We start from the raw sequence: 144,179 nt of genomic DNA on the forward strand, positions 1-144,179 counted from the left end.
GTGCAAGTTATACCAATACTTAAAACACAGCTCAAGTTGTCTCTCTCAGTCCATTTTGCTGGAAGAATGAAAGAAGGTCAAACTCTTGATTTAGAGATGGAGGAAGCAGAAGCATAGATAGTGTCACTTGAACAAATTCAAGTGATATGCTAGCTTAGAATACTAATATGTCTATTTTGAAATTAAAGAACTTAACAAATTTCTTCCGCAATGTTAGGACTAGGTCAAAGCCACTGAGTTTAATTCTAACTTTAGATGAATATATATTTAAAAAAACCACAAAGCACACACACATATCCCATGTAAAACATTGCTTTAAGTTTTAATGTTTATTTCCCCAAGACAGCCTAGCCTGCACTCTACTTGGATAAATTTTACAAGCTAGTTTTCTGCTGCTTCTAGTTTTAAACTTTAACCATGTTTCTGATGACAAGGAATGCTGCAAAAATACTCTAGTTCAACAAAGAGTTATGATCACAAAATAATTTTTATCCATTCTACAGTGTTTCAGAATTACCAGTTGATTTTTAAACACAAAGTAGATATAGATGCTAATGGTGGCTAATCTGGTATGTTTCTTATAGCAAACTGTTGTTCATGCAACACTTGTGCTCAAAGGGGAAGGCACAGGATTTCCTACAATGAGCCACCTTATAAAGAGTTCTTTTTGTACAAATTAATTTATGTCACATTTAATTTAGTGTGCATAACCTCAAAACTGAGGTATTATTCCAATTTATAAAAACCACTTGCATAACTTTTATGCAAGTTTTAAAAATACAAAGTTTTCTCCCTAAAGTGGCTCAAAATAGATTGTTCATGGCTGCCTACATCTAAGATAAAAAGATTCTAAAACAATTGAACAGATTAGGCATATTATTAAAGGTGTTCAAACCATTACTTGATTTGTACATCTACTCAAACCTCTTCATCGGTCTTTATTCAGCAGTACATATGCACCAAATTCCATTTTAGAAGTTTCCATATCATTTTCATAGAAAACAAAGTTTGAAAACAAGTAACATTTAAACACAGCACGGTATTCTACCACAACTGAAACTTTTTTCTTCTTCTTCTTTACAGGACTCAACAAAATCTAAAAATGAACTATGCTGTAGATTTACCTCATGCAAAGATTTTTATGTTATCTCTGAAAATGAAAAGGATGGCTTTTTAAAGCACATTTTACTGGTTTATACTATTATGGCAACTTGTGTACTGCAACACAGTCTATTTTGAGGGAAATTTATGATTTTTTTTTCATGCAAAAATCTACACAAATTAGTTTTGATGATATGGAAAGCTTTTCATAGCATCAAACATTCATCTGGTGCAAATGCACAGGGAAACCTTCCTGAAAGTTTTCTGACTTGAGAAGCAACTAAAAAGCCTTACTAGTAAAGTAAATAAAAACTAAAAACAAAAAACAAAAACCCAAAAAACAAAACAAAAACTAAAACAAAACAAAACAAAAAAACAAAACAAAACAAAAAAAAGGAGGGGGGTGGGAAAAGGGAAGGGAAATAGAAAACACAGGCTGCAGAGTACACCAATGTCTGCTGCTGAACTGGTCTTTGTTTTCATGTCCAGTGTACAGTAACACTTATTATGATCTCACTTTTATGATTTACTAGGTTTGTTATCAGCCCCCTGAAGGCGAATCAAGCTTGCATGCGTTCACATACAGCACCACAACCACACTCTCGTACACAGTCACTCCAGGACTAGGAGTCTGCTTCATGAATGAAGAGCCCTAGATTTGAAAGATGAACCTGGCTCTGTATCACTGAGCCAGACATTCATTCAACATTGTCCATTCACACACTGCTTCATAGCAAGGCCCGGGCTCATTTTCCTTTGACTTATATGGGCATCCTATTCTCTTTTATGCTTACAAGGCTTGAAGATGACAGTACTGCACTTTCCCCTCAATTGATATAGAGTAAGTCAATTTCCTTCTCAGGCACTGAAGATCTGTGACCTGTAGCCCTTTTGACTTTGAACAACCTAAATAAGCATTCGTGTAAAGTTTTCGTTACATTTTGCCACTCATTCTCACTCGCACCCACTCGCCATCTTGACTTCATTTGGGCATTTTCTGTGATTCCCAATGAAATCTTCACATTTTCTTTCCCGATTTAATGCAGCAGCAGATCCCATGAGCCAAGCTTGATGGATCAAACCTTTTTATATATATGTATATATATATATATATATATATATATCTCAGTGCTGCATTGTACCTAACTTCCACAACATCTTTCTAAAACTGGAACCCTTCTGTTGGTACATTGGCAGATGAATTGAAACCAAATGTTCCACCTTGTATTGCCTCTGGAACAAGGCTAGGATCTTCATCAATCTAAGGAATACAAGAAAAAGAAAGTGATGATTAGTTTTAAAGTATATAAAAATAGCATTATAGTAATATTCCCATTTCCTTTAAAAAAAGTATGAGAGAGATGATGGGTGCCAATACTACCCTACTACCCCTTCAGAAATTTCAAACATTTTATAAAGCTTTCTCTTTTTACTTTTTTTGACCATGCCTGCAGCATGCACAAGTTCCCAAGCCAAGGATCAAACCAGTGCCACAGCAGTAATCAGAGGCACAGGTGCGACACCAGATCCTTAATCTACTGAGCTACCAGGGAATTCCCTGTAAAGGATTTTTCTTAAGGGATGCCAAAATGAGAAAAAACTTAAAAATGGGTAATTCCCAAAAGAATGAAAGACAAGTAATACATTAATGATGGTCCTATGTCTCATGCACATCATCTTTATTATTCTTTTCACAATGAAACAGAGTAACCCAGAACTGTATGCTTAAGTATTAGAAATCATAAGGCCTTGTACTATAAATTCAGACTTCTAAAAATCCAACTTTTAAGACATGCGATAAAAGCTACCTTTAAAAAAGTATGCTTTTTTTGGATGTTTTTTCTTATTTAATTAGTATTATATTCTAAGTAGGACTTAAGTAAATATACTTCTTTTACATTCCATTTTCTTTTTTGAAAAGTTGATAGAATCATTCAAGAAATCCACTGGTGGCTTTATCTAATCACTATAATTTTCTAAGAAACAACTATTTTAATTCTAGGTTTAACTTTCCCAAAGAGGTAAGACTAAAAATGATACTTTAGGAGTTCCCTGGTGGTGCAGCAGGTCAAGGATCTGGTGTTGTCACTGCTATGGTGTGGGTTCGATCCCTGGGGTCTTGGAACTTTTGCATGCCTGTAGTGTGGGCAAAATACCTCCACAAACAACAATGCAAACAAACTAATTTCAGCTACCATGTACCGATAATCTAAGGATACTCTTGTATACCATACCTTACATTATATAGTAACTATTCTCCATCTTACTTCGTATTTGTTTTTAGTCACCAACTAAAAATAACAGTGACAATATATTTGAACATAGATTAATGTCATAATGGATTTACTGTGGGGTATATCAGCATCACTATTTTATTTACAATAGAGCCATTATAGTTTTTTCCCTTTTTTTCTTTTTTTTTGCTTTTTAGGGCTGCACCGATGGCATATGGAGGTTCCCAGGCTATGAGTCCAATCAGAGCCACAGCAACATCTGATCTGAGCTGCGTCTGCAACCTACACCACAGCTTATGACCACGCTGGATCCTTAACCCACTGAGCGAGGCCAGGGATGGAACCTACAACCTCATGGTTCCTAGTTGGGTTTGTTTCTGCTGTACCATGACAGGAACTCCCATTACAGTTTTATGTTACTAACTATAAAATATGAGAACTATAAAGACATCAAGTGAAAATAAAGCCTGATTTGTCCTCTCTCAAAAAATTCTTATGCTTTTTTGTCATTACAGCTAGTACTACTTTTTAATGCCCTGAGGGACTGAAATATTTATGTTTCTGAAATAAGTGAAATTATACACCTATTTTAATTCCATTCCCCAAAATACATACAATATACTTCTTAGTTTAATATATATATATATATATATATATTTTTTTTTTTTTGCTTTTCAGGGTGCACCTGTGGCATATGGAAGTTCCCAAGCTAGGGGTCAAATCAGAGCTACAGCTGCTGGCCTACACCACAGCAGCTAGGGATCTGAGCCACATCTGTGACCTACACCACAGCTCACAGCAATGCCAGATCCTTAACCCATGTCCTCATGGATACTAGTCAGGTTCGTTACTGCTGAACCACAGTGGGAACTCCTCTTTGCATACTATATTATTTCACTCAAGTTTTTACATAAAACTAAGAAAACTATAAAATTATAAATACATCGTCTGAAGAGAAGAACTGATCAATGATCTCATAGGCCAATTTGTAGATGTCTTCATTTTCATGATTTTGAAGTTGTTCAATTTTCTCCAGTCCTGTAAGAAATTTTATTAAGTGAAATAATGGTAAAATTTAAAAAGCAGTGACAAAGAAGTTATAATAACCTTGGGAACACACAATCCAATTTTGGGGTATCCTAACGGTGAATCTTAAAAAGGTTTTATGCACAAAAATATAGCATAGTTACCTTAAAAAAACAAAAAACAACCAACCACCTGCATGTCTAACTGCATATAACCATAAGCAACAGGACATCTATCTATTCAGCAGAATACTATATATATATCAATGTTTATAAGGAATAATAACATGTAAAATTGCTCTGTTAAAAGCAAATTCTTTTTCTTTTTTTTTTTTTTTTTTGCTTTCTTAGGGCTGCACCCGTGGCATATGAAAGTTCCCAAGTTAGGGGTTGAGTCAGGGCTGCAGCTGTCAATGACCACAGCCACAGCCACAGCCACAGCCATGCGGGATCCAGGCTGTGTCTGCAACCTACACCACAGCACACAACAATGCTGGATCCTTAACCCACTTGAGTGAGACCAGGGATTGAACCCACATCCTCATAGATACTAGTCAGATTTGTTTCCACTGAGCCACAACAGGAAATTCTATTTTTTAGAATCTGTCAGGTTTTTCTAGTGAATATGAATAAAAAAAAATTGTAAATATTTATTGGTGATTAATAAATATGAATGTTAAGGGAGCTGTTAAGTATAATGAAGAATGTCAAGATCAACCATAGTATTTCAGGAGAAAAAGGAATTTTCCTTGTAAAGATTAAGAAATTTATTAAATCATGGCCAGAGTATTTATACATTAACCTGCTGACAAGCAAACTGGATCTTGTTTTGCTTTACAGGAGTAATAATTAATTGTAAGGTCTCTCGATTAAAGTGAAACTGCCCTTTCATAAGCGTTCTTCCTCTATTCCTTAAGTGGAGGATGTTATTTTGGGCACATTTCTCACTTTACACACTTTCCTCAGGGGGCCCTTCCACGAAAAAACTTAACTACTACACACAGGCTTAGGACTTGTATTCTATGGCTTCATTTCTTTTCTGAACTTCAGATGCTTAAAATGTAAATCCTGTCTAATTCCACAAGGACATTTCACAGGTACCTAGAACTCAAATTGTGCAAAATATTTGCCTTTCCTAACTTACACTGTTTATTCCACTGTATCCTTATTAGTCATAATCAACAAGTTTGAAATTTGAAAGACTAATTTCCCTCTTTTCTTCAATACTCTATAATCAAATCTCAAAAACCTCAAAGTCTATTTCTTGAATCTTATCATCTCCCCTTTGTCTCTATTACCAGTGCCTTCATTTATTATGGCCTGAACACTAAACACTTTCCTAGGTGGTTTCCTGCCCCCTTCTCTAATGGTTCCATTCCCCTCGTATCCATGCTCCATTTATACGTATCAATCCTCAAGGTAAATTTTCAATGCCTTGTCATACCCTATGGCAGAATTCTTTGGGAAGCTTATAAAATACAGATTCCCATGCCTTACTTCCAGTGAAGCAGGCAATGCTCAAGACCTATGTTTCTAATATATAAAAATAAATTTTAATAATTAAAATGTTTACATGGTAAAAGAAAAAAAAAGTAGGAATAAATTTTAACTATGCTTATTTAAAATTTTTCTGTTATTTACTTCCTAATTATTTTCCTAAGAGTATTTATTCTCTGTTTTCTGTTCCAAACTTGTTATGCATGATTTTTTTTTTATCCTGTCACTTCAATAACTTTAAAAATGCTTACTTCTTATTAAATTAATTTTCAAGCCTCTGAACTCCTCCACTAAGTAAGCTGAAGATATGGGTGTTCCCACTCTTAGGCCCTCTCCTTTCATTTACTACTCAACTTGTATCAGAAATTACCTATAGTTTTATTCTTATCCAGGTTGATAATATTTACATTTTGTCTCACAGCCATATTTGAGACCTCCAAGTTCTGTCTACATGTTAAATCCCAAGAGTTGAAAACTAAGACATGTTGTTTGCCTTCCTGGTGGCTCTGGTACACAGCCAGGTTTGGGAACCATTGCCCTAAAGAATCTGCTGTGCTAGGAAGCTTCTAAGACTGCAGGGGCCTGGTCAATGGCTAGGTCTGCAACCTCATCTTTTGGTAGTTTCTATCCCATACTTTGTGATTCAGCAACACTGAACTACTTATAACTTGCTGAATGCTATTTCTCACCTCAGACTTTGCTCATGGTGTTATCTCTGCCTGGAACACCTTTCATCCCTTTTTACTTTATTAATCCTTATTCATCTCTCATCTTATTCATCGCTCAGGTGTCACTTCCTGCTTCTTCCAGGATGGATTAGGTATTTCATTGTGTTGTACATTTCTATCAGGGTAATTAGCACATTAAATCAGTTCATATTTATCTCCATGACTAGACTACATGCCTTGAGGGCAAGGACTGAGTCTCATTTACAACTATCTTTCCAGTATCTTAGCACAGTGCTTGTTCAATATACGGTGACAATTTAGTTGCCTAAGTATACGCAAGAAGCTGCGTAGGACTGTACATAATAGAATATAGAATTTACTTTATTCTGTTACTTGATAATCTAAGACAGAAAAATACAGAAGTGTAATATCAAGTCAGAAGATAAAAGTAGTTACCAAAAGAACATTAAAAATGTGGAATAACAGCCCATAATAAACTTACCTCCACATTCTTCTATAAGATTGGCTATGGTTTCTGCCTCATCTTCAGCCATTTTTAATATATTACTTAGTCCATCGAGTACTACTTGCACAACTTGTGCATCTTTTACAGTCAGCAAGTTGCAAAAAGGTGGGATAACATTTTGTTGGATTAGGTAGGCCACCTGAAGAATAAAAACACCAGGATATAATAAATGTAAGTGAACTTCATTTGTGTACCTATTACTATACTCAAAAAAATTTGACTTTAAAATCTTGATAATGGAAATATACTCTCATCTCTTATGTGTTAAGTTAGACTATGCTAATCCAACCTCCCTTTTATTTTTAATGTAGTGTGTTTATTTTTTATGAACTTATAAAGAACTAAAGTGAAAATGAAGGAATCACTCTACTTCATATAGCACATTTTTTTGCCATTAGAAGTACTTCCTTCAGAGATCCTTTCCCTTTTAACATTGAGAAATCATGGGAAGTTCCCTCCTGGTGCAGTGGATTAGGGGCCTGGTGCAGTGGATTAGGGGCCTGGTGTTGTTGTAGCTGTGCAGTGGATTTGATTCCTGGCCTGGGAAATTCCATGTGCCAAGGGTGTGGCAAAAAAAAAAAAAAAGAGAGAGAGACAAAAGAAAAAAAAGAAATTATGTAATCAGTTAAGAGGCTGGATGATTTTTTTTTTTAAACTACAACTGTTTAATGTGAGAGCATCTCCTACCTCTTGGCTATAACCTTTAGCACTCTTATATACCTGGCTATCTCTCAAGTCTACTGGTTGCATAAATTTTTCAAAATATTTTTCTATCTTTTCTTATATTTTATTAGTTATTCCCATGTATTATATTTGTATTATGCTCTGTACTAATTTTTGAGTGGATTCATTGGTCTCCACCAGTTTATAGCCTATTTGTAACCTGTCTGTGAAACATCTGGGTCCTTTAAAAACTCATTTTCTTTTGCCAGTTGGCACAATGTAATGTTTTGTCACCTGTCTAATTCTGAGAGTGAGTGTCTCTAAATTTTATGCCCTATGCACCTTACATTGCTCACCCTAGTTCCTAGTCCCAGACTTCTGACTGAGTTTAATTCCTTGTTTGGTTTGGTGTTGAAAATTTTTGATATTCATTTGTTAAGAGAATCTGTGAGGCAGTTTCATTAACCTAAAAAGACTTGTTTTTTTTCCTTAACACTGTTAAAAAACAAAAAACAACTTAAAAAAAAAGCAACCCTGACTCTAAGTGCTTCCTTTTACCATGGATAAGGAAATTCTTAGAGGCCACGAGGTTGGAAAGGTAACACTTCACATGTATGAAATATAACTCAAGGAAGTCAATGTGACACTTTCATATATCACATAATGCCTGTTATCTTGTTATACTTTTAAATTATGACTTACCAAAATCTAAATCTCAGAATTGTTGGTACTACTATCATTATCAGTTTTGAGAAATAAGAGCTGAACTTACTTGATCTTTTCTTCCACTAATTGTTAAGTTACTTATGGCCCATGCAGCTTCCTTCTGAGTGCCAAAATCTCCCTGTAAAAGCAAAGCAAAGGATACAAATTGCAACATAGAGTAAAATGGAAAAAATGTTTTCTGAAATGATTTTTCAACTTTATTTTCCTAGGTTTTCTTCTAGCCTTTCTATATACATCCATAAAGTTTTACTTTTTAAGATAACCCTTTGAACCGAATTACCCTAAACAAATGGAGATTCTTTTTTGTGAACTTTTCTGGCAACACACTGACTTGATATAACTATTCAATAATATCAGATTAAATGAAGTCATTGATGAAATAATACTAACAGCTATTAAATATTAAGATGATTAGCAACCTGGAAAAATGCTTAGGCTATACTAAGAAAAAAAACCTATACAGAGTTTCTGTTGTGGCTCGTTGGTAATGAACCCCACAACTCGGTTTCAATCCCTGGTCCTGCTCAGTGGGTTAAGAATCTGGTGTTGCTATGATCTGTGGTATAGGTCACAGATGCAGCTCTGATCCAGCACTGTGATGGCTGTGGTGTAGGCCTGCAGCTGCAGCTCCAATTGGACCCCTAGTCTGGGAACTTACATATGCTGTGGGTGCAGCCCCGGAAAAAAAAAAGAAAAGAAAAGAAAAAATATATGTAAATAAGAAGGATGAAAATTAAAACTGCAGTAGGATATCTACTCTTATTTATCAGACTGACAAAATCCAAATATCTGTCAGTGAACCTGAGAGGAGTGAAAAATAGTACAAGCTTTCCAGAGGTCTTTGGCTGTTTTGTTTTGCTTCTTTTTTGGCTGCCCTGCAGCATATGGAATTCCCAGGTCAGGGATTGAACCTACATCTTAGTGCTCCAGAGACACTGTTGATCCTGCTGTTGCCACAGCGGGAACTCCTCTAGAAGTTTTTTAAAATAGCAAAATTCACATTTATGCCCATTTGTAGATCCAGTAATCCTAAATATAAGCTGGCAAAAACATGGAAAAAAATGTACACAGGCACTTGCTTATATTTAAAGAAGAAACAATAGAAGAATAAACCAAAAACTAATAAAAATGATCATCTGTAAGGAAGGGAAAAGAATAGGGACGAATGGACAGAAACAGAAGTCAGACCTTTGGGTATTTATCTTGAAAACAAGGTATATGTTTTTTACTTGGAAACTACAAATGCTTCATATTAACTAAAAACAAAATTAAAGAAAAAACAAGAAAAACTAAGGAAATCCCAATTAAAAAAAAATTGTACATCAAGTCGGTGGCTTAACCACATACACCGGAGTTACTTCAGTGACATTATATTTAAGTACATCAATGATAAAATATATCCTAGAGACCAAAACTCCTCAAGTAAACCTCAAAAGTGGAGTAGTCATGTTGTTAGTGCTAATGTGGTCTTGTAATTTTGGTAGATTTTATATTATATAGCTCAATATACAAGGCAAATAATTATGTTCTTGTTTTTAGTGAGATTTCCAGCATAAAAGAGATAAAAATATGAAATCAAAGGAGTAAAAATAAAAACATTTATCCCAATTACCCAGTAAGATATAATAGCTTCTTTTCATTCATGATTTTTTAAAATGAATTCTCAAGTTCACAAAATTACACTATGTCTATTTTTCACTTTCTTAAAAAAAGAGAGACAGTATCACTACCATTTTGTCCACTCAGGCCTAGACACAATTCAACCTTGTAGCAATGATCATTCTCAATACCTGAACTATAACCCTTAAGTACCAATTACTACAAAAGAGAACCAGGACATCTTGGAAAAATAGTTAATTCTAGGTCTAGTCAGAAAATACACAAAATAAACCTGGGAATTATGTCATATCCAAAAGGTAGGAAGCTCTCAAAAATTACTGGAGTGATGTAAAAAAGACAGAGGTATCATATTTAAGATGTTCCCATCGGTCAGGGACAACCTGAATGTTAAAAAATAACTATAATGGACTAAAACTTTATACACACACACACAAATCCATTAATTTCCTAATAATACTAAAATCTTTATCCTAGTTTCCTTTGGAGGTTGTTAGGGAACAAATCATTCTAAAAACTGAGTGATAATGAGCAAGAATCAAACATATATCTTGCCTTTCCTGTATGAAATATATTTTAGAAACCAATAGCTGATAAGGAAAAGCTCTTTATTCTTCTTTACTGAAGAATCATGACTAATACACAGAGAATAATACAAAGTCATCATTTTGCAGTTCTTAGTAAAATAAGGTAATTATCATCAATGACTGCCTAAAAACCATTATGTGAAAGACTGATGAGTAACTTAATCACCTGGAACAGGCTAACAACAGCTAAGTTCACTTAACAATCTTAGTAACACTAGATGTAGGACAGATAGTATGTGTCTCCTCATGTGAATCATTACTGCACTAAATATTCTCGCCTAAAAACTGAACTTGATCTATCAGTTTATAGGAAGTTAGCTTCTACTATCAGTTTGAAGGAAATAAGGAAGAAAAGAAAGTAAGAGACATCTTCTCTTTAATTAACAGATCAGTGTTCAGAAAAACTCTAATACTTGATTGTGACATTTTAAACTGTCTCTTTCCTGAACCTTAATATAAGCATGAGATGATATGGCATATGATTAAATACTACACTTGTTTGATCTTGGGCAATTTATTTGTCTGCACTACAGTTAGTTCCTCTGTTCCTCTGTCAAATGGGATTAATTCTTAACCTCACAGAGTTACAGTATTAAATGAGGTAATATATCAAAATGATGAAAACAATAAGCATTTATAATCAGTAGTAATCAAATGAATTTTTAATAAATTCCAGGATAATGGTAATTTTGGTAAAAGAATGATACAGAAAAAAGACCAGGGGTTTCCAAAAAGAAATGTTTCCTGTATATACAAACTTCTAGGTTCAAAGGTTTTAATATGAGTTTTAATTTTTTTTTTTGTCTTTTTGCCATTTCTTGGGCCACTCCAGCGGCACATGGAGTTTCCCAGGGGTCTAATCGGAGCTGTAGCTGTCAGCCTACGCCAGAGCCACAGCAACGCGGGATCTGAGCCGCATCTGCGACCTACACCACAGCTCATGGCAACGCCGGATAGTTAACCCACTGAGCAAGGGCAGGGATCGAACTGGCAACCTCATGGTTCCTAGTGGGATTCGTTAACCACTGTGCCACGACAGGAACTCCTGAGTTTTAATATTAAAGCCACTTTATTGTAGTATTCATGCCACTGTATAGGTCTAGTTAAATGGACAGAAAAGTATATATTCACATAATTAGTTAAGTCCTTTTTCCTCTTTCTGATATATACAACATGATTTTCTTACCTTATCCAAAAGGTGTATTATCATCGGTACAAGATTGGCATCAATTACTGCCTGAACTTGCTGCTGATTTCCTGCGGTGATGTTAGAGAGGAACCACACTGCTTCCTGTAGAACAAGACCCCTTCAATATTTCTCATTAAAAAATAAAATCTGCATCTGAACTAAGAAAAAACACATTCACTACAACGTCCAAATGATTTTATTATGGAATGAGTCCCATAATAAAAAATTCAGGAATCTGAACTCTGCTATCCCCTTTCTTCTAAGTCATAATGAAAATAAAAATAAAAATAAAAATTCCTGAAAGCAATGTTCTCAAACACCAAGACTCAAAAGAAGCTTGGCTGAACAAATATTAAGGAACTACCAAGCTGTAATACAAACACAAATCTTAAAACAACTGAGATTCAGCACCCTTCTCACACAATGTGATTTATTAATTTATTTATTTTGTCTTTTTAGATCTGCACCTGCAGCATATGGAGGTTCCCAGGCTAGGGGTCCAATTGGAGCTACAGCTGCCAGCCTATGCTGGAGCCACAGAAATGCCACATCAGAGCCGCGTCTGTGACCTACACCGTAGCTCAAGGCAACACAGGATCCTTAATCCACTGAAAGGGGCAAGGGATCTAACCCGCAACCTCATGGTTCCTAGTCGGATTCGTTCCACTGCTCCACGACAGGAACTCCCAATGTGCTTTATTTATTCTCTATTCTATTCTGATCAAAAGTCCTAGCCAAAGTAGATAAATCTATCAATTATCCATAATAACGGAGACATGAAAAATGAAATAGTGGATTGTTTAGTATACATATTTATAATAGTTATTCATTACACCATTTCTCTCAAGAGCTAAAGCAGAACCAGATGTTTGACTACTTTACTGGTCTACTTTCTTTTAATGCTACCCTTTATAGCACAATGTTGCTACTTTTACCAAGATGATTAAAAGTCGCTTAAAAAAATTCATAGACAATAAATGCAAACTGAAAATACAGTTGGAGTGAAATAAGACAAAAATACCTACCTACTGTTCTTTTTTTTTTTTTTATGCCACTCACAGGAATTTATTCTTCCTTTAAATAAGACTATAGCACTCTGAATTGTCTGTTTACAGCTGCCATTCTAATCAAGATTTACACTAATTAAGATTTTTCTTCTCACATCAAAAACAAGACTCCCACAAAAAGGAAAAAAAAAAAAAAGCCTAGGGAAAAAAAATCTTAAGTGCTCCAAATGAACTACATTTCATTTACATTTGCAAACAAGAAAGGCAGCTGTTATCCCTTCACACTGCGAGATGCCACAGAGGATGAAGGATTATTGTTATAATTTATGAAACTTAATAAGTTTATTAAACATGAATTTACTGAGAAACATTTTCTCTATTTTAAAAAAAGTAATAAACAACTTTTATACTTAGTGTGCAGTAGGCTCTTTTGGATCAGATCACAGGACCATGTTTAATGAACCTGTTAGAGATTTTAGGGTGCTAGGCTACTTAGGTGAGCTGTTCTTGGATTATAATCATTGGCAATGTTGTAATCAACAACCCATGTATTTCTACAACAGCCTCAGATGCACTCCAATATCAGCATCACCAGTCAGTGCCCCCTTTCCATAGCCTCCACCAGCACACACGCGCGCGCGCGCACACACACACACACACACACACACACACACACACACTCTCTCTCTCTCTCTCTCTCTCTCTCAATCAAGTAGCTATTAACTTAGGTTAATTACTTACATACTATTCAATCACACAACATTCAACACCCAATTATCTCTGTCTCATCATTTCCAAGAGAGCCAAATATGCACTGTTTACAATTGGTTTGTTTTTTTTATATATGGAAAATCACATACTAATTCATGTTATAAAGACCAAAATATTTTATTTTCTCTTAATGTCTAAATGACAATTTATATTAATAATCAATATTAAAGACACTTGAGTCCCTAATTTTATAAATGAAAACTGATACTTAACATGCTATTAAATAGTATTAAAAATACTTACTTTATTAATTTTCTCTTTGGGATGTGTCAGAAGTGCAGGAAAGTGTGAAAGAGCATCACAGTTCAAAACTACTTGTGTTTGCTCATCAGTTCCAGTAACAATGTTGCCCACAGCTCGAAGTGCTGCTGTCTGAAACATGAAAAAATTTAATGAGAAGTTGTTTTATAGGAAATATTCCTTATTACCACAAAGGTGTGTTAGGCAGGTATGAAAGATACATTCTTTCATTCACTCATGGCAACCTATCCTTTTTGAGCAAGTTGTGTCAGACACTGATTTAGGAACAGAGAAGTAAATAGGACAGATACAAACCCAGTTTTTACAGAGCTTCCATTATTGAAGGAGGAGACAGCCAATAAACAAGTAAGAAGGAGAATTTTAGACAGTAATTATGGTCATAAAGAAAATACTACACAAGTTTTAGTGTGAACAAGTGTTTTCAGTTCTCTTGGGAGTAGAAGTACTAGATCACATAACTACTACGTCTAATTTTTCCAGTTCCTATCAAACTATACTCCAAAGAGGCTGTTCCATTCCTACCAGCAATGTATGAGGATTATTACACTTTCTCTACATTCTTGCCAAAAGTTGTTACTGTCTTTTTGTTTTTTTTTTTTTTGTCTTTTTGCTATTTCTTGGGCTGCTCCCATGGCATATGGAGGTTCCCAGGCTAGGGGTCCAATCGGAGCTGTAGCCACCGGCCTACGCCAGAGCCACAGCAACGCGGGATCCGAGCCGCGTCTGTGACCTACACCACAGCTCACGGCAACGCCGGATCGTTAATCCACTGAGCAAGGGCAGGGACCGAACCCGCAACCTCATGGTTCCTAGTCAGATTCGTTAACCACTGCGCCACGACGGGAACTCCTGTTACTGTCTTTTTGATTACAGCCACCCTGGTGGGTATCAAATCACGGCTCTGATTTGTATTGCCTTAGTGACTAAAGATGTTGAACAACTCATGTGCTTACTGATGATCTGTATATCTTCTTTGGAAAACACTTTTTTTTTTTTTTCTACACCTGTGGTATGTGGAAGTTCCCGGGCCAGGGATCAAACCCATGCTGCTGCAGTGACAGTGCCAAATCTTTAACACATTACGCCACAAGGGAACTCCCTAAACCATTTTAAACTTGGGTTATTTGTCATTTTTTTTGCTGAGTTGTAAGAGTTCTTTACGTATTCTGCATACAAATCCCTTCTCAGATATATGATCTACAAATATTCTCTTACATCCTATGGGTTGTCTTTTCACTTTTTTGACAGTTTCTTTGGAAGTTTTTGATTTTCCAGTCCAATTTATCTGTTTTTCCTTGGTTGCTTGTGGTGCCATACCTAAAGAAACTACTGCCTAATCCAAAGTCATGAAGAGTTACACCTATGTGTCCTTCTAAGAGGCTTATGCTTTTAGCTCTTATATTTACTGTTTCATTTTGTGTTAATTTTAAAAATATGTAGAGTAGGGATCCACCTTCATTCTTTTACATGTGGATATCCAGTAGTCTCAGCACCATTTGTTAAAAGACTATTCTTTGCTCACTGAGTTTTCTTGGTACTCTTGTTGAAGATCAATTGATCACAAATGTATGAGTTTATTTCTGGACTCCTGATTCTATTTCACTGATCTATATGTCTATTTTCATGCCACTATCATAAAGTCTATTTTCTCTAGCTTTGTAAAAGTGAGAAGTCCCCAAACCTGGTTCTTTTTCAACACTGTTTTGGCTATTTCTGTATTCTGTATTCTATTGCTTGTATTTCCATATGGATTTTAACAGGAACTGCATTTAGTTTATAGATAAACTTGGCACTGCCATCCTAATAATACTTAGTCTTCTAATCAACAACATGGATGTCTTTCCATTTTTTTAGGTCTTCTTTAATTTCTTTAAAAAATGTTTTGTAGTGAACCAGCCTCTTTAAAAATTTAATATGGGAAAGGAAAAAAGGAGGTGTAGAGTAGAAACATAAAGATGTAGCTACAAAATGCATGCAGTGACAGTGCCTAATCTTTAACGCACATGCGTTACTGATTTGGCCAAACGGGAGGGGGGGGGGGGGCGGAATGAGGCAATCAATAAAATGTGGACACTGACTGGATTTTAACACTAAGGTGTGATTTTTTTTTTTTTTTTGGTCTTTTTAGGGCTGCACCTGAGGCACATGGAAGTTCCCAAGCTAGGGGTTGAATTGGAACTGTAGCTGCTGGCCTATCAACAATGTGGGAACCGATCTGCATCTGTGACCTACATGGCAGCTCATGGCAATGCCGGATTCTTCACCAGCTCATAGCAAGACCAGGGACTGAACCTGAGTCCTCATGGTTACTTAGCTGAGCCACAACAGGAACTCCTCTAACAGTTAAGTATTTTTAAGTGCTCTAATGGTATTACGGTTATGTTAAAAAATAGCCTTACTTTTTAGAGATGCAAGCTGGATGAAATTACATATCTGGGATTTGTGTCAAAATACTTTGGAGGGGAAATAGAGATACAGAGAAAACCTACATAGTTCATTACACTATTCTGTGTTCCTAAATTATGGCATGAAATTGAAAAAGTTTAAAAAGAACCTATATAGGTTATCAGGTAAGGTACATAAATAACATTAACTTTCCAAGCCCAGTATTAAAACTGAAGATGCATTCTGAAAAAACAAAAACAAAATGCAAACCAAAAACCTATACCAAGACATAAGAACCACACATATGAAATATGAACTTAGTGATTTAAGTACCATGTAGGAATATTTAAAATAAACTATAAATACCCCTAAATGACAAAATAGTCTATTAATTCTTTCTGAATTTAGCTAAGTGTTCCCTTTCTTTAAAGTACTTCAAAATTTAAGGCAGTGGGTCTTCATTCTGACAGTATATGGATATACTGTCAGAGATTTTTAAATAAGGTTTCTAGGAAATATTCTAGATTTACTGAAACAGAATTTCTAGGAGTTGAACAAGGGAAATAAACCAATTTTTTTTAAAGTTTCACACAACTGATTTTAATGTCCAGTCAGAGTTGAGAAACAGTGAATCAGGTTAACAGTTTTCTTATGCTATGCCCTCAGTCATGATAAGATTAAAGTATGCTATTTATCTCAGAAGGAAAGAGGCAACTTGCTGCATCTCCCTTTACCACTGTAGTTGGACAGTTATTGCTTGTAACACATGTGTGAACATCTTACATTTATTGAGCTCTTTCTAGATGCAGGTTCTTTGGGATAAATATGTATATGGAAAGATTTTTAAAATAATAAAAGAAAAAACAAAATTAAAAGATTTTAAATACTGAAAGACAACTTTATGAAGCCCCTAAGCAACACATTTCAGTCCAAAGCCTTTTATCACAGTGCCAGTGAAGCTAAGCATTAACTTAACTTGCTGAGTGCAGTGGAGGAGAGTCAAAAAGAACAGCTCTTGAGGAAAAAAAAAAAAAGAGTAGGAGAGTGGCAGAGGAAAAATAAAATTACTAATACTTGTTTCAGATGCTCCCATGTTCCTACACAAACTGTCTCGGTCCACATTAGAAACCAAGTAATTTAAAAAGAAGTCAACTTGATTGTTTTTTTTTTTTTGGAGGAGGGTTCTTGTTGAACTGTAGTAATCTTACCTCATTTCCTCCATCTTTAAAATGGAGATATAACTACTCACTCTTTTTATCAGTGGTATTTGGTTGTTACACTAAAAACAAACATTTGAAATTATACTACTGAAATTATCTATTTTTGAATTTCATGCTTAAAGCAAACAGTGGTACATTTTTATCAATAAAAAACTCACCTGAACTTTAACTTCCTGGTGGCTGAGCAGAGGAACCAAATGAGGGACTATTCCAGAGTCTATTACCATCTGTATCTGTTCATTGCCAGCATCAGTAAGGTAAGAGAGTGCCCAGACTGTATCTACCAATATCTAATTAAAAAAAAAAAATTCAAATAACCTTTGAATATTTTCTCACTTCAAAAATTCTTAATCACATGGACTAATCTATGATTGTTCTACTATCTTCTTTCTTCCCTTTTCTCTCACCTAAATTCACTGGAATCTTTATCTTCTCTATCATCATCTGTTAATGTCTGTATCTAGTATGTGCATATTTAGGATGTTTGGGGTTAATCATGATGCTGATTCCAGATTGGTATCCAGCTTTCACTCATAAAGATACGAACACAGTACACAGCACACAAAATATGAGAAAAAGACATTCTCTTTCTCAAATGCTCAGACTAGGGGATAAAAAGTCAAAGGACATTATAGTAAAGGCATATAGTTGGAAAGAGTTTATGTATCCAACACACATGGTGGTTCTAAACATCTGGGCTGGTGAATATATTCAAGGTGTCCTCACATCAATACCATGTTGGTAGGTCTAAAGCCAATACTTCAGTATTAGGATTATAGAACCTTCATCTTTTCCAACCAGTTTGCTTTGCCTTATAAAACTAGAGGTAACTTCCCAAAGAGCAGAGGTATACCATGGCTGCAGATCAAGACATTAACCATAGGTCAACCTGTGAGATCCATAATTAAAAAATAAGTTCCAATGAAAAAACAAAAAAACATAATTTACTCAGCTGCCAAAGCTACTTAAATAAAAAGGCCTCTGTAATTAACTCATAATGATTATAGTTTGAAGTACAATAGGCCACTGTGTTTCATCTTTGTTTCTCAAGTCCTAATTAGAAGTTATGGCCAAAAGGAAGTATGACAAACAAACTGTTAAACTGGTGAATGATACAATTATTGACAGTGACATAGAAATAAAAATTGTGTCTGAATTTTTACTTCCAAAACGTTTCTGGAATATGGACTCTGTGTCAAAAGACAAGCCAATAAAGTATGAAACCTTTTAAATTCTAAACCAATGTTTAAAATATCCAAGAAGCTTCTAGAAAAGAACAGTATTTTGCCATTTTTCCTTTCGAAAATTCAAGAAAGCATTATGGATATTTTTAATGTAAAAAGAAGACACCAAATGAAAGAACTCACACACATATAGCAGTACCAAAATATGTAAGACAAGTAAATTTCAACTTACAAAATAACTTTTTTTTTTCCAGGAGTACCAACATATTTCTTTCTTAGAGCCACACCCATAGCATATGGAGGTTCCCAGGCTAGGGGTTGAACCGGAGCTATGGCTGCTGGCCTACAACACAACAATGCCAGATCCAAGCTGCGTCTGTGACCTACACCACAGCTCACAGCAATGCTGGATCCTTAACCCACTGAGCGAGGCCAGGGATTGAACCTGCAACCTCATGGTTCCTAGTCGGATTCGTTTCCGCTGCCGCCACAATGGGAACTCCCCAACATATTTCAAAATTTGTTTATATAGGGAAAAAATTTCAAGTTACTTGTGTACAACTATGTAAAACCCAGATACATTTTTTTCAAAAAAGGCCCAATCCTAAATGAGTCATTAATATGACCACATCAAAATCACAATCTAAATCAAATTTAATCTCATGTACTTTTTGTGTCAGCAAATTCAAAAGTCTAGGATAGGTTTACACTACACTTAACAGTTAATTTCGATGTTTCACTTATGGTTCAAAATAGTTTTGTTCTTATTTTTTTAACTGCTCAAAGTAGTTTTGTTCTTATTTTATTTTTTTACTTCTTTGATGGTCTAATTTAAGAACTTGCCCCTAAGTGTTTACCCAAGAAAATTTTATTTTTAGTAAACATTATTATCTAGTAAACAATGTTACTTACAGTAAACATGCTGGGGGGGGGGGAGAACAATGCAAACTGGCTTTAGAAATTCAAGATATATCAAGAGCAAGGAAAAATGGACTTAAAACCTCAAATGGATTGGGAAATAAGTAGAAAGAATACATCTCTGAATAAGGTCAACCAAGATGTTTGGCTTTCCAGTAGTTACAAACTCTGAGTTTAACCTTTCTTGGAAACGTTTTAAAAATGAGATACTAATATTTGTAACTTAAAGAATCTGGCTATAGGAAGCCAAAACCAAAAACTACATACATGTGTGTTTTGCTTGTTTTTTTAAAGATCCTAGACTACCTGGAGCTAGAAAAACATTTCTTCAGAGCAAAAAGATCATGTTCTTCTAATGAAATGTCAAGTATATTACGTCACTGCTTGATGTACTATAATTCTAACTTTGTTTCATTTGCTTTAGAGAGATATTGGCAAAAAGTTATCTCTCTAGAAACTGTAAAGGAATGAAGCAGCTTGTCAAACAATGAACATCATACCAAACTGTTTTTAAAGAACTACACAAGTTTCTGATGTTATGCATTTTATCCACGTGATTTCCTTTACCTATTATATTCCTAACTCTTCTGACACACTGAAGCCTAGACTGACTTTACAACCAATCAGGGCAGTTTTCCATCTCATTCATACTTTCTGAGCTGCTTTTTCCTTTGCTCTCTATGTAGTATGAATGAGTGGGATATATTAATGTTTAAAATCTAGTCTGCACTAATATTTTTCCTTGTTGCTTGGATACTCAAGAATTATCTCTACACCAAGCAAAGCTACTACCCAAGTCACTATAAATGATGAGAAAGAGTAAAAATGAAATTAAAGAACAAATGATGTTCATGGTTTGGTGTACGTATATGAATATAGACCCATGCATAAAGGCACAAATATATCTCTTTTTCACTTTTCAAAAAATAGTATCACTAGGTATATATGTTCTTTCATTGGACAGCTGTCAAAATAAGCTTTCATTGAAAAGCTCATGAAAAATCAAAGGTATAGTCTTAATGAGAGAAATTACTAACTGGCAACTTTAAGAATGTCCAATGAGAGTTTTTACAACACTAATATATACATACATGCACGCTTATTACTGCCCAGACCAAAATAATAATGGCTTCATTTCTTCACTGAAATTACATTTTGTGATATGGGTAAACACAGAGTAAATATAAAAACACCAAAGTATAAATTACAGCTTTTGAAATGGAAAAATCTAGTAAGGGTACACTGACATAATGTACAGTATAACATTTTCTCCCCTATGTCCCAGGGAGAAGCCCTAGACATCCACACATATAAAAATATATGATGGGAAGTATTTACTCACATTTACGTCTGTGTGATGAATTAGAACACAAAGAGCTGGAAGAATCTAAAGGGAAAAATATATAGATTTTAAAATATACACAGATTTAAAAACATACACATATATACTCCAGTTTAAAAAACAAAAGCAAAAACTATTTGTTACCTCTTGAATGGTTTCCATTGGGGGTGGTGGGTCTTTGTGGCGACATAAGTTGACCATAACCCAAGTAACATTTCTTAAGAATGTTATAGGAATAGATGGACTTATGAAAGAAAGTAAAGGTTTCACAACTCCAAGACTTATGACATAATCTCTACACTGTGGCCCATCACCTGTAGGAAGAAGGATTTATTAATTCAACACAACAAGCAACTCAAAAACATGAAGCACTGGCTTCAATATGCTGCTTCCGGTGTTTGAACCAGCTACACTATTTAGTTTTATGTAAAAGTTTAAGAGAATAATAACTTAGTTCATATTTTAGGTCTCTGAGCCAAGAGAAGCATCTAAGGTACTAAGATTTTTTTTTTTTTTGCATATTTATGTATTCAGGTTTATAAGTTGCTCACTTAACAACATGTTTTTAATGCCATCTAAATGCTAGAAGGCTAAGGATTCTTTAAAGCACTTTGCGAACATGGAATAGTTGCTTTTTCTCATCTCTCTCAATAGTACCCTCAGTTTAAGAAACTTTCATATATAAAAAGAAATAGTTTGAAAAAACATTACAGAGAATTTACTTGTAAAATTTATACTGATGATCCACTATCAAAGCAGAGAGTTTTAACTATAAATTACTCTATATACTTAGAAACTATGTCAACCAAAAGGGAGGGGAAGAGGGAACCAATATAAAAATTCCTAGACCAGTAGATCCCCTAGTGATTTGGGGGTCCTATCTCAAATCTACTGCAACAGAAACACTGTGGGTCTAGGATTCTGTGTTATAAGCCCTTAATATAACTTTGATAGCAGGCTAAAGTTTGAGAATCACTGTCCTAGAAAGAAGTGCCAAATTTATGTACTTAGGCTATCACTGTAATTTGTAGTATGAAAGTCACATTGAGATATTATGTTCTGTAAGGGAAAACACTTTTCTTTGCACTACAATACTTGAAATTAAATGCTTGTTCTTTTCGTATCCATGTATTGCAATTAATTATACAAAGTCACTCGAATTAAAAACCAAAGATGAGAAGTTCCCATTTTGGCTTAGCAGGTTAAGAACCCAACTAGTATCCATGAGGATGCTGGTTTGATCCTTGGCCTTGCTCAATGGGCTAAGGATCTGGCACTGATGCAAGCTGCAGCATAGGTCGCAGATGTGGTTTGGATCTAGTGTTACTGTGGCTGTAGCACAGGCTGGCAGCTGCATCTCCAATTCGACCCCTTGCCTAGGAACTTCCATAGGTTGCAGGTGTGGCCTTTAAAAAAAAGCAACAAAACACAACACCAAAGATCAAGATGTCATGTTAATAGTTATAAATCTAATATGTGTTGTAAAAATGAGGGACTCTGGATATACAAATGACAGCACTCCTAACAGTAATATACCATATGCCAAGGACAGTTTATAATGAAATTCTCCCATTTGAAAACTTGTGATTGTGGGGTACTAACCATACCTGGCCTTTAAAAGGGTAATAAAGAGGAGGTATATCTCAGGAGTTCCCGTCATGGCACAGTGGTTAACAAATCCAACTAGGAACCATGAGGTTGCGGGTTCAATCCCTGGCCTTGCTCAGTGGGTTAGGGATCCAGTGTTGCCGTGAGCTGTGGTGTAGGTTGCAGATGGGGCTCGGATCTCGAGTTGCTGTAGCTCTGGCAAAGGCGGGTGGCTACAGCTCCGATTAGACCCCTAGCCTGGGAACCTCCATACCTCCATATGCTGCAGGAGTGGCCCCAGAAAAGGCAAAAAGACCAAAAAAAAGAGGTATATCAAAGCGAACTTGATCACTTCCGTGAAAGAACAATTAAAAAAATCTGTGGCAAAAATAACTCTGACATCATAGACCACAATACAGGTCAGACCCCAGGTTTTTCCCATTCTCCCTCCACTAGAGGACAGGTTTTTGAAGTTCTGAGTTTGGGTAAAATTAAGCTGTCGTTAAAAAAAACAGGTTCTTGAAATAAGAACTGTCTTTTTTTTTTTTTTTTTAAATGGCTGCACCTGCCACATACGGAAGTTCTTGGGCCAGGGGTTGAATCCAAAGCTGCAGCTGTGGCACCACCAGATCCTTTAATCCAATCACTGGGCCAGGGAACAAATCTGAATCTCTGGAGCAACCTGAGCTGCAGCAGTCAGATTCCTAACCCACTGCACCAAAGTGGGAACTTCTGGAATTGTCTTTATTTATGTATTTACTTATTTATTTTTGTCTTTTTAGGGCTGCACCCATGGCATATGGAAGTTACCAGGCTAGGAGTTGAATCTGAGCTGTAGCTGCTGGCCTACACCACAGCTACAGTAATGCCAGATTCAAGCCGCATCTTGGACCTATACCACAGCTCACGGCAAAGCCAGATCCTTAACCCACTGAGTGAGGCCAGGGATCGAACTCAAATCCTCATGGATACTAGTTGGGTTTGTTATTGCTGAGGAACTATGGGAACTCCTTGAATTGTCTTTAATTATTCTTCCTGCAATTATTTATTAGAAAAAAACCTGAGAAGTTCCCATCGTGTCGCAGCAGAAACGAATCCGACTAGGAACCATGAGGTTGCAGGTTTGATCCCTGGCCTCGCTAAGTGGGTTAAGGATCTGGTGTTGCCGTAAGCTGTGGTGTAGGTCGAAGATGCGGCTTGGATCTGGCATTGCTGCAGCTGTGGTGTAGGCCAGTAGCTACAGCTCTGACTGGACCCCGAGCCTGGGAACCTCCACAGGCCAAGGGCACAGCCCTAAGAAGCAAAAAAAAAAAAAAAAAAAAAAAAAGAAAAATCCTGAAAGGTATGGTAATCACAATGGTCAACATTTAATAAGACTATCTGTAAGCTAGATACCTCCTGTGTAATAATGACCTGATGCTGATAGTAGATAACATTATTTTGCTGTACTAAAAATTTCCAAGAGATTCATAAAAGCTAGTGCTGAAGAAGGCAACCTTTTTCCTTTTCAACTACTAGTAGTCACTTTTATTACGTAGTACATGATAACAATTGTTGGGCTAGTATTACAAGTTTTAGACAAACCTATGATATTTCCCAGTGCCCACACTGCTTGCTCACAGACATTTTGATGGGGTGAATGGAGAAGCCTCAGGAAAAGTGGCACAGCATCTGAAGGAGGGAAATATAAGTTATCACTTAAGTCTGAAGATACTGTTATATATCAATTATATCTTAATAAAGTGGGAAAAGAAGGTTGAAAATACTACAGTGTAAACCAAAAATCAATCTTCTTTGCTGAAACCTCAAAAGAAAGCTACTAAAAATACATTTAAAATATATCCTTATTAAATGATTTTCCTAGAATAAGAGTAGGAAAATTTTTGACTAGCAGACTACTTATCCATTATCAAATTGATAGTTTTAACATATAGACAAATACAAAATTAAGCTGATAAAATTTCATTCACAATTAAACCTAAATTCCAATTTAAGACTAACTTTTTATAGATTAAGCATTATCTTCAATTCTGAAAAAAATTCCAATTATTGAAATAACTTTTGAATATAGAAATTTAAAATAACATCACATGGGTCTTTAGCCAGGCCAGTGATTCCATGTCGCCTGTGACCTTATGAATCAGGAAGTGATTTTGTTGCTTAACAACAAGGATGGAAAAAACAAAGAAAGGTTTAACACAATAATTCTGCACTGAATAAATGATTCTGTTTCTTTTCTTCCTTCTGACATTGCTTTGAAAAATGCTATTTAGTACATATAGATCAATCATGCTTATTTATACTAAAAAGTTCGATTTATACGTTATTTTTGGTATTATAGTAAAAGACTATCAGCCTGTCTCTAATCTTTAAAGAGCACAAAAGAGAAATAAAAAAGAGGGATTAAGCACTTTCTTGAGATCATAACATTTACTAGTTAACTGCATAAAATAAAACAATAAAAATTCAAAACTATTTGAACCTAGAATTAAACCAGTTTTATTAAGACTTAAGGTAATTATCTTTTCTATGTATTATTACGGCCAAAACTGTGGCACGTGGAATTCTCGGGCCAGGGATGCAACCTAAGCCACAGTTACAGCTTGCACCACAGCTGTGGCAACATTGGATCCTTAGCCTGCTGTGCCACACGGGAAGTTCTACGTAATATTATAAGTGTCTATATAATAAAACCCTTCCTTACTGGTTAACACTTTTGTTCCCCTTCAAAATCATGATAGTGCTTAAGATTTTAACAGGGTTAGACAAGTACGCTTACAAACCTGAAGGGGATTGTGAAAGTACCTTCTTTAAAATTATTAATTTGTTTAGCTGAAGAATCAAATAGTACTAATGAAAATACCTCAGGTTATTACTTGCAAAAGTTATTTTCCACTTACATTTCTTGGAACATAAAAGACAATCCTATAACAATGAAAAAAAAAAATTCAAGCCATTCTCTCAAGTAGAATTACTTTATAAAAGATTTCTCCAAAGGAGTTCTCGTTGTGGCACAGTGGAAACGAATCTGACTAGGAACCATGAGGTTACGGGCTTGATCCCTGGACTCTCTCAGTGGGTTCGGGATCTGGTGTTGCCATGAGCTGTGGTGTAGGTTGCAGATAAGGCTCAGATCCCGCATTGCTGTGGCTCTGGTGTAGGCTGGTGGCTACAGCTCCAATTAGACCCCTAGCCTGGGAACCTCCATATGCTTCGGGTGTGGCCCTTAAAGGACAAAAAGACAAAAAAAAAAAAAAAAGATTTCTCTAAAAGGTATGATGGAAATCTCATTAAGAGTAGCCAAAATGTAGTATGGCAATGGGAAAAAATCTTTTTGTGATGTACTATAAAGTATAATTACAATAATGTAATATGCTACTATAATTAGGAATTGCTCTTAGAATCAAATCAATTTTTGGAAATAGAATATGGATAAGATGAACAAAGTAACATACTAAAGTTGGCCCATTTCAACTACCCTGTGTGTTACTGAATTCAAAATACTGAATTATTTTATAATATAAACAGCTCTTTTTTTTAGGAAAAGCTACTTTTAAAAATTAACCTATTTTTTGAAAATTATAATTCTGTCTGTTAATAACCAACTTACTGGACTGAACTACTGCTTGAGTCTGTTCAGAGGTTCCAGATGCAATGTTTGTCAAAGCCCATGCAGCTTCAAACTGTAAAGAAGGACTACAAAAAACAAATAATTTTAAACAGCAGGAATTTCTACACTAGCCCAAATATCTACCAACCATTTTTCCTCTCTAGCATTTTTATAAAGTATTAAATATTTTGCTTCAAAAGATCTATGCATCCAGTACTTAAAAAGAAAAAAAAAAAAGGAGTTCCCATCGTGGCTCAGCAGTAATGAACCTGATTAGCATCCATGAGGATGAGTATTTGATTCCTGGTCTCACTCAGTGGTTTAAAGATCTGGCATTGCCATGAGCTGTGGTGTAGGTTGCAGATGCAGCTCGGATCCAGCGTTGCTTTGGTCCTGGTGTAGGTCAGCAGCTACAGCTCCAACTGGACCCCTAGCCTGGGAACCTCCTTATGTCACAGGTGTGTCCCTAAAAAGACAATCCCCCCAAACTTCCAGTGACTATCTAAAATATCTTCAATATTAAAAACACACAACTTACTCAGGTGTCCGTCTCACTTTTACTGAGAACTCTTATTAAGATACTTTATTAAGATAAACTCCTTATTAAGATTAACTTAATAAAGATTAACACTTTATTAAAATACATTACTACCCAAGCAGTTTTCTCAGGTTACCTATCTGGCTAAATTTGTTCTTAACTTTCAAAGCTTCGAAGTTAAATACATCATTCTCAAGTTCCTTTCTGGCCTTTACCTTCCTCTCCTGGTATAAGCATACCTGGGTGCGCAACTCCATCTAATAGCCCTTTTCTTTTTTCTTTAAAAATCAAACTACTAGAAAATCTTGTCTTCTGCAAACGATACACCTTAATTATTTCTTAAAATGTACTTACTTGTCATCTCTTTCAAGACAATGGACTAAAATAGGCAATATTCCAGATTTTATTAAGTCATCAATTGGTGGATTTCGATCACTGGACAAAAGTTTCCTATAAGAGAGAGATATATGTAGCCCTAGTGAAACTTAATGATATATAAATTCAAATTCATATTTTCTATAGATATTAAATAAAGTGAATATCTGGCAAATATTCTCTCTGAAAGTTACTTTTTAAATTTATATAATGCAACCTTTTCTCTATTATAAAAAGATTAATTTATAAATTTACAGAGTTGTTAATAATTAGGAAAAAATGGTAGACATGAGCCACTTTATCACTTAAAAAAAATTAGTACAGTAATATTATTCCTTCAATAAGTCCCAAACATGACTTACAAAAAGACAACTAAATGTTTCATATGTGTTACCTTTGGACTTAATTTTGAGGTCAGAGAAAAAAAGAGGGCAGACTCCTTCAACATGGCATTTACCTTGCTAAGAAAGGAATTAAGAGGTCACCAAAATATCCTAAATTATTCATACCAGGTCACAACAAAGTCAAAGAACAAAAGCAGGTAGGGTGCTGGTCCAAGTTTATAGCTGACACTAGTATCTAATTCTTCACCTTCACCAGTTCAAAGGTCACAGAAGGTCAATAAGATTCCTGTCTCAGGAATTAAAGGAAATAAGCTGAGCAATACACAGGAAAATATCCAGAGAGATGCTGGAGATATTAAGGTGAACAAGACAGATACATCCTTGTTCTCATGTAGCTTAGAGAATAAAACAATAACTAGTGCTCATTTATACGTGGGGTAGACTGTAGTTTTAGCTGACAAACTCTCAAAGTGGCTTAACACAGATGTTCACTCATTTGAATCCCCTGCACTATTATTTTTTTTGCTTTTTAAAAAAAGCTTAATCAGGAGTTCCCTGGTGGTCCAGCAGGTTAAGGCGGTGGCATTGTCATTGCTGTGGTGCAAGTTCAATCCCTAGCCCGGGAACTTCTGCATGCCATGGATGCAACCCCTATCTCCCCCCAAGAAAGAGCTTAATCAGATCATTCCCCTATGTAAACCAAGTGATGGCTGCTAATTTATTATCCTATTAATGTAAACTGCTTGACCTAGCTTTACACCATTTCACAGACTGGCTACATCTCACTTATCTAATTTTATTTTCTGTAATTTAACAACATGTCAGTTATCTGTCCCAACATTTCAGTCTCATTTTCAGGCTCTCCAAATCCTATTCTCCACACTTGCAATGCTCTCTTGTTTTTGTCTATTCAAACTCTATGTATTCAAGTTTTACATTTTCACAATACTTTCTCTGAATTTCAAGAATAGTTACATGGCATATACCTACATTTGCTGTTGAGCATCACACCTCTTATATAATAGTTTTGCCTTCTTGATTAGGTTTTAAACTTCTTATAGAGCAAGAATTATTCCACATGCTTTTTCACAGTATTTTCCAATAATAAATGGCACAATTCTTTGCACAAAATAGGAAATGACCCAGTCTTGCTTAATCAAGGTTTTCAGATTGAATAAAAAAACCTTTTTTACTACCTTATTAAGGACATTCTTAAAGGGAAATGACCTTTTTTTTGAGTGTACAATGGCATATACAGTATCTACAATGTATAATCAGTTTGGTGTCACTGTCTTGATTTGTGCTAAGGTGCCAGTAGTTTACCCACAGTTGCTTTTCCAACATCAGTGTGAATGCTGACACAGTGAAAAAAAGACAAGTCAAGTCTTAGAACTACCGTGAAAATAATACCTCCTGAAATTATCTCAAGATCTAGGGACCCACAGACTGTATTTTAAGAACTCTTGCCTTAGGGGCCTGAGGGCTTTAATTAAGTTGCATAACATGTTGAGAAGAGATGCTCCAACACTATAGTATTGTATAGTATCAACTCTGACAATTGTAAGCATAATATATCAACTTCTCAATCATTCTTCCTATTAACATTGCCACTGTGAGATGTGAAAACTTCTGTGACTTTCTGCCTACATAACAAAATCCTAAGTAGTTCTTCTACCCATAGTGGACAACAATGTAATTCTATAACTTCCCTAACTGTTCTAGGGAATCTGTTATCTGCTAAGTGAATACACTACAGTAGGAAAAGCCTAATAAACATAAAGGGAACTCATACACTGGGTATATTAGATGAACCTGTGAAATCTTTTTCCACTTTGAAATTCTTTAACTAGAATCAATTTCTTGCTTAAGTGTCTCTTTGCTACTGATAATCACAACATAAGGTGCTATTCTTTCATTTATAAAAAAAACAAACCACTACATTTACTATGATGTAACAATGGCTTCCTCAACCTATTTATTTATTTATTTATTTATTTATTTTTTGTCTTTTTTGTTGTTGTTATTGTTGTTGTTGTTGTTACTATTTCTTGGGCCGCTCCCGTGGCATATGGAGGTTCCCAGGCTAGGGGTTGAATCGGAGCTGTAGCCACCGGCCTACGCCAGAGCCACAGCAACGCAGGATCGTTAACCCACTGAGCAAGGGCAAGGACCGAACCCGCAACCTCATGGTTCCTAGTCGGATTCATTAACCACTGCGCCACGACGGGAACTCCTCAACCTATTTATTAATACAAATTCTCAGTAAGTTTTTCTGGGGAGTTCCAGTAATGGCTCAGTGGGTTAAGGATCTGGCATTGTCACAAGCTGTGGCATAGGTCGCAGATGTGGCTTGGATCTGGGGTTGCTGTGGCTGTGGCTGGCAGCTGCAGCTACAATTTGAGCCCTAGCCTGAGAACTTCCATATGCCACAAGTATGGCTGTAAAAAGAATAAAAAAGTTTTTCTGGCTTTTCCCTTAAAATACAAGTACATAGCTTTCACAATAGAAATGTGCAAACATAAGATTCCTACATGAAAGAGACTGGGAATCTTTGTAGCCCTAAATCTTAATGTCTACTTGCCTATGCATTGCTACAGTAAGCTTATAATTCAATTTACTGTTTGATCGATATGAGGACTGTGCAAAGAATTAGCTACCTGGGCAGCACCTGGAGACTCTGACTTTTAAATAAAACTAAACCTATTCATCAGTAAAAGGTAAAAGATTTATAAATAATGTTTTCCTATTAGTCTACAGCAAAAACCTGTCAAATCAACTTTTCCCTAGCATTTGTAAATATTATGCACACTAAAGCTTCCACGAATTCATGAGTTTAGAAAATTGCTAACATTAATACTCTAGAAGTTCCCGCTGAGGGTGCAACAAGATTGGTAGGGATCTTGGGAATGCTGGGACACAGGTTCGACCTCTGGCCTGGCACAGTGGCTTAAGGGTTTGACATTTGCTGCAGCTAAGGCTTAGGTTGCAACTGTGGCTCGGATCTGATCCCTGGCCTGGGAACTCCATATGCTGCGAAATGGCCAAAAATGGGGGAAAAAAAAAATACTCTAAGAGAATAATTTTTAAAATAAACTCAGTTGGTTTATGACTGACCTCTATTGTTTGTCATCAAAGTTAATGCAAGTAATAGAACCACTCTATAGTGAAAAAGCCAAAACAGAACTCCTGTGGAAGTTGTAAAATTTAAATATATTTTTAAAATTTAACTTACCTAGCAGCCTGAACTGCACTTAACTGAATTCCTTGGTTATCACTTGAAGCATTCTATAAAAAACAAAACAATTTTTGATGCAGATACACAATAATTAGTTAAGTCCAAAAAATACAATGAAGAGAGGGGAAAAAACTCAACTTACTTGAACAATAGCTTCTAGAGAGGTATTTTGCTGGGAAAAAAGTGAGTGAAAACTAAGTTAAAAAGTTGCCTTATAATTCTGTATTTATGTAAAAATCTTTCACTGGTATTTTTAAATTATCAGAATAACAATAACTTACCACTCTATAATCACCATCTATGTCAGAGTCTTCACAGATATCTTCGTGTGGTACATTTCTTCTCTTTAAAAGATGTTCATCTCTTTTATTCTTTAAAAGAAAGCAAGCTTCAGTTAAATTTTAAAAAGGTAAATACTTTCATACAAAGTTTAGGAAATCCTGTGTCTACAAAAAAATATGAAATGCCTTTTTAAATGTAAAATACAAATGCAGAAAATTAAACCAAATTGTGAATTAAACACTTAAGCAACACTAATTTGAGCCCCAAACCCCAAATATATATGTGTGTGTATATATATACACACACATATATATTTTTTGTCTTTTTTAGGGCCTCATCCGCAGCATATAGAGGTTTTCCGGCTAGGTGTCCAATTGGAGCTGTAGCCGCCGGCCTACAACAGAGCCACAGCAACACCAGATCTGAGCCACGTCTGCGACCTACACCACAGCTCACAGCAACGCCGGGTTCTTAACCCACTGAGTGAGGCCAGGGATTGAACCCACAACTTCATGGTTCCTAGATGGATTCGTTTCTGTTGCACCACGACAGGAACTCCCAAATATTATATATATATATTTTTTTTTTGGTCTTTTTTTGCTATTTCTTGGGCCGCTCCCGCGGCATATGGAGGTTCCCAGGCTAGGGGTCTAATTGGAGCCGTAGCCACTGGCCTACGCCAGAGCCACAGCAACGCGGGATCCGAGCCGCGTCTGCAACCTACACCACAGCTCACGGCAACGCCGGATCGTTAACCCACTGAGCAAGGGCAGGGACCGAACATGCAACCTCATGGTTCCTAGTCGGATTCGTTAACCACTGCGCCATGACGGGAACTCCCAAAATATTATATTTTTAATGAACCGTGAACTATGTAAAAACAAACTAAAAAACAAAATAATTTAATTAAAAAGATAGTGTACAGTTTAAGCCAGAACCAAACATACATATTTATTTAAAAGTACTAAACCATTTTATACATCATCTGGGAGCTTCTCTTTATCACCTAAAAATAAAGTCAAAGCAAAAGGTGGGCAATTTAAAATCAGAGAAAAATCTACGTTATAAAAATCAAGGGCCACGTGAATTTCACTTAAAATGTTTGGGAGAAGGAGTTCCCACTGTGGCGCAATGGAAACGAATCTGACTAGTAACCATGAGGTTTCAGGTTTGATCCCTGGCCTCGCCCAGCAGGTTAAGGATCCAATCAATGTAGCTGTGAGCTGTGGTGTAGGCCACAGATGCAGCTTGGATTCTGCGTTGCTGTGGCTGTAGTATAGGCCGGCAGCTGTAGCTCCAATTAGACCCCTAGCCTGGGAACCTCCATGTGTAGCGGGTGTGGCCCTAAAAAGCAAAATAAATAAATAAATAAAAATAAATAAATAAATAAATAAAATAAAATGTTTGGGACAAATTAAAAAATATATTCTCAACCAACCTTACTTTAATACTTGAAAAGCTGATGAAATCTCTAAGTATCAAGTTCCTTTTATGGAGCAACTACTACTGTACATAGAACTATTTAATATAACTATACCTATGACTTACACTTTATACAAATCATTTAAAATTACAAAAGAAAAAAGCCATCTGATAATGTGTTTATCTCTATTTTTGGATAGTGGACAAATAATATTTGCCAACTTCAACAGCCTGTCAAATTTAGTCAATCTTTCCATTTTCAAAAGAAAGAGAAATGCTAACTAAGCACTTGAGATTAATGTGTATTTGCTATCTATTTTCTGTATATGCAGTAATGTTGTTACAACTACACATGGGAAGTACCCAATATTACTTACCTTCCTTAATTCAACTACAACTTCATTTCGTTGTCTTCTCATGGTCTACAAAAAATTAAAGAAAATTATTTTTAAAAATCTCTCAAATTTCATCACCCAGAGGAAACTGCTATTAACATTTTGATGTATATCTCCTAATCTTTTCTTCTAGTCATATATCTACATGTCATAGTCTACTCATAATAAAGATTATATTACAGATGATTTCCTATCTTCATTTTAAATTCACATTCCCTAATACTGAAAATCTTGACATTAATAGATTTACAATACTGGATATATCATAAAATTAAAAAAGAATTATTAATACAAAGGTACAATGAATAAAAGAACCCAGAATCTCACCCCCTATATGAACCACGACAATGAAAAAGGAGTACATGTACAACATTAGTAAATTCAACTGCTTAAAAAGGGCGGGCAGAAAGGAAGGAATGTACCTTCCTGCCCATCCTTAGACTCTTTCTCTAAAGATAAACATTGTTAGATTTACTATGATTCTGACATATTTATGTATTTATTCTGTTTGTTACCTTATTTTTGTTTATTTCAAGATCTTAAAGATCTTCCATGGTGGTATGTGATGATCTATTTCATTTTTTCTAATGTCCATATAATTATTCTATCACATATTGTAACTATCCTGTTTTTTAACTTATGTTTTATTCATTTTAAAGTTATCTAACACATGGATACGTGTTCACTACCAGTTCAAACTACAAGCTCTTTATTTTTTTTTGTTTTTTTATTTTTTTAAGGGGTGCACCTGCTGCATATGGAAGTTCCCAGGCTAGGGATCGAATCAGAGCTATAGCTGCCAGCCTACACCACAGCCACAGCAATGCGGGATCCAAGCTGTGTCTGCAACCTACACCACAGCTCACTGCAGTGCCAGACGCCTAACCCATTGAGTGAGCCCAGGGATCAAACCTGTATCCTCATGGATACTAGTTAGATTCGTTTCCTCTGCGCCACAATAGGTACTCCAGTTCAAGCTCTTTTTATGTATAGGTCCACCTCACTCTTTCTCATGACTGACTACATACGCCAAGACATATTAAGTGGAAATAGCAAGTCACAAAGTAATACTTGGAATGTCTAGTAAACATCTCAAACTTATACCTGAAACTGAATTTTTGATCTTTAACAAACATATGTTCTATCCCATCTCATAAGGTTCATATGAGAGATGAGATTATGAGTTCTTTTATCATTTGTGCCTTTTTACTTTCATAAGCCTTTTGTTACTGTTTCAAACATTTATGATATATCTAATATTCCAGATCTATTAATAACTTCAAAGAGATTTACAACAAATGGCAATCCATCCTTCCAGTTGCACAGACCAAAAATCTTAGAGCCATCCCTGATTCTTGTTTTCTGTCACATTACACACTCAATTTGTTAGCAAATCCTAATTTGAAGGTTAGTTCAACCTTAAAAAGCTTATCAGAAATCTAACTACATTTCACAACCTCTTCTGCCTCTTCTCTGGTCAAACTCACCATTATCTCTCCTCCAGATACTGCAAATGTCTCCTAATTTATATCCCTCCTTCTACTCCTGCCCTTCATCTCCCTCTCAGTCCATTACTATCACAGCACCCAAAGTAATCCCCACAAGAAATCTTAATTTTTGTGTGCTTCGGACTTCTTGGGCAGCCTGATGAAATCAATGGCCATCTTCTCAGATAGTTTTTATTTTTAAAAATTATTTTTATTTTATTTATTTTTGTCTTTTTGACTTTTCTAGGGCCGCTCCTGCAGCACATGGAGGTTCCCAGGCTAGGGGTCTAATCGGAGCTGTAGCTGCCAGCCTATGCCAGAGCCACAGCAACGTGGGATCCAAGCCGCTTCTGCGACCCACACCACAGCTCACGGCAACGCAGGATCCTTAACCCACTGAGCAAGGCCAGGGATCGAACCCGCAACCTCATGGTTCCTAGTCAGATTTGTTAACCACTGAGCCACGACGGGAACTCCTCAGACAGTTTTTAAATATAGAAACAAAATATGTAAGATTACAAAGAAAACCAATTAAGTTGATATATAGTTGTCAAAAATACAGAAATATGAAAAAGCAAATTATATGTCCTTCACTATCACACTAAATAGAACCTAGCAATGGGTCTATGGGTCTAATAACTACTATACTTTCAAAGCAATGATGACCATAAATGGAATTTCATGATGTCTTGTAACAATAATGTCATTTTTATTGGTGGTGACAAAGTCACAACTTTAATAACTACTGAGGTTTATTGTCTACATTATTAACTGAAGGAAATACTGTTTTAGTTAGAAGTTGTGAAAACAAAGATGCAATTTTTTCCTACATTCCCAGGCCCCCCTGAATTCTACCCATAGACTCCATGAGAAGAAGGACTCAGTAAAGAACCCCTTTCTAAAAAGTCAATTAGATCAGGTTACTCTCCTCTTCAAAACCATCCAATGGCTCTTCACTTTAGAGTAAATGCTAGTTATCACAATGACTTAAGTCTTCTCACCTCATCTCCTCCCTAGTTACCACCTCTCAGACCTCAGCTCCTATCATTCTCTCCACTCAGTCTGCAGTATCCTCACCTAAAAATATCCTCACTAACTTTGCTATTCCTCCAACACACTGGAAACTCTCTCTTCAAGGCCTTCTCTAATACACTATATAGCAACTGCTAAGAAGATGATATTTCTATTTAAAATGACAAATAATTACTATGTGTCCATTGTGCTAGGTTTAGGGATTAAACACTTTCTCTGCTCTAACGGAGTATAGGGTATTGTACACTTTTTAATTTATGGCTACATAATTTACAAGTCACTTTTTATCAATGCATAGTTTTCTTTAAAATTTTAAATAAACTACTAATTTAAGATATGACAATGTAATTATATACTGTATGAAGCTGGTTTAAATTTTCTTTAGTAAAAAGTTGGGGTTTAGATCAGTAAGGCCTCAGTAAGTCTCACTAGAGAAAAATGTTTAAAGAAAATTCTAAAGTTAGTCATTCTTATCAAAAGATAAGGAATATAATATTTTGGGAGTTCCCATTGTGGCTCACTGGTAATGAAACCAACAAGTATCCATGAGGATGTGAGTTTGATGCCTGGCCTTGCTCAGTGGATTGGGGATCTGGCATTGCCGTAAGCTGTGGTACATGTACGTTGTGGACGTGGCTCAGATCCCGTATTGCTGTTGCTATGGTGTAGGCCTCAGCTACAGCTCTGATCTGACCCCTACCCTGGGAACTTCCATATGCCGTGGGTGTGGCCCTTAAAAAAAAAGATCAAAAAAAAACAAAACAAAAAAAAAACCCTGTGATTTTATTTCATCCGTTTTTACCTAGCAATATTGATATGTAAGTAACATGGCACAAAAAAGCAAAAGAATAAAAAAATCATCAGACACAAGATCTTTTCGTGAAGGAATAAGATATATATATATATTTTTTTTCCAGCAGGATCTCCTTGTAAATCTATTCTAAGTTGTGTCTGATTTTTTTTTTTTTCAGCAGGATAAGATATATTTTAAAACTGGATTGTAGTAACTCTGAAAATTTACTAAAAATCATTTAATTGTATACTTAAAATGGGTTTTACGCAAAGTAAATTTTATCACAATAAAACAGTTTACACATATAGATCCTCCCAACATGGATTACTAACTACTATTACTATTTAGAGTGTTCTACAAAGCATAACTCAATCATTCAAATATTTATTAATCACTTACTTGCCAAGCACTAGAAATACTAAGATGGACCAGACATAGCATAGCCATGGCCTCAAGGAGGTAGAACCGTTATGACAGAGAAATGTAAGTTAATAAAGTGGTAATAAGACCTAATATCTAGCAAACACTGAGTGCCAAACATCATTCTAAACAGGTTGATTGATTTTATTCAGTTAAATATATGTAATATGTTATAACATGCCTACTGATTTTAATAGCTGAGAAACTATGTAATAAAGATGAAACATAAGCTGAATCTTTTAAGACTGAATGGAAATACAGTTAGAGACAGGCATTCTAGTTAGAAAATACAGCATATGGGGAGTTCCCATTGTGGCTTAGTGGAAACACATATGACTAGTATCCACGAGGATGCAGGTTCAATCCCTGGCCTCCCTCAGTGGGTTAAGGATCTGGGGTTGCTTTGAGCTAAGGTGTAGGTCACAAACGTGGTTTGGATCCTGAGTTGCTCTGGCTGTGGCTTAGGCCAGGGGCTACAGCTCTGATTCAACCCCTAGCCTGGGAATTTCCATATAAAGTGAGTTACTAGTGTTTTCAACCCAAGTGACCATCACATCTTAAACATACTTGGTAAGTACAACAGTTAACTCAATAAATATAACAAACCAAATGCTAAAAATAAGTAATTATAAAATAGTCTGGGAGTTCCTACTGTGGCACAATGGGATCAGGACCATCTCTGAAGTGCTGGGACACAAGTTCGATCCCCAGTCCTGCACAGTGAGTTAAAGATCTGGCATTGTGGCAGTTGTGGTGCAGGTCACAACTATTGCTCAGATCTGATCCCTGGCCCAAGAACTTCAAATGCTGTGGGGTGACCAAAAAAAGGCTGTTTTCTCACCATTTACCTATTTCTTCCTCCTTTCATCTCCACTTGTTGATCTCCAGTAGTTGTCATTACAGTGCTTATTCATGCCTTTGCCACCAAATAATGTCATTAAATTGCATGCGATTAGCATGTAAATTCCAACTTCACATTTATGACAATAAAAAGCTAAAAGCTTGCTCAAGCTGTGGATTTAGTTCTTATGGATGGTATTTATTAATAGTAGCAATAGGAGAGAAAAGTTAACTGGTAACAGTTAAGTGTAAGGAATGGCATTATAATAGAGTTTCATATCTACTCAATATTCAAACAACAGGGAAGTGTGTGTTAAATTCAATGGAAAAGTTAGAAAATAAAGGGAAGAAGAACAGGAAAGAGTTGATTTTCCAAAGTTTTCTATATTCGCCTATCTTGTACAAGATATAATACCACATATATAACAGGAGAAAATACATGCATACATATATGTCTCCCCCCAAGATGAGTTACTACTGTTATGATTAAGCTACTCTACTAGTACACCACTGTTAGCCTCAGTCCTACCTTTAACTGATGCAATCTTAGGCAAGTAACCATGTTTATGGGCATGAATTTCTTCGTTTGTAAAGTGAGGGGATTCTAACATCTTTTATACCTCAAAAATTTTATCAATTTTATCATCTTCAAAAAACAATGTCACATAAAAAAGGGTATGTGTATACGTATAATTGAATCACTTTATTGTACAGCAGAAATTCTCACATTGTAAATCCACTACACTTAAATAAAACTTAAAAAAAAATCTATCTATATATAGATAGATTTTTGCTTCTTAGGGCTGCACCCATGGCATATGGAGGTCCCCAGGCTAGGGGTCTGATTAAAGCTGTAGCTGCCGACCTACACCACAGTCACAGCAATGTGGGATCCAAGCTGTGTCTGTGACCTACACCACAGCTCATGGCAACGCCAGATCCTTAACCCAATGAGCAAGGCCAGGGACTGAACCTGCAACCTCATGGTTCCTAGTCGGATTTATATCTGCTGCGCCATGACAGAAACTCCTTAAAAAATATTTAATTGCCACCTGTACAAGTTAGTACATATGGCAATAACTTCTAGGCTAAGAATCCTAAAAAAGCCACCCCTCAAAATTATAAACAATGAAGAGATATTTTGTGGCTTTGGTTTAATTCCTCTGTGTTTTCACATTTTGCACTTTGCCTTAAATTACACGCAAATGCTAAAATGACATGGAACTCATGCAGCTTTCAATAGCTAGACTTGGTAACAGAGACTATCACCAAACAAATGAACTCTGTGTGTATATGTGTCTATGCATGAATGTTTGCTGGAGGAGGTGTTTGGTAAGACACATAAAACCAACCATCTCAGAGAAGACAAATGCTGCAAAGTAAACTTCCATAATCGGTTATAGACAGTGATTAAGGACCAACACAGAGAAACCTGTTATACTAAACAAACACATATGTGAGTTTTATATGAGGAAAAGGGAAGATACCCCTTCTCTTTTAGAATGAGACTGATCAAATCCTGGTAATAATGATCATTCTCTTCAAAGGTTTTGAGTACTTTATAGAAGAAATACAATTTCAGGAACTGAAGAAAACTCAACCCATGGGAAAGACACTGGGAAAAATGAAGAACATGAAACAAAATGAGATTCCACCAAGTTAAGGAAGTCAACAGAATCCAAGCTTTACACCACTGAAGAAATCTGCTATCTCTGCTCATCTGGTATGTTCTTATATAAGAAAACCAACTATTTTCTTCTATTTCCAAAACAATATCATTAAAACAAAATATGAAAAGCAAGAGGTTAAGGAATATTTTCCTTGTGTGTTATACATATATATTAACGCACATAATTCAAATTCATGACTTTTGTTACAGAAAAATCTACACAAATAGCATCATAGAATTTTGTAACTGGAAAAAAATAGAAATCATTTAAACCATCTCATTTTACACAGTGACTTGTCCGAGAATAGCATGGCTCAGATTATCCCGGCCCTAGTCCAATGTTCTTTATACTAGACCATACTAGTTTTTCATTCTAAGTCTGCTTCTGTCACTTATCTCTTCAAATAAACTACTTTCCCTTCTTTTTCCTCAGTATTTTCAAAATATTAATTTTTCTTTGTGAACTTATGTTTAAAGACTTTTCAATGGTAGTAGAAAAATCTTCATTAAAAGGCAAATAAACTGAATTACTTTACTAAAACAACTTTGAGAAGCATCAACTCTAATTATGTTCACATACTAAACAGATGTGTACATCACAGAAAGTCAGTCATTCAGCCAGCAAAGGTTTACTGATCACTATGTGCCACAAACTGTTCTCAGTGTTAAGGACACAGCAGCGAACAAAGGACAAAAATCTTTGTCTTCATGGAGTTTACATTTGAGTGTAGGGAAAGACAATACATAAAACTAAAATACATAGTATATTAGATAGTGACAAATATTAAAGAGAGAAAAATATAAAGCCAAGAAGGGGGATGTAAAGACTTTTAAGAGGAATGAGCAAGCCATGTGGGTATCTGGCAGAAAGTATTCAAGGCAGAGGAATCAGCAAGTAAAAAAGGACTACTAGATATGAAAGAAAAGGAAAGACAAAGATTCCAAGTGGCTGACACAGAATGAACAAAAAAGGAGTAAGAAATGAATGGCCACTATAAAGATTTTGGCATTTACTCTTAGTGAGACAGAAAGCCACTGAAGGGTTTTGTGCAAAGGAGACATACTCTAATTTAAAATAGGATCATTCCAGTTGCTATGTTGCAAATATACTGTAACTAGTAATTCAAGTAAGAAATAAGAGTTTGGAGCAGAATGACAGCAGTGGAGATCATGAGATGTGGATTCTGGAGATACATGTATGTATGTGTGTGTATACTTTTTAGCACCACACCTGTAGCATTTGGAAGTTCCCAAACTGGGGTCCAATCAGAGCTGCAGCTGCCAGCCTACACCACAGCAACAGCAATGCCAGATCTGAGCCACATCTGCAACAGACACTGTAGCTCATGGCAATGCTGGATCCTTAACCCACTGAGCCACAACAGGAACTCGTGACTCTGGATACATATTGAAGACTGAATCTACAAAATTTGCTAATGGACTGGATAGGATTGTGGAAGAGAGGAGACAATGAAGACTTGAAGGTTTTTAGCTCAAGTAACTGAAAGATGGAACTTCACTGAGACAGGGAAGACTGAATGATTATAAGGTTTGGGGAGTAATATCACTTTTGAACATGCTATGTTTAGTATGCTTATAATGAATCAAAATGAGATGTCAAGCAGTTGGCTGAACTTAGGATTCAAGGAAGAGGTTAGGACTAAAAATATCAACTTAGAAAGCTGGCTGTGTATAAACTGTATTTAACACCAAGCTGGCTGTGTACAAATTATATTAACACCAAGTGATCTGATAAGATTATCTATGGAGTGAGTATAACTTTAGGCACTCCAAAAATCAACAGGTAGAAGACCAAGAAGGAGAGTCAATGAGAAAGAAGGAAACAGGAATCTGCGCAAATCTGGATTCAAGTAAAAAAACCATTATTTTCCAGGGAAGCATACATAATTAACTATGTCAAATGGTACTGATAGGTCAAATAAGATGAGGACTGAAACCATCAGATTACTGCACATTTATTTTATAAAGTAATTTAATATGGCTCATAACAGAAACAATATGCCACCCCCATCCCCATCTACTATGAATTCTGATGTTTCTGTTACCATTTATTCTCATTCCTGGACACTTAAAAAGCTGAAAAATAACTACTCAAGACTCGAAACTTCTAACCCACATCTCATTTACTGTGCTACAGTACTGTACCTGAGTAAGTTACAGAACTAAAGGTAAGCTCTGGTATCTATAAAATGCAAATTTCTCCAAAGGAAAACAAAATCCACTCTTTGGCCCTTTTTTGTTCTCTTAAGTCACTCTGCAGGCCATCTATGTCTGACTGGGTTGTACTATTTCCAGAACAAGACTTTGCCTGAATTTGTGTAAATTAGCCATAGTGATTCCCCCTCTATCAATGTAGTCAATGAAGCAGACTATACTTTAACATAAATATTCCCAAATTAACTACTTCTATGAGAATGAACTTTAAAAAAACTTTCAACCATGACATGTTAATACACAAAAAAACCAGAAAATCATAACAGACGTTCATGTATTAAGAGCCACTATTTTGTACTATTTGCTCTATTTTTTACAGAAATAAAAATTTCAGGGAGTTCTCTTGTGGCGCAGGGGTTAAGAATCCGGTGTCACTTCAGCGGCTTGGGTCGCTGCTATAGCGCACGTTCAATCCCTAGCCTGGGAACTTCTGCATGTTGTGGGTGCAGCCAAAACCACAACAAAACAAAAAACAAAAAAACCAAAGTGTTATAGATACTGCTAAAATCTCACTCCAACTTCAACTTCTCCCTTTTTGCCTACACAGAAGCAATCATTTTTCTGAATTCTCATAGGTGTTCTGACTGTATATCAACACATCTGTAACAGCTTTACATTTAACATTTTAATATGAATATCATGCCATGAATAGCTTTTTAAAAATAAACTTTAGTTTTAAGTCCAGAGAAAAACTGAAAAGTACAGAGTTCTCATATATTCTCTGCCTCTCCTCCACTATCAACAACCTGTTCCAGGGTAGTAACTTTGTTACATATGATGAACCTATGATACAACCTTGTTACTCTGAAGTCCATAGTTTACCCTAGGGTACATTCTACAGGCTTTGAGAAATGTAAAATAACAGGTATTTACTATTATTGTAGTATGATACAAATTGGTTTTATAGTCCTAAAAATCCTCTATACCCTGCCTATATTCTTAGAAACCAATGATCTTCTTACTATCTTTAGTTTTACCCTTTCCAGAATGTCACTGAGTTGGAATCATACAGTAAGCAGCCTTTTTAGAGTGGCACCTTTCATTTAATGGTATATATTTAAGCTTCTTCCATGTCTTTTCATAGCTTTAGAACATTTCTTCTTAGTGCTGCATAATATTCCATTGTCTGAATGTATCACAACTTACTAATTTTCACTTGCATAAACACCAAAAGTATGATTAATGAACTGTATGGTAAGACTATGTTCAGTTTTATAAGAAACCTTGCCAAACTGTCTTTCAATGTGGCTGTACAAATTTGTATTCCCATCAGCAATGAATGAGAGCTCCTACAGCTCCACATCCTCACTAATATTTGTTGCCAAGTAATTTTTTTTCTTTCAAATTGTGGTAAAGGACATGATATAAAATGTATTATCTTAACCATTTTTAACTCAAATTTGCATTAAAAATGTAAAATTTACCCATCTTCATAATTTTCAGGTGGAGAGTTCAGTAGTGCTAAAAGTGCATTCACGTTTTGTGCATCCAACGCCCAAAACTTTTCATCTTGACAAATTAAAACTCTGTACCCATTAAGCAAACCCCAATTTCCCTCTTTCCCTAACAACCATCAAGCTATTTTCAGTTTTTATGAATTTCACTATTCTAGGTATCTAATCTAAGTGGAATTGTTTGCTCTTTGCTTTTTTTTTTTTTTTTTTTTTTTTGGTCTCACCCACAGAAGGCAGAAATTCCCAGGCTAGAGACTGAACCCAAGCCACAGCAGTGACAATATCAAATCCTTAATCACTAGGCAACCAAGGAACTCCTGGTGACTTAGCATAATGGCCTCAAGGATCATTCACGTTGTAACATGTACCAAAACTTCCTTTCTTCTTAGGTCAGAATAACATTCCATTGTATGTATGTATCATATTTTATTTGTCCACTTACCCATGAAGGGCACTTGGTTTGCTTCCACCTTCTCACTATGGTAAATGCTGCTATGTTAAGTGTACAAATATCTCTTTCAAGTCCCTTGCAATTCCTCTGGGTATACCCCGGAGTGGAAGTGCTGGGTCATATGGTAATCCTATTTTTAATTTTTTTTTGAGGAAACATCATATTTTTCATAGTGGCTGCATCACTGTGCATTCTCATCAACAGTGTACCAGGTTACCAATTTCTCCACATCTTCATCAATGCTTCTTATTTTCTGTCATTTTTGTTTTCATTTTTTAAGTAGTCATTCTAATGGGTATGAGGTAGTATCCCACTGTGGTTTTGATCTGCATTTCCTCAATGACTAGTAATGCTGAGCACCTTTTTATATGTTTTTGGCTGTTTGCATACTTTTATAAAGAAATGTTTATTCAAATTCTTCTCCCATTTTAAAATAGAGGGGTTTTGGGAGGTTTGAGTTGTAGGCTTTATATATTCTGGTTAATAACCATGTATCAGATCTGTAAACATTTTTTTCTATTTTATCAGCTGCCTTTTCACTATGCTGACTGGGTTTTTTTGACGTACAGAAGTCTTAAAAGTTTGATGTAGCCCAATTTATCTATTTTTTCTTTTGTTACCTATGCCTTTGGTGTCATATCCAAGAAATCACTGCCAAATCCAGTGTCATGAAGCTTCTGTCCTGTTTCCTTCTAAGAGTTTTATTGTTTTAGGTCTTATTAGGCCCTGCCTGGATCCACTCTGAGTAAATTTTTCTGGTGTGAGGTTGGGGTCCAACTTCATTCTTTTGCTCATGGATATCAAATTTTCCCTGCACCATTTATTGAAAAGACTGTCCTTTTCCCACTGAATGGTCTTGGCACCCTCATCAAAAATCATAAGCCCAAAGGAATTTCCTGGTGGCTCAGGAGGTTAAGGAGCTAGCATTGTCACTGCTGTGGAGCAGGCTGGATCTCTGGCCTCGGAATTTCTACATGCCATGGGCATGGCCAAAAGAGCAAAAACAAACAAAAAAACCAAAACAAACCAAATCATGTGCCCATACATGCCCATTTATTTCTGGCTCCCAATTCTATTCCATTGGTCTATATGTATGACTTTATGCAAATACCACATTTGTTATTTAATTTTTTTTTTTTCTTTTTTGGACACCTCATGGCATATGGAGTTCCCAGGCCAGGGATCCCATTATGCCAGGCTGGGGATCAAACCGTATCCCAGAACTCCAGACATGCTGCTGATTCCACTGTGCTACAGTGGGAACTCCCAAATACCACAGTTTTGATTACTGTAGCTTTGAAAGAAGTTTTAAAATTGGGAAGTATGAGCCCCCCCAACTTTATCTTCTTTTTCAAGATTACTTTTGGCTACTTAGGATCCATGAGATTCCACATAAATTTTAAGATGGCTCCCAAAAACACCATTGGGATTTTGACAGAAATTGCATTAAATATGTATATCATTTGGACAGTATTGACATTTAACAATAAAAAAAAATCCTCCAATCCATAAAACACAGTATATCTTTCCATTTATTTGTACCCTCTTTAATTTCTTCTTCTTTTTTTTAAATAGCTGCACCAGCCATACATGAAGTTCCTGAGGCAGGGATCAAATCTAAGCCACAGTTACAACCTATGCCACAGCTGCAGCAATCCTGGATCCTTAATCCACTGTGCCAGGCCAGGGATCAAATCCAAAGTCAGCAGTGAACCAAGATGCTGCAGGCAGATTCTTAACCCACTGCACTACAGCAGGAACTACTGTCCTCTTTAATTTCTTTCAGCCACATTTTAGAGTCTTCAGTGTAAACATCTTTCTCCTCATTGGTTAGTTTTATTCCTAAATATTTTATTCTTTCTGATGCTACTGTAAATGGGTAGGCCTCTCAATTTCCTTTTCAGGTTGTTCCTCATTAATGTACGGTGATTTTATATCCCATAACTTTACTTAATCATTTATTACTTCTAATAGTTTTTTGGTGGATATCTATATATAAGATCCTGCAATCTGCAAACATATAATTTTGTTTTATCCTTTCCAATTTGGGTGCCTTTTGTTTATTTTTCTTGCCTAACTGCTCTGGTAGGACTTTCAGTACTATGTTGAACAGACATGGTAAATGTGAGCATTCCTGTCTTGTTGCTTTATCTTACAGGGAGAGCTTTCAGTCTTTCACCACTGAGTATGACGTCTGCTGGAGCCTCATATTTGTTCTTTATTATACTGAGGTAGTTCCCTTCTATACTTATTTTATTAAGTGCCTTTTCATATCAATTAAGATCATATAATTTTGTCCTGTTAATGTGGTTTATTACACTGATTAATTTTCATATACTGAACCATGCTTTCATTCCAGGAATAAATCCCACCTGGTCATGGTATATAATTCCTTTACTCTACTGTTGATTTCAGTTTGCTAGTATCTTGTTGAGGATTTCTGCAACATTATTCATCAGGAATACCAGTCTATAGTTTTCTTGCAGTGCCTTGTCTGGTTTTGGTACCAGGATGATACTAGTCTCATAGAATGAGTCTGGAAATATTCTCTTTTCTTCAGTCTCTTGGAAGAGTTTGAGGGGGACTGGCATTAATTCTTCTTTAAATGTTTGGTAGAATGCACCAGTGAAGCCATCTAGTCCTGGGCTTTCCTTTGTTTGGAGATTTATGATTTACTGCTTCAATCTCTTCATTAGTTACAGGTCTCTTCAGGTTTTCTATTTGTTTATGACTCACTGTTGTTGGTTGTGAGCTTCTAAGAATTTACCCATTTCATCTAAGTTTTCTGATTTGTTGGTGTATGACTCAAATGTACCTTTTTGCAATACTCTTTTCTCTATAAAACACATAACAAGTAAAGACATTATCTTACATGAGGAAACACCAAAATATGGGTACATAAATAAGAGTTCAATAAAGGAATGATCAGTATGAACTGGTGTGAATAGGAAAAACTCAACTGAAGCCTGAATGCTGAAGTTCAGCCTGGAAATAAAAAGAAATGGCAAGGTAAAAGGGAAGACTTTAGGGACCTAATAAAACCACAGACACAAAAGCACAACTGAATGTTAAAGGCAAGGTGGTTTCACCTGTCTGAAGTGAGAGGAAAGTCTGAGATAGAGTTATATGGAGGGAGGAGTTATAAACTAGAAAATTAAGTATTTGGTCAGATACTTTGTGTTTGCCTTTTCACTAGCATTTATGCAACACTCAAATATCTGCTAAACTGAACCAAGAGCCTGAAAATATCTTACTTATTAAGAAATTTTGACTGATTCTTATAGACAACAGAATTCATTGAAAGTCATTGAAATTTCTGGAGCTGAAAAGTGAAAAATAGCAATGGTGTTTTCTGAGAAGTTTACCAACTGCCTAACTGGTTCTTATCCAGGGTGATTTTGCCACTCAGGGGACACTTGGCAATTTCTGGAGACAATTTTGGTTGTTACAACTTAGGGGAGGCACGCTACTGGCATCATATGGGACAAGGCATGAAACACTGCTAAACATCCTATAATGCACAGGGAAGCTTCCCACAAAAAAGAATTTTACCTGCCCCAAGATGTCAATAGCGCTAAGGTTAAGAAACTTTGTTGTAGTCTACTATAAGTTATTCTCATTAGAACTCAAATTAAGTCCAAATATATTTGAAAAATGTACTCATGAAAAAGGAAACATTCCAAAAGATTAAAAGCAGTAAGATAATGGGGGATTATTTTATTTTTCCATTTTTATAAAAAATTTCTACAATTACCATGCCTTTACCATTTCAAGAGAAAAAATTTACTTTCAGGGAGTTAATAGTCTGTTGGGAGAAATTAACATAGAATAAATATGCTAACATGGACTTCTCCTGTGGTGCAGTATGCTGAGGATCTGGTGGTGACACTGCAGAGGCTCTGGCTGCTGCTGTGGCACGAGTTTGATCCCTGCCCCAGGAATTTCCACATGCTGCAGGAATAGCTAAAAAAAAAAAAAAAAAGCTAACAGGTTATGATAATAAGTGTTCTTAAGAAAAACAACAAGGAGATTTAACTTTCAATTAGTTTTTTTAGGGGTGGTCTAAGTAAATGATACTGAAGAGTCAAAAGTTGAGAAATAATCAGATGAAAGAAAAGGGATGAAGGCAATGGGAGGGGGGAGAGTGTTCTGACAGAGAAGCATGTGTGAAAGGCCGAGAAAGAAGAGAGGGCTATTATATGTTAGAGGAATGAAAGGATGAATGAGAATACAACAAAAGGAGTTAATAAAGTGAGAGAGGTAGGAGAAGTAGACAGAGACCAGATTTGGCAAGGACTTGAAGATCTCAATAAGGACTTTGAATGCTAAATGTGGTGGGCTGAATCTGAAGCACAGAGGCATGATTTGACTTCCTTTTTTGTGCGGGGGGGGGGGGGGGGGGGGGGGAAATACCCATGGCATATGGAAGTTCCCAGGCTAGGGACAGAATCTGAGCTGAAGCTGCAGCTTACACCACAGCTATGGCAATGCAGGATCCTTAACCACCGTGCCAGGTCAGGGATTGAACCTATGCCACCTCAGAGACAACACCAGATCCCTCACCCCCTGCACCACAACAGTAACTCCTGATTTACTTATTTTTAAAAAAATAACTATGTTGGTTATTTTATGAGATAGGGAAGGGCAACAGCAGAAATAAGGCAACCAAAGGAGATGAGTTGATAATGAAGTAATAATGATTTGCCCCAGATTTTAACAATGAGTAGAGAGTTAACAGAAAAGTAAGAATGGAGTGACATTAGCCAAATAATGTCATACTTATAACCTTATCTAAGAGAAACTTTTCTTTTCAGGGATGTTGTTGCAGAAGCCAACAAAGAATGTTCCTTACCATGTGACACCCTCCTCTTCCCCACACCACAGCTGACTGGTGGTGGGGGTCAAACAGGAAAAGCTAATCAATAAACAAGCCAGTAGTAAAAACAATCTGTCTTAGTTTGGACAAAGCTTATTAGCTTCAAGCTGATTGTCTCAGCAATTTAACAAAAATTACAATTGATCATTTAACAAAAATTACATAAAGACTAAGAAAGTCAGTATCTAGGAAAAGTAAAACTTAGTAGCTGAATTAGCAGCTGGCAGAGCAAAAAATCCATAAATTCCTACCACCAAGATACTCCTAATCTGAAATATCTTGGATAATGTGAAAACTAGTTTCTTAATTTTCCTAACACTCCACTCTTACATGACATAGTCTAAAATAAGGGTGTTCCTTACATTCTTAAACTCTTAATCAAAACAAGTATCCATTAAACTGGACTTTTTTTTGTCTTTTTAGGGCTGCACCCATGGCATATGGAGGTCCCCAGGCCAGGGGTCAAATTGGAGCTGCAGCCACTGGCTTATGCCACAGCCACAGCTAGGTGGGATCCGAGCCACATCTTCAACCTACACCACAGCTCATGGCAACGCTGGATCCTTAACCCACTGAGCAACACCAGGGATTGAACCAACATCCTCATGGATACTAGTTGGGTTCGTTAACCACTGAGCCATGATGGAAACTCCAAATTGGGATTTATTTTATTATTATTTTTTTCCAAGCCACATCTGTGACCTATGCAGCAGCTTGTGGTAATGCCAGATCCTTAACCCACTGTGCAAGGCCAGGGATCAAACCTGCATCCTCATGAATATTAGTTGGGTTCTTAACCCACTGAGCCACAATAGAACTCCTTTTTGTTTTGTTTTGTTTTTTTGTGTTTTAGGGCTGCTCTGGCGGTATATGGAGGCCCAGGCTAGGGGTCGAACAGAAGCTACAGCTGCCGGCCTACACCACAGCCACAGCAATGCCAGATCCAAGCTGCATCTGCAAATTACACCTCAGCTCACCGCAACACCAGATCCTTAACCCACTGAGCGAGGCCAGGAATCGAACCTGCAACCTCATGGTTCCTAGTCGGATTCATTTCCACTGCGCCATGATGGGAACTCCTAGAACTCCTATATAGTCCTTTTTTAATTCTTTTCCATTATGATCTATTCCAAGAGACTGGATATAGTTCCCAGTGCTATACAGTAGGACCTCATTGCCCACCCATTCTAAATCTAATAGTTGGTATCTAGTAACCCCAGACTCCCAGTCCATCCCACTCCCTGCACCCCACCCCCACCCCCTGGGCAACCATAAGTCTGTTCTCTATGTCTGTAAGCCTGTTTCTGTAAAAAGTAGTAATTTTATATTATATATTCAAATATGCTATGAACCAAACTTTAACAATCAAAGATTACTCACACATTAACTCTTTCACCCTCTCCTGGGATTTCCATTTAAGTGAGTATTATCCTTGTATGGAAACCAAGACAATTTTAGATACACTGTTACCATTAGCTACTATCTATCTGAATATATCACACTTTTCATGATATGGTACAAACAAAACTAAAAGGAAAAATAAACTAAATGCTAAACACTGTAAATCTGCGACTTTCACTTAGGATGCCTAAAGTAAACTCTGTGCATTCAGCCAAACAGGCTGAATCCTACATCAGTGACAGGCCAAGCTGGATTCTAGGAAGTCGTTAAGGTTCCACCCCTCAAACCATAGTGGCTCACAGAGATCAGAGATGGTTTCAGCTGCCTGGTTCAAATCCTAACTCCAACCACTCATGGGATTAAGAACTAGAGCTACTCCAACAGAGACTCTCATGCCAAGTGAAGTCAGTCAGAGAAGGACAAATCCCATATGCTATCACTTGTACGTGGAATCTTAAAAAACACAATGCTAATGGACTTATTTACAAAACAGAAACAGACCCTCACAGACAGAAAACAAATTTACAGTTACCTAAGGGAGAAGGGGCGGGAAAGGATACTTAGGAGTTTGGGATTAACAGATATAAACTACCATAAATAAAATAGATAAACAACAAGGACCCCAGGTACAGCACAGAGAACCATACTCAATATCTTGTAATAACCTATAATGGACAATAATCTAAAAAAGGACATACATAAGTATATATAAGTATATGAACAGCTGATCACTTTGCTGTATACTTGAAACCAGTGCAAGACTGTGAATCAACTCTGTCAATTAAAAAAGACCCAGAGCTATCCACATCATCTCACTAAAATCGATTTTCCTCATTTTTAAAACGTAAATAATGACATGATAATGTCTACCTCCTGGAGAGGTTCTCAGAATGGTAAAATCATCATCAGGCACTGAGCGCAGTGCACTGTCCACAATTTCACTAGCAGGACCTGCTGCTTGAGGCTCCTCACCCACAACCCACGAGTATCACACAAACGACCAGCAGGAAACTGGAAGCCCTCACGGCTCGCATCGGGGCGGTGCCAGCTGCCACCCCAAGGCAAGTTGGTCTTTGCCTCTTCCGCCCTGACCGCTCTGCCTCCCTTCAGCCCCGATTTTCCAGAAGTACCTCTTCCACAGGAAACAAAGTGTGATACCCTACCCTACCTCTGCCTTTCTACTGCTCCCCTCAGACAGACAGTCTTTCCTCATTTTGCACAACCTGGCCAGACTCAGTGCTCCACAGGGTGTGCTGAGTAAGTGGGGCGGGGGGTGGGAGGTGGCATGGAGGTGGGGAAGGGCCAGAGAGAGGGAAGAAGGGGAAGGAGGGTGAAGGGGGCAGGGTGGAGAAGAAGGAAGGAAGAAACAAGGAAGGAAAGATGGGGGAGGAAGGGAGCCCAAACCAGGACTTTAATTTTACAGAAACTGAGGCTAAAAAAACTATTATAAAGCTTTCCTAATGGCATATAGCTAATGAGATGCAATCCTAGATTTTATTCTAAAGTCAAGCTTTCCTACAAATCTCAAGGGAAGAGTTACCGGATGACAAACACTTAGGACAAACGCTTCAAATATGAAGAGTACTATCTATTATAAATTTGAGTCTAGGAAAGATGAGGGAACTATACTGTAACACTAGCTCACAGAGGTTGATTATTCCCACAGATCAGTTTAGTGCAGGAATCTGAGAAATCCTGACATGCTAGAATGTAAAACCATGAGAATGGGAATTTAGCCGGTGTTCTTCATGCTTACAACAGAAGCTAAGACACATAAACAATAAAAATGTGCTGAACAAATGAATTCGATATAGGGAAAGGTAGATGAAGAAGTGAGAAAAAGAGCTGCCAAGAGTTCACCTGTGACCCTTAGGTAGTAGGAAGTTGCCACAATTCCTACTTATTTCTCTTAATTAAGCTTTGTGGTTGAGTTTTTTTTTAAATACATAATTTTATTTAGATATAATTCATATATGATTCACTCATTTTAAGTGTACATTTCAGCAGTTTTTAGTATATTCACAAAGTTGCAATCAATCACCACCATCTAACTCCCGATTATTTTCTTCACTACAAAAAGCCCCATACCATTAGCAGTCATTTCCCATTGCTCCCCTTTCCCCAGTTTTGGCAACCACTAATCAATCCTGTCCCTTTGAATTTGCCTATCCTGAACATTTCATATAAATGGATAGCAGAATACGTGATCTTTTGTAATGGGCATCTTTCAGGTAGCATATGTTTTCATAATGTTACTATATGTAGTAACATGTAGCTGTACTTCATTCCTTTTTATCACAGAACAATATTCCAGTGTATACACATACCACATTTTGTTTATTAATTCATCAGTTGGTGGATATCTGGGTTATTTCCATGTTTTGCCTATTATACATAATGCTACCATGAACATTTGTGTACAAGTTTTTGTGCAGACATTTGTTTTCAATCCTCTTGGGTTTATACCCAGAAGTGGAACTGCTGGGTCACATGTTAAATGTTTACCTTTTTGAGGAAATGCCAAACTGCAACCCAGAGTGGATCTGCCCTTTACATTCCCATCAGCCATGTATGGCAGTTCCACTCTCCACATCCTCAACACCTCTTATTGTCTGTCTTTTTGCTTACAGTTATACTAGTAGGTGTGAAGTGGCACCTCATTATGGTTTTGAGCTTAATGACTTATAATGCTGATCGTTATTTTTTTATGGGTCCTAAACAAGCTTTATCATCATTTAAAGGTAACATTGTTACTGTTTTAAAGCTGAACAAAAGGGAATTGGGAAAAAGTATCCAAGACATTAAGAAATACGAACACTCTAAGATGTTTGAGGCAATAGTAGATCAACAATGAGCTCAATTCTGTAGATATACTGTGAACACCTCCACATAACAGCCAAAGGCAAAAAAGAAACTACTCTATATCTGTATTAGATACCAGTATTTTATAATTTTGCCTTCAATAGGCTTTTCCTTCCTTTCTTCTTACTCTAACAGACAGACTCTAGTCTTTGGCAAACCTATGGCTTAAAGTGGAGTACCAACACCCTTCCCCTTCAAACATAGACACTCACATACACAACCGGACACCTGGCATATGACCTTCTGCTGGCCAATCACAAAGCCATAATCCTTCCCCCACAGTGATTAATTCAGTTATAAACATACAATCAAATCTTGCTCAGAGTCCTTCCCTAGACTTTCATTAGAATTCTACCATTACGCATAAACTAATTTGAGCTAGGTTTCTGCTCCCTAAAACACAACTACATAATATAAAAAAATCAGCTCTTTCAGCCTGAAGCTATTAGGCTTAACTTTTTTTAGAGCCCCACCTGCACACAGCATATGGAAGTTCCTAGGATAGGGGTCGAATCAGAGATACAGCTGCCGACCTACACCACATGCACTCGGGATCCAAGCTGTGTCTGTGACCTACAAACACCACAGCTCACAGCAATGCCAGATCCTTAGCCCACTGAGTGAGGCCAGGGATCGAACCTTCATCCTCAAAGATCCTAGTCAGGTTCATTAACCACTGAGTCACGAAGGGAACTCCCAGACTTAACTTTTAATATCAATATCATGGAAAAGAGTTTATAGCATTTAAAGCCACTATTCAAAAGAAAGCCAGAGAATGTGGCGTTTCACATTTACTAAAAAATCAAGAATAATGTAACAATTATTACAGAAACCTGAGACTTTATTTTGCCTTTTTTCCTGGACCTGTAACAACTCAAAGTGGCTAAAGAGGACCAAGAGAACAGGCAGGATTGGTGGCAAATAGGATTGGGTCATTTAGCACAATCAGGTAGAGACTAGATGTAGGGCTACAACTACTACAATTAATTTTATGTAGCACTTACTGTAAGGAGCCACAAAGACATGCTGTAAAAACTAAAACAAATACTAAAATCAGTACTGGAGAGGAAAGATCAAAATAGTGGAGGAGTAAGATGTGGTGCTCACCTTTTCCAAAAAACACATCAAAAAGAAACCCACCTATATGTAGAACGATCTGCACAGAACACCTACTGAACGCTGGCAGACCTTAAACCTCCAGAAAGGGCAATAAGCCCTCCACATAACTGGATATGGGTAGGGAAGAAAAAAAGAGAGAGAGAGAGAGAGAGAAGCAATCAGGACCAGACTATCACTTGTGAGAGGGAACTGTTAAAAAGGAAAGGAACCCACGCCCTGGGAAGCCACCTAACCAATGGGGAACTCAGCTGAGACAGAGGGACCTCAAAGTTATGGAGAAAAGTGCAGCAGCTGGACTGAGGAAGACAAAGCAGAGAGAGAGCCACACAAACCATCTGTACCACCAACTTGGACACCACAGCCCAAGACACTCGAGTGGAGGCTGGGAGCTGAGACTCAGGCTCCAGAGGTCAGTTCCAGGGAGAGGTCTAGGGTTGGCTGTGTGGAGACAGGCTGAGGGAACCCAGGAGAAGTCTGGGCCTGCATGAGAAGCAAGTTGTCATTGTTGGGGAGGGTGAGAGGAAGAGGGCACACTGCCATAGGAATACCTTTCCATGCACAAGCACAGATTCTCAGAGGGCAGTCGGGGGCTAAGCACAACACAGCACCTCTTACGTGTTCTACAGGCATCAGGGGCCAACCACAGCAGTCAGTCATCTCAAACACCAGAGATGGGTGTGGCCCACCACCACTAGGGGTCTGGGATGGGGCACCACCTGTGGCCCAGGTCACCTCAGAGGTTGGCAAAGAAGAGGGCACTGAAACCAAGAACCACCCACTGTTGCTCTCACTCCCCTGGGAATGCACCTGCCCTGCTGCTGCCACTACCAAATGCTCTGGATGCCGCCGACACCTACCTGATCACTGTCACTGCCAGGGTCCTGCACTAGGAGCAGTCTGAGCCACGTTTCCACAGGTCCTTGGCACCATCAAGGGTCCAGCAATCAGGCACTGGCTACCAGCCCTGCCCATTGGCTCCATCTCCCTGGAAGCCTACATAGCACCCTAAAATTAAATAATAGCCCCTCACAAAATACCCAGGGGTGCATGCACATATAAACAGCCCTCCAAGACTACAGTAGTTGCTTTCCCTAAACTCACAGAATAAAAAAATATAAGCAAAATGAAAAAGTTCAGGAATCATTCCCAGTTAAAAGAACAGAACTCACCTGAAGCAGAAAAAAATAAAATGGATCTCTGCAGTCTAACAGACACTGAGTTCAAAAAGGAGATAGTGCAAATACTGATGGAATTAAGAGCGAATATGAAGGAATTAAGAACAGATATGAACAGTAATGCAGATTACTTTAGAAAGTTACTAGAAAACATAAGGAGCCGAAAAAAATTAGAAAATTCATTTGCAGAGATGCAAGCTGAGTTAAAGGCACTGAAGAACAGAATGAATAATGCAGAGGAATGAATTAGTGATTTGGAGGACAGAATCATGGCAATCACCCAATCAGGACAGCAAACAAACAAACAAAAAAAAACAAATGAAAAAACATGAAAGCAATATAACAGGGATAATATAAAGCAGGCGATCTATGCATAATAGGGATTCCAGAAGGCTAAGAAAAAGAAAAGGGGATTGAAAATATATTTGAAGAAATTTTGGCTGAAAACTTTTCAAATCTACAGGAAACAGATCAAGATACAGGAAGCACAGAGGGCCCCAAACTAGTTGAACCCAAACAGGCCCACACTAAGACATATTATGATAAAAGTGGCAAAAGTTAAAGACAAAGGATTCCAAAGGCAGCAAGAGAAAAACAAAGAGTTAATTATAAGGGAACTTCCATAAGGCTATCAGTTGATTTCTCCACAGAAACATTACAGGCCAGAAGAGAGTGGCAAGATATATTCAAAGTTCTAAAAGGGAAAAACTTGCAGCCTAGAATACGCCACCTAGCCAAGAATATCATTTAAAATAGGAGGAGAAATAAAGAACTTCTCCAACAAACAAAAACTAAAAGAGTACAGCAATACTAAAGCCATTCTAAAAGAAATACTGAAAGGGCTCCTCTAAATAAAAAAGAAGTAAGAATAAATAAAGTGGAGGAAATCACAATTAGAAAGCAAACGCTGAAATAAGCCAATATACAGTTCTAAAAGGGGGAAAAACCTGTTATAAAAGTGACAAACACACGGAACAGCAAAAGGGCAAACATGAAGATGTTAAAAAAGGACTTCAAAACCATAAAATGTGGGGAAGGAAAGTAATAAAACCTAGACTCTTTTTGTGTTTCAGCCTATGTGACTATCAGGCTAAAGCAAGCAGATATAGGAGGGGGTTAACATATTTGAAAAACAGGGCAACCACAAATCCAAACCAAACATTACATTCACAAAAACTAAAAAGAAGATGAAACAAGAATAAAATAAAATCATCCAACCAAAAAAAGAAAGGAACAAAGGAGAAACATACAATCAACTGCAAAACAACATTTAAAATGGCAATAAATACATATTTATCAATAATAACTTTAAGTGTCAATGGACTGAATACTCCAATCAAAAGACATAGAGTGGCAGATTGGGTAAAAAAACAAGAACCCACAATATGCTGTCTACAAGAGACTCACCTTAGGGCAAAGGACACATATAAACTGAAAGTAAGGGGATAGAAAAAGATATTTCATGTGAATGGAAAAGACAGGAAAGCAGGAGTTGCAATACTCATATCAGAAAAAATACTTCATTTTAAAATCTTCTAATAATTTTTATTTTTTCCATTAGTGTACAGTGTTCTGTCAGTTTTCTACTATACAGCAAGGTGACCCACTTACACATACATGTATACATTCTTTTTTCTCACATTATCATGCTCCATCAAGAGTGACTAGATATAGTTCCTAGTGCTATACAGTGGGATCTCATTGCTTACCCATTCCAAAGCAAGAGTTTACATCTATTAAGCCCAAACTCCCAATCCATCTTGCGCCCTCTCTCTCCCCCTTGGCAATCACAAGTCTGTTCTCCATGTACATGTTAGAAAAAAACAGACTTTATAGGTGCACCCAGATATATACAAATACCAACAGACGTAAAAGGAGAAATTGATAGGAATACAATAATAGTAGTAGACTTTAACATTCCACTCACATCGACGGACAGATCCTCTAGACAGAAAACCAATAAGGCAACAGAGATACTAAATGACACAATAGAAAAGTTAGACTTAATTGACATTTTCAGGACATTACATAAAAAAAAAATCAGAATATACATTCTGTTCAAGTGCACATGGAAAATTCTCAAGGACTGACCATATGTTGGGGGCACAAAACTAATCTCAACAAATTTAAAAGTACAGAAATTGTTTCAAGTATCTTCTCTGACCACAATGGCATGAAACTAGAAATCAACCACAGGAAAAGAAATAAGAAAAATCTGACCATATGGAGACATGCTACTAAAAAAAACACCAATGGGTCAACGAAGAAATCAAAAGGGAAATTAAGGAATACCTCAAGACAAATGATAATGAAGACACAATCATTCAAAATCTATGCTGCAAAAGCAGTTCTTAGAGGGAACTTCTGGTGATACTGCCCTTCCTCAGAAAAGAAAAATCTCCAATCAACAACTTAACCCACCACCTAAAAAAGTTAGAAAAAGGAGAAAAAAACAAAATCTAAAGTTAGCAGAAGGAAGGAAATCATAAAGATCAGAGAGAAAATCAATAAAATAGAGATTCCAAAAACAATAGGAAAAAAAATGAATAAAACCAAGAGCTAGTTCTTTGAAAGGGTAACAAAACTGAAAAACTTCTGGCCACATTCACCAAGAAGAGGACAGAAAGAACTCAAACAAAATAAGAAATGAAAAGGGAGAAATCTCATCAGATACTGCGGAAATACAAAAAAACCATAAGAGAATACTACAAACAATTAACATGCCAACAAATTTGACAAATCAGAAGAAATAGATAAATTTCTAGAGACTTAACTGCCCACCAAAACTGAATCAAGAACAGATCAATTGAACAGACTGATCACTAGAAATGAAACTGAATATGTAATATAAACACTCCCTACAAACAAAAGTCCAGGACCAGATGGCTTCACAGGCGAATTCTACCAAACATACAAAGAAGAACTTACCCCATTCTCCTTAAACTTTTCCAAAAGGTTGAAGAAGAAGGAACACTCTCAAAGACATTCTATGAGGCCACCATCACCCTAACATCAAAATCAGACAAAGATACTATCAAAAAAGAAAATTATAGGCCAATAAATATCTCTGATGAATACAGACGCAAAAATTCTCAACAAAATTTTAGCCAACTGAATGCAACAACATATAAAAAAGATCATATTCTATGACCAAGTGGGATTGATCCCAAGTTCACAAGAATGGTTCAACATACACAAATCAATCAACATCATATACCACATTAACGAAAGAAAAGTCAAAACCACATGATCATTTCAACAGATGGAGAAAAAGCATCTCACAAAATCCAACATCCATTCATGATAAAAACTCTTATCAAAGTGGGTAAAGAGGGGATATACTTTAACATAATAAAAGCCATTATGACAAACCCACAGCCAATACAATACTCAATGGAGAAAAGCTGAACACCTTCCTGCTGAAAGCTGGAACAAGACAAAGATGCCCACTCTCACTAATTTTATTCAACATAGTATTGGAAGTCCTAGTCACAGCAATCAGACTAACAAAAAAAATAACAGGTATCCAAACTGGATGAGAATTAGTAAAACTGTCACTCTATGCAGATGACAAGATAAATATAAAGAAAACCCTAAGGACTCCACAACAAAAACTACTCAAACTGATCAATGAATTCAGCAAAGTAGCAGGATACAAGATTAACATTCAGAAATTGGTTGCATTTCTGTATACTCACAATGAAATATTAGAAAAGGAATATAAAAATACAATACCTTTTTAAATTGCACCCCCAAAATTAAATATCTAGGGATAAACCTGACTAAGGAAGTGAAAGACTTATATGCTGAGAACTATAACATTAATCAAGGAAATTAAAGAGAATTCAAAGAATGGAAAGATACTCTATGCTCCTAGATTGGAAGAATTAACATTGTTAAAATGGCCATACTGGAGTTCCCACCATTGCACAGAGGAAATGAATCTGACTAGGAACCATGAGATTGCAGGTGTGATCTCTGGCCTCAGTGGGTTAAGGATCTGGTGTTGCCATGAGCTGTGGTGTAGGTCACAGACATGGCTCAGATCTGATGTTGCTGTGGTTGTGGCACAGGCTGGCAGCTGTAGCTCCAATCGGATCCCTACCCTGGGAATCTCTGTTTGCCATAGGTGCAGCCCTAAAAAGCAATTAAAAAAAAAAAGAAAAGAAAAGCCATACTACCCAAAGCAATCTTCAGAGTCAAAGCAATCCCTATCAAATTACCCATGACAATTTTCACAAAACCGGAACAATCCAAAAATTTATATGCAACTATGAAAGACCCAGAATTGCCAAGCAATCACGAGGGGGAAAAAAAAAACAAAACAAGCAGGAGGATAACTCTCCCAGATTTCAGACAATGTTACAAAGTTACAGTAATCAAGACAGTGTGGTACTGGTACAAAAACAGACATAGGGACCAATGGAACAGAATAGAGAACCCAGAAATAAACCCAGACACCCATGGTCAATTAATCTTTGACAAAGAGGCAAGAATATAAAATGGGAAAAAGACAGTCTCTTCAGCAAATGGTGCTAGGAAAATTGGATAGTTGCTTGTAAATCAATGCAACTAGAACACGCTCTCACACCATGCACAAAAATAAACTCAAAATGGCTTAAAGACTTAAATGTAAGACAAGACACCATTAAACTCCTGGAAGAGAACATAAGCAAAACATTCTCTGACATCAGCCTTACAAATGTTTTCTTAGGTCAATCTCTCAAAGCAGAAATAAAAGCAAAAATAAACCAATGGGACCTAATCAAACTGACAAGCTTTTGCATAGCAAAGGAAACCAAAAGAAAACAAAAAGACAACTTTCAGAATGGGAGAAAATAGTTTCAAAGGATGCAACTTAATCTCTAAAATATACAAACTTATAGAACTCAATAGCAAAAAAAACCAACAACCCAATTGAAAAGTGGGCAAAAGACCTGAATAGACATTTCTCTAAAGAGACATACAGATGGCCAACAGTCACATAAAAAAAAATGCTCAACATCACTAATTATTAGAGAAATGCAAATCAAAACTACAATGAGGTACCACCTCATACCGGTCAGAATGGCCATCATTAACAAATCAACAGGAGTTCCCGTCGTGGCGCAGTGGTTAACGAATCCGACTAGGAACCATGAGGTTGCGGGTTTGGTCCCTGCCCTTGCTTAGTGGGTTAACGGTCCGGCGTTGCCGTGAGCTGTGGTGTAGGTTGCAAACGCGGCTCGGATCCCGCGTTGCTGTGGCTCTGGCGTAGGCCAGTGGCTACAGCTCCGATTCGACCCCTAGCCTGGGAACCTCCATATGCCGAGGGAGCAGCCCAAAGAAATAGCAAAAAGACAAAAAAACAAAACAAACAAACAAACAAAAAAACAAATCAACAAATAAAAAATGCTGGAGAGGGTGTGGAGAAAAGGGAACCCTCCTTCACTGTTGGTGGGAATGTAAATTGGTACAACCACTATGGAAAACAGTATGGAGGTACCTCAGAAAACTAAATACAGAACTACCATATGAGCCAGCAATCCCACTCCTGGGCATATATCTGGACAAAACTTTCACTGAAAAAGATACTTGCACCAGCATGTTCATTGCAGCACTATTCACAACAGCCAAGACATGGAAACAATCTATATGTCCATTGAGAGATGAATGGATTAGGAAGATGTGGTACAAATACATAATGGAATACTCCTCAGCCGTAAAAAAGAACAAAATAATGCCATTTGCAGCAGCAAGGATGGAACTAGGGACTCTCATACTAAGTGTAAGTCAGAAAGAGAAAGACAAAAGCCATATGATATCACTTATATCTGGAATCTAATATACAGCACAAATGAACCTATCTACAGAAAAGAAATAAACTCATGGACTTGGAAACCAGACTTGTGGTTGCCAAGGGGGAGTGGGAAGGAGTGGGATGGACTGGGAGATTTGGGTTAATAGATACATACTATTCATTTGGAGTGGATAAGCAATGAGATCCTGCTCTGTAGCACAGGGATATCTAGTCACTTGTAATGTAACATGATGGAGGATAATGTGAGAAAAAGAGTGTGTGCATGTGTATGCATATAAATATATATGTGTATGATTGGGTCACTTTGCTGTATAGCAGAAATTGATATTACACTGTAAATAATAGAAAAAATAAAAATCTTTTAAAAAGAAAGTAGATACTGGATAACTAAAGCTTTCACTTAAAGAATTGGAAACTGAGACAGAACATGATTTGCTTTCTAATATTAAAAATATCTGTCACCAAATTATCAAACATCACATTATCTTAGGATTCTGACTTTTGTTAATAAAAATTTAACGAAATTTCAGTTTTGTCCAAATACACCATAATTGAAAATGTAATTTAAGCTGAATGTAAATTAAATTTAGAGTAAAGTGATAGCTAATCAAAGTTTGTCCCGTAGTAAATAAACAGTAATAGAAAACAGTTTAGCATTTTATATAATCAGGCTAATCTTGTACTACCAGCAAATGTCTATGACCTTTATTTTTCATTACGGGTACCAAATAGTGTGAATTAGAGCTATTTTCTGGTTAAATTTACAGTCTTCTGGCAAAACAGTTACAAAATCTACATAATACTAATTTACAAAACTGGATTAGAAAAAAAAAACTGGATTAAAGAAATGAACTCAGAGATTAGTAATTCTGTAACAATTTGGTGAGAAAATAGGCTTTTACACTTGAGTGCTAATGGAGGGAGAAAGAAGCCTTCTCCAATTCATGGGATGTGATCTGAATTATGGTGTACAGTGGTACAAAAGAAATTGCAAAGAAAATGTTATTCTGACAGGGAACACATAGGGTTATCTGGATTTGATGGGTTATCTGGATTAAGCAAGTTGGTAGAAATAAAAAGCCACCAATTCACTCTGCATGTACTATATACCAGTCACTATTAAGCATTTAAATAGTTTAGAGAGAGAAAGTTAACCTCCACAACTATTAAATGGAGGAACTAGAGGTTCAAATTCAGGTGTGACTCCACAGTCCATGTTGCTTAACTGTGATACTATAAAGCCTTTAAAGAGCCTGGTATTAATTAAAAGTGACAATCACCTGTCAGAAACAAAGACAGTGGTTCTCAGAGTGTGATCAATGGGTTCCTGTGGGGACACAGAGACCTTTTCAGAGGGGTCCACAAAGTCAAAACAATTTTCTTAATATTACCACTAATATATGTATATATTTATTATGGTAACATTTGCACTGCAGTGGGTAAAACTGTTGGTGCTTTAGCATGAATTAAGGCACTAGCACAAGCTGTGTTAGTAGTTACTGCATTTCGGTTTAAAAAAAAAGCATGCTGACTTAAGAATGTCTTTGATGAAACAGTAAAAAAAGTTATTACTTTTATTTAAAACCGGCCTTTTCTAAAATTTTGTGATAAAATAGGGATTACACATAAACCATTTCTACAGCATACCCACTTCTGCAGTTGGATGACTGTCTTAGAAGTATTTGTGTGATTGAGAGTTGCTAATTGAACTAGCCCCTTTTTTCATGGAACATCATTTTACTTGAAAGAACAACTGACAAATTATGGCAGATGTTTTTCACAAAAATGAGCAAAGTGAGCTTATGGTTTCAAGGAAAACAACTTACGGTTATTTGTTGCTAATGATAAAATTTTGAGTTTTCAAGTGAAAGTAAGAATTTGGGAAAACTTTTATCTACCACTGTGAGCCTGACAGATTCCCAATATTTAAGATTTTTCTGAAGAACTACATGGTGATGCTAATAATTGTGAATTCTCATTGTATAATAAAATGTGGAACCATTTGGAAGATCTACATAACTTAGTGAACTAAAATTTTCCAAATGACCAACACATGATGTTACAAAATCAGGCCTGTCCAAATGCAAGACAGACCAATGGATCTAATGTAATAGAATAGGAGAAGTTTACTAACTGGCTTCAGATTCCACACTGCAACTTTCAAGAAATTACTATCTGTGAAGTTTGAATATATATGGTGGGATATGGTATATCAAAGAATAATGTCCATAATTATCTGAAAAGACTATGAAATGTTCCTCCCTTTTTCAAATGCCTACTGTATGAAGTTGGATATTCTTCATACACTTCAACCCAAATGGTATGTTGCAAAAGATATGGGAATTCAGCTATCTTTCCTTGAGCCAAACATTAAAGAGACCACCCCCCTCAAATGTTAAACACAAGCATTCTTCCCACCAAAATTCTGGATTTTGGAAAATAAGTTATCTTTGGTTTGAAATCTGTGTTTATATAAAATAGTTTTAATATTACTTTTATGAGTTAATATTTTAAAAAATTCTTTTAACTTCTAAAGTGGTAAAACTGTTACTGATAAAAACCTCCAAAAAAAGTTTTTTTGTTGCTGTTTTTGCCTTTTTTTTTTAGGGCTGCACCCACGGCACATGGAGGTTCCCAGGCTACGAGTCCAATCAAAGCTACAGCTGCTGGCCTATGCCACAGCCATAGCAACACCAGATCTGAGCTGCTTCTGCAACCTACACCAGAGCCCAAGGCAATGTGGGATCCTTAACCCACTGAGCCAGGCCAGGGATCAAACCTGCAACCTCATGGTTCTAGTTGGACTCGTTTCCACTGAGCCATGACGGGAACTCCTAAAAAAAGTTTTTTGAGGGTCCTTATTTTAACCACATAAATGGGTCTTTAGCCCCAAAGCTCTGAAAACTTCTGAACTAAGGCCATTACAAGCACATATACATTGCCCTTTCTGGTAGGTGTCAATATAAAGATTTTCACTTTATTTGTAGAAGGGAGTCTCCCTCATCCTTGTCTTTTACTAAACCTAAACGGAAAGCATGGTAAATGGACTGTGTTCTTCTAGTTTAAAGTTCACAAATGATATACAATTCCCAAAAATTTCTCTGGTAAAAAAGAGAAACACTGAATACCTATCATACCCCATGGACTATGCTAGGTGATTTCACATATAACCTTTTAATCAACTTTGAGATCTGTATTAAGGCTGAAAGAAGTTAAAGGGAGGTAATATGGTATAGTACAAATAGTACAGACTTTAGTTTGACACACCTGAGTTAAAACCATTCCCTTGAATGGTTATGCTATTGGGTCACTAAACTCTAGAATTTTTTCTTTACACAATGAGTAATTCCTACTTATAAGATTAAGAGAAATAAGAATTCAATTAAAAAGCATAAATGCTACATGCTCAAAGAAGTTTATTCCCTTCAGTCAGATTTCTCTGTTCCAAAACTAATCTAGTGAACACCACAATCATCATTCAAGGTTAGATTTGACAAGCTCTCATTTCATTATTATAGGCCTCAAGTAGACAAATGCTGCTCTAGCAAACATTTTAAAATATTTTAAAGACTCACAAGCACTATCAGGTATAAGAGATTAATGTTTAAAAATTTCCTACACATTTTTTTCTAGTTTCATTCTTTTAAAGGTAGATTATTCCTACAACTCTTCTCAATCTTGTTTTATTCACATTTGACATATTAGTCTCTATGAAAAACAAGGACATCTTGTTATCACTAAGAAAATTATCAATTAAGCAATTCTGAAACTGGTTGCTTTATAAATAAGGAAAGCTGGCAGGAAACACAAAAACAATTATTTAATTTCCAACTTTATTTCTATCAGATATTTCATATTGTCACATGCTTGGACTATTATATGAAAAATTAGACAGCAGTTATTTTAAGTACAGTAAATATGTTCCAAGATTTGTGATGAGAGAGGTCAGTCTCTAAAAGTTAACAAGACTTAATAGCTCAACAATGCCTTTCACTCTGTACAGTTTAGCAAATCACCAAGGCCACTTCTAAACAACAAAAGAGCTGATCAATTTATTAAACTCTTCCCAACCAAGCAACTAATTTTTTCAAAGTTCAAAGTGACTTCATATTTTATGTTGGGTGGACAATCACAAATTTCCAACTATGCAGTATTTTACTATTCTTTTACTTTCAGGGTATTCTTCTTAAAGTAGTGTTTTTTATAAGATCTAATTATTTTTCTAATATAACTTAAGCTGTATTCAAAAACGGATAATCTCAAAACTTCTATAAAAACTATGCAGGTTTATCAGAAAGTCTACAAGAGAATTCCCCCTCTACTTTAAAACATAATCTAAATGCACTTAATTTGCTTTACTCTGACACATTTTTGTATTTGAAATTTGGTCATTACCTATTTCCTGTGTTGTACTGTGCATACCCTCTTTACGGTTACCATCTCAAACTAATAATGATGATCCTCTACCACACCATGCAAAATAAGCCACACCTTGAATATCATCTGACAGTTTCTATGTTAATTAATTGATTCATTCATTCATCGATTTTTGTATGGCCCTGTCCATGGCATGTGGAAGTTCCCAAGCCAGGGATTGAATCGGTGCCAGGAGTGACAATGCCAAATCCTGAACCCACTGTGCCACAAGGGAACTCCAGAGTTTTTATGCTATTTTAAATGGCTACTGACATATGCCTTCTTTAAAGCTTTTATTTTTCAAGAAGTTATTAGCATGACCATATTTTGGAAGAGCCAGAATGGTAAAATGAAAAAGAGGAATGAATGCTATGGAATCAGTTTCAACTCTAATACTCAGAAACTCTGACTTTAGAAGGGTCACTAATTTCCTGTGCCCAAACTGCCCTTCAACGAGCAACTACATATCTCTATATTAAAAATGTTCCCCATTAATTTTAAATTCAGCATAAGTTACATATGCACACAGAGAAAAAAACAAAGAATCAACCACAAATAAGGGAGTAAAAGAATAAATTCCACTGAATCCTATTAAGTCCCCTTCCTCTCCCTAAACAGAAAAGGTGAATGTGATAAAATGCTCAGAGAATCACCAAGCATCTTCCTAACATTAACTTATTAATCTTCACAATACCCATGAAGCAGATGTCAAGCACCTCTAGTTTTAAAGAAAAAGCCATAAGACTGATTCTTCCAAGGTCACACACAAAGTTAGAGATTAGATTAAACTAAATTCAGGACTCTGTAGTCTTCATAATTTGGAATCAAACAATGTTAGATCAAACCAAAAAATACTACAATTACCTCACTCTATATGCTATCCTATCAGTGCTGTCCAATAAGGTAGTGACTAGGAACACACAGCTATTAAGCACCAGAAATGTAGCCAGTCCAAACCAAGACATGTTTTAAGTGTAAAATACAGATCAGATTTTGAAGTCTTGTATGAAAGAAAAACATGAAATAGTTCATTAGATTTTTTTACATTGATTACATGTTGCAATGGTATTCTGAACATATTTGTTTAAATAAAATTCATTGGACAGCACTGGTCCATATTTTAAGACCTTCCAATGAAACATGTCACTGTAAGACATAAATCAAAAAGCAGTATTTTCTTAGAATTTCTTGTAGCACAACATATAAACCATATTCTGAGGAGGAAATGGGCAAAATTAGTGTGTTTTGAGAGACACAGGCGTATATGTAATAAACATATAAAACAGGTCATTCTAGTGTTCTCTAAGGATAATAAAAGATGTTTCTAGCTCATTACAGGCATGTCTGACTTCGAATAAATCACAAATGAGAAAGTATGACTTTCTATTAAAGTGATATTCTATTTCCTTAGATGAAAATGTGAAAACATTCATATTCGTAATGTACACATAGGATTATCAAAGTCACCAAAGGATGCCCACAAGGCACAATAACCTCCTCAAAACCCCCATCTACTGTATTATTTATAGGTATTAAAAAATATATAATATTGTTCTAATACAGGATCAGCACTTAATTCTTATTTTGACTACAGCAGTAAGAGATACACAGTAAAAGGAAACATTAATTTAAAAAATAAGGATCACCTGAAAAGTTTGGCAGCCCCATAAAAAGTTATACATAAAATAATTCATGAGCCAGTAATTACATTCCTAGTAATTCTATTCCTAGTACATAACCAAAAAGAAATGAAAACATAGGTCCACACAAAAATGTGGAGATAAATGTTCAGAGAGCAGCATCATGCATAACTGTAAAAAGTGGAAACAACGCAAATGTCCATCAACTAAGGAATGGATAAACAAAATACAGTATATCCATACACTGGAATATTCATCTATAAAAAGGAATGAAGCACTAATAAACATTCTTGTTACAATGTGTGCAAACCTTGAAAACATTATGCTACCTAAAAAAAGCCAGTCACCTATTGTGTAACTCCATTTATACGAAATACCCAGAACAGGCAAATCTGAAAAGACAGAGAGTGACTGCTAGTGAGTTTGGTTGTCTTTCTGGGGTGATGAAAATGTTCTGAGACTGATTGTGCTGATGGTTGCACAACTATGTGAAAACTCCAGAAGCCACTTCAAATGGGTGAACTGTATGGTATGTGAATTAGATCTCAATGAAGCTGTTTAAAAAAAAAAAATGCAGCCAGAAATGCAGGGGTGGGGGTGGGTGGGATGAGAAGGATTTATCACACATTAATTGCTATTTTTATGGATTTTGTAACATTGTGGCATTTATTTTTCGGGGGTTTTGTAGTTTGCAATTCCCCCCTCTTTTTAAATATCCGTATTAGTCTAAAATTTTTTTCATCAGATCATCACACAACTAGGTAAACTTACTGAAAATCACAAGTTCTACATTTAAATGGCGATTTCTCTGGCACGTGAATGACCTCAACAAAAATGTTAACATTTTTTTCATTAAAAAAGAGAGTATAAAAATTGTCTTATGTTAACCTTAGAACAATCATAGAATCAACCAGATACTTATATAATCCTTCAAACTAGGAAACCCACTAAAACAGCACTAGCTACCTTAGAGAGTAAATAGCTTTATGGAAAGCCCCCCAAATAGTTCCTCAGTCAAGCAAATGCTCAGAGTTCACAAACAGATGACGGGAATTTCAAGATCTCAGTATAAAAAAGTACAAAGAAACAATATAAAAAAATACTACTTGACACTTTCTCTTAAAAGTTAAACTCTTGATTCAGAAGAGAATGGAAATATCAAAAAAAAATGTATTTACCTAGACTCTTAAAACTGAAGGGAAGAAGTCTTCTACCAAAAATCTGTGATTTGTGTGTGTGTTTTTAACCTGCACACCTTCTGTAGCCTAAGAACCTCAGGAGCAGCTGTTACCTAAGATAATGAAGGGGTTTTTTTCATCCTTTTAAAATAATAAAAATGTGATGGTGCCATTCCACAGCCCACCCATCCCCCACTACCACCACCTGCAGGTGGAGGGAAAGGATACTGTAGACTAGAGGATGACAGCTTTGTATAACCCTTTGGACTTTATGAGTAAGAATGCAGCTGCTGGTCTCTCAGGAGGGGGTAAAGAGATTTGTGAACAAGCTGAAATAAGGGGTATCCTCTGCCTGGAAGAGGGCACACCGTGAGCCACATCTTGAATCAACTATATCCACAGTAAAACACAGGCCGCTGGAAGGCACTGTTAGCATCACCAGGATGGCCTCTCACGCCGGGGGTGTTTTTTTCAACGGAGAAGTTGACTCCTGTAGTTTGGATATTGGAGGGAGGCAGGGGTAAAGCGGGAGTCGGGAAGACCAGAAAAAATGCCTTTAAGTGGAGACGACTCGGACCTCGCTGAGGAAGTTCCGAGCCCCACTTGGTCGCCACACGCCCGATCTCCCACCTCCCACCGCCCTCCTTCCCCCTGCGCCAGACGTCGGTGCGGGAGCGAAAACCGGAATCTCCGCCGCTACCGGGGTAGGGGCCGCAGCCCGGCCCGGGCAGCGCCGCACACGCACGCCTCCTCCGCACTCGCCGCACCCCGGCCTCCCAGTCGCGCTGCCTAGCCCCTCGCACTCGCGCCGGGCCGGCTCCGTGGGGCAGGCCTAGGCCGCGCCGGCCGTACCCCGGCACACCTCGCTCGCCGGCAGAGGCGGACCAGGCCCTAGACAAACTTCCCGGCGCGTTAGCACAGGCGTCACGGACTGGCCGGCCCCCAGCGCCATTCCCCCGCGGCCCGGCAGCGGCTCCCGCCCCTACTCCCTATACTCCGAGTCCCAGCGGAGACGACCCGAGGCCCACGGCCCCCACCCCTCCTGCGCCCCCGAGTTTACCTCCAAGTCGCGGCCTTTGTTCTTGAAATTTTTGAGCCGTTGGTTGTCCAGTTTCTCGCTGTCCGCCATGGCCGGGCCGGTGACTCCTTCCCCCGCCCGGGCCCCGCGGGATCCGCCCCAACCACCACGCCGCACCGACACTCCCAGGAACCGGGCCGCCGCCTTAGCTGCTGTGCTCGCCGCGCCGCCGCTTCCTTCCTCCTCACACCTGCCTCCGCAGCGGCCTTCTCCTCCTCTCCCGCCCGTCCCCCCCCCCAAGCCCTAACCCTTGCGCGACGGCAGCTTGGGAGAAGACAACTGCGGGGCCGGGCGGCAGCAACGGCGGCGGAATGTGCTGCCGGCTGAGAGGGGGAGGCAGCCTCGATCTGAGGGCCCCGGCGCCGCGGCCACGCCCATCACCGCCAGCCCAGCTTGCCGATTGGCCAACCAGACCCCGGTGCGCTCGACCAATCAGAAAGAACGATGGAGAGCGGGGGCGGAAGAGAGAACGGAAAGGGGAAGCGGGCGACTCTGGGAGGAAGGGGCCGGGGGGCCGGGCCAGGAAGGGAGGGGTGCGGCGGGGGCAGAGCTCGGAGGGACCACGTGCCTCCGGAGGTTAGGGGAAGAAAGCGAGAGAATTGGAAAGGTTGAAGGGAGGCGGGAAGGAGAAGGGGACACTCAGGAAAGAGTTGGTTTGCTTTGCATGTAGAGCCCGCCCCAGACGTCTGGGGTCCGGGGTCGAAGCCGAGTTAAAGTACGTTCTTTTCGGTGCACCTTCTCTTCCAGGACATTCTTTGCGCGTTCTGCTGACTTTAGAGTAAGTGCAATCTGCGCTTCGGCTCCATCCCGGGTCCGGACTCCGCTCCTTTTGGCCGAGCTCCATACCCTGGCAGTGGGTCCCTGCTTTCTGGGGGCCCAGCCGCGGGGCCTGGACTGACCAGTGACGTGCCTTTGCGAGGCGCAGCGGAAAGCGGGAGGGACATTGGGTGAAAGGACGCTTTAGACAAATGTGATTCATGTCCTCTAATCAAGTTCCCTCAACAGGTGAGAACTTGGAACGCTCTGATGATCCTTTGGTGTACCACCTCCTAGATATTTTGTCTTCGAAAGTTATAGGAGCTCCCTGGCCACAATGTACTAACTTCTGGAAGGCAAGGACTGTGGTACCTGACATAGAAAATGTAACATTGTAATTCTGTTGAGAAAGGAAGATGAGTTCGAAAGATATACATCTTTACCAGGAATGTTATTATCAGAGGCAGAAATAACACAAGCTATAAAAGAACATAATACCATATTTTAAAGAAGGAGAGAAAATGGGTTAGAAATATATTTAAGTACAATTGATAGCGCCTCAGATGTACAGGGAAATGTGAAGAAGTCAGCAGTAACTGAGGTCAGAAGGAAAGCAGGGCTGGGATTGAGGACGTTTAGAAGACTTGGGTGTGTTTAAATTTGGCTAGATAGGGAGAAGCGACCCTGATTTAAAGTCCTTTGAGAACTTTTACAACCTCGCCCCCTTCGCTCCCACTTCCATACGATTTTTTCTTTTTCTTTCTTTCTTTCTTTTCTTTTTTTTTTTTTTTGTAGTAGAAAGTTTGGCGATAAAGCATTTAAAATGAGAATAATACCTTTAAAATTCTCAGTTCTTTGTGTACTTTCCGCTGCCTAGGCAAACAGAAGCTGTACCTGGAAATAATTGACACTGAAGGTTAACTTGAATGTAAATTCAATGCTGATTTTAAGTTTAAAACGTTGTTCATTGCAAATCTTCATTCTCCAAAGAATCATTTAATTGAATTAACATTGCACACTGTAGAATTGTTTTCAGAATGAGTTTAGGATAAGAAAATTCAATTCAGAATCCTGTAGTACTAGGGTGTGATCACAGTTGTCTACTAAGACAGATGCAATACAAACAGTAAATAACCACAACTTGTTATTTTGCTTTTTTAAAATTTGTTTAATATCTGAAGTCTCTCTCCTTTAGACAGTAATCTCTCTGAAATTAAGGACCATATTTATTTTGTTCTCTATATATCTGGCACCTAGGTCTTGGCACGTGGTGTAACTCAGTGACTGTCAAAGGCAGGACTTAAATCTGTGGAGAGTGTATGTTCCAGAAGTTAAAAACAAGCTAACACTTCTTGATTGAAAAGGTGATTGAGTTGTTAACCGTTTCTAATCTACACTGGGTTCCTTTTAAGAATTCTTAGTTTGATTTCATGCTCATTCCAGGGTTAAAGTTCAGGGAGTAGATCAGACACAGGTTTCAGGGCACACCCCTCCCACCCCACATGTTTAAAATTAGCTGTGACACACTTTTCTAATACAAATGATTATAATGCTTAGGAAGTGTTTGCTAGCCTAAATTTTTCATTTGAAATTATCATTACCCATTGCCACTCATTTTACATGTGAATATCTGTACTTCTAGTTCTTCCCAGATAGAAGATACATAATTTATAAAAGGAGTAGAACATTTTTCCTGGAGTTGGTAATAGATCTAAATGCAGATTGGCAATCTAATTGGCAAGATGGTATCTCTAAGTATAGTTAGGAGGTTTTAGAAGTTGAATCTGCTGAACTAAGGAAACAGTAAAATGCTACTTCAACATAGACTATTTAACAAATGGTTTTTTTTGTATATGAAATATACTCATAACCAAACACAATAAAATTACATATGAGGTCTGTTTTCAAATTGGATGTTTGGTGTCAGGTAACTTAATATCCTGACTTGTTACTACTTTGGTATAAGGAAAGACTAGAATATTATGAAGAAACAAGCTTTCAATATGTCATGAAATTCTCCTCTTGGAAGTCACTTTCTGACTAAAGAAATTTTTTCTGTTCTACAGCAGAGATTTGTGAGAGGGTTTGTGAAGCTTTATACAGGTTTTAGTTGATCACATGTAATATCGAAAATAATTAAATTGATAATTATATCATTTAAACAGTTTGGAATATTCTCATGATACATACATTGAATTGAAGATTGTGGAATCGCTCTTTAATCTAGAATATGTACCTTAGAGCTTCTGTTACTGTTTGGAGAATTATGTGTGGTTTCTTGAGCAAAATTCTAGGCAGTATTTGCTGAAACAAGAACTTTTATGCTAAATATTATGTTGCTAAATCTTCACTAAAATTCAATTGGTGTTTTTTTTATAGTTAGAGTGTTGGGTTTTTTTGAGAGAGAAAAAACATTGGACCTTTGTTAATATACTTTCATTAGGAAAACAGAATTGATCAGGTATTGGGGGACTTTGTTCATTCCTCTTTATTGCCAGAACTTTTCAAACTTTTGAAGAACCTTGAAAAAATTACTTCTTATTTTGAGTAAAGTCCTTGAAAGGTAAGAGATTAAAAGGCTAGCTGTTGATACTGACAGATGGCCAAAAAACACATGAAAAGGTGCTCAACATCACTAATTATTAGAGAAATTCAAATCAAAATTATGAGGTATCACCTCACACCAGTCAGAATGGCTATCATCAAAAAGTCTGCAAACAGTAAATGCTGGATGGCGTGTGGAGAAAAGGGAACCCAACTACACTGTTGGTGGGAATGTAAATTGGTGAGTCACTATGGGGAACAGTATGAAGATTCCTTTAAAAACTAATTATATGATCCAGCAATCCCTCTCCTGGGCATCTATCCAGAGAAAACTATAATTCAAAAAGTTACATACACCCCAAATGTTTATTGCAGCACTGTTTACAATAGCCAAGGCATGGAAGCAAACTAAATGTTCCTTGACAGAGGAATGGATAGGGAGTTCTCTTTTGGCACATGGATTAAGGATCTGGTATCACTGCAGTGGTTTGGGTCAGTGCTGTGGTATAGTTTCCCTGGTCTGGGAACTTCCACATGCCTCAGGTGTGGCAAAAAAAAAAAAAAAGAATGGGTAAAGAAGATGTGGTACATATATGCAATGGAATATTACTCAGCCATGAAAATAATGAAATAATGCCAGTTCAGAGTTCCTACTGTGGCACAGTGAGTTAAGGATCCAGCATTGTCTCTGCAGTGACTTAGGTCACTGCTGATGTGTGGGTTCCATCCCTGGCCTGGCACAGTGGGTTAAGGATCCAGGGTTGCCACAGCTATGGCATAGGTCACAGTTGTGGTCCGGACTTGATCCCTTGCTGGGGAACTGCCATATGCTGTGAGTGCAGCCAAAAAAATTAATAATGATAATGCCTTTTGGAGTTTCATGTATAGACCTAGAAATTATCATACTAGACAGAAAAAGGCAAATATCATGTGAGTTGACTAATATGTGGTATCTACTGAAGAATAATATGGGGAACTTGTTAAAAAAACAGAATAGGACTCAAAGACTTCAAATCCAGGGAGTTCCCATCGTGGCTCAGTGGTAACCGAATCCGACTAGGAACCATGAGGTTGCGGGTTCGGTCCCTGGCCTTGCTCAGTGGGTTGAGGATTCAGCATTGCTGTGAGCTATGGTGTAGGTTGCAGACGCGACTCAGATCCCGTGTTGCTGTGGCTCTGGCATGGGCTGGTGGCTACAGCTCCGATTCGACCCCTAGCCTGGGAACCTCCATATGCCGTGGGAGCGGCCCTAGAAATGGCAAAAAGACCAAAGGAAAAAAAAAAAAGATTTTGAACCCAAACTTATAGTTACTAAAGGGAAAATGTCGGGAGGTATAAAATAGGAGGTTGGGATTGCTATATACCCACTACTATATATGGATGGATGAGTAACAAGGACTTACAGTAAAGCACAGGGAAATCTACTCAGTTCTCTGCTGTGATCTATATGGGAAAAGAATCTGAAAAGGAATGGACATATGTATATGTATAACTGATTCATGTTGCTGTAAAACTGAAACTAAGACAACATTGTAAATCAATTATGCTCCAATAATCTTCAATTTAAAAAATAAAAATTTTTAAAAAGTCTTGCTGTTGATATAAATTTCATTGTGATGAGCCACCAGTTTTTCTTTAACCTAGGTGGGTTTTTTAATGATTTTTTATTTTTTCTATTATAGCTGGTTTACAGTCTTCTCTCAATTTCTACTATACAGTAAAGTGACCCAGTCAAACACACACATATATATATTTTTTATCACATTATCCTCCATCATGTTCCATCACAATTGACTAGATATAGTTCCCTGTGCTATACAGCAGGATCTCATTGCTTATCCACTCCAAATGCAATAGTTTGCATCTATTAACCCCAAACTCCCAGTCCATCCCACTCCCTCCCCCTCGGCAACCACAAGTCTGTTCTTTCAGCCCATGAGGTTTGTTTTTTTTTTTCCTATAGATAGGTTCATTTGTGCCATATATTAGATTCCAGATAAAAGTGATTACGGTATTTGTCTTCCTCTTTCTGACTTAACTTCATTCAGTATGAGAGTTTCTAATTCCATCCATGTTGCTGCAAATGGCGTTATTTTGTTCTTTTTTATGGCTGAGTAGTAGTCCATTATGTATATATACCACATCTTAGTCCATTCATCTGTTGTTGGACATTTAGGTTGTTTCCATGTCTTGGCTATTGTGAATAGTGCTGGCAATAGACATTTGTCAGGATATATGCCCAAGAGTGGGATTGTTGGGTCATATGGTAGTTGTATATTTAGTTTTTTGAGGCAACTCCATACTGTTTTCCATAGTGGTTCTACCAATTTACATTCCTACCAGCAGTGTAGGAGGGTACCCTTTTCTCTACACCCTCTCCAGCATTTGTTATTTGTTGACTTGTCAATAATGGCCATTCTGACTGGTGTGAGGTGGTACCTCATTGTCATCTTGATTTGCATTTCTCTAATAATTACTGATGTTGAGCATTTTTTCATGTGCCTGTTGGCCATCTGTATATCTTCTTTGGAGAAATGTCTATTCAGGTCTTTTGCCCACTTTTCAGTGGGTTGTTGTGTTTTTTTTGTTTTTTTTTGTTTTTTTGCTATTGACTTGTATAAGTTGTTTGTATATTTTAGAGATTAAACTCTTGTCAGTTGCATTACTTGAAACTATTTTCTACCATTCCTTAGGTTGTCTTTTTTTTTTTTTAATGGTTTCCTTTGCTGTGCAAAACCTAGGTTTTGTTTTGTTTAAGCTTAGTTTTTACTAATTGGGAAAGTACTTATAATTCATATGTACAAATATTGATTATTGGTTGATATCTGTTTGTATTGCCACCAGGCAAACATCCATAGATTTTCTAAACTTTTTTCATTTGCTTTTTATTTGGGCCTAAATATTAGAAAAATGAAAATATATATACTCTTCATTTTTAATTTTTAAAAATTAAGTACCACAGAAGGAGCCACTTAAGCCAAAAAGTCAAGGAGGCTGATTATATGACTCAGAACAGTATTTCTCAGAGAGTTCTCTAGATCTAGATGTTAGTAAGTATTCCTTTTTAAAAAAAGTTTCTTTGCTCTAATGTTTTAACTTGGTGGGGATTTGGGGGAACTCTGAGACAGTGTTAAGCAGAACACAGTTTGCAAACTTGATATCAGTGAAGCTAGGAAGGTCACTATCCCTCTTCGATTTAAAAATTTTGTGTTAATAACAAATTTGTAAGTACAGTGACTTACAAATGGGTGGTATTTCAAAAATTTGTTTGATTAGTTCTTTGAAATGTGGGCATAGGAGCTTGGTCATGACTAGTGGGTAGGTGTTCATGTTAGCCCACAAAGACTTATTTAATCTATAAAGTACTTATATGAATGTTGTAGAACCTCGTGACAATATGTGGCAGTATCTGTATGAGGAAAATATTTGGATTTACAACTTTGGTCAGGAAGAGCACATTTCTTATCTTTTGCCACTATGCCCCAGGAACTGAGTTAGGTGAGGAAGTCACAAAGTGCAGTGTTCCTTACAGTTTATTCAGAGAGGAGGGGAGACATTAGAATGTAAAGAATATATGAAGGGAGTTCCTGCTGTGGCACAGTGGGTTAAGGATCCATTGCTGCCACAGCTGTGGCCTAGGTCGTAGCTCTGGCTCGGATTAGATCCCTGGCTTGGGAATTTCCATATGTGGCAGGTGCGCCCAAAAAACAAAACAAAACATATATATATATATGAAGGTAGCAGGGAGTACCTCTTACAATCCTATGCTTTATAAAAATTTTATAATGACTAGTAATAACTTATCAAATATTTAATACCTACGATATTCTATGATTAGGTGTTGTATCTATGGGAAATATTTTATTATATTTGTATACCTATTATTATAAACATAATTACTGAGCAGTTATAGGGCAGGCAATCTTCTAAGCAATTGATAATATTGACTCACTAAATCCTCATAATAACCCTATGAAGCAAGAATATTATTATTCATTTTACAGATGAGAAATCTGTAGCACAGAGAGGTTTAGTAATTTGCCCAAAATCACACAGTAAGTGGAAGAGCTGGGATTTGAACTGGGTCTGACACCAGAGCCAGCACTCCTGATTACCATGTAGGTACACAGACTTCAGTGTTCATAGTAACTTTTAAAGGTAGATTATATATATATATATATATATATATATATATTTTTTTTTTTTTTTTTTTTTTTTTGCCACACCTGTGGCATGTGGAAGTTCCCAGGCCAGGGATCAAATCCTGTTGCAGCCTGTGCTAGAGCTGTGGCAATAGAAGATTCTTAACTTGGTGGGCCACATGGGATCTTCCTATTTATATTTTCTATATGAGGAAATTGAGGCTCAGAAAGGCTAAGCAACTTGCTCAAGACCCTATACAACTAACAAGCCCTGGAGCCCCAGTTTGACTCCAGGTGTGACTAGCTGAAAACTCCCACTATTTCTAGTTGACCATTTTTGTGTTCTGAATGTTTGTGTCCCTACAAAATTCATATGTTGAAGCCTCACCTCCAGTGTTATGGTGTTTGGAGATAGGGCCTTTTGGGGTGATTAGGTTATGGGGGTTGAACCTTCATGAGTGGGATTAGTGGTCTTATAAAAGAGGCTCCAAGGAGATTACAGTGAGAAGATTATGGTCTATGAGAGAGCAGGTTCTCACTAGACACCAAATTAGCCATCACCTTGATCTTAGACTTCTCATCTTCCAGAACTGTGAGAAATAAATTTCTGTTGTTTATAAGCTACTCGGTTCATGACATTTTGTTATAGCAGCTTGAACGGCCAAAAAAAAAAACCAAAAAACAAATTTGTTTATAACAAATCTCTGACAGACCTCAATGATATTGTGACTTAACAAATACATATTTGGTCTTTCTCCACAGTTCCTGGCACAGAACTTCTAAAACCTTTGTAGTTTCCTAAGTAATAAGGGTTATAGGTGTCTGATGTCTGTCTTTCAGAGTTGAGTCCCTTTAACCTGTTGGAGCTGACTCTATCTCCAGATAGTGTCAGAACAGTTATATTGTAGGACACCCAGCTGGTGTGACAGAATTGTTTGGTATGGGAAAAAACTATCACACACTTGGTGAGTAGTGGTGATCAGTGCTGTGAATAGACAGAAAACAGAAGAGTATTTTTTCCTAAACAGGCTCTAAGTCTGAAATGCCTGAGAGAGTGGTTGTCAAACCTCAATAGAGTGTTTTGGAACCACTTGCAAGACTTAAAACCCCAATTGGTAGACTCCATCCACAGAGTTTGTGATTTGGTAGGTCTAGGATAGCATGTAAAGATTTGAATTTGTAGCAGTGCCCCATCGCAGCACAGGGGAAAGGAATCCAGCCAGTTTCCATGAGGATGCAGGTTCGATCCATGGCCTCACTCAGTGGGTTAAGGATCCAGCGTTTCCGTGAGCTGTGGTATAGGTCACAGACATGGCTTGGATCCTGAGTTGCTGTGGCTGTCTGTGGTGTAGGCTGGCAGTTGTAGCTTCAATTCGGCCCCTAGCCTGGGAACCTCCATATGCCACAGGTGTGGCCCTAAAAAGAAAAAAAAAAAAATCGAATTTCTAACAAGACTCACTTGATGCTGATGGTACTGTTTTCTGGAACATACTTTGAGAACCACTAGATCTGGTCCAACATCTCATATAAGGTGGTTTCAGCCTAAGGTAAGTATAGAGTTAAAATAAGGATAATTAAGCATCATAGTAATAGATTATGATATGTCATGCACATTTTTAAAGTACTACAAATATAAAATAATGGTTATATGGCTCTTACTCAAAAAGTATACCAAGTAATGTTTTGAGGATAGAATTTACAGGTCAATAATAACCAATTCTATTTTACTTTCTGAATAGATTTATGTGGTATTTTCCTGAGTCCCCTTTCTGCCTCTAGTTTTTCTCTTGAGTTTTCTCAAATATCATTTCCTTGATGACAGTCTTCTAAAAGACTAGCTCCATTGAGCCTGTAAAGTCTATTGTGAGTTCCTTGTTGTTAGCTTAAATCTCTTATCTCTGCTACTGCCTTCCCTAGCTCCTTGGAGGCTCAAGCCTGTCCCAGTTCTTGAGTCAATTCCCAAAGAGGCGGAACATGCCTCCATTAATTGTTCTTCCTTGGCTTCTGAGTTCTAGCCTGTTCGCCAGGCATTCAGATTTTCCTTCCCAACCTCCTCCTTAGGATCATACCCTTGCCGGTCCAGTCAGGAGTGGGGTCTCCCGACACATCCTGACTGGTCTCCTAGAACTCTCTGGTACCAAGGAACAAAGGAGAAATGCAGAGTTAACTTTATTTTTAGTCATCCTGGTCCAGGAGATTCCTTCACAGTCAACAATGAGGGGGGAAAAAAAAAAAACAAAAAACACCACCACAAAAAAAAACCCCTGTTAATTCTTAATCCTTTCTCATTTCTGTTAATGGTGCTACTTAGTTTCTGGAGCTAAAAACATTGTGTTATTGATTCTTTATCCTTTTCTCCTGCATTCCATGTCCAATCAATGGCAAATTGTATTGAATAAATAGGATATCTTCATGGTGTCTCTCTTATTTGCCTCCTTTTCCTTCTCCCTGTGACCATCTTCTGTCCTGTTCAAGACTTGTAAGAATTGTTTCATATTCCTGATGTCTCAGAGTAGGAAAAGAGCACACACATTAACTAGTGCAACCACCTCTTCTGTGCTTGAATTCTCACTTCATTCTCATCAAGTGCATCACATTCATTATTGGAGAATTCAATATTTCTTGAATCATAGCCCATTCAGTCTTCAGAGGATATCATTAGAAAGTTCTTCATGTCAAACGCTTATGTGTAAATAATATCATTTAAAATAAAAAGTCATTGTAATATTTAAAGTTGAAGCAGTTAAGATCTGTGGATATAACGAAGGGCAGATGCATTAAACAGGGCTCATCTTAAAAAATTTTGTGAAAATGATGAATTTCCACTTTCAATAATGTCTTCCACCTGGATTATGGGTCCTTTTTAGAAATTTGAGAATAGTAGTGCTAGTCAGATTGATGAAGATTAGTTCTCATGAATATAAGGGATTTTTAATAACCTCAATGAAGACAGAACTGATGCCTGCAACAGATTACTGCCTTGGATGATCACATATAATTAAAACTCTGATGTATTTATTAGTTTTTTTACCCAATTACTGGGCATAAATTATATGTGACACATGGCCATGTATACACATATAATTCTGGAGAAAGAATTTAACAATGATACAAAATTGAACACATTCAAGACATAGAAATTAGTCTTGAAATACACAATACCTCATAGCATTTATTGGCTTTCTATTTATAGTTCTGTTGCTGTGTTATATAAAACCCTGAACTCTCTTGGAAAACTTCTCAAATAGTCTCAACAGATTTTCCAGACGCCTATAGAGTCAAAGGTCTGTAGCTCCTGGTGTGTCCTTTAGACATAGTTTCCTTATGATGGACTTCAAAAAAAAATATCTTTTAACAAATCTATTAATGTTTTTCTCATTCTTTCCCCACTCAATTCAACCCTGGAAATCCTTGTCCTTTCACCTGCATGCTGATTCTAACACTCATTAGGCCTTATAAAATTTGCTGTCCTTAAAACTAATGAGAATCAGAGCCTGGTTAGTGTTAGACCATCTTATTTAGAGGCTGTTGGATATTGGAATATCTTATTCTCTTGCCTTTTGGCTATATCCCTAGGATCTGCCTAATCAAACTTGATGTTCTACATGGCAGAACATAAGCTAGCATGCTGATCTCAAATTAGACTTCTGAGGTTTTTAGTTCTACTTATAAATAGAAGCATCAGAGGAACATTTAGCTTGTATACAGACCAAGTCAACTCATGACTAGTAATACTATTATTTAGTTAATTCAAGGATATCATAGAACCATTAGAGCAGTGGAAAAATATTTATTGATAACCAGGTGGCCTAGAAGAGCTGTTTAATTTCTAGAGATAGGAAATTCCTGTTTACATTTTTTTGTTCTTTTTTTCCCTTGTACTTCTACTGGCCCCGTGAAAAGAGGGAAAAAAATTACTCATCATTTATCTGTCCTGATGGTCATTAAAATGGAACCTCTTTAAAAGTAATCAAAATTTGCCACAGAAAGATCTTTGAGAGCCACAGCTCTCTTGTCACCGAGTCTCTGTCGGCCCTCTGGGAGGCACTGTTGTGGTACTCAGAGTCATTGAAAGGGTACAGTGGCAAATCGCTGATCTTGGCACACTTAATGTGCTAGCTCCTTTTAGGACTACTTTATACACACTCTGGATTGCCCTTCTTATAATACCTCAATTAATAAAGAGGTGGGTGAGGTGGAGAGGCAACATGTATGTTTCCACCCATCCTACCATACACTGGCACTTAGCATGGTACATATCTTAATATATGCTTTGTATTGTAATTTATAGTATAGTGCAGTATATATCTAAGTTTATAGTGTATATCTAGAGTCAGTTTCAAGGACATGCGACCCATCTAGTCACACAGGGACCCACACTTAGAAGGGCCCCACACTTGGCTTAATGTTCCATTGTCACTATCTTGAAATTCTTAATTTTTTATAGAGGGGTTCTAAATTTTCATTTTGCACTGAGTCTTGTATTTAATTATGTAGTCTGCCATAGATAATGCAATGTATATTCTTCTAACTCTACCAACCCCAAATTCTTTTTGGCATGTTTCTTCAATATTTAAAAATAAATGCCTATAGGGTTCCCATTGTGACTCAACAGGTTAAGAACCTGACGAGTATCCATGAGGATGCGGGTTCAATCCCTAGCCTCACTCGGTAGGTTAAGGATTGGTGTTGCTGCAGGCTGCAGCATGGGCCACAGAAGCTGCTCGGATCTGGCCTTGCTGTGGCTATGGCATAGGCCAGCAGCTGCAGCTCCAACTGGACTCCTAGCCTTGGAATTTCCATGTACCACAGGTAAGGCCCTAAAATAATAAAAAATAAATAAAAATAAATGCCTATATAATATCTTTTTAAATGTAATAGGTTAATGCAAACATACACAGGGTCATAGTATACATACTACTTTTCAAACTTTTAATTTAATAGATCAGAGATATTGCTTCCTGTCAGTTTTCTCATACTTTGTGATGGCTATAGCATATTTTCTTTTATGGATAAAACATTTGTTTAATCTCCTACTGATGGACACACAATGTATCCTGTTCTTTGCTGTGACAGAGTGAACATTCTTGAATATGCATGTTTATTCACCTACCCTACTGTTTGCTTGGGATAAACATTTAGAAGTAAAATTGCTGAGTCAAAGGGTATGAACATTTAAAACATGATACGTGCTACCTGATTGCTCCTTAAAAATATTACGCTAGATCATACCAACCTAAATCCCACCAACAGATTAATAAGCACCATTGTTGCCCCACATACTAACTGAGCACAATAAGTCAACCTCATCTCTGCCAATCTGATAGTGCCTGCTATTTCGAATGGCCTTAGCCTGAGTTATTGGCTCATTAGGATATCACTGACTTGGCTAATATGGAATGGCAGTTTATTGACTCAAACATCAGTATACCTAATGAATACTTTCTGGGGAGTGAACTGCACTGGAATTCCTAGTCAGACATTTGAGGCATTTAAGCCCCATACTTTTCTATTAAAATTAGGTTTTTGCTTTTCCACGTGCAATATTCAGGGATACTGTAAGTGCTCAAAGAGACCCTTAGTGACATTAATTTTACTACCTTTCTGCTCTTAACCCCCCAACTTTTTTTAAAAAAAGTCTTCTTTCTTCTTTTTTTGTTTGTTTGTTGGTTTGTTGTTTGGTTGGGGTTTTTTGGGGGGGGCTGCCAATGGCATATGGAAGTTCCCAGGCCAGGAATCAAACCCATGTCAAAGCAGCAACCCAAGCTGCTGCAGTGATAACGCAAGATCCTTAACCCACTACACCACAAGAGAACTCCATTAACCACCCTAACTCTTAAAAATCTTTTTTATTTTGAAACAATTTCATTTTCACTAGGTTGTAAGAGAAGAGTACAAAAAATTCCCATATACTCTTCACCCAGAGTCCTCAAATGTTAACATTTTACTACATTTGCTTTCACATCCTCTCTTCTGAACTCTTTGTGACTAAGTTGCAGCCTTGATGTCTCTATACCCCCAAATGTTCAGTGTTCATCCTCTTAGATAATCAGTGTGATTATCTAAATTAGGAAAATTGATACAATATTGCTCTCTATAGACATTATTTAAATTTTGTCAATTTTCCCAATAATTTTCTTTACAGAAAAAGAAGGAAATGTTTTTTTCTAGCCCCAGATTCAAATCAGGAACATACATTACATTTAGTTGTCATGAGTTCCTCCACACACGTAATTTTTGGGGGGTCATATTTTTCTAGAAAAACCCTAGATTGAGGTAGAAAAATACTTTTTAGCAACTTGAATTAAAAAAAAAAATCTGGTTGGGATTTTCCATTGTGGCGCAGCAGAAATGAATCCGACTAGGAACTGTGAGGTTGTGGGTTCGATCCCTGGCCTTGCTCAGTGGGTTAAGGATCTGGTGTTGCCGTAAGCTGTGGTGTAGGTTGCAGACACGGCTCGGATTCTGAGTTGCTCTGGCTCTGGCCTAGACTGGCGGCTACAGCTCCAATTAGACCCCTAGCCTGGGAACCTCCATATGCCACCGGTGTGGCCCTAAAAAGACAAAAGACAAAAAATTAAAAAAAAAAAAATCTGGTTGGTTAGTTTTATTTGTATTTGTATGTTTTAAAGTAAAGTTGCTTAAAAAGGAAAACATATAATCCAACAGGTTAAAGAGGAAAACTCTGACTATAGATAATTGAAATTTTCAGCAGTAAATCATCAGCTATAAAAAATGAAAATTTCAGAAATTCTCTTGTGGCCTAGTGGTTAAGGACTTAGCATTGTCAATGCTGTGGCTTGGGTTCCATCTCTGGCCTGGGAATTTCTGTATACCTTGGGTGCAACCAAAAGAAAAAAAAGAAAAAAAAATCCAAGACCTTTTTTAAGTGCTCTGGATTTTTTTTTTTTTTTTCTGGCTGTGCCTATGGCACGTGGAAGTTCCTGGGCCAGGGATCAAACCTATGCCACAGCAGTGACTTGAGCTGCTGCAGTGACAATGCCAGATCATTAACCCACTATGCCACAGGGAAACTCCTAAAATGCTCTGGACTTTTATTTTTATTTTCTTTTTTGGCCGCCCTGGGATATATGGAGTTCCCAGGCCAAGGATTAGATCCAAGCTGCTGTTGTGGCATACACCACAGCTGCAACAATGCTGAATCCTTTAACCCACTGTGCCAGGCCAGTATAGAACTTGCGTCCTGGTTCTGCAGATACACCGCCGATCCCATTGTGCCACAGCAGGAACTCCTGCTCTGGATTTTTAAGAAAAGTTTTTACAGGGCTCTTCTAAAAGGATTGTTTGCCACTTTTGCTAAAGTGCCAGGTGTTGAGAAGTCCTATTTGATTATATGCAAATAAAGTTATCTCTCTCTGAGTTCCTAAAGAGCCTAGGGAGAGAAAAAAAAATGAAACAAATGTAATGAGAAATGACTCAACACCAAAGCAAGGGCATTTGCGTTCTTAGGACGACTTTGAACGGCTTTCCTTTCTCTCGAATTTATCTTTTTTTTTTTTAATTTATTTTTTTATTTTAGGGCTGCACCCGTGGCCAATGAAGGTTCCCAGGCTAGGGGTCTAATTGGAGCTACAGCTGCCGGCCTATACCACAGCCACAGCAATGCCAGATCCGAGCCACGTCTGTGATCTATACCACAGCTCACAGCAGCGCTGGATCCTTAACCCACTGAACGAAGCCAGGGATCGAACCTGCAACCTCATGGTTCCTAGTTGGATTCGTTTGTACTGCTCCATGACAGGAACTCCGAATCTTTTATCAATAATCAAAATGTCGGAGTTCCCATTGTGGCTCAGCAGAAATGAATCCAACCGGTATCCATGAGGATGCAGGTTTGATCCCTGGCCTTGCTCAGTGGATCAGGGATCTGGCATTGCCATGAGCTGTGGTGTAGGTCATAGATGTGGCTTGGATCCCGAGTTGCTGTGGCTGTGGCTGTGGCCGGCAGCTGTAGCTTCTGTAAGACTCCTAGCCTGGGAACTTCCATATGCTTCAGGTTTGGCCCTAAAAAGCAAAAAAATAAAAATAAAAAATGGTGTGAGATATGTTGAATGGGTAAATTAAAACTTTAACTATGGTTAGCATATAAATAGATTCACTGAAGCACTGAGGATTTGGATTTGGGATAGTTGTGATCAGATGACCTGAGAGCTTCTACAACTTGATGGGTTCATAAAGAAAGAGCAGATGGCTATTTTATTTATTAAGCAAACATTCAAAAAGTGATCGGCCACTGTCATACAATGTGTTAACCACCTTGAATGAAAACTCATCATCCTATTACCTTTTTCATCTTACAGGTGGAGAAATGGAGATATAGAAAGGTACAGAAAGTTTTGTTAAATGTCACACAGCTAGTAGATTGCTAGGAAACTGAGGATCTCAAGGTAAGGCCTGCAGGCCAGAGTGGTATAATCCCATGAATTTCAAAATTGACCCATCAGTTTCACTTCAAGGTGGGGCTTCACAGTGAAGAGAAATGACTGTGAGAACAATCAATCCAGCAAGACAGAGTGAAGAAAGAAAGAGAAGGTCCACTAAATACAAGACATGACACCATAAAACTCCTAGAAAAGAACATAGGTGGAGTTCCCGTTGTGGTGCAGTGGTTAACGAATCCAACTAGGAACCATGAGGTTGCAGGTTCGATCCCTGGCCTTGCTCAGTGGGTTAAGGATCTGGCATTGCCGTGAGCTGTGGTGTAGGTTGCAGACGCGGCTCGGATCCCACATTGCTGTGGCTCTGGCGTAGGCCAGTGGCTATTGCTCCGATTGGACCCCTAGCCTGGGAACCTCCATATGCTGAGGGAGGGGCCCAAGAAATGGCAAAAAGACAAAAAACAAGAAAAAAACCCCAATGTTTTCTTAGATCAGTCTCCCAAGGCAAAAGAAATAAAAGCAAAAATAAACAAATGGAACCTAGTTAAACTTTAAAACTTTTGCATAGCAAAGGAAACCATCAACAAAATGAAGACAACCTACTGAATGGGAGAAAATATTTCAAATGATGCAACTGACAAGGGGGTTAATATCTAAAATATACAAATAGCTCTTACAATTCAATATCAAAAAAACAACCCAATCAAAAAATGTGCAGAAGACATAATAGACATTTCCCCAAAGAAGACATATGGATGGCTGATAGGCACATGAAAAGAAGCTCCATGTTGCTAATTATTAGAGAAATGCAAATCAAAACCAAATGGAGGTATCACCTCACAACCATCAGAATGGCTATCATCAAAAAGTGTACAAATAATAAATGCTAGAGAAGGTGTCGAGAAAAGGGAACTCTCCTGTACTGTTGGTGGGAATGTAAGTTGATACAGCTACTATGGAAAATAGTATGGAGGTTCCTTTGAAAACTAAAAATAGAGCTACTATATGATTCAGCAATCCTACTCCTGGGCATATATCCAGAAAAAAAAAAAGAAAACTCTAATTTGAAAAGATACATGAGCCCTAATGTTCATAGCAGTGCTATTTACAACAGCCAAGACATGGAAACAACTCGAGTGCCTATCAACAAACAACTGGCTTAAGACATATATAAAAGAGACTATTATTCAGTTATTGAAAATAATGAAATTTTGCTGTTTGCAGCAACATGGCTGGACCCAGAGGATATTATACTTAGTGAAGTAAGTCAGACAGAGAAAGACAAATATATGATATCACTTATATGTGGAATCTGAAAAATAGTACAAATGAGTCTATATACAAAACAGACTCAGAGACATAGAAAACAAACCTATGGTTACCAAAGGGAAAGGGAGGGAGAGGCATAAATTAAGAGTATGGGATTAACAGACACAAACTACTATATGTAAAATAGATAAGCTACCAGGATTTGCTTTTTTTTTTTTTTTGGTATAGCACAGGAAATTATATTCAATATGTTGTAATAACTTATAATGGAAAATAATCTAAAAAATAGGTATATATGACTGAATCACTTTACTGTACACCTGAAACTAACACAATATTGTAAATCAACTATACTTCAATTAAAAAAAGAAAGAGAGAAAAAAGTCTAGATTAACATGGGAAAGGGGAACAATCAAGAAACATCTGGGAGTTCTCTTGCAGCTCAGCTGGTTAAGGATTTGGCATTGTCACTGCAGCAGCTCAGGTCACCACTGTGGCCAGGGTTCAATCCTGGCCCAGGAACTTGCACATGCTGTAGGTATGGCCAAAAAATTTTAAGAAAAGAAAAGGGAAAAGAAAAAAAGAAATATCTGAAAGCAAGCTGTTCTATTTTGAACAACTGAAGTTATAAAAGTTATCTGAACCAAGCTTTCTTCTTAAAATTCAGTAAAACTAAATTCATATATAAAAATGAGCAACAAGAAAATATCAAAGTCTATGCCATTCACAGTTATTATAAGGAAAAAGAATAAGGAGTAAAGTAATATTCATACAGACATTAAAAGCATGACAGGAAGACATACTCAACAAGCAGATCTGAAGTACTATATTATTTCAAAGTGAGATAAAATACATTAAAAAATACATATGTATAGAATAAATTAAAAGAGCAAAATAAATTAGAATTCAAAAAGGAAGTGATAGAACTCAAGAAAAAATTAGAAATCAAAATAGAGTTTGGAGTTCCTGCCATGGTGCAATGGGTTAAGAATCCAACTGCAGCAGCTCAGATCACTGTGGAGGTGCAGGTTAAAGGATCTGGCATTGCTGCAGCTGTGGCTCAGATTCAATCCCTGGCCTGTGAACTTCTGTATGGGTGAGGCAATAAAAAAAGAAAAAGAAAAAAGGAAAAGGAAAAAAAAAATAGCAAAAAACAAAAAACAAGCTGCATTTAGGTTCCCAGGCTAGAGCCTGGCCCCAGGGTTCATACATTGAAGACCACATCACAGACCTCCTATGGCAAATGCCTCCAGGTTTATTAATAAAGGTGTTGAATTTCTTTACAATTGACCCTTGAATGAAGTAGATTTGAACTGCATGGGTCCAGTTATAAGTGGATTTTTTTTTTTTTTTGGAGTAAATACTACACCATCCACATAGTTGGTTCATTCAGAGAGGTGGAAATGCAGCTATAGAGGAACTAATTAAATGGAGGGCTGACGATATGCAGATTTTCAACTTAATGGAGGGTTGGTACCCATAACCCTTAATCCTTATTCAAGGGCCGATTGTACTTTTCAAAGTGGCTTTAACTTACTTCAACAAATTTTGTTGAGCGATTTTAGTAAAGATGATTATTTTAAATAAAATGCGAAAATTTTATTTTATAATTTTGTGGACGGTTCAGTAGGGAATTATAATTTAAATCTCAGGCCCTATAGTTGCAATCCAGAGTCTGTGGTGTCTTACTATATGGGATTTTTGTGAAAAGTGAATAATATTTTTTTGGAAGATAAAGCCATAAAAGTGAATTTAACAAGTGGCAGCAAATGTCACAATATATTATGTAGACATTATACTTATGTAGAAACACACCCAAAATTTATTAGAGCAGTCTTTTGTAATGTCACATTGCATTATTATGAATTTGGAATTTTGCCATCATAAAAGTATGAGGAATGTGCTTAAGAAAAGGGTGCTGTTAGCAGAAGAATTGAAAGATATACTTAGAACAATTATTCTCAGGGTGGGAGAGCATGTGTAATTTTAAAAAGTGTATTGAATATGCCTATTGTTTTCCTAATACAACCCAAGAAAATTAAGCTTGATAAAATCTGTTCAGTTGGTGAATGAGTTGTTCTACTATGAGAAGGTATGGGATGGGATAAAATCTGAGATATACTGACATAGACTCTGACTTTTGTGCTTGTGTGTGAATGTGTACAGACTCCATATATTCAAATCACTGTGGTATATTTTCCAAGCTGTAGTACACAGGTCAAGCCTGTCCCGCTCTGGTTGAAACCACAGATATGAAATATTAAGGCTAATTGGAGAGATATTTGGACTACGTGCAGAGGCAGTGTTTTTTTTTTTTTTGTTTGTTTGTTTGTTTGTTTTTCCTTTTTATGGCCGTATCTGCAGCATATGGAAGTTCCCAGGGTAGGGGTCGAATTGAAGCTGCAGCTGCTGGCATATGCCACAGCTACAGCAAGGCTGGGTCTGAGCCATATCTGTTTCTTATGCCATAGCTTGCGGCAATGCCAGATCCTTAACCCAATGAGTGAGGCCAGGGATTGAACTCCATTCTCACAGAGACTAGTTGGGTTCTTAAGCTGCTCAGCCACAATGGGAATTCCAAGAGGCAGTATTTTTTAGGGTAGATGTGGAAAACACTCCTACCTCTAAAATTTTTTGCACATAAACATCAGGTTAAATGAATGTTGCAAAGTGCCAACAACCCAAATGTGCATCAACTGATGGATGCATGAACAAAACGTGGCACATCCATATGGGGGATTATTATTTGGCAATAAAGATGAATTAATTACTGATCTGTGCTACAATGTGGCTGAATCTTGAAAACTTTATACTAAATGAAAGAAGCCAGACACAAAGGAAAAATGAAAAAGGATGCCTTTGTAAGAAAATATTTTTCTTCATTGCTGGTACCATTTCTTTGAACTAACATAGAGCTGAAGGAGAAATAAATTTATTTATTTATTTATTTATTTATAATGGCTGCACCCATGGCATATGGAAATTCCCAGGCCGGGAATCTGAGCCACAGCTGTGACCTACACCACAACTTTTGGCAAGCAGGATCCTTAACCAACTGCACTGGGCCAGGGATTGAACCTGCACTGCCACAGAGACAATGCTGAATACTGAACCCACTGTGCCACATTGGGAACTCCTTAAACCAGATTTTTTTTTTTTTTTTTTTAGGGCCACACTTGTGGCATATGGAAGTTCCATGCTAGGGGTCGAATCAGAGTTGTAGCTGCCAGCCGCAGCCACAGCAACACAGAATCTGAGGTGAGTCTGCTACCTAAACCACAGTTGATGGCAACACCAGATCCTTAACCCACTGAACTAGGCCAGGGATCAAACCTGCATCCTCGTGGATACTAGTCGGGTTCATTACTGCTAAGCCACAATGGGAACTCCTTAAACTAGATTCTGATGAACATAGAAATCCTTGATTCTGATTTGGAATTCTCCAAAACAATTTTATATTTGGACTCTGGAGTCCTAATTGAGCCTACCTTACCAAGAAAGTAAATGGAGGTTATCTAGATCTCTTTGCCCACTGTTCTTTAATAAGTTAATTTATTAGTACAACTGAGCCAGAAATGAGCACAGACAATCTCAGCCAATTTATCTGGAGCTCATTTCTGGGGTGAATTTGGACCCTGGATCACAGGTGACTTCTACTTGCTTTGTTTCCTAGCACCATAAAAGTGCCTTATGTAGCCAGCTAATACCTTCTTAACCAGTGATGAATCTTTTCATGAATAAAAGACAATTTAACTCAATTCATCTCAGCTCATTTTATTTCCCATGAGCAGCTTTAAAAGTTGTTGAGGTCAGATCAAAACATTTGATTAAAAAGAGATATGAATTTTGAAGAGTCCAGTTTATCTTTGTTTTCATGATCCTGGGAATACAGAGAATTTACTTGTTTCTATTGACTATCTAGAGGTTCGGGAGTTCCTGTCGTGGCTCGGTGGTTAACAAATCCAGCTAGGAACCATGAGGTTGCGGGTTCAATCCCTTCCCTTGCTCAGTGGGTTAAGGATCCGGCGTTGCTGTGAGCTGTGGTGTGGGTCTCAGACGAGACTCGGATCCCACATTTCTGTGGCTGTGGTATAGGCCAGAGGCTATAGCTCTGATTAGACTCCTAGCCTGGGAACCTCCACATGCGGCCCTAGAAAAGGCAAAAAGACCAAAAAAAAAAAAAAGCGTGTAGAGATTCACCTTTGTTTTTAAATAAAATTATAGAGAATTTTATATTAAGAATATCATTAAATTCTACGGAACTTTGGGGAAGGCATGACTATCTCCAAGGCAGAGATAAAAAACAAACCAAGGAGTTCCCATCGTGGCACAGTGGTTAACGAATCCGACTAGAAACCATGAGGTTGCGGGTTCGGTCCCTGCCCTTGCTCAGTGGGTTAACGATCCGGCATTGCCGTCAGCTGTGGTGTAAGTTGCAGACGCGGCTCAGATCCCGAGTTGCTGTGGCTCTGGAGTAGGCCGGTGGCTACAGCTCCAATTAGACCCCTAGCCTGGGAATATCCATATGCTGAGGGAGGGGCCCAAGAAATAGCAACAACAACAACAACAAAAAGACCAAAAAAAAAAAAAAAAAACCCTACTTATGTAGTTTTTAAAAAGGTAGCTAACTTTAAAAAAATTGTGGTTTGTGGGAGTTCCTGTCATGGCACAGCGGAAATGAATCCGACTAGGAACCATGAGGTTGAAGGTTTGATCTCTGGCCTCCCTCAGTGGGTTAAGGATCAGGCATTGCCCTGAGCTGTGGTGTAGGTTGCAGATGCACTTGGATCCCATGTTGCTGTGGCTCTAGCATAGGCTGGCAGCTGTAACTCTGATTAGACCCCTAGCCTGGGAACCTCCATATGCCGCCAGTGCGGCCCTAAAAAGGACCAAAAAAAAAAAAAAAAGTGGCTTGTGGTTATTTTAAGTTAATACATCCATGTGGTAAAAAATACATAAAGAAAATCAAATATTAGAATATTAGGAGGTTATCTAGTAAAACCCAAATCTTCCTCACAGATCTGCTCTCCAATCTTTGTTTCCCTCTGAAAAACACAAGAGGTTCTGAAGCTAAAGTTGATGAAAAGGTGATGAATTCGTCCTTTCACAACTCAATCTTAATCTTTATGGACCAAAAAACCAACACGTTGTGCTATATAGCCTCTGCACCATTGGAAAGAGCCACATAGCTCTGGTTTCCTAAGAGTCATCATTGGAGTTGTTCACATGTAAAGTGGCTACAATCCAAGGTTTATAAATGATTGCACAATAAAAATTAGAATGCCTTGTTGTGGATCACTGAATAGGTATCACTCAGGTTACAATTTAACCATGTTAAAGAAACAAAACTATGGAAACAAATAGAAATAGGTGAAATATTCATGAGAGATTTGAAACAATTTCCTTTTAATTTACATTTTATGAAATAATCTCCCTCAATATCAGAAAATTTGAATGACAGTTTAAAATAATTACTATCTTTGATAGAAGTTTCCAAAGAGATAGATGTATTGCAAGATAAATCAATTTTCTATTTTTATAAACCTAACTGTAAATGTGTATCTTTGTATTCACTGCTATTTATTTTTTTCACATAAAAAACTGTCTTTTTATGGTCAATATCCATTTGTCTTTGATGTCTGAGTACTACACATTTCTAAAATCATGGTGAATGTAGTCTCTGTTTGCAGTTCTCAGCTATCCTAGAGAAAAATAGAATAGATATTTTTCATAAACTATATGTTCTAGATTATTATTTTTTTCATTGTATTTTGATTGTTCAGAACCCAGTATTTCATGAATTCAACCTGAGTTATTTTCTTCAAATGCATTTATCTTAACATTTATCTATACTGAATTCACTTATCACATTACTACATTTTTCTACATTCCATAAAATAGATGCTCTTTTTTTTTTTCCCCCCAGCAAACATTCATTGAATATACCCTATGGCTCAATACTGGATAAGACACAGTGCTGTTTTTAGCATCCTCAAAATGTTTTGACTTGAGAGGCCAACCAACATGGAAAAGCAAAACACATGTAAACAAATCAATTTTAGGAAATGTTAACACAGAAGATATACTCACAATATGGATACCACCTTGGCAGCAAGACATTATAATAACACTGGCAGTATAAGCTTTATTCTTGCTTAGAGAAATAGTCACCCAATATCCTCAGGTAATTGGACGAGAGCTCAGAAATGTTCTTCATTTATATTCAGAAGAGAAATGTTTGGTCATTCATGATTCTAATATGTGTTCTATAAACTGGAAGTGTTGTTTCGTCCTACTTCCAAAGGTTTTAGTTTCTGATAGCTACTATAATAGCAAGAGTGAGATAGGTCCACTGGGGGTGGTTAGTCTGCTTATTACTAACTTGATAGAGTTGATTATGGGATACTGCCAACCTAAGATAGTGTCATTAGTATTTCCATTCAGAAATCTATTGCAGAAAAAGTCCAAAGATTTCTCTGTAACATTATAGTCTGCTTCTGTAGCATATAAATGTTCTACCTCCTAACTCAAATCAAGTCACTCAATTGTTACCTAATCACTACAATTTATTATTATTATTATTAAATACCATTGGCAAGAGAAAGGAACATCTCACATCTTTTAAATGAAGCTTCTTGAGCTTCTCCCCCAATTTATGCCCATCTAGGTGTTCAATCAATGGTAACTTTGTTACCAGTAAATGGTAACTTTGTCTACCTAGTTGCTCATGTCTCAAACCTGGCTGTCATGCTTGAAAACTCCATCTCTCTGTGAAGGATACCTCACATCCAATAAATGATCATTCTACCTTCAAAGTATGTGTTGAATTTGTCCACTTCTCTCCATCTCCGTTGTCATTGCCCTGGTCCAAGCCACTGTCGTAGCTCTCTGGACAAACTATAAAAACTTTCTCACTGGCTACTCTCTGTTCACACTTGCCCCTTCTTCAGTCCAATCCTCAATAGTTATAAGAGTGACAGTTTAAAGAGAGATCATGTTATGTCATCTGTCTTAGTCTGTTAGGGCTGCTGTAATAAAATACCACAGACTGAGTGGCTTATAAATAACGGAAATTTATTGCTCACGGTTCTGAAGGCTGGGAAGTCCAAGATCAAAGTCCCAGCAGACTCAGTGAGGGCAACTTCTTGCTGTGTCCTCACATGGTTGAAGGGCTAAAGATCTCTGGAACTTTTTTGCAAGGGCACTAATTCCAATCACATGGGCTCAGCCCTCAGGACTTAATGACCTCCCAAAGGTATTATGGCCTAATTCCATGATCTTTGGTTAGGATTGATTCAACATACGAATTTAAAGGGGGAACAAAACATTCAGACCATAGCAGCCATTTTTTGGCTTGTAAAGTTTTTCAAGTGGCTTCTCATTGCTCTTAAGCTAGAATTTTAAATTCCTTTATGTTCAGGTGCTACATGATTGCTACTGTCATTTTGAGCTCTTGGTCACACACCCCAGCCATAATGGCCTTCCTCTTCCTTCAGTGCACCTCAAACTCCTTCCCACTTCAAGGCCTTCTTACCTGCTGTTTCCTCTGCTGCCCTGTCCTGTCTTCTCCTCTTGTGAGGGAAACCTATCTTTCAGGCTTAGCTTAAATGTCACTTTTATTTCAATCCTGATCCCACAGGCCAGATTAGATTCCCCTCTTAGATTTTTCTCAAAGTGTTCTATTCTTACCAGTCATCAATAATAATTACACAGTTATTAGTGTAATTCTCCATTCAGTGCTCATCTTTCCCACTGTTATTAGCCCCCCAAGAGCAAAGACCTCACCTGTCTTTGTTTACATTGTATTCCAAGGCATCTAGAACATTCCTTAGCACATATTTTAACTGCTCAAAAATATGAGGGTCAATACTCAAAAAACACAGTACAGTTCAGCTTTAGTTTATGAGATTTTGGGTATTAAAGTGCATTTTGAATCAATTCCATCTGTATGAAATTAATCAGTTGGTTATCTTTTCTGAGATTTGATAGCCATATGCTATGACCTAGTTAATTTTTCCTGCATACAATATCCCTGAATTAAGTGGAATACAACTATTTTTTTCTCTCTGTGACCTCTCTGGGTTGCACCACCTGAAGGGAGGCACAGTTGTCTTGCTCGTAGATTACACTGAGACTGTTCCATTTATTGCTTCTGTGCTGTGGCTCTCAGATGGTAGTTCCCATGCTGCTTTCCAGTGATGCTGCTACTGTGTTGCTTGTGGTTTACCATTGATCAGTCTTTCCTTACTCCCAGTGTCATGATATCTCACTATCTAGAAACTTACTTCCATTGAAAACTGGGAAATTTTGTTTTTCCTCTGATCATTTGAAGAATATTCACTAAAATAGCCCTAACAGATTCCTTGAGTGCCACTGTGACACCGCCCCCTAGTCTCTATCCTTAAGCTAGTTCCCTATCATATAGGACAGATTCCAAGTCTACTTCCTTGTGTTCATGTCTCTGCCATCCCCTTCCTTTGAGTGTGGGTGGGACCTTTGACTTGCTTCTAGTCAACAGAACCACAGCAAAGCTGATGGGATGTACTTGGTTACATGGGTGTGATTACTTAATAAGATTGTAACATCTGTCTTGCTGAGAGACTTTCTTGCTGGCTTTAAAGAAGCAAGCTGCTGTGTTGCGAGTTTCCCTAGGGAGAAGACTGTGTAGCAAGGAACTAAGGGAAGCCTCCAGTCAGGAAATCGAGGATCTCAGCCTGATATCCTAAAAAGAACTGGATGTTGAACCATGTATATGTAGAAGCAGATCCTTTCTCAGGCAAGCCTCAGATGAAAATCCAGCCCTGGCCATACCTTGATTAAAAGTCTTGCAGAGAACTCAGTCAAGCTGTACTTGAATCCTTAATTCACAATTGAGATAATAAAAGTGTGTTGGTTTAAGTTACTCAGTCTGTAGTAATATTGTTATAGATTAAAAATATGCCTAGCATTCTCTTGTGATGCAGTGGGTTAAGGATCTAGTGTTATCTAGCGACCAGGGCCGCTGCAGTGGCAAGGGTTTGATTCTTGGCCTGGGAATTTCCTCATGCCTTGGGCACAGCCAGGAAAAAAAACAAGTTCCAAAAAAAATACATCTGTCCTTTACCGAAGTGTTTTTTGGACACTCTCTTCACACCCATTTATCCTTTCAGCATGGAATTTGCTCAAAGCTTTTTGAGAAAATAGATGTTATAGCTTCCCTGTCCTACATGTAATTATTTCCTACTCCAAATGTCTAATGAGTATGACTTTTGCCTTAAGAACCCTTACAGTTTCTCCTTTTTCCCCCAGAGATCACATATATGTAAATATTTAAAATAATACTTTTTTTGGCTGTACCTGTGGCATATGTAACTTCCTAGGCCAGGGATCAAATCTGAGCTGCAGCTATGACCTACACCATAGCTACAGCAATACCAAATTCTTATTCTGCTACACCACAGTGGGAACTCCTAAAGTAATACTTTTTATAATCAATTCTATCAGCTCCTATCTTAAGGAAATAGGACTATAGCTACTCCTTCCTTGACCAAATCTCTCTCATGAATAGGACAACTCCATTTCTGGTGCAGTGTAATCTAGCACGAAATCTGTTGAGAATGTAGACTTTAAAGATATTTTCTGGAAAAATGGTGTCTGACGTTTGGTTTTATACCATGTATACTGTATTAGCAGTATGTACATTCTAAATTGGAATGTACCCAATCCTAAAAATGGCCAGATGTGTAGAGTAAGTTCTAGGTTAGTGCTGTCCAATAGAAATATAGTGCAAGCCACATAATTTCACATTTTCAAGACACTACATTTAAAAAGTAAAAAGAAACAGGTGAAATTGATTTTTAATGATATATTATTAAACCCAAGATATCCAAAATAGTAAATTTTAACATGCAATCAATGTAGTAAAATTAATGAATTATTTTCCTTTTTTTTTTAAAGCTGAGTCTTCAAAATCTCACGTGTTTTTTTATACTCACAGCATATCTAAATTTAGACTTGCCATGTTTCATGTACTCAATAATCTTAGGTGACTATTAGCCAGTGCAACTTTATATAGCTCCATGAGCATGTTAAACTGGAGACATAAAATAATCCACATAAAATTCTGCTTCAGGTGACTAGATCCTTCTGAATTAAAAATGCACATCATATATATGAATGTAAACATGGTAAGATCTGAGGCATAGAGGGAGGGCTAATAAGGCTAATAATGGTTAATTAGAAGGGAGCCATAGTAGGTCCTTGCTTTTTGTTTGTTTTTGGGCTGTGGCTGTGCTTGTGGCAGGGATCAAACCCAAGAGCCACAGCAGTGATCATACTGGATCCTTAAACTGCTGCGCCACCAGAGAACTCTGAAGTACTCTGATTTAATAGATATACCATGGGTCCTTGGCATGTGCAGATCTTACATTTGTAGTATTACCTGCCCAAGGGTGACTCTTGTAAATTTACTGTGGTGTGAATTTAAATGAGCCTGACTATAGGAGCAATCCCTTGTGTGGTGTGTAGACCTGTCTGACTTCCCTTTGTATTTCTCTACTTGTCGCATAAGCATTAATGTTCACTAAAATTTCGGAGTCACTTAATTTTTATCATTTTTTATTAGTGGCATTTTATGGGAGAAACCACATGCATAGTAGAATATTCAGATGTGGGGGTCCTCCCCATACAAAGGCTGAATCCTTCACCAATGTCAGATTTAGATGAAACTATAAGGGGCTTGTAAGACTAAACAGTTCTCCTGTCTGATCCATTTAAGCAAAGTCTCTGTAAATGCTGTGCTACATTTTGAAAGTTTTCATTGTAGTATATTGCAGTTTTTCTTCTTTCTCCAGATATTATGCTATCCTGTTGTTGTTCATTAATATTGCTTAATAAGCCAAAAAGAAAATTCTTACTTTAGTAAATTATCCTCTTCAAAACCTTTCCATTTTAAAGATCTTTGAAGAAGGAACAAAGGACATTTACCTGAAGGTATTTAAGAACTCCTCCATCAGATACAACTGTCAGTCACAGAGAGCTAGAGTGTTCCTCAAAAATTATCCAGACTATGGGTGTACCTCCTTCTCCTTGATGTAGATGAGCCACGTTACAAATGTCTCTTAAATTTTGGTAGTAAGTATGTGGATGTTTATTATATTTTAAGCATGTTTTAAATATTTCATAATTTTAATAAAAATTGTGAAGAAAGGTCATATAATTTGTTCTTTAATGTCTTTTCATTAATATGGGTTTTGCAACCTTTGGCTCTACTGACATTTTGGGTCATATAATCATTTGTTGTTGAGGGCTGCACTGTACATTGTGGGATCCTTGGCTTCTACCCACTAGATGCCAATAGCTTCTGTCATTTCTATTCCCACAGTTACTTATTTTGGGCCCTCATTACCTCTCACCTAGATTCCACATTAGTCCCTGAACTAGCCCATGTATACTATGTCCCACCTTGTTAATACAGCCTCCTCATTACCATAAAAAGAATAATACCTATAATTTATTTAGCCTCTACTGTGTGTCCTGCAAGGGTTGAGTGCGTCCATTCATCATCTCTTGTCTGACATGGTGAAATCGAGAGGTTAAATGACTTATCCCAACGGATTCTGCTACTGAGTGTAAGACAAGATTCAAATTTAAGTCTGCTTAACTTCAAAGCCTGTGATCTTTATATTATCACACCACCTAAACATAACTTCTTCCTAAAACATGAATGGAACTTGTTCTTCCTTTTACACTTTCAGTGGCTTTCCAGTGCCTTCCTCAGGCAACATGATTTGTCCATCACTTTGGGCATCTTGTTCCCATAAGCATCCTTGCACACTGTGTTCTTATCTCACTGGCCGGTGACTGTTTTTCCAGAGTTGCCATGCATATTCACGTTTCTATGCATTTATCCATGCTGTTTTCCTCAACCTGAAATGCACTTTCCATCTCCTTTCTTCTCTAAAATTTGATCTCTTTTCAAAACTTAGTTCAAATTTTTTTTTCCAGTAAAACCTTTCCTGACATGCCCAGGATGAATTGTTTATTTTTTTTCACTTCCAGAGAACAATGGTTGTTACACATTGCTTTTACATCATCCTCTTTTACTGGGTACTTCTCTGCATATCTGTCTACAGATACTTAGAAGACAGGGATCACTTCTTATTTATACACTGTCCCATCCAGAAAAGATTGAGGCAACTAGAGGCTTCCTCTCTTCAGTTCTGTATTTCCTGGAACACATCATCACATTCTCTTTCTTGGAAAACACATACATATACTACTACTAAAAAAAAAAAAAATGAATACAGATAAATAAATCTCACCACAGAGATATCCACCTAATTCCCCTTCCCGGAGGCAACCATTGTTATCAATTGATTTTATAGATTTTAAAAGATGATTATTCCAAATAATCCTTATTTGAAAAAATATTTTTTATACATTACTATGCCTTAGACAAAAATTCTAATATCTAAATAATAACCCTATTCAGTCAGAATGACCAGTAAATTGATTTTGTGAACTAGGAATTTTTTTAAAACACAGGTGAATGGATAGTCTTGGAGCTGCAGTAAACATGCTGTACTTGTCCATGGTGATGGTTTTTGCTTCTTAGTGGCTTACAGTAGGACTTCCGGAGGAAAAAAAAAAAGACCTACATAATTTGGCACCTTCAAAATGGTCCCCAAGACATTTCTTTGTTTTCCAAATTGGCTCTCTCCCTATTTTAAAACTTTTGAATTCCTCAAATCTCTGGTTCTGTCACTTTCTTCCTCACTTTTAGCAGATGACCTTGCCTCCTTTTCACAGGGAAAGAGAAGTCATCATCAAGGTTTTCTCACATAACAAGCTTCTTTCAGCCAAGCAGATGCCCGTGTGTATTTTGGAAGGAATGTCTCAGGGTCCATTTTGCATGGAAGGAGATGTTCTGAGATGTGAATCTACACTGATTCATGAGCTAAGTCAGATCATGGAAAAACAAGATTGAAAGTAATGACAAGGAGATATGATGGAGGAAGTTCATGGATGGATACCTTTAGATTGTGCCTGGAGTGTCAGAATAACTATGTCCCACATGGATATGTGTCAGGACTCCTGCAGAGGAGGTTCTCAATAATTAGGTGGACAAAATGGCCTTTCTCCAGGTATCTAAGTGTTTTGTTCAAAAGGCTCGTTTTAAAAGGCTGCATAGGGGCAGGGAAAGAGATTATACGTAGGTTCAACATCAACTTCCTGCAATGGACCTGAATGGGTTGTTTCAGCTTTTGAGTACTTAATGTAACTGCAGCAGAGACCAGTCACCAAGTCCTGATCCAGGCGGAGTACTGGAATATCAACCAGCCATCGGGTGGCAGATTGATAACATAGACTTCTTTCCATCATGGAGAGGGCAGCAATATTTCCTCATTGTAAATGCTTATTTACTATAGATAGAGGTTTACTCCCCTTGCATGCCAAATTTTCACCTGAATCATTATCTATAGTCCTACTAAGTATCCAGTTCATTGTTATGGGAGCCCATTAACCATTGCTTCTTATCAGGGAATTTGTTTATTGGTGGATAAAGTGAAATACTGAACTAATACTGTTGAGATTCACTTATCTTACCATGTATCCCATGGGAGAAGTGGATGGGCTTCTAGTAAGGTAGATGGTCCTCGGGAGATTCAGTTATGGTACCAGCTGTGAAACAACACTCTTGAAGGTTTAATGTTATCAGTCAGGATGAAATAAATGCACATCTTCCATGCCCATAATACATGGGAACAGAAACCCATAGATGTGAGGTAGGAGTAACACCTCCCACTAACAAACCTAATGACCCACTCCGAAAATTTTTGCTTTTTGCCCCTGCTGGCCTGATAGTTGTCACTGTCTTCTTCTTCTTTTTTTCTATGGCTGCACCTGCAGCATAGGGAAGTTCCCAGGCTAGGGGTTGAATTAGAGCTGCATCTGTGACATATGCCATAGCTAGGTGACACCGGACCTTAACCCACTGAGCAAGGCTAGTGATTGAACCCACATCCTTATAGAGACAACATCAGATCCTTAACCTGCTGAGACAAAACAGGAACTCCCTGACAGTCTTCTTATCAAAGGCAAAACTGAGGCCATTGGAAGACACAAGAGTGGTTACACTGAACTAGAGGTTGAGACTGATCTTTTTGGACTCCTCATGACTCATGAACAAGGTAGAGGGATTACATATATTGGCTGATGTGCTTTATTTTGATTTTAAAGGGGAAATAGGATTTCTTATACAATGAAGGCAAGGAGGAGCATATTTGGGACCTAGGATATCCTTGCCTCCTATTTGCTACCATGCCAGTGGAAAACCTCAAGGAATCTGTCAGGTCATAAAAAGCTCAGACCTTTTAGGAAACAAGGTTTGGGTTATCTCATCCAGTAAATGATTCCAATCATTTAAGCTTATGGCTGAGAGCAAGCAGGGGCATAAGAATGTTATATACAATTCTATATATAATTACATATAATCTTCCATAATGGCCTATCCTAAGAGAAAAGATATAGTTCCCTGTGCTATACAGTAGGATCTTATCGCTTATCCATTCTAAATGTAATAGTTTGCATCTACTAACCCCAAACTCCTAGTCCATCCCTCTCCTCCTTCCCTCCCACCTTTAAATGTACAAATCTTAAATCTAAAGTTTGGCTAATTTTTTACATATGTATGTAGCAGTGTAACCACTACTCAGACCTATATGTAGACTATTTCCAGCAGCCCAGAAGGCTCCCTCACCCCCTCTGCCAATCAGCATCCTCTCAAAGGTAATCACTTCTGACCTCTTATCACCACAGATTTGTTTGCTGGATTTTGAACTCCACATAATGAAGTAGCTTCTTTCACTCCACATCATGTTGTTGAGTTTGCTCTTTTTCATTGCTATATTCATTCCATTGTATGACTATATTGTACTTTATCCATTCTACCATTAAAAGACATTTTAGTTGTTTCAAGTGTGGGCTGTTACGAATAAAGCTATTATGAATATTCTTGTATATTCTCTTGGTGAACATAAGCACTAATTTTGTCGGGTGGATAGCCAGGAGAGGATTTGCTGTATCATAGGATATGCATAAGTTCAGCTTAAATGGACATATTATCAAGTATTTTATCAAAGTCATACCAATTTATGTTACCATCAATAAATGTATGAGAGTCCCAGTTGTTCCATATCCTTGATATTATTTTGTATTATCTTTTACCAGCCAATAAAAATTTATACAGTAATCTGAAATGAAAACTGAACTTATAGTGATAGTATAAAACCATCCAAAATAGGCTTCTTGAAACAGCCTTGTGGTTGCCAAGGGAAGTTTGGGATTAGCAAATGCAAACTATTATATATGAGTGTAACTGAATCTTTGCTATACACTAGAAACTAACACAACATTGTAAAATGATTTTTTAAAAATAAGCTTCTTAGAGTTCCTACTGCGGCAAAACATATTAAGGATCCAGAGTTGGCACAGCTGTGGTATAGGTCACAACTGTGGTTTGGATTCGAACCCTGGCCCAGGAACTTCCATATGCCGTGGGTACAGCAACAAAACAAAACAAAACAAACAAACAAACAAAAAACTCCAAAGGCTTCTTGAAGTAGATTAGTTTTCAGGTATAAGATAATATGAGTGGCTAATATTTATTGAGCATGCACTGTTTATTCTAGGCACTGCATACAGGCTACTTCATTTAAACAACACTACAACTCTGTGAAGTAGATGCTTTTGTGGCATAGAGAAACATCATTAAATTACAGACTTTTAAAGAACTGGATAAAAGCACCTGTATAGATTAGTTATTCAACCCCTCATTCATTGTACTGGGGAAAAAAAAAAAAAAAGCTAGCTGAAAAAGCAAGTTGCATCTTATTAAAAGAAGGTCACCAAATTTGTTAGAGGTAGAATCTGGATTGGAATCCATATCTCCTAAATTCTCCTCTAGCATTGACAATAAACCAGCAGTTCACAACCTAGATAAAAGTAACAATAATCAAAGCAAACACATTTTGAAAAAAGTGTTTCACTCCCTTCAGAATTATTATTACGCTGGTTTGTGGAACAGTTTCACCAAGTTCTAAAACAGTTTTTAGAGGTCATTATAAGAAAAGGGTTCATGTTTTGTAGTACCCAAAAGTTTATCTAATTGAGGTTGGGGATAGTTAATTAAGAAAAAGAATGTAAAAATATTGGAGTTCCCATTATGGTGCAGCAGAAACGAAACCGACTAGGAACCATGAGGTTGCAGGTTCGATCCCTGGCCTAACTCAGTGGGTTAAGGATCCAGCGTTGCCGTGAGCTGTGGTGTAGGCTGAAGATGTGGCTCAGATCTGGTGTTGCTGTGGCTCTGGCCTAGGCCGGTGGTTACAGCTCTGATTAGACCCCTAGCCTGGCAACTTCCATATGCCACAGGTGCTGCCCTCAAAAAGACAAAAGACAAAAGACCAAAAAAAAAAAAGAAAAGTAAAAACATCTTACTTTTGCAAATGTTACAAGAACATGTAAACACCTGGGGCTTGTAGTGAGCCAGCCTCTCACTGTGAAGATTTGCTCCAATGATTGCTGTCTGCTGGTATTCATGCCCTTGTAAAATCCCTCTCAATATTGTACTGAAAAAAAAAAAAAATACTGTACTGAGATTGGTCTGTGAGACCAATAGAATATACTAGAAGTGATGTCACTTTGGAAGCTAGGTTATAAAAGACATTATGACCTTTTTTTTTTTTTTTTTTTTTTTAGGGCCACACCTGAAGCATATGGAGGTTCCCAGGCTAGGGGTCGAATTGGAGCTACAGCTGCCAGCCTACACCACAGCCTAGGCAACTCAGAATCCGAGCCACGTCTGAGACTTACACTACAGCTCATGGCAATGCTGGATCCTTAACCCACTAAGCGAGGCCAGGGATCGAATCTGCGTCCTCATGGATGCTAGTCAGATTCGTTAACTGCTGAGCCACGACAGGAACTCCAACATTATGACTTCTACCTCTCTCTTTCTTGGACCATTCAGTCTGGGGAGTCCAGTTACCATGTTGTGAAAACCCTCAGGTAGCCCCTGTGGAGAAGCCCATGTGGTGAGAAACTGAGACCTCTAGCCCACAGCCATGTGAATGAGCCATCCTGGAAGGAGACCCTCCAGTCCTGGTCAAGTCTTTCAATAACTGCAGCCTTGTCCACAACCTCTTAGCCATTAGCCAGAACCACCCAGATAAGCCACTCCCTGGTTCCAGAATCAGAAAATGTGTGAGATAAGAAGTTATTGTTTTAAACTGATAAGTTCTGGAATAATCTGTTATATAGAAATTGGTAACTAATGTAGGCTCCTCAAAGGGCCTTGGAAGAGGCTCATGCAAGTGAGAAGCCTAGAAGTTTGAATTTCATAAGCTTTATGGTAAATTTGTTTTTGCCAGAGTTAATGGCTAAGTCTACCAGATTGTGGCAAAGACAGCTTGTTTTCCACCAAAATTTGTTCTTTCTTCCATAGAGGCTGTAACTAGGTTATGTCTGTCTAGCCAGGAGCCACAGTGCCTAGCTTCCTTTTCAGCTTAGTGTTCCAGGGGGCTAAGCGCTTGTTAATGGAAGGCAGCAGAAGTAACAGGTGCCCTTCTAGACTGTGCTTTCAAGACAGTGTGTTTTGCAGTCCCTTCTTCCTCTTGGGCCAGGATGGCGACAAATGGAATGAATTTAAAGCCACATGTTGAAGATGGCAGAAACTCTGCCTGGTTGAGTCCCTGAATGACTTCATGGAACACAGCCTCTACCTTTCCAGGCTGGAAGAACCTCCACCCCTGAACAATTTTGTTAGAGAAAAATAAAATTCTATTATATTTGAGTGATTACCTTTTAAGGTTTATGTATTAAAACAAGTGAGCCTACCCTAAGTAATTAGCTATGTTTTTCAAAATTTAGATACCTCTTCCCCCCACCCTGCCCTAGGTCTAGTCTTGATTTTCTTTCTTTCTTTTTCTTTCTTTCTTTCTTTCTTTCTTTCTTTCTTTCTTTCTTTCTTTCTTTCTTTCTTTCTTTCTTTCTTTCTTTCTTTCTTTCTTTCCTTCTTTCCTTCCTTCCTTCCTTCCTTCCTTCCTTCCTTCCTTCCTTCCTTCTCTTCTCTTCTCTTCTCTTCTCTTTCTTTTTGGTCTTTTTGCTTTTTCTAGGGGTGCTTCCTACAGCATATGGAGGTTCCCAGGCTAGGGGTCTAATCGGAGCTGTAGCTGCCAGCCTATGCCAGAGCCACAGCAACGCAGGATCTGAGCCGTGTCTGAAACCTACACCACAGCTCATGGCAATGCCGGATCCTTAACCCACTGAGCAAGGCCAGGGACCAAACCCGCAACCTCATGGTTCCTAGTCGGATTCGTTAACCACTGCGCCATGATGGGAACTCTTTTTTTTTATATATTATTTATGTATCTGTTTGTTAATTTATTAACTTTTTACTCTGTAAAATTCTGAACATATGAAAGTAGAAGAAATCATATATTGAAGCCTTACGTACCCATCATTAAACATCAATGTTTATAAGGCCATTCCTATTTCCTTTGTGTATGTGCCATTTCCTACATATTTATAGCCATTCCTATGTCATTGGTACCCTCTTTCCCCTCTGCTCCCTCCTGGAATATTTTAAAACAGATCTCAGAATCTCAATCAACAACACATTTCATTGGAGACATTTTTAAACGCCATGTAAGAAACCTCCACTGCCTTTCTTGGAACTCAGTGCTTTTTGTGAAACTGTGGCTGTGAAAAAAAGCCAATTCTCTATTGATTGATAGCACATGATGAGGACATGGTGAGCTGCAAGGTTAAGTCCACCCACCAGTGTGAAAGGCACAACCTATCCCAAGTGTGTACCAGAACCTACCTTCACCCCACCCATACTGGAAATTTTGAAACTTTAAAGGGATCTAGTGATGTCAGGCAGGCTGAGAGTATGGAGTGACCAGCATCAGGTGGAGAACAGAAGTCAAATGACTTTGATTCTAAACATACAAACATTGAGTAGCTACTTACTAGTTGTATGCCCCTCAACAAATTACTTAATTATTCAGATCCTCACATTTCTCATTTATTAGATGGAAATAATACCTATTTTATCACTGGGTTGATGTAATAAAAATCAACTATGGATTTTGAAATTATAAACTATATGATGATCCACTTAGAACATGGAAGTAAATACCCATGGCATACAGAGGTTCCCAGGCTAGGGGTCGAATTAGAGTTGTAGCCACTGGCCTATGCCACAGCTACACACACCTACACCATAGCTCACAGCAACACCAGGTCCTTAACCCACTGAGCAAGGCCAGGGATCAAACCTGTGTCCTCGTGGATACTAGTCAGATTCGTTTCCTCTGAGTCATGATGGTAACTCCCAACAAGCCAAGTTTTTAATTCTTATTTAATGTTTTCCTGTAGACTAGAATTTATAGTCACTTAAGCTACAAGAAACAGTTGAAATTAGTGTTATTGGTGGGAGTAAGTATTTTTTCTCAGTAGTTTTTGAATATGAATCAGCAACACCATCCTATAAAAGGAAATATGGCACTACAGTTTGTGTATTTCTAAACACCCTGTGTCTGAGAAAATTGGATAGCACCATGGTGAGTGCCTGCAGGGCAAAGAGTAAGTACAATCTTAACTGAATTTTCCCCTCCGTCGTTTAGCTTCTCACCACCCTCACCAATATGCAGATTTTGATCCAGACAGTTCTGGACAATCTGGGATATGAAGATATCTCTTTCTGCACTACTGAGCTCAATTCAAAATGGGTCACAATGTTGGGCAAGGTAGGCATTGCCAGGGGAAGAGGCAAAGCTGATTGACTTGCTCAGCCCAGCTTGTGGTGCCTGCTTAGTGGCCTCTGACCTCTCACTCTGGTTTCCTTAGCCTGAATCCTAATCTCTGACATTGCCTCTTGCTCTTATTTACTTTTCTGTCTTCCCTCTCCATTTACAATATTCCAGTAACATCATCATAGAACTATTTTTAAAAATGAAGTATACAATAATTCATGTGAAAAATAAGCAGTATCTTTTTTTCCCCTCCTCTCCTGCTGAATCTGTATGCAATGTTTTCCCTTTCTGGTTTCTGTCTTTAAATTACGTTACAAGTACCTGGTAAGTCAGAATGTTTTGGGTGTTTTGTTTTGTTTTTACCTTTAAATTTAGAATAGTTTTAGACTTACAAGAAAGTTGCAAAGGTAGTACAGAGAGTTTTCATCTGCCCTTCACCCAGTTTCTCCTATTGTCAGTATCTTACATTATTAGCAGGCTGCATTTGTCACAACTGAAAAACCAACACAGATTCATTGCTATGAACTAAATGCCAGAATTTATTTGGATTTCACTAGTCCTCTTTCTGTTCTAGGATCCCATCCAGGATACCATATTATACTGAGTCATCACGTCTCTTTAACCTCTCTGATTTGTGACAATTTTGTAGGCCTTCTGCATTTTTTTATGACCTTGCCAGTTTTGAGGACTACTGGTCAGATATTCTGTACATCCTTCTTAATTTGATTTTTCTCTCTGGTTAGACTAGGGTTACAGGTTTTAGAGAGGATGACAACAGAGATGAAGTACCAACATTCTTATCACATCATATCAGGGATATATGCAATATATAATCATTTATTACTGGTTAAATGAACCTTGCTCGCTTAGCTCAGACAGTGTTTGCTAGGTTTCTTCACCATAAAGTAACTTTCTATCTTTCTCCGTACTCCATGGACACAAATGACTAAACTCAGTTCATATTCAAGGGAGGAAGTATCTACAACAATGGTTTGGAATTCTAATAGAAGGAAGACTTGCTTTCTCTCCCTTGTTCATTTTTTCAGTCATTTATTTACATCAGTATAAACTCTTGAACATTTTTTCAGTATTACATTATTTTTGCTTTCAAATTCTCCCAAGTTTGTTTTGAGAGTTCTTTCACATCAGCTTCCTTATCGCCTTGCCATGCTCTAACCTTTCGTTTTATGAGCACAATAGGATGCCATTTCCTTAAGGAGTCTTGGTTCTTTTTATTAGAGAATGTAACAGAATTAAAAATTTAGGCATACCTGGGCATGCTTGTTGCTGGTAGGGAGAAACTTTTAAAATGTACACATATATAGGAGTTCCCATCTTGGCTCAGTGGTTAACGAATCCTACTAGGAACCATGAGGTTGTGGGTTCAATCCCTGGCCTCGCTCAGTGGGTTAAGGATCTGGTGTTGCTGTGGCTCTGACGTAGGCCAGCAGCTACAGCTCCAATTGAACCCCTAGCCAGGGAACATCCATATGCCATGGGTGCAGCCCAAGAAAAGACAAAAAAAGACACACAAAAAAATGTATACATATATACGATGGCCATAAAAAAGAATGAAATAATGTCATTTGCAGCAACATGAATGTAACTAGAGATTATCATACTAAATGAAGTAATTCAGAAAGAGAAAAACAAGTATCATATGAATGAAACCACTTACACAGGGAATCTAAAATATGACCTATCTATGAAATGGAAACAGACTCACAGATAAAGAGAACAGACTTGTGATTTCTAAGGGGAAAGGGTTTAGGAGAGAAATGGAGTGGGAGATTGGGGTTAGCAGATATAAATTATCATACATGGAGGGCATAAACAATAAGATCCTACTCTATAACACAGAGAACTATATTCAATGTCCTATGATAAACCATAATGGAAAATAACATGTATAAAAAAGAGGATATATATATGTACATATATACACACACACACATAACATTTACATATATGTGTATGCTGTATAGCAGAAATTAATACATTGTAAATCAACTATATTTCAATTAAAAAAACAAAAGTGTACACATTTAAAAATTGTGTTTGTTTTAGTATGAGCCATTTGCCTATGCTCATAAACTTAATTGTGAATAACTGATATTCAAAAATTTAAGCTTACAGAAAAGTGAATTTATATGAATTATAGAAAGGTTCTCATTCCATTAAAGCAGAAATAGCCTCCTAAATTTATTTAAAACATATTTCAACTTGACAAAATTTAATTTGAGCGTAGCTTTTCAGCAACACACATTATCTTAGTCCAGTTTTCCTAGAAAATAAAACCCAAGGCAAACCTTACCTACTAAGGGTGGAAGTCTGAGGTGTAGTCTTGCCTCAGGCACAGATTAATCCAGGAGCTCAAGCAATCTCATCACTGCTGTCTGTCTCCATCTCAATCTCTCCTATTACAATAGGTTCTCTTACCATGTGATGAGGACATTTCTGGTCATGTGGTCACCTTTGTTCCTGAGAAGGGGGTTGAGTAAAATAGAGCCCTGTTAACTGACAACCCCTTGAGGGTCATGAGAGGTGGAGTGGGGGTACTGCAATAGAAGGGACAGGCACACCAAATAAGATAATTACCATAATTTCCAAGATAATTTAATACAGGATTATTTGAACATTTCCTTGTAGGGCAATATGGGTCTTCATGACTTAAAAAAAATTCATTGGAAACATTTTCCAGGTTCCCTAGCCGGGTCTATTGCTTACCTGGGCACTGCTGCCATGTTCAGTCTGGTCATGAAATGCTGTCATATTCAGTTACACCACTCCTTGTCCCAGGAATATAAAAGCATTAATTTGAACTTGCTGGCTTACAGCTCTCTGAATGGGCTTGGAATAAAAAAAACGATATTTAAGGCACCTGGGTGTTCTGTGCTTTTCCATATATATTATCTCATCTAATTCTCACAATATAGATGATAAGTTTAAGATGGACAAAGACTGGATATATTAACTTATCCAAGGTCATATCATGCAAAATGACAGAGTCAGGTTTGAACCCAGGTTTTATAATCTCCAAACCTTATCTCTGTCCAAGGTGCAATGCTGCACAGGAAGTATTAATAATAAAAATTGCTGCTATATACTGAGTCTTTCCTATGTGCCAGGCAATGTTTTACAAACATTATCTCACTTATTCTCATAATAGGCTAAGAAGAAAGTATTATAATCTCTATTTTACAGATAGGAGAACTGGTGCTCTGAGAAGTTCATTGTCCTAATTATATAGCTCCCTCTTGGAGCCAGGACATAAAACCAAGTACACCTAAGAAAAAGGAAAATTTCAAAGTGCCATATGTTATATGCTTTCATTTATATAACATTCTTGAAATGAAAAAAATCATAGGAATAGGGAGAAGATTAGTGATTGCCAGGGGTTAAGGATGGTATAACTATATATGCTTATTTGAGTTGCATTTTTTGTGCCTAAAAGTTCCTGGCTAATATGGGAATTTTGCAAAATACATAAGCTTGGACTTTAAGAGTGGAGTTTCCTTTTTTTTTTTTAAATTTTTTGGTGGTGCCTACAGAAGTCCCATGCCAGGGATCAAACCCACACCGCAGCAGCAACCCCAACTGTTGCAGTGACAACAGTGGATCCTTAACCCACTATGCCACAGAAGAACTCCAAGAGTGGAGATTCTGATCAGTTAGTCAGAAATGAGGGTGAAGCGTGTGTGTTCTTTTTAAATTTCTCTAGATTCTACCTCCCTGCCCAGAGTGAAAACCACTACTTTTATTTTTTATTTTTGGATTTCAAGTTCATAGGACAGATTTTATCATACTAAGCTGATGGCAAGTTATCATTGTTGGTCATGCAATGTCTCTCACTTATTTTAATTCCATACTCCACTGCCATTTTCACTGCCCCCAAAGATCACCATTCTAATGTAGTAAATGGGTACCTTCCTTTTCTATGTGTTTTTGCAAAATGTGTTTTGTTCTTTTCTGTATATATGTTTCTCAATTATAAAAAAAGCATTTTGTTACACAGCCCATTCTGTTATTCATTTTTAAAAAATTAACAGACTTTATTTTTTTCACTTTCTTTTAATGATATTTCAGGTAGGAAAATATTTGCAGTGAGTTAAAATTGAAATAGACACTTATTTTGTTGCATTTGGTTTATCTTATCTCACAAATGTTATAATAATAGAGGAGTAATAAACACTGATTTATGTCTTTTAACAATTAATGGACTTTATTTTTTATAGCAGGGTTAGGTTTACAGAAAAATTGAGTGCAAATACAGAAGGCTCCTTTATACCCCTCCACTCTCCTGCCCAGTTTGCCTTATAACTAATAATTTGCATTAGTGATTAATTTTTGAACTTCATCTGTCTTAGAAAGGACAAATAGGACAGTGCTGTATTGCAAGGGAAATTTGGCTCCCAATAAGTAGCAGTGCTTTTCTATGAATGGAAATAAATGAAAAGTCTTGGAATACGGAGGTTGATACCATGAAACTCCAAATTCTCTTATACAAATGGGGGCAGTTTAAATTTTTCTTCTACCTCTGATTTTAAAACTCTTGACTCTTCTTCAAGAAGGAAAGGAATAGAGGTTATTACAAATATCATAACCAGCTCTGTGATTTTTATATTTGCTAGAACTAGTTTTAAAGTTCTCAATTCAATTCTTTGAACTAAATGGAAAATGAAAACTGCATCTGAGAAGAAGGATCGACATCTGAAGAACAATGATTGAAGCACTTCTCATGGTGACTTTCATGGGGAGATGTCGTAGGACACTAAGTTATCCACAGGAAAAAGAAATTTCTTTCTCTGCCAGTAAGGCTGTGGGGAAACAGACATCCCTGACATTTCTGGGAACCATTGGTTAAACCCTTCTGGGAGGCATTTGGACAGCAGGTCAAATTTTCATGTGCATCTAAACTTAGGTCCAAGGAAATCCTCTTCAGTTTAGACTCAATTTAGAAGTTATTTCTTTCCAAAAGGAACTAAACTGGATATGAATCTAACTGAAAACTCAATGTCAACAGATAGCTTTCTGGTCAGAGATTAAGTGCAAAGCTGTGAGTGTTGAAAAGGTGCACTTCCCAGTGGTACAAAGCTGGTGGCAAGCTCAGCACATTGTATTCAAAGAAAGCTAAACCTTCAATGGTCACCGTCTGGGGAGATATCTCAGTAAATCTGAACTTTGAACAATTGCAGATGCAGATTTTGAGAATTCTTTTAAAGGATTTGTAAAGTGGCTGTCGTTCCTGGGCAAACTGGTGTGTGGCAAAAGCAGAGAGAGTTATTTAGAGAAGGATCAGTAAAGCCTGGATAAGGTAAAAAGTGAAATCCAGTAAAGAACAGAAACATTTCCTGAGTGTTGCCTAAGAATTTCCACCACATCTTGGAGACATTGGAATATGACACCAGAATGCCACTGTGAGTGTCTCTTCTATAGCATTAGGTGTGGGTATAATTAGTGAATGGTGTGGGTTTTCTTTTATACTATAATTCACTCAGTTTCAACTAGTCTTTGTGTTGTTTTTAATAATGTTCCAAGTGAAAGAATCCCTCTGGTATGGTTATAGATAATGATCAGGGCTGGATGGACCCAAGCAACGGTTGCAGTCAGTTGCCTGAATGAGGTGGCGAGGTGGACTGTTGCGCCGGCAGTATGTTCCTGAGTGTTGTTTGGTGTGCCACCCATAGCAATGGCACTGGGTAAGGAGTCATGTTCATATGGTGATTATGGCCCCACAAGAAAGGACTGCTTTATGTTTGTTCTTTTCCAAAAGGCAAGTAATTTGCAAGTTTTTATGCTCTAAAGTAGTAGTTCTCTAACATTACCATGCATCAGAATTACCTTGAGTGTGATTAAAACACACATTGCTGGGCCCCGCCCTCAGGGATTCTGATTCAGTAGGTAGGGTGGAACCCAAGAATTTGCATGGTAAGCTTCCATTATCTGGAACATCCAGAAAAAATTTTCCAGTCCTCATGACGTTGAATGGAACACTGAACATGCTATTGCCAAAAGGCGTGAAAAGCAAAGTGCTTTTACAACTGATTCTATTTTCCTTCTTGTACCAAAGCCCCTGGGATCACTCTATGTTTCTTCCATCCTTTACCAAGACCCATTTCCAAATCAGAACCTAAAGTGGGGATTTCACTCCCCTCTGTTATTAATTTGTCTCTTCTCTTTCCTCTAGTACCCTAATACATGCACAAGGATAGTGAATAATACACAGCAGTGTGTAACTGAGCAATTGCATTTTAGGATTTCAAAGACGGGGCAATCAAGAAAGACCCAGGGAGGAACTGAAATGTAAGCTCGACTTTGACAGAAGGGTGGCATTTGACTAGACAGAGAGTGTACATTTCAGACAAAGGCAGCATCTTGGGCAAAGGTCCAGAGGCAGGACAAGTGGAGAGTCAGGCCTGAGAGAGTGATATGTTCTGGAGAGAACTAAGAACAAAAATTGAATAGGTAGGGTGGGGCTAGAGATCCCTTCAGAGTTCAGCATCGGTTTGGTAAGACTCAGGAAGGTGGTGAAGGCTTTAGAATCATTCAAGTCCTGCTTTGGGCAGATTAGTTGGGTGGCAGTGTGTGTGCAGGATGGCTTGACAGTACAGGCATCCAGCAGGCTACTCTGGAAATTCAGATCTGTACAAACCAGTGACAGCTTCCTTCTTATAATCTGATATGCATCCAACACCTGATCCAAGTCATCCCTAGATACTAGCTCAATGTGTCTGGGCAAGTGGGGCCACATCATGTTCTGCTTATTTTCTTATATTTAAACCTTTACAAAATCACTTTCACTTGCTTTCAATACTTTCATGTAATTGTTCAAACTGTTTTAAAATAAAGCCTTACTTTTTCTTAATTAAACAAAAAAATTTTAAGCCTTACCTTTTTAAGCTTAAAAATCTACTCTTCTAATTTCACAAAAACTTGTCATTGTTTCTAAACCAGCCTTTAATTTCTTTGTACCACCTTGCTTTCTCAATCCCCCAAGCTTTTTCTTTCCTGCCTCAATAACCTCTTCTCCTCATTTGATAAACCTAAATTATCTTTACGTTCTGTTCCACCTGGCTCATTTAGAGGCACCTTTTACCTGATGATCAAACTCACTAAGATATACAGTAACAGATGGTCCTCCCCCCAATGTTGCTTCCATATGATTCATAGATTATCTCAGAATAAAAATAGGATATTTTCCTCATTTGGATAAGGGAATATGAGCATTGTTCCCTATGTTATACGTGTAACCACATTTCCCTAGGTCATAAAGATGAATCATGACACAGCAGCATGTGGTTCAGTCTTCATAAGCAAAATATGGAAATTCCAGGCCTCAGATCCTTCACAGAACCATAGTGTGTCTGTTTCAGAGGGTGTCTCCCTCACTCCCAGCATCCTCGTTTGCTCTCTAATGTCAGCCCTGTGGTTCCCACTATCCTGACATCCCCCTGACTCCCAACACAGGCATATTCTTAGTTACTCCTTAATTCCATTCTTAATGGTTGTCATGCCACCCGTTTCTACCAGCGTACCCTCTTCCTGGGCCCCCAAGCAGATGTGCTTTGTATTCTGTACTGTTCAGAGGCTCTGTTCTTTATTACTACCCCTTTCCAGGAACAAAGAACAAGCCTGGAGCCTGGACTGAACTGAAATCCCAACGATACCTCACAGTGCTGCCTCATAGCCATCCTCCCTTTGATCTCCCCAATGCTCCAGGATCAAGTGTGTGTGTACCTCACTGCGCTCCCCCCACTGCCGCCCCTTTCAGAGAACAAACAGAGTCATGAATTACATGGCAAGATTTATATAGCTGATCTCATAAACTTTGGGCAATTTTATCATGGGTTTCCACAACTGTAAAATTTTGTCCTTTATAATTTGGAAATAGAGGGGATACATTTCCCCACCCTTCCTCTTTCTGCTGCTTTCCCTGGATGCTATACATGTGGCTTCAATATGCTCAGGAATGGGGTTACTGAGGTTCTCATTCAAAATCAGTTGAAGCTCTTAGCACCCCAAGCACTATTAAAATATCTAAATTTCCAATGTATACAAATTAGGTCTCACTAATTCATTCAAAATGTATTTTTTGAGCATATACTCTGTGCCAGGCATTATTCTTAGCACTTGACTAATAGCAGTGAACAAGGCAGAAAAACACCTCTGCCCTCAGAGAATTGTGTGTATAAACTAACAGTTTCAGGCAATAATACGTGCTATGAAGAAAATAATACCTGGTAATATGACAGACAGTAATGAGGATCGTGAGGGAGGCCTCTCTGAAGAGGTAAAGTTGATCTGAGACCTCTATGACCAGGAAGAGGCAGTCATGAGAAGCCTTAGGCAAAGAATGCTCTAAGCAGGAGGAAGATTAAGTGTGAAGTTGGGAGGGAGAGGGCAGTGAGCCCAGAATATAATGTAAATGAGAGACGGGGAGTGAAAGAAGGGATGGGTATGAGATAAGAGAGGCAGTAGGGATCATATCATACAGGGTTTTCTATGTCTAGGTAAGGAGACTGAATCTTGTCTGGGTTCTACAGGAACCGCTGCAGAAATTAACATGTGGAAGATCACAATTTAGTGTAACTTTTTTTCTTTGCTCATTATTGTTTTTGAAGATTGAGATATGATTTATATGTGTTATATGTTACATTGGTACATATGTTATATATATACGTAAGTGTTATATATGTACGTTTTAAAGAGTACAGTTCATTGGGTTTTAATAGTTCACAGTGGGTGTAACCATTACCACGAATTTCAGAATATGTCTATCAGCCCCAAACGAAACCCTTTACCGCTTTGCAGTTACTCCCCTTACCCCTTTCCCCCAGGCCTTGGCAAAAAAAATAGTCAGTTTTCAGTCTCTATGTATTTGCCTAATATAAATGGAACAATATATCCTATCCTGTCTAGCTTCTTTCACTTAGCATAATGTTTTCAAGGTCATCCATGTTGTAGCACTTAATAGAACTTCATTCATTTTACAGCAAAATGAGATTCCATTGTATGTACATATCATGTTTTGTTTATGCATTTATCTGCTAATAGACATTTAGACTGTTTCATTTTTTGTCTTTATGAATAATATGCTCTGCACATTTGCATACAAGTTTATTTATTTTTTTTGCTTTTAGGGCCACACTCGCAGCACATGGAGATTCCCAGGCTAGGGGTCCAGTTGGAGCTACAGCTACCAGCCACAGCAACGTAGGATCCAAGCCACGTCTGCGACCCACACCACAGCTCAGGGCAATGCCAGATCCTTAACCCACTGAGTGAGGCCGGGGATCGAACCTGAAAACTCATGGTTCCTAGTCGGATTCATTTCTGCTGCACCATGACAGGAACTCCCAAGTTTTTATATGAATGCTTTCATTTCTCTTGGGCGTACACCTGTATGAATATATGTTTTCTCTTCTGTAGAATTGCTAGGTCATATGATAACTCTCTTTACATTTTGAGGAACTGCCAAATTATTTTTCAAAGTGGCTGCACCACTTTTATAAGTGCCAGCAACATATGGGGATTCAGTTTCTCTACATTCTTGCCAACATTTGTTATTTTCTGTTTTTATGATCATAGCCATTCTTGTAGGGGTGAAGTACCTTAATGTGTGCTTGTGCGCGTGTGCGCGTGCTTGCGTGTGGCATTTCCCTAATAACTAATGATGTTGAGAATCATTTCCTGTGCTTATTGGCTATTTATGTATCTTTTCTGGAGAAATGTTTTTCCAAGTCCTTTTCCCATTTTAGAATTGGGTTATTGGTCTTATTATTGTTGAGTTGTGAAAGTTCATTATATAGTCAGACATTGATTTGCAAAAACTTTCTCCCATTCTATGAGTTTTCTTTTTACTTTCTTGATATTGTCCTTTGTTTGACCATATATGTTTTTTTAAATTACTCAATGAATTTATCACATCTGTAGTTGTATAATGATCATCACAATCCAATTTCACAGGATTTCCATCCCACAACCCAAGCACATCCCCCCACCCCCCAGATCATATATAAGTTTTAAAAATATCATTTGGCATCTAGTGGAAGAACTTTTAGGGGCGGGGCTAGAACGGTATAACCGCAGAACCAGCCCCAAACTGACCCTATCCTGTTTCTAACAAGAGAGTAAGTTGTTTTTCAGAGAAACCAGACCAAAACTACAGGTCATGTGGCCAAAGAATGCATAGAGGAGAAAATTTTGATCTCAAATAACACTGGGAAGCAAAGCCTCTCCCCCTTCATAGAACTAAAGGATCAGGGCATGAATGGAACTTGAGTGCTGGAACATTTTGGAAGTGAAGGGTCTGTTGTCCAGGAAGATCTGGTGATGAAGCCCCTGTATCATCCTTACCATAAATGGTCACGTTCCCAAGGCCTCTATCCAATATAAATCTGCCCCCCCTCCTCCAGTGCTTCCCTAGATCAACTCTTCTAACTCGTAAAAGTTTGACTGAACCCCCTATTGGGGAGACAGATTTGAGAGCTTTGCCTCCCATCTTACCAGCTAAGCTCACCAAAAAACTTTTTCTTTCCTCAAAGGCCAGTGCTATAGTATTGCCTTCTATGTGTGTGGGGTGGTGAACCCTTGGCTGGTAGCAATGGTGGTAAAATCAGCTAGAAACTGTTGTAGTGATCCAGGCAAAAGATGACATTGGTTTGGGTTTTAGACAAAGTTCTGGCTTTAAATTATTATTGCCAGCTCTAGGTAGGCAGTGTTAGGTCAGCTGTCTAAATTTTGTTCCACTTTATCTTTTTATTTTTTATTTTTGTTTTTTTAAGGCTGCACCTGTGGCACATGGAGGTTCCCAGGCTAGGGGTCTAATCAGAGCTGCAGCTGCCGGCCTATACCACAGCTCACGGCAATGCCAGATCCTTAACCCACTGAGCAAGGCCAGGGATTGAACCCACAACGTCTTGGTTCCTAGTCAGATTCATTTCCAATGAGCCATGACAGGAACTCCCCCACTTTATTTTTTTTAATAATCTTTTTTTTTTTTGCTTTTTTTAGAGCCACACCCTTGGCATATATAAGTTCCCAGGCTAGGGGTCCAATCAGAACTGCGGCTGGCGGCCTACACCACAGCCATAGCAACACAGGATAAAGCTGCATCTGCGACCTACACCACAGCCCATGGCAATGCCATATCCTTAACCCACTAAGTGAGGCCAGGGATCAAACCCTCGTCCTCATGGATACTAGCCGGGTTTGTTTCCACTGCACCACAATGGGAACTCCTTGTCCCACTTTATATTGGTTTGAGCTAAGAAAGAAAATTGACACAACTATCATTCATCATACTTACCCATCAGCTCAAGAATCAACCCTGTTATGTGGCCCTGAGTGGCTCTGGATTTGTTACATAAGTTCTAACCACGGATTTAGATTTTGGAAACCCAAATTACACATCTTAATTTGTAATTAACGAAATTAAAAAGATGGTAAATCTTTTTTTTTTTTTTTGTCTTTTTAGGGCCACACCCACGGCATCTGGAGGTTCCCAGGTCAGGGGTCTAACTGCTGACTGTAGCTGCCAGTTGTTGCTGCAGTGCAGGATTCAAGCCGCATCTGTGACCTATACCATAACTCATGGCAATGCCAAATCCTTAACCCACTGAGCGAGGCCAGGGATCGAACTTGCAACCTCATGGTTCCCAGTAGGATTCATTTCTGCTGCACCACAAGGGGAACTCCAAGATGGTAAATCTTGTTAATAAACTCATCATAGGAATGGATGCTCTTAAGGTAAAGAGAATGTGTCACTTTTCTCAGGTATAAAAACAACTCAGAGGCCTGTGCCTGGAGTTTCCATACCTAATAATGAAGTTTTCTCAGGAAATCAAGGAGGAATTGGGGTGATCTTAAAGTTATGTTTCATTCCAACTGTAAGAGCAGAGGAAGTAGAAGAATGAAATTAAAATAAAGGAAGACAAGATGATTAGTCAGAGGGAGAGTAAACTTTTCTTAGGAAATGCCCTTAGTCTGTTCAGGCTGCTATAACAAAATGCTACAAATTAGGTGGCTTATAAATAACAGAAATTTATTTCTCATAGTTCTGAAAGCTGGTAAATCCAAGATCAAGGCATTGGCAGGTTCAGTGTAAGAGCCTGCTTAATGGTTCATAGACATCCCTCTTCTCAGAGTAACATCACAGGGTAGAAGGGGTAAGGGAGCTCTCTGGCATCTCTTTTATAAGGGCATGAATCCCATTCAGGAGAGCTCCACTCTCATGACTTAATCATGTACCAAAACCTTACTTACAAACACCATCTCATGGGGGTGTTAGTATATAACATGAATTTGGGAAGGGCACAAATATTAGTCCATAGTAGAAACAGAATGAGTGCTTAACAAAGAGACTAGACTTATAAGAAGATCAGCATGAGCTCTTGGAAATAAGGATGGAGATATACAAAAGAAAAAAGGTGTGTACTCATCTTTAATTATTCATAAAGAAGGTATTAACAAAGGTAAAGATGTTTTAATTATTACTACTTCAGGAGAAGTGACTAGGCCTTTTTAAAAAATGAAAAGAGGTAAGATTTCTAACTTATCCCCTCTTCCTGCAAGAAGCCAGATTCAGGAGCAAACTGAGAGACTTCTCTAAAAGGAGAAGATGAAGAATCCACAGGAAGAGTAACTGAAGTTTTGAAGACTGGAGTCATTATATCAAGTGATCATAAAGAACAGATTTGAGAGGGGAAGACAGGATGATAAGCATAAAATACTCAAATAGTTGTTATATGGGTTAGATTCAGAGACAGACGGTTATTACAGGTGGCAAGCAGGTTTGCCTATACCTTGAGGGCACATGTCAGAGAAATTTGTGGAACTGGCAATCTAAGGGAAGGCACAGCAGAGATGAGAAATAAAAATGAAGAAACAGACAGAACAATACTCAGCTTTGTCTAAGCCCACATTGGATATTGGTTTGATACAGTAATATCTTCTTCTAGTAAGGATTATCCAACGTGGGTAGGAGAAAGTGGCCAAAATTTGTTTGGACAGTGCAGCTTTGGGTAGTCTTAGAATTTACTGATTTCATCTCTCTCATTAAGGTGAACCCCCACACATCAAAAACCTAGAAGAATAAGGTAGATAATCTATTTTCTGGCCCAAAAGGCAAAGAGAAAATAAAAAAGAAAGGCCTTAACCCAGCCCAATGTGTTAGAAAGGGAAATGAAGCAATTTCAAAGTAGGTTAAACTTTCAGAAATTCAAATGAGTCATTCTGTAAGGAACAAGGTAATAGTAGAGCGGAATGAAACACTAGAGGCACCTATTAGTACTTCAATTAATGATGCCCCAGACATAAATTCTACCCAATGCCTGGAATATTCCAAAGTGAAGGAAAAACAGTGAATCAAGGAACACATTGGAGAGAAATGGATTTCCACAGACCATGAGAAATACAAGCTCTGAAGCATCAACAGTAATTCAACTCAGGAATCTGCTAAGAGTAATTCTTCAGCTGAATCAATTATGACAGCTACGTAAAAACCTCTTTCAAAGACAGATTTTACAGTTCTAAGTAATTTCACAGCAAGAAACAATGGAAGTGCCCTCTGTATCCTAGGATCAAAAAGCCCTGCTTAGGTGTTGTTGATGAGGCCATTCAGTTTAGCACTGGGTCACCAGAAACATGGAGCTCAGGGGGATAATGGAAATATAGAGATTATGAATAAGTAAAAAGGTGGAAGCACATCAAATGAAACCTGGTAATCTGGGCTGCCACCAGTACAAATTTCTAACTTTGCAAGAAGATTGTAATGTCTCAAATGCTACTATCTTAGAAAGAAGGTTATGTGCATATCACCTGCACCAACTCTACTCCCCTATATGTTATATGTACATGATGTCAAAATTAACTACTAGATGGGAGATTGATCCTGATTCAGGGTAAATTCAGAGTTGTGGACTTGAGATAACTAGACTAAACTCACTGGCATTATGAAGAGTTTTAGCCAAGTTATTTTCTTGATCTCACTTCCTTTGGTACTACAGAATCTTTGTTGGGGTCTTTGGTAACACTAACTCTGGACTCTGGAAACATAACTTTGTGATTTCAAGATTGAGTTGTTTTCTAGGTTTGGTGGGTCAGGGGCCAGTGATGGGATAGTCTGTTTTGTTCTGTTAAGTCTGTTAAAAGCCTTTTAATACAGGGCATATTGGAGAGACCTTCAATATGTATCCTAATATATATTAGAACCTACATCCATCCCAAAGAAGAACACCTAGACTGTAGCTGCAAAAGACAGCTCTACATGGCAACAAAGATCCTTCTAGTTGAGAGTACGCAGAAATAAGAATTCAGAGAAGATGAAGTATGGACTATAATTTTCAAATCTGTAACTTATAAGTGCAAGAGAATGTAATTTTGAATTTTAATTTTTTGACCTCTAGAACCTTTGAATTAATTTGCATGGAATTTAACTTTTAACTTTAATTTCCTCCTAGGAAAATCCATTTTTAAAAGGCAGTTCAATTTCAGATTTGGGACTTTGTATCTTTGTATGTTGATAGTATTTTTATTTATTTATTTATTTATTTATTTATTCATTCATTCATTCATTCATTCATTCATTCATTTATCTTTTTAGGGCTGCACCTGAAGCATATGGAAGTTTCCAGGCTAGCAGTCCAATTGGAGCTGTAGCTGCTGGCCTACGCCACAGTCACAGCCACTCCAGTTCTGAGTCGTGTCGGCAACCTATACCACAGCAGCAACGCCTGATCCTTAATCCCCTTAGCAAGGCTAGGGATCGAATCCATGTCCTCATGGATACTATTCAGGTTCATTACTGCTGAGCCACGATGGGTACTCCTGATGGCATTTTTATGATTGGAACATTTATGTTGTTATTTTATCTTATTGCTAAACCTTTGATGAGCAATATTGGATAATGTGGCTGGACATAGTTTGGGAAGATAAATAGAACAGAGAAAGATTTCTAGCCTTGGATGCAGGTTCAAGAATTAATTTAATTAGTATATTGTTCTGACCCTTTTAGGGACTTCTGGATTTAAAAATAAAACATTGTCTACCAGCAGTTCAAAAAAACCATGGCTGGTATTAGGGGAATTATATTCTGAAAACTGGGACCAGGATTTCCCAGGTAGATTATAAACCTTGCATCCTAAGGATGGTGGCCACAATGCTAGTTAATGGTTAAACTTGATGGGGTGAGAGAGAAAAATCTGGAGAATGTGGGAGGAAGGGAATCTTCCTCCCTGTGATTTCATACCAAGTAGTCTTACTAGTCTTTTCTCATTATCATTCTCTTCTCCTAGGGCTTGTCAGACTTATAGGCAGTACAGGCAGTGCTGGATGATGCCAGCAGGCTCCTCTAGTCTCTCCCTCCTTCTTGCTTTTTTCAATCTTCTTGCTATGCATATGTATCCTGCCCTGCTTCTCCACACTGTAAGTGTTACAGGAGCAGCCCTCTGCCCTGACAGGGAGGTCTGTGGTGACCCACATGGCCTGTAAATGGATGGGAAGCCTGACTAGCTGTGGGTTCACAAATAATAGGGTGTTTCTGCAGGTAGAAGAATAAGTTACCAATTTTAGCTCTATTACTGATAAAGGTGATATTTTGATCTCCATTTGTGTGACTTTGGTGTTTTCCTTTCAGTTGGTTCTTAAAGCGGTCTGGGAACGTAAGGGTCAATTTAACTCTCTTTAACTCTGTTAGAATTACTATACATTTTTGGAGGTAGAGACGACAGGACTTGCTGATCAATCAGCTGTGGGGTATGAAAGCAAACGACAAATCAAAGATGATTCCTTGGTTTCTGGCTTGAGTGATGAGGTGAGTAGTAGTGGTATTTAATGATATAGAAGCCCAATTCTGAGTTTAGAGGTATCATGTGGTGAGGAATACATGACTAGTATGTCTTGAGAAAGATTATGCATATGGTGAGTGATTTAGTGGAAGAGGGGGGCACTTTATGTACAGTGAGAATGACTGAGTAGGAGTAGGATGTCTTGGAGGATAAGAGAAAGTAGGAACCATTTATATAGTTCAGGTGAGACATAAAGGCTTCAAGTTGGATATTGAGAATAGAGAAAGGAGGTTAATGTAGAAGACATTTAGGAGGTAGAAGCGGTAGAACTTGGTAACCAGCTGGGTATAGATATGAGGAGAGGGAGTCAAGAGTAACTCAAGTTTTACATTTACGAACTTGCCAATCTAAGTTAAAGTTTTGGTAGTGACAAAAATTCAATAATTTGATAGATTCTGCCATTTAAAAAATGACATTTCTTTTAGCTACAATGAAGGCATGCAGGGTATAGGGAAAGAAAGATGAAAGGATTAACTTCGCCAGAACCTAAGTCTCCTATTCAAAAGAAAAAAGAAAAGAGCTACACAAAACCCTTAAAAGTAGCAGCTAAGAGTAAGCCTTTTGGTTGAAGTGGTCTTTCTTTTAGATGTGATACACTGTATTAGGGGTTGGCAATTTTTTTCTATAAGGAGGCAGATAGTAAATACTTTAGACTTTGGGGGACCAAATGTCACTGTTATAATCACCCAACTTTGCTATTGGAGAGCAAAAGCAGTCATAGACAATAATGAGCCTGACTATGTCCAGTGAAACTTGTAAAACAGGTAGTGGGCTGGATTTGGCTCTCAGACCATGGGTAGTTTGCCAACCCCTGCAACTTTATAAGACCTTAGGTGTATAGAGAGATTGCATTTCCTTCAACTTTAGTAGAGAGCAATGGATAGTCGCAAGACTAGTTTGTTTTTTATTTGTTCGTTTGTTTTTGGCCATACGTGTGGCATGTGGAAGCTCCTGGACCAAGAATTGAACCCAAGCCACAGCAGTGACCCGAGCTGCTGTGGTGAGAACACTGGATACTTAACCCACTGCACCACAAGAGAACTCTCCCAAGACTAATAAACAAGGACTTCGCAATGTTACACAAGGTTGAGGGAAAAGCAGTATTTGATTGATAAGTTTCTGAATTAGAGTAGCAAGGAGAATATGACTCCCATATATGGGCCTCTTGAGGTATGTTGACAGATTAACAATCTGATGCAAGATGCTAGATTTTTCAGTGGGATGGCCAAAGCAGAGAGGGAAAAGAAAATAAATAGAAAACAAATCTCTCTAGCCCATGTCCTTCTGACTTCATCTCTACCTCAGGATCTAAACCTTCCCTCTTCTCCCATCCACCAGGAGGAACAAGTGGAAGAAAGAAATTGTGACTCATAGCCTAAGGCTGGGACTCAGGGACTGAGAGAATTTCCAGGTCAAAGCAAGAGGCCAGAGAGTTGCTACTGTTGGGGATGGGCCACTACTGGAGAGGGAAAGTGGAGAGAAAGGAAATAGGTGAAAGCACAGTGAGGGTGGGGGAGAAGGTCATGGTGCCACAAGAGACAATGGGTCTATGAGGACACTTTCCATTGCCAAGGACATCCATGAGAGCATATTCTCAAGGTCAGGCCAGTGACGTCTGTGATTGTAGACTATGCTCAGAGATGAATCAGATTAATAAGGAGGGAAATGGTTAATGTCTTTCCTCCACTAGACTCATAGAATTTGGAATCTGTCTGTGGAATGCTTGAGTTAATTATTTGACACCCCCCTTCTTTGTTTCTTTGTGGTGTGTGTTCACAAGGCCAGAGAAGGGGCATAGTCCCCCAGCAATACCAGTCGAGCAGAGACATTGAATGATATACATGAAAGCAAGAGAAGTCAAGAGAATTCTGATGTGATATTAGTCTTAAGCAATCATAAAACCACAGAACTGGAAGAGACTATGAGTATCTGACCTAGTCTTCTACTTTTAGAAAGTTAATCTTTCTTGGAGTTCCCGTCATGGCACAGTGGTTAACGAATCCACCTAGGAACCATGAGGTTGCAGGTTCGATCCCTGGCCTTGCTCAGTGGGTTAAGGATCCAGCGTTGCCGTGAGCTGTGGTGTAGGTTGCAGACACAGCTCGGATCCCGCGTTGCTGTGGCTCTGGCATGGGCTGGCGGCTATAGCTCCGATTGGACTCCCAGCCTGGGAACCTCCATATGCTGTGGGAGCGGCCCTTGAAAAGGCAAAAAGACAAAAAAAAAAAAAAGAAAGAAAGAAAGTTAACCTTTCTTAATCACGTGCCTGACAAAAGACCAGGCCTTCTCCCTCGATAATCCATTCCAGTATTTTTTCATTAGGGTTGTCTGGAAGTTCTTTATGTCCAATAGAAATCTCTCCTACTTTAATCTCATTTTCTCTTATTTGATCTTCTGTACTATAGACAAAACAAAACCAACTCTTCTGAAAACCCTTTCGTGTTTAAGACATAGTAAAGGATCATTTACCAGGGCATTTGAACACGGGGAACCTTCAAACAACAGAACTGTGATGATGATTTCCTCTGCCAGTGTTGGCCCAGTAGGCTGGATCACTCAGTGCAGACAAGGCAGAGCTGATTATAATAGACAGATAGAAAATAACCTTGTCAGTGGCTATTGCAGGTGAATCACATACATTTTATGAAATTTACTACTGAGCAGAAGAATACTATTGTACAGGCTGAAATAGACATTTGAAAAGGAAAAGGACTGCAAAAGCAAGCAGACATTGATGAATCTGTTCCAATGAATGCTGCATTCACATCTCTTTTAGTTTTGCCTGAAGCAATTTCAGTAAATTTTGTTAGCAATTTCCCTACACTTCTTTCCACAGACCACCAAGAATTTCACAAAAGTAAATATGATTTGATCTTTTATTACTGCATAATTTTGGGGGGGTTATTTTTTAAAAATTTAATGAATTTTATTATATTTATAGTTATACGACCATCATCACAACCTAATTTAAAAATTTTCCTTCTCATACTAGGGGGGGATTATTTTAATAAAATATGCATTAAAAATTCTGTATTTTTATAAGGTGAGAATTAAAATGCATAACCTATTTGTTGTTTTTACAATCATTAAATATTTAGGGTTTTTCACAATGTGTTACATTTTTTTATTGTTGTTGCTTTTAAGAAAACCAAGATTATCTTTACTTGATGCAGAGTGACAACAAATCCTTAATCCATGTTTTATGTGATTTATTTTTATTAGATAACATGTTCTATAATCACACGAGGCTTATAAACATTTATTTTGATCATTAAACACATCCCATTTTTTTTGTCTTTTTTCTATTTTTTTGGGCTGCTCCCGCAGCATATGGAGGTTCCCAGGCTAGGGGTCCAGTCGGAGCTGTAGCCCCTGGCCTATGCCAGAGCCACAGCAACGCAGGATCCGAGCCGCGTCTGCAACCTACACCACAGCTCATGGCAACACTGGATCATTAAACCACTGAGCAAGGGCAGGGACCGAACCCGCAACCTCATGGTTCCTAGTTGGATTCGTTAACCACTGCGCCATGACGGGAACTCCCCACATCCCATTTTTGATACCAATGGGTATTAAACCTGATTAGGCTAGGCTATGTATGCCATGGTAGCAAATTAACTCCCAAACCTCAGTAGCCTCATCTAACAGAGGTTTATTTCTTGCTCACATTTCCTGTGTTTTCTGGGTCAGTGGGAGGCTGTCTTCCACACAGTCTCTCAAGAACCTGGGCTGATGGGGAATCTCATGTCTTGTAGCTGCATCACCTGCTGCTACAAGAGCCACGGCAACTTTTAGATGCTTTGCCTGGAAATGATGTTCATGATATTTACCCACTATAAAGATCTTTTATTTGATCACAATGTTCTTTCAAAGTTCAGAATGAACTTGCTTTTAATTGTCACCTCTCCTTCTTTTCTTAGGTGAATTCTAGTTTTGTTAGCCTCCTCTATCTGTTAGCATTGTTAGGTGTAGACAGAAGGAACAAATCTAGGTCATTTAAGTGAGAAGGGATTTGCGAGGGGAGATTAGAAAGCTCAGGTAATCATCAGAAAGGCTGGAGGAACAGGTTCTGGGCCAGCCTACCACCAATCCCAGAACCCATCAGTCTTTGTTGCCATGGGAAGCTTCTGTTCCCAATGCTGATCCCCCAACTACGACACTGAAGCCAATTGTGCCAGCAGAGTGGATGTCTGGGCCTTGTTTGTTCTATAGGTAATTTCTTTCTTTCTTTTTTGGCTGCACCTGAGGCATGTGGAAGTTCCCTGGGCCAGGGATTGAGCCCATGCCATGGCAGTGACCCAAGCTACGGCAATGACACCACAAGATCCTTAACCCACTGTACCACAAGGGAATTTCACTATAAGTAGTTTCTGACAGGTGCAACTAAGAGCCTGAAACTAAGGTATAGGACCTTACCCTAGACTCAGAGGCTAGGAAGATGATGAAATATTAAATTTTAGAATTTACTTCAGGAGGATAGAATCCATAATATGGGGAACTATAAGATGTGTGGCAGTTTTTCGCCTAGATTTGGGACTGCCATGAATAACAGATGTTTACTATACTTTATTTTTTTATAGAACTCATTTTCTTTGCACTTGTAAATTTGCTTTCTGTTACAGAAGTAATATAATTAGAGATAAGAAAGAAGCACTCAGACTGCTGCCACCCTAACAGAGCCACTGTTATTATTTTGGTATTTTGGTATATTTCCTTTTTTACTCCTTTTTTTTTTTTTTGGTCTTTTTGCCTTTTCTAGGGCCGCTCCCACAGCATATGGAGGTTCCCAGGCTAGGGGTCCAATCGGAGCTATAGCTGCCAGCCCATGCCAGAGCCACAGCAACGCGGGATCTGAGCCGTGTCTGCAACCTACACCACAGCTCATGGCAATGCCGGATCCTTAACCCACTGAGCAAGGGCAGGGATCGAACCTGCAACCTCCTGGTTCCTAGTTGGATTCGTTAACTGCTGCGCCACGACGGGAACTCCTTTACTCCTTTTCTATGCAGAATTCTTTTCTATAAAATTATCTGACAATGAATACTGATTTCCTAGTGAAATACTAGAACCAAACATTTTCCCCATGTTGTCACATTATCTTCAAGATCATTAATTTTAGTGGCAGTGCAATATTGCAACAGTTGGAATGGCTTTACTATGTAAATTTGCCATGTATAGGTAATATTGTGATGCAAGTCAATAGGTATAACTTCTTTGATTACAACTGTATGCTTATTCTTTCTATGCTGTGATTATATCAACATCTTGATGGTTACCTTATTTTCCAGTTTTCATCAAAATGCATGACCTCACAGAGCCACAGCCCAAGACTCAATGCAGTAAGGAAAGAAATGTGAAATTTTCAGAAAACTGTTTCATTTATGCACAAAAACATAGTCTTCACCCTTTAAAAAAAAGGGACTTTTGGTATCTATCAGCCATGCTGGTAACCAGTATTTCTTTATAATGCCAGGTAATTTTTTAAAAATTCCAGACAACTGTTCCATTATTCATTTGCTTATGTCATCATAAATTTATTGTAGTTTCCAACCATTATGTGCAGCAAAATCCAATTCTGTTGAACTATCCCTCTCTCTTGAAAAAGAAAATTCATATACACACTAATGGCCTTAAAAAATGCCATAAATTTTTGTATTAAGCACTCACTATTCCAAAGAACTCTGCTAGGCCCTGTGTGAACACAAATATGTATATAACATACTGCCTGTTAATGGGACACTTAAAATCTCTGATCAGGAACATTAAAAAAAAAAAAAAAGCAACAGTGTATTGTCTTGCCTTTTAAGTTTAAAGTTACTAAGAAGAAAGAAAAAAAATTTTCTATTTCTTTAATTTTGTATCTATATTAGAGGCTGAATGTTCACTGATCTTTTTGTGATAATCATTTCATGATATGTGTAAATCAAATACTTATGCTGCACATCTTAAACTTATATAGTGATGTCAATTATTCTTCAGTAAAACTGGAAAAAAACAAGTGTTTATATCTAGCATATATCTTGGGGAAAATATAATTCAAAAAGATACATGTACTGCCTACATTTATAGCAACATTATTCACAATAGTCAAGACATGCAAAGAACCTAAATGCCCATTGACAGCTGAATGGATAAAGAAAATGTGGTATGTGTATATACAATGGAACAATACTCACCCATAAAAAAGAACAAAATAATGCCATTTGCAGCAACATGGATGGAACTAGAGATTATCATACTAAGTGAAATAAGTCAAAAAGAGAAAGAAAAGTATCATACAATATCATGTATGTAGAATCTAAAATATGACACAAATGAACTTTTATGAAACAGAAACAAACTCACAGACATAGAGAATAGACTTGTGGTTGCCAAGGAGATGGGGGAGAAGGGTGGAGTGGGAGTCTATGGTTAGAAGATATAAGCTACTATATATAGAATGGATAAACAACAAGGTCCTACTGTATAACACAGGGAACTATATTCAGTATTTTGTGATAAACCATAATGAAAAATAATTTTGGAAAAGAATGTATATACATGTATAACTGAATCACTTTGCTGTACAGCAGAAATTAACACAATATTGTAAATCAATGTTTCAATTAAAAAAAAGCCAATATTTATTTTGACAATAGTTATAGGTTTAGGAAATATAAAGAACAATAAAATGCTCCCTGAAAAGAAGATCATAGAAACTAGAATAGTTTAGGAAGAGACAAAATGGGAAAAAAATCATTAAATATTACTTTATAGTTAAACACAGTATGCTCAAACTAACCCAAACTGAGGGTTTTTTCTTTTTTTTCTTTTTTTGTCTTTTCTAGGGCTACACCCCCCCAGGCTAGGGGTCCAATTGGAGCTGTAGCCGCAGGCCTATGCCAAAGCCATAGCAATGCTGTATACTTAACCCACTGAGCGAGGCCAGGGATTGAACTTGAAACCTCATGGTTCCTAGTCGGATTCACTAACTGCTAAGCCATGACAGGAACTCCTCCCCCAAATGAGTTTTATTTTAAACAAAGAAAGGGGAAAATAAGTTTCCAAGCTATGGAGTATAGAAAAGACATTTATGAGAGATTGTATTGCTCTTTAGAAAACTATAAATATTTAGTGCTAATAAAACAAAATAGATATGTATCCATCTATGCATATATGCATATATAATAGATGATATTATCAAATTTCTAATTAAAATATATATAATATACCTTTTTTTTTTTTGGTCTTTTTGTCTTTTCTAGGGCTGCTCCCACAGCATATGGAGGTTCCCAGGCTAGGGGTCTAATTGGAGCTGTAGCCGCCAGCCTAGGCCAGAGCCACAGCAATGCGGGATCTGAGCCTCGTCTGCGACCTACACCACAGCTCATGGCAACTCCGGATCCTTAACCCACTGAGCAAGGCCAGGGATCGAACCTGCAACCTCATGGTTCCTAGTCGGACTTGTTAACCACTGCGCCACATGGGAACTCCATAATACACTATCATTTATCTTAAGAAGATGTAAAGTATTTTAGACTTTCCAATTTTTTTTTGACTGCTCTGGTCACATGTGGATTTTCCCAGGCCAGGGATCAAACCTGGGTCACAGCAGTGACCCAAGCTGTTGCAGTGACAATGCTGGATCCTTTATCCACTGTACCACAAGTGAACTCCAAGAGTTTCTAATAGTTTTTTTTTTTTTTTTGTCTTTTCTAGGGCCACTCCCGCAGCACATGGAGGTTCCCAGGCTAGGGGTCCAATCGGAGCTATAGCCGCCAGCCTACACCAGAGCCACAGCAACACGGCGAGCCACGTCTGTGACCTACACCACAGCTCACGGCAACACCAGATCCACTGAGCACGGCCAGGGGTCGAACCCACAACCTCATGGTTCCTAGTTGGATTCGTTAACCACTGTGCCAAGAAGGGAACTCCTCCAATAGTTTTTAAGAGCTAACTCTGGGAAGCAGAACAGGGAGTGGGATAGGTGTACTTTTATTTTATATACTCCTATAATTTAAAAATAATTAAAGTGAATTAATAATTATAAATATACATAATTTAACTGCAAAATATCAGGTGGCTATGACAAACAGTTTAAGAACAGTGAGTGGTATGTTTATGGCTATATTTTTTTTCTAAATATATCTTTTATTTCAGTTGTATTATATATCACACAAATATTTTGCAACTTCTTTCAGCTATAAAATTACCACTTGTGTAGATTTTTCTTTCCAACATGTAAAGAACAACAAATATTATGAATTGTAGCAAATTAAAACTTCACATTCACTATTAGGCAAATAGTTCTTGGGAAACACACATCTTTAAATGCAGGAAATCCAATGGATCCCGAATAAGATGAATACAAACAAACCACATATCTAGACACATCATCTGATAACTGAAGAACATCAAAGCTGAAAAAATTTTAAAAAGCATCCAGAGACAAATGACACATCACCTACAGAGGAACAATATTGATTGATGTCTGACTTCTGTATGTCTATATTTTTGTAGTAGAATTGTAGACTGCAAGCATTTGTCAAAAGTCATCAATTTATATACTTGAAATTAGTGAATGATATATAAATCATACCTCAATAAGCATAAAAAAATAAAGGCCCTAAAAGAATTGGATTGATAGTCAAAAGATATGAATTTTATTCATGATTCTAGCACTGTGTTATTTTTGACAAATTTTTCAAATTTTCTGGGCCTCAGTTTCCTCATCTGTAAAGAAAAGTTGTCAGACTAGGTGAGGGCTCAGATATCTCATCTCTAACATCCTGAAAATATATGAAATATCCCACAAAGTGTCAGTGGTTCTTTATAAAAAAAAAAAACAAGAAAACATATGTACATTGGTGTATACATATACATATATACATATCTGGTTCCACTCTGTAAAGTACTAATGAACTGCTGGGCAAAGCTCTCTCAAATGGGGTCATTTAGGCTCCTATTTAAGTATAGGATTTAATTAAAAGAGAGTAGTTCTTTTATAAGTGACTAATGGTCAGCCAGTCTCTGAATAAGGCACTTTTCAAATGTAATATCATCTAATCCTCACAGCAGCCCTAAGAGGGAGGTATCATTATTCATTTCACAAACAAGGAAACAGAAACACAGAAGATGAAATAATTTGTTCAAAGTCAGCAACAGCAGAGCCAGTTTTCCAACCCAGGTCTGTCTGACTCCAAAAGGTCATGTTCCTTCCATTGCAACCTGTTCTGCAGGCCTTTCTCACCGGACTTAATTAATATTGATATTCCTTTTATAATAATACTAATTTTTTTTTTCTGGTCTTTTCAAGGCTGCATTTGAGGCATATGGAAGTTCCCAAGCTAGGGGTCAAATTGGAGCTGCAGCTGCTGGCCTATACCACAGCCACAGCAACATGGGATCCGAGCCACCTCTGCAACCTACACAACAGCTTACAGCAACATGAGATTTTTACCCCACTGAGCAAGGCCAGGGATCGAACCCAAGTCCTCACGGATACTACCTGGGTTGGTTACTGCTGAGCTATGACAAGAACTCCTCTAACTTAATCTGAACTAATTTCTCATATTGTGATGTGGTCAAAACCAGCAAAGTCACTGATTTTCAAAAAATGTTTAAAATACAGTCTTAGGAAGTTCCCGTCATGGTGCAGTGGTTAACGAATCCAACTAGGAACCATGAGGTTGTGGGTTCGATCCCTGGCCTTGCTCAGTGGGTTAAGGATCTGGCATTGACGTGAGCTGTGGTGTGGGTCACAGATGCGGCTCAGATCCTGAGTTGCTGTGGCTCTGGCATAGGCCGGTGGCTACAGTTCCGATTAGACCCCTAGCCTGGGAGCCTCCATATACAGCAAGAGCGGCTCAAGAAAAGGCAAAAAGACCAAAAAAAAAAAAAAAAATGCAGTCTTAGAAGTTCCCATTGTGTGCAGCAAAAATGAATCTGACTAGGAACCATGAGGTTGCAGGTTCAATCCCTGGTCTCGATCAGTGGGTTAGGGATCCGGTATTGGCTTGAGCTGTGGTGTAGGTCGCAGACGCCGTTCGGATCTGACGTTGCTGTAGCTGTGGTGTAGGCTGGCAGCTGTAGCTCTGATTAGACCTTTAGCCTGGGAACCTCCATATGCCACGGGTGTGGGCCTCAAAACACAAAAATAAAATAAAATACAGTCTTAAAATCTAGTCTTATTTTTTTAAAATATTTTTCATATAAATATTAAAAATAAGAGTTCCTATCGTGGCGCAGTAGAAATGAATCCGACTAGGAACCATGAGGTTGCAAGTTCGGTCCCTGGCCTCCCTCAGGGGGTTAAGGATCCAGTGTTGCTGTGAGCTGTGGTGTAGGTTGTAGATGCATCTTGGATATGGCATTGCTGTGGCTCTGGCATAGACCAGCAGCTGTGGCTCCGATTAGACCCCCTAGCCTGGGAACCTTCATATGTCACAGGTACAGCCCTAGAAAAAGTCAAAAAGAAAAAAAGAAAAAATATATATATATGCATGCATATGCCTAGGCATTAGTAGAAAGCATCATTACTCAGGGTTTAAATAATTTTATTTATATTCTTTCTTATGTATCTTTCTAAAGTGAGTTGAAGAATAACTTGCTCCCTTGAACCACTAGCTGTTCAAGAACATTTGAGTCAAAATTTCTTTCTGAAACTTAATCATTCTCAGAGGAACCCTGAAGTAGTTTCTTTTTTTCCCCAAGTTTCTTTTGAAGGATACTTCAATTGTAATCATTATTACATAGCATGCAACTAGTACATCAGGATTGCAAAGCCTTTCACAATTATTGTCTAAAACATTCTTAAGCGCTTCTGGGGAGAACAACATTTTACAGAAATGCAAAATGAGATGTGGATATGTTAATTTCCTTGGCTAGAGTGATGCAGTGACTTTCCACAGACACAGCCAAAGGAGAGTCCTGGATCATTAGGACAGATATTCTACTCCTTGAATGATAACCTATAATTGCAGAAAGCCCATTTCACTTTACAAATGAATCAGTGATAGAGATGCCTTAAAAAAAAATGTAGCATTCCCAATTTACTTCCCAGAATTGATTCACCTTAGTTCCAGTTACCTTTCAAGTGTTTGCCCTTGAATTAATTGTAAAAGTCTTTAGCTCTTCATTTTTATCTGTAGTTTCTGTTCTGATTTCAAAATGAGAGACAGTGCTACTGCCACCATTTTAGTTTGCTTTTTAAAATTTCTATTAACATAAGGCTTGATGCTAAATAAGTGTGAGAGAGAAGTTGCAGTTCTTCCCATAAACAGAAGTGCTCCTGTATTCTGACTTCTAGCCAGATATACCTGAACAATGTCCTTGTTATTAAATCAGTATTTTTTTATTCATTTTACTGTTCACTCTTGGGCAAGAGGAGCTTCAGTCTTTTAACCTTTCTCATGACTAAGCTGAATATGTCTTTGGTTCAGATGAAAAATTATACCCTTACGAGAAATAGTAAATCTTTGCAAATGGCTAATAAATATGACTGTGGTATTTTACATTTGATTTCATGATGCTTTGAATTTCTGGTTCATAAGCAGACTCTCCAACATCATATTATAAATGAAATTCCAACTTTATTTAAAATTTTATGTTAGGTCATATGATAACTTGACAATTATGTTGATAGCTACAAAGGAAATGAAACACCGGCAGAGTTTATTTAAAAAACTGTGCCATCATGTACATTTAGAATCAGAAAAATAAAACTCCAGTAATGGAAGCACTAGTATGTTTTATTAGGGAAAACCTGAACAATAATCTTTAGATTGATTTATTAATAATTTTATAGATAAGATATTAATTTCTCTAAAATTTAATTTAGAAATTTCAGAAGACAGTTTCCTTATCTGCCAGACAAATATTGGCAGCTTTTTTTAATTCAATGAATTTTATTCTATTTACAGTTGTACAACCATCATCATAACTGGCAGCCTCTTTTTCAATTGTTTTTTTTTTTTGGTTTCTTTTTAGGGCCACACCTGTGGCATATGTTAGTTTCCAGGCTAGGGGTTGAATCGGAGCTGCAGCTGCTGGCCTATGCCACAGCTCACAGCAACACCACATCCTTAACCCACTAAGCAAGGCCAGTGATCCTCATGGATACTAGTCGGGTTCATTACCACTGAACCACAATGGGAGCTCCCGCAATTGATTTTTCTTTGAACAATTCTTTAAGGATGTTTTCTTAAAATTATGATTGCATTTTGTTTAACTAGCTTTATTTAATCTTTTGAATTAAATTACCTCTTTAAATATATTTATATAAGGTCAGGTTTCTTAAGAAATCCAGAATAAGTGGAAATAAATTTATGCAGCTGAGAAACTTAACACACATATCTAAAATGCACATAAATTCAAACATTTCTGTTGGATGAATCTAAGTGTGATATAATGTAGTCTTCTTACAATTAAGAAAAAATCTGGAGTTCCTGTTGTGGCTCAGCAGAAACTAATCTGACTAGTATCCATGAGGATGCAGATTCAATCCCTGGCCTCTCTCAGTGGGTTAAGGATCTGGCATTGTGGTGAGCTATGGTATAGGTCACAGATATGGCTCAGATCTGGCATTGCTGTTGCTGTGGTGTAGGCTGGCAGCTAGAGCTCTGATTCAACTCCTAGCCTGGGAACTTTCCTATGCCGCAGGTGCAGCCCTAAAAAAAACAAAAAACAAGAACAACAAAAAAAGAAAAAATCTAATTAGGAAAATGATGTTTTTGGATTAATCAGATTAATTAATCGACTTATCTGTTAGCAGAGGAAGTGAGGTTGTCCACATGAAGTAGTCACTGGACTGGATACCCAGAATGATTGGGTACAACTCCTGGCTCTCTTGAGGATGAGTCACTGATGTCTCTGTATCAGATCCTCACTCCTAACATGTTATAATGATATTTTTAGACGGATGGTGAAGGACATTTTATCAAGTGCTTACAAAATGCTTTGAAGGTTACATATGAATGTTATTAGATGACAACACACAGAGTAGATAGATATTTAAAAGCTTCTCACTCATTACTATCATGTTTGAATGGATTTCCTAGGATTGGGAAATTTACCTAGCTAAATATAGAGTCCAGCTGCTGGTGTTTGGAGGGAACTGCTATGTTAGACTCACTCAGCAAAGACAGCATGTCAGTCTCTAATGCAGTATGGATATAGAATTACATACCTAGCTTATTTTACTTGCTTTGGTATCTTTCAAACTGGTCCATTAGATATTTCATAAATTTACCTTCAAATTATTTATTTTAATATTGCCTGTGGTCCCATCCAATCCTTAAGTGAATATTTGCTTGAACCCAACCACAGACATGTAAAGGTTTCCACTAGATATTGGTCTAGCTATGACTCTCTTATTCCCAATGTTCTGATTATCGTGTCACTGATTGCTGGGAACTCCAAGTTTTGAGCTGACCTGGATTCTACTGGCTTCTCAACAGGTGACAGTCCTGGGGATGACTTTTCTTCTCTAAGCTACTTGTTAGAGTAATACCTTTGTTAATAGCCATTTTGAGAATCTCCAAAGTAAAACAAATGAACAAATGCAAAGTCTCAAAATCCTGAATATTAGCATGAACATAAAATTACATGACCATTAAAATCTTTCTAGGTCCAAAATGCTGTAACTCTACATCTTAAGGAAAAAAAGAAGCCCTCTTGCCCAGTGGGTGATACACAGGGTTGACCTGCTGCTGCTTTGAGATTTCTTCTCTGTTTCATGAGGATGTGAGTGTAGAGGAGAGACCGGGGACACCAACGAGCAAAGAACAAGGCTGCCACAAAGGCAGACCACAGGAGGGGCTGGGGCAGGAAGAAGTTTTACTTCCTGGCGGGAGAAAGCCACAGGGCCTAAGCTGGGGGGAGGCGAGGAGACACTTGGGGTGCCGAATTTAAGAAGGCACCCACTCTCATGGGCAGCGTGAGAATAGGTGCCTCTTTAAATTTGGTACCCCAGGAACTCAGCCCTGGGGAAAGCACTTAACAAGGTCTGTTCCAGGGAGAAAACAAGCAGCCCCAAACCTGGGAATCTCCAAGCCAGCAGTGTGAGCTGGAGAAGCCAATCAAATCCATTGAAGAGCTAAACTGAGAAGTACTTTGTTTTCTGTTATGTACTATCTCTGCCCAGGGCACTAAATTCGTCAAGCAGTTTCACAACCCTAACTTCCTGCTCTGCCAGGAGTACCCACAAAGAGGAAGGCACGATTAATTCTGGGGATCAATATAAGGAAAGCAGAGAAGAAATAAGGTGTGGGGGAAAAAAAAACAAGGAAAGTCAGAATAAATTATCTGCACAAAGTGCCCAGGGTTTCCTTCTGGTTCAACACGTCTGCTGGGCTGGGCACAAGGCCCAGAGGGAAGCCTTTGCCAGATGGCTTTAAAGCCCCGGCTGGGCTTGGAATGACCCTTTCACCCTCTTGGTAGTTACTGTTCCCCTTTGCACAGAGACCAGGGTGGCTAGAGCTATGTTTTCATAACTGAACTTAAAAAGTTATCACTGAACTTAAGTTGCTATTTCAAGCTTCTCTTCTGCCTGATAGTAGAAATAGAGTTCAGTAGATTGTAGATAAGTTTACTTCTGAGTTTTTTCATAATTTCTGGTAAATTCCATGAATTCAGAATTTCCCCACCCCTACACCCAGGGTATATGGGGTGAAGTGTCAGGTTCGCCAATAACCCTTTAGGCTGATATACACTGTTCACGTTCTTGTCATCCTCAGTCATTAGTCCCTCCCTAGCAGCTCCTTGTCTTGACTGTGGTGATTTTCCCTTTGCCATGTCTCCACCTCTCTTATCGACTCAGAAACATGGATGTCCTCCTGTGCCACTGTGGAGACTTGGGGGGCTGTCTCAGACACACCCACTTTTACCCTTTCCTATTTACTCTGGCCCCACCTGGGAAGTGAGCACAGGTCACTCTGTGCTTAGATCCCCAAACCTCCCTCAGGATTCTATCAGTCATGATGACTCTTCCTCAACCCCCTGCCCCTGGGGCCTCAGTCATATCTTGCACCATTCTCCCTTGCTTTCTTATTTGACCCTTCTCTCTCTTCAGCTTGGAGATTCTCTGACACTAGTGTCCACTAGTCATATGTGGCTACTGAACTCTTGAAATGTGGCCAGTCCAAAATGAGTTGTACCGAAAGTAAAAATGCACATCAATATCAAAGACGTAGTTTGAAGAAAAGATTGTAAACTATCTCATTAATATTTTAGTATAGCTTACACACATGCTGAAACGATAATATTTTAGATATGCTGAATTAAATATGATACTGTTACAATTAATTTTACCTTTCCTTTTTACTTTAAAAAAGATGTACCTACTAGAATCTTTTCAAATTAGTGTTTTCATCTTCTTAGGATAAATATGCAGTAGTGGTAATGTTGGATAGTATGGTAGTTCTATTTTTAACTTTTGGGAGAATCTCATAGTATGTTCCATGGTGCTGCACAGATTTATATTCTCATCAATAGTTCCTGAGGTTTCCCTTTTCTCTACATCCTTTTCCACACATATTATTTGTTGTTTTGTTTTGTTTTTGCTTTTGTTTTGTTTTGTTTTGTTTTTGCTGATGGCTGTTCTGACAGATGTGGCATGGTGTCTCATTGTTTTGATTTGCATTTCCCAGATGATTGGTGATGTTGAGCACCTTTTCATGTGCCCAATGGCCATCTGTATGTTTTTTTTGGAGGGAAGTCTATTTAGATCCTCTGCCCATTTTTTTCCATCAGGTTGCTCTGTTTTGTTTTCTTGATAAGTCACAAGTTCTTTGCATTTTTTGATGTTAACCCTGTCTCAGATGTACCAAATACAAAATCTTCTCCCATTCAGTTAGTGTCCTTTTCATTTTTTTGATTGTTTTCTTCACTGTGCAAAAGCTTTTTAATTGTCTGTAGTTCCATTAGTTTATTTTTGTTTTTGTTTCCCTTGCCTAAGAAGACATATCCAAAACAATATTGCTAAGACCAATATTAAAGAGAAAAAAAAAGTGGCTACTAGAAAATTTAAATTGCACTGTATTTCTTTTGAATCATCTAACAGATTCAAGGAAGTGTTATGGACTGAATTGTGAGCCCTCCACCCTCCACCTAAAATTTATATTCATAGCCCTAATCCCCCTGTATGACTGTATTTGGAGATAGGCCCTTTAAGGAGTTATTTAGTGTTTAATGAAATCATAAGGATACAGCTCTAATCCAGACTGGTATCCAGATAAGAAAAGAAGAGACACCAGGAAGGCACAGACAGAAGAAAGAGCACATGAGAACACAGTGAGAAGACATTAGCTTATAAGCCAGAAGAGAGGCCTCACAAGAAACCAGCCCTGCCAGGACATCTTGATCTTGGACTTCCAACCTCCAAAACTGTGGGGAAATAGGTTTCTGTTGTTTAAGCCACCTAGTCTGTGGTATTCTGCTAACGCAGCCCTAGCAGACTAATATAGGAAGGAAGACTCATTCGGATATCATGCCTTCTTTTAAAATCAAATGTTTGTGGCATCAGTTTTAGTTTTTGATCCTAAAAACCCTTTCTATTAGCCTATTGTCTATGCTAGGAATTTTTAAAATCTAGTTTGAAACTCAAGAGCTGAGTGAAAATGGACTCTTTAGTTCTCTGTTCTCTGTTGTGACCTTCCTTCCCTGAGGCCATAACAGCAGCTATCCTACCCTCTGCTGCCTAAAGTGGAGGGAGAGGTCATAGAACAAAAGGGAAGTATGAAAAATGAAAAACACATGGTTAATATCATAATATCATTCTGCTAGAATAGTCACATTTTCCCTTTCCCCATTTTATCAAAATTCAGGAGTATCTGATTTTGTTTATTTGCTCATTCATGGATTTGTTCTATATTCGTTGCCTACAGGTTGAGTATGCATATTTTAGTATGAATAGTTTGCATATACATTTGCATTAATATTTTCAGATCTTCAATTTAATAACAAAAGACATTACACTCTGTTAAAGAAATTGAAAGTATCACAGAAAGTGTGTGGTAATGGTGGAAAGAGATGGTTAAAGGTACTAAAATCCTGTTGTCCATGTCATCATAGTTCAGAAAGTATTGTCCACTATGGAGGAGTCCTTGTTGTAACCCCATAGCATGGCATCTACGTTACTAGAGGTCCTATAATTCCTGATGTAATGCCTGTGGCACACACAGGGTCAGTCTTGGCTCCAAACATGGCAGTATACACAGTGGTCACTGGGAGACAGCAGAAGGCAGAAAGCCAGTTCTTATACCTGGATGGATATGAGTGGCTTTTCCTATCCTTTGTACTCTTCTGATTCACCAGGCATAACTGGGTCTTGTTGCTCACTTCACTGTATTATGAATGTATTTCTCTGTGAGTTTCCAGAGAGTAGGACTTTATAACTTCCAACTCTGAATATTCTTTTGCTCAATACCTAGTATATAGTAAATGCACAGTAAAAGTTTTTGGAATGAAACAAAATGAATGTATGACTCTAACAAGTTCTGCCCTCAGATCCTCACTTTAGGCTTTCTCTCATGTCTTATTTCCGCTGGTCTGGAAATAGGTCAAGCATCTCCTCCAGCTCCTTTAATCTTAACCAACCTCTCCTCTTGTTTATAAAACCAAATTATTTAAAAAATTGTTTACCCAAGTACTACATGAAGATATTCTCCATATAACATGATAAAATAATACACAGAAAATTATAAATGCCCATTACCAGTACATGGCAATCTCCTCTATTGCACAGCAGTGTGGAAATAACTTCTAAACCTTTTCCCATGTATTTTTATATATGCATTATATATTTACTAAAATATATATGTGGTTTCTCCTATCCTTTGTACTTTTCTGATTTACCAGGCATAACTGGGTCTTATTGCTCATTTTGCTGCATTATGAATGTATTTCTCTGTGAACCTCTCTGATACCTGTCTCTTGGAGTCCAGAACTTTTTAAATCACTGATTTATGTAAAGAAACAATTAATTAAGATATTTTTACAAATATATTATATATTAATATGCATATTTAACTTAAATATTTTGTGCTGTTATATACTGTTCAGCAACTTGCTTTATTTTCACTGAATAGCTTGATATCCTTTTGTGCCACTATACATATATCTCCTTTGTTCTTTTAGCTGCTGTAGGTATTCTGTATCACAGAGGAACAAAAATACATTTAAAATATATTTAGGTTGCAAACTATTGCTCTTGGAATGGATTTACAATGAGATCCTGCTGTGTAGCATTGAGAACTATGTCTAGATACTTACATCACAACACAACAATGGGAGGAAAAAGTATGTATACATATATGTGTAACTTGGTCCCCATGCTGTACAGTGGAAAAAAAAATTTAACTTCTCTATTGATGATCACATAGGCCATTTGCAACTTTTCACTGTTATAAATAATGAAATAATAAACATCCATTTATTTACTGCTTCTTTGGATGCACATGCAGATTTTCTTTTTACCATATATCCTTAGAGATTGAATTGTTGGGTTAAAGGTATGTGTACATGCTGAGGAAAATCCTCAGCAAGAGGCTTTCTTGGCCATTTGCCATACAAATGGTTGCAAACCAAACAGACTTGCTAAAATGTTCTAGGGCAGAATGACATTGCAAGACTTAGATTGTTCTAATTGAAGGAGATAATTTATGTGAGTTGTATGACCATAGATAGAAATCATAAGATGTCCTTTAACCTCTCTTTGACATCCTGTGACAATTTTCCTCCACTGTACAGCAGTAAATGGACATCACAGAAATACAAAGGATCGTAAGAGACTACTATATGCAACTATATGCCAAAAAAATGGAAAACCTAGAAGAAATGAACAAATTCTTAGAAAAGTACAATCTTCCAAGACTAAACCAAGATGAAATAGAGAAGATGAATGGACCAATCACAAGTACTGAAACTGAAACTGTGAGTAAAAAACTTCCAACAAACAAAAGTCCAGGACCATATGGCTTCAAGGCGAATTCTATCAAACATTTAGAGAAGAGTTAACACCTATCCTTCTGAAATTATTCCAAAAAGTTGCAGAGGAAGGGACATTCCCAAACTCATTCTATGAGGCCACAATCACCCTGATACCAAAACCAGACAAAGATACCACCAAAAAAGAAAACGACAGGCCAGTTTCACTGATGAACATCGATGCAAAAATCCTTGACAAAATACTAGCAAACCGCATCCAACAATACATTGAAAGGATTGTACATCGTGATCAAGTGGGACTTATCCCAGGGATGCAAGGTTCTTCAATATCCACAAATCAATCAGTGTGATACACTACATTAACAAACTGAAGAATAAAAACAATATTATCCTCTCAATAGATGCAGAAAAAGCCTTTGACAAAAACCAACACCCATTGCTGATAAAAACCCTTCAGAAAGTGGGCATAGAAGGAACCTACCTCAACATAATAAAGCTATATATGACAAACCCACAGCTAACATCATTCTCAATGATGAAAAGCTGAAAGAACTCCCCCTGAGATCAGGAACAAGACAAGGATGTCCACTCTCACCACTACTATTCAACATAGTTTTGGAAGTCCTAGCCACAGCAATCAGAGAAGTAAAAGAGATAAAAGGAATCCAAATTAGAAAGGAAGAAGTAAAACTATCACTATTTGCAGATGACATGGTACTATACCTAGAGAATCCCAAAGACTCTACCAGAAAACTATTAGAGCTCATCCACGAATTTGGAAAAGTCACAGGATACAAAATTAATACCCAGAAATCGACAGCATTTCTATATACTAACAATGAAAGATCAGAAAGAGAAATTAGGGAAGCAATCCCATTTACCATTGCATTGAAAAGAATAAAATAATTAGGAATAAACCTACCTAAAGAGACAAAAGACCTATACTCTGAAAAGTATGACACTGATGAAAGAAATCAAAGATGACACAAATAGATGGCAAGACATACCATGCTCTTGGATTGGAAGAGTCAATATTATCAAAATGACTATACTACCTAAGGCAATCTACAGATTCAATGCAATCCCTATCAAATTACCAAGGACATGTTTCACAGAACTTGAACAAAATATTTTAAAGTTTGTTTGAAGCACAAAAGACCCAGAATAGCCAAAAACATCCTCAAAAAGAAAAATGGAGCCAAAGGAATCAGGCTCCCTGGCTTCAGACTATACTACAAAGCAACAATCATCAAAACAATATGGTACTGGCACAAAGATAGAAATATAGATCAGTGGAACAGGATAGAAAGCCCAGAATTAAACCCACGCACCTACAGCCAACTAATCTATGACAAAGGAGGCAAGAATATACAATGGAGAAAAGACAGCCTGTTCAATAAGTGGTACTGGGAAAACTGGACAGCCACATGGAAAAGAATGAAATTAGAACACTCCCTAACACTATATACAAAAATAAAGTAAAAATGGATTAAAGACCTAGATATAAGACCAGACACTATAAAACTCTTAGAGGAAAACATAGGCCGAACACTCTCTGACATAAACCACAGCAATATCTTCTCAGATCCACCTCCTAGAGTAATGACAATAAGAACAAAAATAAACAAATGGGACTTTATTAAACTAAAAAGTTTTTGCACAGCAAAGGAAACCCTAAACAACACAAAAAGACAACCCACAGAATGGGAGAAAATCTTTGCAAGTGAATCGACTGACAAGGGATTAATCTCCAAAATGTATAAATACCTCCTACAGCTCCATACCAAAAAAACAAACAACCCCATCAAAAAAATGGGTAGAAAATCTAAACAGACAGTTCTCCGAAGAAGACATATGGATGGCCAAAAAACACATGAAAAGATGCTTAACATCACTCATTATTAGACTAATGCAAATCAAAACCACGATGAGGTACCACCTTATACCAGCCAGAATGGCCATCATCAAAAAGTCTATAAACAATAAGTGCTGGAGAGGGTGTGGTGAGAAAGGAACCCTATTACACTGCTGGTGGGATTGTAAATTGGTGCAACCACTGTGGAAAACAATATGGAGATTCCTCAGAAAACTAAAAATAGATCTACCATTTGATCCAGCAATCCCACTCCTGGGCATCTATCCAGAGAAAACCACGACTTGCAAAGACACGTGTACTCTGATGTTCATTGCAGCACTATTTGCAATAGCCAAGACATGGAAACAACCTAAATGTCCATCGACAGAGGAGTGGATCAAGAAGAAGTGGTACACATACACAATGGAATATTACTCAGCCATAAAAAGGAACGAAATACTGGCATTTTTAGCAACATGGATGGACCTAGAAATTATCATGCTAAGTGAAGTCATTTGGGCAATGAGACACCAACATCAAATGCTTTCACCCACATGTGGAAGCTGAAAAAAAGACACAAGGAACTTTGTAGAACAGATACTGACTCACAGACTGAAAAACTTCTGGTTTCCAAAGGAGACAGTTTGGGGGGTGAGGGGGATGCGCTGGGGGTATGGGATGGAAATCCTATAAAATTGGATTGGGATGATCATTGTACAACTATAAACGTAATAAATTCATTGAGTAATAAAAAAGAAAAAAAAGAATTCTCAGAAAGTAAAACTTCCTTTACTAAAAAAAAAAAAAGAGAAAATATCCTTCGAGCCCTTTCCCATGCATTTGCATTGTGTCTTAAAGATTTTTGCATCCCTGATACTTTGTAATACCTCTGCCAATAAATGAAAGGAAACTGCCTTCAGTACTCCAAATGAGAAAGGAAAAGTTGTTACTAGTCATTACTGTCTATCATCTTGTTCAAAAAAGGGAAAGTGGGTCATACCAAGAGAATCAAATTCATCAGGTCATAGCCAAGGCAATAGACCTTAAGAGTTGTATCTGCTCCCTGGACATGGTCAATAGTTAAAGTGGAGAACCTTACCATCTGAATGGTAAGAAACCAGAGTGAGTACTATCTGAACAGTTAATATTATCTTGAGAAGGAAACAAAGTGACCTTTCCAAAAAAACCCTTCTGATACCTGTCTCTTGGAGTTCAGAAATTTTTTTTTTCACTGATTTATATAAAGAAAAAATTAATTACTGAAGATTTGGCAGGAAAGTAGGTATATCCTCTAACCACTGCCTCAAAATTCCCCAAAATAATATATTTTACATTTTAATAGATATATTGTCAAACTGCCCTCCAAAAGGCAGGTATCAATTTGTACTTCCACTAATAGTGACTGAGTGTAATGAATTATCAATTGTCACTTGATGGGTGAAAATTGTATCTTCTATTTTAATGTGCATTTCTCTAATGACCAGTGACATCCATCATAATTTTGGTCATCTATACATCCTCTTATAAATTGTCTGCTCATATCTTCTGATCATTTTCTAATTTGCCTGTGTTTCTTCTTTATTGACTTACATGAATTCATTATGTACTATATATATGAAACTTTCATTATATATTTTTAATCTTTACCCCAGATCTTTTAGTCTTCTGATTTTAAGGTGTTTTCATACAAAAATTCTAACAGGTTATTCAGTTAAACGTATTAGTCAATATTAATTCTTGATAGGCTTTATAATTTGGGGAATTTTTAACTTAAGAAGGCCATATATCACCAAGGCTACTGTTATGTTCTTCAATACTTTCTTCTAATATTTTAATATATTTCAAATATGTTTTTAACTAAAATTCTAAAATATGAGTATATTCTCACTAAAAATTTTAACAATTTATGGTAATATGATGAAGTAGGCCTTAAGTGAAATCCTTCCCAGCATAGCATATGTAAAAATGCAGTATAAAATGTTAAAGCAAACAAACAAAAATCCAATAA

At 37.6% G+C, this 144,179-nt stretch overlaps 1 protein-coding gene and 1 non-coding gene across 3 annotated transcripts; both read right to left on the minus strand.

Moving 5' to 3' along the window:
* Nucleotides 1–296: 296 nt before the first annotated feature.
* KPNA4 (karyopherin subunit alpha 4) lies at nucleotides 297–69,001 on the minus strand. 2 transcript variants are annotated; one of them, XM_047785710.1, is made up of 17 exons: nucleotides 68,618–68,998; nucleotides 32,692–32,736; nucleotides 30,892–30,981; nucleotides 30,753–30,782; nucleotides 30,608–30,660; nucleotides 27,011–27,106; nucleotides 26,119–26,204; nucleotides 24,093–24,179; nucleotides 21,066–21,235; nucleotides 20,922–20,966; nucleotides 17,636–17,767; nucleotides 13,855–13,983; nucleotides 11,831–11,935; nucleotides 8,487–8,558; nucleotides 7,028–7,190; nucleotides 4,279–4,373; nucleotides 297–2,362 (listed from the first exon to the last, which is right to left on the minus strand). In XM_047785710.1, exons 1-17 carry the CDS (start codon nucleotides 68,684–68,686, stop codon nucleotides 2,264–2,266), a joined length of 1,566 nt encoding a protein of 521 aa, XP_047641666.1. In that variant the 5' UTR covers nucleotides 68,687–68,998; the 3' UTR covers nucleotides 297–2,263. The 2 variants fall into 2 exon arrangements, with proteins under 2 accessions (XP_047641666.1, XP_047641673.1); XM_047785717.1 differs by lacking the exon at nucleotides 17,636–17,767 and having other exon boundaries at nucleotides 68,618–69,001.
* LOC125114561 (small Cajal body-specific RNA 7) lies at nucleotides 13,271–13,637 on the minus strand. The gene has a single exon (XR_007131849.1). It is a non-coding gene; the product is annotated as a small Cajal body-specific RNA 7 (non-coding RNA).
* Nucleotides 69,002–144,179: the final 75,178 nt, after the last annotated feature.

The sequence above is a fragment of the Phacochoerus africanus genome, chromosome 1 (genome assembly GCF_016906955.1).
Source record: "Phacochoerus africanus isolate WHEZ1 chromosome 1, ROS_Pafr_v1, whole genome shotgun sequence".
In the NCBI taxonomy this organism is placed as follows: domain Eukaryota; kingdom Metazoa; phylum Chordata; class Mammalia; order Artiodactyla; family Suidae; genus Phacochoerus; species Phacochoerus africanus.

Coding starts and splice junctions, on each gene's coding strand:
- KPNA4 (XM_047785710.1), bottom strand. CDS start 68,686: ATGGCGGACAGCGAGAAACTGGACAACCAACGGCTCAAAAATTTCAAG. Junction 27,107..30,607: donor AGTGCAGTTCAGGCTGCTAG/GTAAGTTAAATT, acceptor TCTCTCTTATAG/GAAACTTTTGTCCAGTGATC. Junction 17,768..20,921: donor TTCATCACACAGACGTAAAT/GTGAGTAAATAC, acceptor TTTTTTAATTAG/ATATTGGTAGATACAGTCTG.